Below are 118308 nucleotides of genomic sequence, written 5' to 3'. Positions count from 1 at the left end.
TATGTTTAGCAAAACTTTAAATTCAAATTTTAAGAAAGCAACTAGAAATTAAACAAATTATAAGGTTTGTGAAGGGACAACCAAAAATAAAAGTGATTCAAAAGAACCGCCAAGTCATAATCAACAATGCCTTACTTTCACAGTCATGTAAATTACATCCGAATGTAGAGAAGGGATTTTACTTAGCGAATACACCATCCTAACCAGTAACTTAAGTGAACCATCGGACAGATGGTGAAAAATCCACCACTTTTAACGCATTCGCATGGTATTTTCGAATGACTGAAAAACAGCCCTCCTAAACGAGCACCTCCGGTAACACCGAAAAATGGTCGTCATTCGTCGGAATCAATTCGAACTTTGAAAATGGATCGGTAGCTGGGAAGGAAACTTAAAGCGAAATACGCAAAGAAAACGGCTTTTGTCCGCTATTCAGCGATTTTTTTTGTGTTGTAATCAGCAGAGGAAATTTTAACGACCAACTCCACCACCACCAGCCTCTTCCAGCAGCCACATAAAATAGAATACCAATACCCCTGCACCACAACTACCACTACTACCACCACCACAACTACAGCAACAACAACACCACTGCACAGCCAAGCCCACAAAGAAAAGGTGAAACGCAAAAAAAACCGAAAAAAAGCGCTGAAAATAAAACCAAGTCAGATAACCGAAAAGCGGTGCGAATAGATAAACCCCATTTTTGCTTGCGCTTTTTTTCGCCTGTTTGCCTGTGATGAGAGAAATCAGCAGCAACCAGCAATTACAACAACAGCAACACCAACGACGACTCAACAGCACCAGAATCGAATCAGTTTGCCGCATTTCTTGGCAATTGGATTAAAAAGTAGAGGAAAACAAAAAACATCCCATATAGGCGACCACCATTTTGAATGAGCTGAAAGAAGAGAGCGCGAGAAAGAGAGCGAGAAACTGCTGCTCATTTGTTGCACTACGCATTGCAGCTGGCCGCGTCGTAACCGTAAACCCTTTCCAGCTTTGGAACTCACTCTATCCCTGTCTCCGTCTAATCGCGTCCAGAAAAACCGTGCAGCAGCTACAACAGCAACATGGTGGAGCTGGAGGAGCAAAAGTCGGGAACAGCTGCCTCTGTCCGCGTCGCAGCCAACAACAACCACCCCCGTGGATCTGGGGATAGCGGCATCCGGAGCGGCAGCGGTATTTCCTGCAGCAATACGGACAACAGCTGCAGCCAGAGTCAGTCAGGTGAGCACTTAACCCATTAAGGGAAACTGGTCGAAAGAGAACCCACTGAATGGATAGAATATCGAACTTACCTGTTTCGAAGTTTATAGGTCGAACCATATTTATTTGTAGTTCTAGTTATTAAAATTCTACAGAAATTTATTTGAAGTCGAATTTCCTCAAGTGAAACCTTCGCTAAGTCGTAAAAAATTGTTTGACAATTGGGTGCAGCGAACAATATTCACCTATTTTTTCCTCTTAGACTACTGCAATCTTGTACTTTTCAAACACAACGAATCAATCAATTGTTTCTTTTCCAAAACTCTATCAATATTTTGCACTTTGAATTAAATGCATACAATTGAAAAAAAAAACCAAAAAAAGATATGGTTAAATGGTTAAAAAAGCTTGTAAAAATAATTAAAAACTTTGCATTAGACGTGCATACAATATTTTACTTTCTCGCTCTGCCCAACTGTCAAATGTCTGTAATCAAATGGTTAAACCGGACCAATACTATCCCTCGCAGTTCCTCTATTTTCGCTATCGGTATAGCTGGGATAGACAGAACTTTCATTTACCCTCGCTAATCAATCGAGCGAACTAGGGAGCATTGACTGGGGCAAACTGAGCACCTAGTGCCAGTGTATTTCCTTGACGTCAGAAAAAGTTCGAGAACATGCATGTTGTCTGCCTGCCGGCGGCTAACCCACCACCTCCTTCCCCACACCACCCCACTTCACCCGTTTGTGGGGTGTTTACAGTTGTTTTGTTTCGCCAAGAGAACCACATTGCATCATGCGACTGGGACTATTAAGCGTAATGTATGTGCCCTAATTTAAAGGGTATTTCAGCATCTGGATTTTATTACCATTACTGAGTGTTATTAGAGTAAACGGAAAAACTACTTACGTTAGGTTCTATATGTGCACTAGTTAAAATAGTCCTACCTCAATTGCTAAGTTGTCTAATTTAAGCAAAGCAAAATGGCATTTTAGTGTTGCCCGAAATGTGTATCTTGTACATTTGGTATTCATACACTTTTGATGTGTAAAAACATAAAATATTAAAAGAAAAAATACTGCCATTGAAACTAGAAGTTCTAAATCGTTCTGAATAGTCTTTACTTTGTGTGTTTACAGATATTCATACGATTTAGTTGATCCACTATAACTGCTCTAAATGGGCATAATTGTGCTGTTTTGGAAGATAGAGAAATTTGTCAGATTGTTGTGGAATAAGAACGACTCTGTTATTAAAAGTTCTAACATTGAAAATAGGCCTTTACTGGGATGGCAATTGTTGGGACAATGGCTTTCATATATTTCGTTAGAATAGATTAGTCTACAAGGGTATACCAAGCTTCGGTGCCCTGTTTTTGTTTTATTTTTTTGTACAAACACTAGCAGAGAGCAGCAGCTGCCAGCGGTGAAACAGAGAGAGGGAGATGGCACGAGTATCTGTGCCAGCTAGCCGAGAAATTGAGCGTGTGCAGGCAATTAATGGAAATGGAAAATGAGTCATAAGCTGATCGATTGAGCGCAGTGCACTGGTATTCGTCGTGCTTAAAATGCATCGAACGGCGAAATGTGAACAAACTTCCAAAAGCTGCAGCCACATTTATAACCTTCATGACGTTTATTGCACTTGGTGACGTTTGATACAGCCCAAAATAGAACGACGAGCCAAAGCAATCGGACGAATGAACGAGCTGGCCAAAACGGAGGCAGCGATGAGAGCGAGGCCTCCCACACACATGCTCCCATTAAGAGTTTTCTGGAGAGGATTACAGTTGCAAATGCAGGGGACTGGAAGGAAAAGCAAGCCAATGTGTGCCCATTACAGCAATCAACTGAGTGGAAAAGGCTGTCAATTAGAGTCTGTGATATCTGGGCTTGTTTTTCGCCACTATTATCAAGAAGTTTCCTTCTATCTAGACTTTTTGGAGGACAGCCAGTAGTGCCTACGTGCAGCCTCCGATTCATAAAAGCAGCCCATCTTCACTCTCTCTCTCTTTCGCAAAAGCCCTGCGAGAAAAATTTTTTTTAGGTTTGGCAATGCCGCAGCAAAAAAACGTCAGCTGAAACCCCAAAGGCATATGTTGTTGTTTACTTGTGCAAAAACGAAAACAAAGCGTGTTAAATGTAGTTTTTGTTTTGCTGTTTGCCCTTTCCACTTGTTTGCTTTTTTAACAGAACTCGCACATCACACCACCTTTCATGCTGCACTGGTATTGGTGCTGGAGTTGGAGTCTCGCCCTCGCTGTCCCCTTCCCCCATATTTTCGGCCTACGTGCTATTCGGCATTACGCTCTCGCACTTATAAACATACAAAACAATAAGGTGGGTAAGCGGTCTCTTTCTACACAAAACAAAAAATTGATTGATATGTAAAATAAATAATAAAAGAAATGGTTAAATATTTATTATTATTGGCCATGAATATTATTAGTTTTCAGATAATTTTCTATTTGATTAGTAACGACGAATTGAAATAGATATTAAATCTGGCTTATTGGCCTCAAGTAACAAATATCAAATTGAAATTTGATGTCTAACTATTTTTCTTTCTGTAAACATTTTTTCCGCAAGAGCAATAAAATGGATTCAAGTTGTTACATAGAACGCTGCCTGCGGCATTGCATTATGTAAATGTAAGGCTCTCTCTCGCACCGGTCTTTTCCAGGACCGCACTCTTAAGTCGCCCTCTCTCACTGGCTCTCTTTTGGCCATCTTTTGCTTCTCGGCCTGTCGCTTTGTTATTGTTTTTCCTGTTGCTGTTTTTGTTTTGCTTGCGGCCACAACACAACCACAAAGCGACTTCTTGTCAAAACTGGTTCTGTGTCCAATCAATGATGTGGCTTTATGTCCGCTCTCTTCTCGCCTTTGCCGTATCAGTGTGCGTGGGCTTATTGGCCACCTTGTTATCACACAGGTATCGGTATCGGTTTCGTCCTCCATTTGTTGATCCGGCGTAAACTAGTGTATTTACTCTACTCAAAAGCCAAGAATTCGATCGGCAAACGCTAAATCTAATGCCGATCTGTTTTCTTTTTGCGATCAAGTTCTCAGCAAATATGTATGAATTTATACCCACTCGATGAATAAACATGGCCGGTAATTGGCGTGCATTAATTTGAAAACCTGATTTTTGCAACCCGAGGCGTTTCTCTTCCGGGCTGCTTTTAATTTGTTTGTAATCAAAATATCGAGTTATTATTTTGGTTTGTCCTATGGCAAATAATATTTCTGGTTGTTCACCACTTCCAATAATCTGGCACATGGAAAGGGTGCAGCATTAATTTACATACAGGTGGGGTCATAATAATACAAACGACGGTTATACTTTTATTTCAAGAAATAAAATAGAATCCCTAAATGCTATCCTTAAATTGTAAATTCAATTTAAGTGTCCTGGACAAATTTAAAATGCAACCAAATAAATGAGAATTAGTTATAGGCACCGTTTTGTCTCGTCCCATTATTTGGTCCATCTAAATGTGAAATAATACAAAACTTAAATGTAAAAACCACCTAGTATAACACTATTATTTTGCCATCCACTGTGAGTACATGTCTATTCGTTACAACTCTCGCTCTCGTTTCGCCCGCTCTCTTCTTTGCGCTCTTCACCGTTCGCCCACAACTCTCTTCGCACTCTCTTTCGCACGGCGGTAGTTTGTCGGTTTGGTCGCTCCCCCGAAAGCGGGCGCGTGTTTGAGTTGGATTCTTTTTCTTTCCTCGTTGGCGCCGCGCGACGTAGGTCCGCAAAGATTTGTCCGTGTTTTTCCATTTCTTTTAAATTCACTATTTTGGCTAATTGGTTTTCGCCGCACAACAGAATTTTCCGAAGTCGCCGGTACACACACAGTCCAATTCGAAATCCCTGACCATTCAATCTTCAAATTTTCCGTGTGCTATTAATCCAACCAATCATTCATCGTTCTGATTGTTGTTTTCGTTTTCGTCGGGCGGTTTCTGGAAAAGGGAGTGTGTTATTTTGAAGATGATACAATCGGAATAGGGTTAAAATTAGCCCAAAACTAAACTGGAACTAAAGCAATATATCGACGAAAAGCAATATTATATTATTGAAAGCAGGCGGTTTTATCTACGCATTGCAAAAACGTGCCGCCTAGAGGAAGAACAAGCAGCAGAACGGGCGTTGCTTAGACAAATTGCGTTGCGATTAAAAGGCGAACGCCAACAACAAAAACAACGGCAGCAAACATGTTGGGTAAATACAAAAACAAATGCAGCAATAAAAAAAAGTCTAGGAAAGAGATGAGAGAACTTTCACACACACTCCCACATGTGCATCTGTATGGGGCGAAACGTTTCGAAATGCCGGTTTTTGCATATTGTTATTGTTTTTGTTCGAACAAGTTTTCCGCTATGTATTACAGTCTGTGGCTTTTACATGGAATTAAATCTATTGTCTTTATTAAACTGCTTTGTAATTAATGTGCAACGGTAATAAATTAATTTAAATTCACAAAATTTAATTTTTTATGGTCATTTTAAATGTTGTGACTCGCCATTTTTATAAATTTTTCGCCTTTACAATTTCATTTGCTGCGCAATAATTTTCTGCTTCTTTACAGCACAAACACATGCGTTCTCGTTCAGATAGCGTACGCGTGCATATGTGTGAGTGTTTCTGCCCGTGAATTCATGCTGGCAAAAGTAGAAGGTTGCTTTAAAAAGAGAAGCCAACTCATCCACGTTCCAGACTTTTTAAATCGACATCAATTAAATCCTCTCTATAGTTTTCTTTCAAATGAAATTACAATAGATTTTTCAGATATCTACGAGAATTTGATTTTGTACAAAACATGCCATTGATAAAGAATTTCTATATAATTTAAATCTTGAGCACTGCTTATTGGGAACTAATTTATTTTGGCCCCTTGTTGCACTTTCACCCTGCATGAAGTAATACCGCAAAAGAGAGGAACCCATCAAATCTCTCCTACTCTCTCGTCTCCGCCGCTCTCTATTTACTAAAAGCTCTTCATGTGCGACCGCATGTTGTTTCTCCTTCCCTTTTTCTGCGCGCTTATATTATAATATTTAAATTGAAATCGGCAAAGTTAAGTGCCAAAAGCAAACCTTTTGCTTTGCTCGCTTTTTGCGTAGTTCGCTCGTCTTATCGGCCTTTTGTTTATTCGCTAATCGTGGCCACAGTATTTTGCGTTTCCTACCTACACATTTGATAACTTATTATGGCACTGCCTTCGATTGTTTGCGCTAAAGCCAAAACGTTGAAATTGCTCAAGGTTTTCTCTAGACGCTTTCGATTCTTGTTTTGTTTTAACTTTGCGTTATCATCTTGCCTGTTTTTTTTTTGTGGTTTTGCACCTGTGGAGATATTTAAATGTCCTTCATCTCGGATGTAGATTTCACCTTTTGGAAATATATTTGTTTTAAATTTTTGTTTGTATTAATTGAATAAAAATCGAAATCATAAGTTCTTTAAATACAAATAAACTTCACATTAAAATTTATTGCAAGAAAAATTCGTTTGGATTATTCAAAATTTCTCAGGCTAGTTTATTGTTCTTCCTTAAAAATTACTGATATACTGTTCTTTAACCCAAAGAATTGTCTTGATGAAATTCAAATTATGTTAATTTATTGTAAATTAAATATATTTTGCTCCACCCAGAGTAAAAATCTGTTAAACACAATAAAAATGTACATCAAAAACAGAAAACTACAAAACAATGAAAAAGCCGGCCGGCAAACAATAAAAATTGTTTTTACAGTTTATTTCCTCTGTATCAGGTAATTTTTAATAAGGTCTGTCTAGTCAGTCGCTGACGAAATAAGGTTATTTTTCATTTAATCCCTATTGTCGTCATCACCTTATCAACTTGCATCTGAAGGGATCGGATGATGTGTTATGGCGACACTCTTAATAGAATTTGGTGTGCCGGAACTGAGGAAATTGTTTATGCAATTTAAATAAAATTACATTATATACTTTAGCACACACGTTCCTCGTCCATCAAAATGAAAAGATTTGGCAAAAAAAATAATAATTAAATGCGCACAAAATTCGGCAGTGAGAAAGAGAGAGACCATTCAGATAAAACAAGAGAAACAAGAAAAGAGATTGATCCCAGACGAACGTGTCTCTTTTTGTTGTCTCTGCTTTTATTTACGCAATTGATAACAATTAAAGCTGACCAACAAATAGGCCAAATTTTATATTTAGATCAGAACGGAAAGCGTGCGAAGAGTCAGAAGAGTGGGTGAATAAAAGGGGGAGGACGTGTCGAGGTCGCATAGACGCCATTCTGATTGGACACTTATTTGATAGGCGGATGGTAAAATTTTCATTAATTCCAAAATTGCATTTTATAATGCAACGACTTATTTCTTTGTTAAGTGCTACAACTAATTCTGATAAGGAAAGAGGGTTGTGTTGAGTTTATCTCTGTATTTTTCGACTTTCTTATGTAACTATTAAAAAAGATTATGTTTAAAAAATTAAGTTTAAATTTACACATTAGGTAATTTTTTTTAAAATGGGTTGCATTTTAAATAATTTATTTTTTTTGTATATCACTGCACATATATCTCTGGAATTAAAATAATAATATTATAGACTTGTTTTATTATTTTTTTATTCAATTTTCCTATATATTTTTTGTTAAAAAAAGCGTTTTAGGCTTCCTCAATGCCCCAATAAATTCACCGGTATCCACTGTAGTTGACTCCATTCGATGCACTCCAATGAAGCGGTCATTATTCGCAGCGCGACGTGCCTCCAGGCTGATTAGGCCTTTAGTTAGTCGCCCAACTAGATCTTAGGACAGATATCGCCTTGGTGCAGTCATTTGTGGGCTTTATAAATAGTCGTCCGGCTATTGACAACAATTGAAGAACAGGCACACACCCAATCAAGCTGATCGCCGGTCCCCAGCCCCTTACTCCTCTGATCTTTCCACTTCAGCCCTAGCTCTGTACGTTTCCACACATAAGATCTCTATACAGAGACCTTTTTGCGGCTGTTTACACATTATTTAATTTTACATATTTATGCACACTTGCGACGACTTGTTTACGACACGCGATTTGCTTTCTACGCAGTTAGTGCAAAAGTACAAGTATTTCTTATTTTTAATTCTCTTATTATAATTTTTATATATTGATAAACTCAGAAAAAATAGCCATTCAAATATGGCGAACGATTTCGATAAAAGGGTGTACTGCAATTGTTGGTCGGTCTTATTGTGCTGGAATAAACTACCCGGAATGCAGAGAAAGAAAGGTTCTCAGCGGAGAAATCAAACTAGGTCTAACTCAAACCCTAATCTAAATTTCAAAAATTAAGAAATACTTTCTAAAAAATTTTTTTATTTACTCATCACAAATAGATAAATGGTGAAATCTTTTTCATGAATTATAAGCTAGCAAAACGTGTCGACAAATATTGTAGATTTTAATTTTTTCGTTGGTCTGTTTGTTTCTCTATCGTGTTGAAATGTTATATAATATGAATGTTACATTTAAATATATATAACTCTTCTGAGTTCGAGAGTTTCACGTCCATTTTAACGGTTTATCTAACGATATTTGTATTATTTAAATTTTTTTAGACGGGCAGAATGAGTTGACGCGCTACAGCAGCGAGGATGTGTCGGGCAATGAGTCGAGTGAGGCGCCCAACATGACCGAGATGGAGCGGCAGGCGGAGCTGAACCGGCATAAGGAGGAGATGCAGAAGAAACGTCGGAAGAAACGTATCAGTTCCTCCTTGCATTCCTCAACGTTCCAAGGTTAGTATACAGGTTAGAAAACAACTTCCGATGTCCATTGCTTAAGGTATACCATTCATTCTTTAGAGCTGTACAAGCTGACTGGCGAGATTCTGGGCGAGGGAGCCTACGCATCGGTCCAAACTTGCGTCAATATCTACACCGACCTGGAGTACGCCGTGAAAGTGATCGATAAGATACCGGGACATGCGCGTGCGCGTGTCTTTCGTGAAGTGGAGACATTCCATCACTGCCAGGGTCATCTGGGCATCTTGCAACTGATCGAGTTCTTCGAGGATGACGAGAAGTTTTATCTAGTATTCGAGAAGATCAACGGCGGTCCATTGCTGACGCGCATCCAGGAGCATATCTGCTTTTCCGAGCACGAGGCGTCGCAGATAATCAAGGAGATCGCCTCCGGACTAGATTTTCTGCACAAGAAGGGAATCGCCCATCGTGATCTCAAGCCCGAGAATATTCTGTGTGTCAAGACAGACTCGCTGTGCCCGATCAAGATTTGCGACTTTGATCTGGGCTCGGGGATTAAGTTTACTACGGACATTTCGTCGCCGGCAGCCACTCCCCAGCTGTTGACACCAGTATGTTTCAAATTAGCAAAGGTCCTATAAAGCGGTTATAATAATTGTAACCATTTCCTGTTTAGGTTGGCAGCGCCGAATTCATGGCACCCGAAGTGGTCGATTTGTTTGTGGGCGAAGCGCACTACTACGATAAGAGGTGCGATCTGTGGTCTCTAGGAGTCATTGCTTACATCCTGCTCTGCGGATATCCGCCGTTTTCGGGCAACTGTGGCGAGGATTGCGGTTGGAATCGCGGCGAAAACTGTCGCACGTGCCAGGAAATGCTATTCGAGTCTATTCAAGAAGGTGGGTTGATGTTAAATATTGAATTGAAAAATATTTATATTCAATATTTCATGAAATAGTTTTTATTTAAGAATTTACTTATAATCTCATTCAAATTAATATTTTATTTTTTGGTTTCTTTAGGACACTTTTCCTTTCCGGAGGCCGAGTGGCACGATGTGAGCGATGAGGCAAAGGACCTAATTTCCAACCTGCTTGTTAAGCAGGCTTCAGATCGCCTCAGTGCCGAGGCGGTATTGAATCACACCTGGATTCGTATGAGCGAGCACGAGCCGCCGGCCAGCAAGCAATCAGTACGCCACAAGGCTCTCCAGACGCCCAGTAATATTCGACGGTAATTAACTTAGAAATGGTCATAATAGTTCTCAACTTAATAAGGTTTTGAATTAAATTTTCAGTAATCACCACTCGGCGAGGGAAATCTCGCAGTTTGCGGAATCGGCCATGGCCGTAAAGCGTGTGGTCTTACAGCATTTCTCCATGCGCTACGACTACATGAAGGAGCGTCCGAACATCTACCAGCCGTCACAGGCCTACATGGATGCCTACAGCGATGAGAACTATAATCCCAAGCCGCCGGCTCACTACACTCGCAATCGCTCGCAACGCAATCCCGCTGCGTCCCTGTCTAGCTATGGCGGACGTATGTCATCGATGCACGGCCAGCGGGCCAGTAGTCGTCAGTCGTCTCGAAATGCCTCTCGCAATGCATCTGCAATTTACCCAAACAGCGGAGGCTTCAAGACTCTTAATGTCCACGAGGAAGATGACGACGATGAAGCCCTGGAGGCTTTTGGCCGAATCGATGACGATGATGACGAGTGGGCCAGGTCTACGAGGCAATATCAGCAGCAGCGTGAGCTACAGCAGCAGCAGGAGGCGCTGGTCGAGGATCACTACAGGCGAGAGAGCGGAAGCGAGGGTGATGACCTGGAAGAGGAGGATGGAGAGAGCGAGGACTATCAGCACTATAAGCATTATTGGCGCGAATTGGACGAGGACGAGGGCGATGACTATTTGTACGAACAGCAGCAGCAACGAGATATTATAGCCGAGGAAGAGGAGGAGTTCGAGGAGGAGCAGAAGGAGGAAACAAAACCAGCTGACAATCTAAAGCTATCGAAAGCTAATGTGAATCAAGTTGGCGATGCCAATGTAGAGAGCTCGAAGCCACAGCAGGATAATGGTGGGTATGAGAAGAAGGAATATATTATGGATAATATGGAAGAATCAACCAAGCAAAGCGAATTTGCTAAACTCACCACAATGCGCAAAGATGCGCAGGAGGAGGAGAAGGAGATTAAGCAGCAGGAGAAGGACAAGGATACGAAGGAAGAGAAGCAGCAGGATGATGTTGATGGGGCTAAGAGGCAAGGACCATCAAGTGATATTAGTGCTACTACCATCACCGATAATAACAAGCAGCAAACACCAGTTATAACTACAACACACATTAACAACTGGCAAACTGGCGATGCAATTGAAGATGATGATGTTAAACTATTGGATAGTATTAGTGATTTAAATGAAAAGCTACCTGAAATTTATGAGACTGCAAATATTGTTGTCAACTCAGCGGCAGTGCCAGCAGCATCGACACCAGCAGCAGCATCAGCAACACGCCCACCAACCGATAACCCAGAAGAAGATCATTCGAACGTGATCAAACCAACGACTGCGGTTGAGGGGACAACAATGCGAACGACTTTTGGCAAGGCGGAGGAGGAGGACAAGCCTCCGAACCAATCCCAGAACACGGGCCACCACGGCAAGGCCGGCCGCAATGTTTACTTTGCCCTCGATGCATATCAAAACGACGAGGATGCCGATATCGACGAGGATGATGACTACGACGAGGAGGAGGATGAGGATCTGCACGAGCAACGCAAACAGACGGTGCCTGCGATTGCCAATGCCTACACCCGAAAGCAGCGACAGCAGCACCAGCGGTACATTGTACCGCGCTATCAGTCGGCCGATCCCGTTCCTTCGAGGCAGCAGGCCGAGAACTGGCGTTACCGCACCCATCACTCGCAGGAGCAGCAGCCGACAGCTGGCTTTCGCAAGTACCGTCCGCCCTTCAGCACTGGAGGCGGAGGTGGCCACCATGGCAATCAGCAGCGCAACTATTTGGGCAGCTTTTCACACAGCGGCGGTGCCGCTGGTTACAAGATAGCTCCGATGCAGCCGCCGATGCAGCCGCCACAGCAAACCCTGCCGCGGCACAACAGCGCCGGAAGCAGTGGAAGTGGCAGTGGCGGATCCCCGCCATCCGACGAACAGTCGACGATCCGGAACTGGCGCCAGGATTGTGTCTACGCTCGCAGCTATGGAGTAAACCAGCCGTTGGAACAACAGCGGCACCTCCGTGCAACGGCCCAGAGAGCCCAGCAGCAGCCACGGATTGGAAGCGGTCGCTTCGCACACTTGCAGGCGACCCAGCTGATGGAGGAGCAGCAGGACATGAGGATCGGCCTTTCGCCGCCCAGCGATAGTATTCTGCTCCAACGGCGCCTGCGCCAACAGAAGCGGGCCAACGACCTGTCCGAGTACTGTGAGCCGGCCACCGCCAGTGGTTAGGTGGGTCCACTTTGGACAAATAACTCTGTTTTTCACGCACATTCTCTAGAAACCAACTTTCCAGTTGTACAATTATTTTTGGTGCAACATTTCAACCACCTTTATTTCAAGCAAAAGAAATCGAAGACTATTTAAATTCAATTAATTCCGCCATTGCAAACAGAGTTAACAAAAAACACAAAAAAAAAAAAAAGGATTATATTGTGGTAGGAGGAAGGGACCGCAGAGAGGAAAAAACAGAAATAAAAGGAAAGTGAGAGTGGCAAATGTCTACGCTGTTTTGAAGCAAGCCAAACAGTCGTTCGAGATGAAAGAACAGAAAACAAATACCTTTTTTTATAAAAAAGATTCGAAAAATTGTAATTTATATTGCAGTATAATTTTTTATTGTGAAAAATAAAAACGAATACGAAAAGTGTTTGATCAAGAGATGCATAAAACCCTTTAGACTTTTCTGTTTTGGTGAAATTGATGAAATCCTAAGTACTCTTATAAATTATTGCATGTCTCTTGAGTCGAAATAATGACCATTTTTAAATACCCCGATCCAAATACCAAAATGTACAACAAATGAAAATTGTTAAAATTTGTATACCTAGTATGTTTTTATTTCTCATGACAAAAATTGTTATAAGAAAGGAAGAAAGAGCGGGCAGCAAAAATACGTTGAGTTTATAAAATCAATTAAATTTAAATGTCCAAATTTCGAGTGACTCGCAAATAAGTTTGACCCCAAATTTACACTTATACACAACTAACGTTGGTAAAGTTATTTCGAAGGAATTGGGGTGTACACAAAATAAACTGTATTTGAAATCCTCAAAATTTGATTTCATTTATAGTTTATTTGCGTGTACATGCCAACTCCTTAGATAGATGGCTTGCTCATGGATAGTTATTTCTTTCTAAAACTGTTGAAAAAATATATTTTTTTAAGGCCCCGACAACTCCTAAACACTAACACGCACTTACACTATCGCCAAATACATTGGGAAAATCTAACAAACTCTTGACATTGCAAGTTGCTCAACATTTTTGCTGGGCGTAAATGAAAGGAAAACATGCAAACCAATTTTGTTAAATACATACACCTATAATATTTAAAAAATTGTGATATAAAATGTAAATGTAAATGCACCTGAAGAAATCTATCTATCAAATGACGCTGTGCCATCAACAATCCTTCTGGCCACTGTTAAGGCCGCCAGAGAAGGAACATTTTCCACAGTCTTTGTTTGTTTACGTCCCACGAAACCAATGTCAAGTGCATACACACCAATACTTCTATTTTTCCAATCAACAGCAACTTATACTACAAACTTCCAAAAAAAATAAAAACAAAATAAAGAGAAAACGAAACAAAAAATCAATATAAAATGATGAAATGCAAAAACATAATAGCATTGTTCATAATTTTATCTCGAGATGCGGCTAAGAAAATGTTGCCAACAGCTTCGTTTTGAGTTCGGTTAAAGTTTTGAACATTTAATAATAATAACGACAGCGTCCAAATAATTTTAAACTATTCATGCAATCGATTCCTACAGAAGCAATCAAAGTTGCATTGAAACTGAAATATTGAAGTGGAAACGATCGCTTTCGTTTTGTTTGTAAAACTGTGAGGAATGTTTCGCAACGAAACAAAAAAAAATAACTATGAGTTAATTTGACAAGCAGCGCTGCTGAAAATATGATAAAACTACTCTCAAACAAACACCACCTTGGTTTAGAAAATGTCCGTTAAACCAATGGGTAAACTTAAGTCGTTAACACTGGTCAGCGCTGCTTTCGAGAAGTGAACACCAACGAGAAAATATTGCAAATAATAAGCTGACCGATTACATCAATTAAAATTTGTATGAAAACAATTTGTTTTAAAATTATTGCTATACAAAATTAAAAAAAAAAAAGCCAAGAGAAAGGAATACGAAAACCGCAATAAAAAGGAGAGTAGATATTGTTTTATACATAAAAACTCAATAAAAACGCAAAATATAGAAATTGTGTGGAATTTATGGGTCTATTTAATAAACCGGCAGCAAAACAGGAGGAATAAGCCAAGAAAACAGATCAGCCAGTTGAAATATAGCAAGTTTTCTCCAACGGATACCGTATAGGTTGGAGCTTTTGTCTGGGGAAAATGCAAGACCATCAAATCGGGATATAGCTCTAAGGTCGTGTTGAGCCTGGGTGCTTTATCAACGCATTCTTTAAGCAGTTTGTGTAAAAAGTGGTTCTCTTTATAGACACAATCGTAGCTGGTGTGGTAATCGTAGATGGGGGTTCCGTTACGTACGAATTTCCCCATGCTATCCACTAGAAACCAGTCCAGATGATGCAGCCGGCTCCTGCCAATTGTGATGAAGAAGGAACGCAGGTCATTTTCCGTGTGAAAGAAGGCGTACGAGTGGTTTTGGTCCTGATTGTGGTAATGTAGTCTTGGTGTTCGCGGTTTAGTTGGCCTTCTTTCGTAAACGCCCCGACAGAAGAATACAAATATCTTCTCTTTGATGGGCCAGCATTGTGGATTTAGTCCCATGTGTACCGTTGATATGACAAGAAAATTAGTGGAAGCTCTGATTATATTAGGACTTTTGATCGTGTTTCCTTGTTGAAAACCAATATGATTATTTCGAATTATTTTAAATTTTAAGTGGTTAATTTTAAGATTAGACAAGAAATTTTAAATAAAAATTACCTTGTGTATAAAAGTTTCTGTCCTTAGTAAATATAAGAACAATTAATTTAATTAATTATTGTAATTAATAATTGTAACACAATTGAATTCAGATACTTTTGAATTAAAAGTGTGGCCGTTGTGCAAAACTTAAATGCAGAATAATCCTAATTTCTCGACGATAGTATCGTTCCCATCGCCGAAGTGCAAGTTTTTGCAACGTCGAAGAAAAAGTTGTCTGGCGATTTTCCAGTTTCGGTTTCTTCACTGTTAGAATATTGAAATTACCAAGAACAAAATGGTTACATAGTGAGAGTGTATTTTTCGCATATTTCAAGTGCAGACTGTGCATTTTTAAGAGCGGCAGCTGCGGCTAGAATACCACCCCACCCCCTCGAACAAAATTGCATTTAAGCTTACTTTTGTTCCACAATAGCAGCTGTTTATCTACCTCCCCCCACCCCCAGGATTCCTTATCTGAAGATTTTCCGCCCCCCGAATTAAGTAATACTCATGTATTAATGAATACAGAATACAATCCAGAACATATCAGAAACTAAAACTTGTTAAGATCAAAAAAAAAAAAAATTCAAAAAATCTAAAGGTAAGCATTTTTGGGGTCTTTTGTTTTCATTAAACAGCTGTTCAAAATCTACCCCTCGCCAAACAGCTGTTCTAGACTTTTGTGTTAATTGACAGCAAGACAGTTTCAAAAACTTAAAATGTTTTTAAACAATACCCCTTTATTAACAAATAACAAATTTTATAAAAATACAAATTGCCGCAACAATTTGTTTTATGCAAACTCCTATCGATAAGCTTACATATCGATACTGCACTCATCCCTATTGCGTTGTCTATAAAAAAGTGAACTTAATTAATAAGACAACTAATAATTGATTTGGAGCTTCCGTGGAAAAATCTCGTCACCTTTCTACTTAGAATCGGAGCACAATCTTCCACTTTTCACCGCTGCGATTGGGGTTTTCAAACGAAACGTTCGGATTTTCCGCTGACGGCGATGAAAAGTTCGTCGGAAAATTGGTGCTGACAAAAGAGTGTGTATTTGACAAGCAAGGGAAAATTGCAGTTTTCAAACTTTAATTTGAGCTTTAAAATGCTTTTTTGCATCCCCAAAAAAAAAAGCCCACAGCAAGTGAAAATTGTATTATTCGTAACCGATCTTTGGGGGCAATGTATCTGACAAGAGCACGGGAACCGAACTGTTTACCTCTCTGCTTGTTTTTGTATCTGTTCCCGAACAGAAAAGTAAACTGGTCTCCCTTTGGCAGTTATACCTCATACCCGAAAATCAAACATTTTTTTCGTATATATACATATTTTTAGCACATTTTGGCCTATGTGCGCTGAAACATTTCTTTGCCGTTCCGTTGACGTTACCCTTCTAGACGACTAAAGAGCCATGGATAGCTTGGAGAATGACCAGGACGAGCTGCGCCACCAGCCAAGGGTCTCGATGGCTTACGGCGGTGTGACCTCGAGTCCGGGCGGCCAGGATACCCGTAAGCTGGTCCCTGGCCACGTTTGAGATAGTACTAATCCTATTGGCCTCTTGCAGATTCCCAGTATGCCATGTACTATAATCAGCAGCGGGACACGCTTTCCGATAGCTACATGCTAATGACACCGTTCCTGACCGGACCGCAGACCCACACCCATACCCATTCGCCGCCCACGTTCACCGCCCTGGTGGCGCCACGGCGCGAGGTGGCATCCACCTCTGAATTCGAGGCCATGGCCAGGCGGTGCGACAAGTGCAGTTCGCTGGCCGGACTCTGCCGCTGTGAATCGGTGGCCAGCAGCAGTCGCTATGCGGACTCCACCCAGGGGCAGTCCCAGGAGGTGGTCCAGTTTCTGGAGCAGCCGTCCTCCTCCACAGCGGCGGCCGCCAATCTCCCCGTTGCCCATGCCATTCCACGCCCCAAGCGAAAGAAGACTGAACCCCTGACGTTAGAGCCGGACGGCGACAATGCCGGCGATGCAGTGGTGGCCTCCATCAGCGGTACTTGGCCTGCCGGCGCCATGGAAGAGCATGCCATGGACGCCACTGCTGTGGTGTACGAAATGCCCTCCAGTTCGCTGCAGTTGAGTAACAGCTCCTTTGACACAACGCCAAGTGCCGTCAATGCGTACGACGATGTGACTTCCAGTGCCTCGGACACGGAGCACGGACAGTTCGCCCATACGCGCACCACAAACACTACGACGACCACATCGGCAGTCCATGTGAACAAGAAGAAGGCCAACCGCTCCAGCGATGCGTCGAACTCGTCATCTGGAGCCATAGATGCGGATGCCACGCCAAGCACGAGTGCACAATCGAGAAGACGGCATATTAATCACTTCTCTTATCGCAACTTAAGAGGACTGACGCCAGAAAATGAGAGCAGCGATGATGGCTGGGATCTGCGTGTACATAATCCGGCTCCCCCACTTGAGCCCACAGTCACGATTATTCGAGGTAGTAGGGGATCCAATGATACGGATGCAGGGCACACGGATCACACATACTTCAATAGCCGACGCGCCGTGGCTGGAGCTCCGCCGGATAGCACATATATGCGACCAGCCTCTTGCTCCACAGCCACCCATACAACGCGTAGTGTGGATTATGGGTCTCATGTTAATCAGAGATCCGTGGAGCCGACCGCTGATGGAACGCCGTCTACAACCTCTGAACAGGAAAACGAGCGGCATGAGCCGCCTAACCTTGATGAGGAAAATAGGCAAGACCAGCACCAGGAGGAGCCGCTTGCCCAGGCTATGCGCGGAATCTTAGGCGCCGACTGTAATCCTGGCATTGTTTGGAGTCGGATGCGTCCTTCGGACGAGTCAGTGCCGCCCAGGAAGCAGCCAAGACTGGAACTCACTAGAAGGTCGCCGCCCAGTTCCTCCACCAAACTGTCGCCCACGAATTACAACTCGTTTCAGCCGGGAAGAAGCAGGCATCGCACCTATGCTGAGCATGGCAGCAGTTCTGAGCAGCATAATCCCGTATCTTTTCCACAGTCTTCGACGCCAAATGCGAACGGACCCTGCGTGATTACCTACGTGGGTCGCCCGAGGGAGAGACAGTCCTCCGTGGAGCTCATCAATCTTCCGTCCACTTCCACGGGCAGGCGAGGCAGCAACGTAAACCGCGGTGATGCCGTCGTTCTGACTGCTCCCGATTTGCAGCTGGACGACTGGTCCTCGGACTCGAACGACGATGATGATGACGTGGTCTTCGTGCACTCCACCCGTGAGCCCATTCTATCGATTGATCTGACCTCAGATGACGATGGCTTGGCCAATGAGACGTCACTTCAGCGGGATAGGGAGCGAGGCCGAGAGAGGGAGCGTGAGCGGGAGCGGGATCGTGAGCGGTATCGGAACGACCATCAACACAACCAGGAGAATCCAAGTGACGAGAGAAGACCCATATTTAACTATGCCTACAGTCTCCCATATGCTCGCAGGACAGATCGTCGGACGGAGGCGAACAGTGATGGCACCTCGGCATTCGCCTTTTATAGCGGTGCTCTGGCGGATCGCGCTGCCATATCGGACCACAACTACAGCTATGAGCTCGACCAGCTGATGGATCCCGGCGCCAGTCACTTTTACCCGCAGCGCTGCTCAAGCATGGATCCTCAGCGCTACTTCCTTCCAATCAACGAGTCATCCGTGTGGATGCAAAGTCATCCACCGGCTCCTCCACCACCACCGCCACTACCGCCGCATTCGCTGCCAGAGAATTCTTCCGCTGAGGCCTTCATACGCCATCAGCAGAGGGCACCCACCTCGACGCCGAGCAGTTCCGCTGGTGGCCAGACATCTTCGCAGCAGTCTCGCCGGCGGCGCAGCAGTCCGGCCAATGTCTATCACCGCTACCATCCCTACTATGTGCCCCACTACGCGATCACAACACTGCCCACTGTAATGGAGGCGGATTACTCACCAAGCCTCCAGCCGCATCCCCATTTTCAGGGCGGCCAAGGCGGAAGCAGTCGCAGTTCACTGAGTGGAGCGTTGAATGCTGCTGCAGTTGCGGCGACGGCAGCGGCGGCACAGGCGCAAACTTTTAGTGAATTGCTTTCCCAGGCGCACAACGAAGGACGAGCAGCCGCATTGGAAGCCAGTTTGGATGGGAGCAGGACGCCTCCGCATGCCGTGGTGCACCAGCAGCAGCAGCGGCAATCCATCAATCCACCAGCGCCGGGAGCAGCATCAAACGGTAACCTTGGGGCCGCGGTTTCTCCGCCACCGCCTCTGGAAATGTACTCCGGCCGCAGCACGATTCCGTACTGCGGATCTCCACCATTCAGTGTTCGACGCTCGGAGGCGGCTTATAGCAATCGGCAGCACTACCAGCCGCAGCCGCATCAAGGACACCAAGCGCCGCAGAACCAGATGCACGCCCACATCCATCCGCCGCATCGGGCTAGTGCCATAGTTGCCACTTCGCTGACGCCAGCGCCTCCGTATCCTGTGCACCAGAATCTATGGTACCGGCAGCAGAGCATGCAGGAGATGCACCGTCGTCACATGACGCCCACGCCCATAGATCTCTCTTCAAATGCTCCCCTGCTCACGAGCACCCTGCGAAACGGGTACCTGCATAGCATCTGCAGTTGTGTACATGCGAGGAATGGTCCTGTCTCCAGTTTGGATCCCGCCTACTATCCGCCGTATGATGCTGCGGCAGCTGCAGCTGCTCCTCCACCATCACCTCAACAGCAGGCACCAGCCACATCCGGATCTGCTAGTGGGGGCGGTGCACCTCAACCGAGTCTGAGGCACCTGCAGCTCCAACCTCAACCGCAGCCGCAAGCCCAGCAATCTCCACCAGTTATGCAGCACTTGCAGCGACAGCGGGCTATCCACCACCATATGTTTCACCACCACTACTCACCGCTGCATCTGGAGATCGGGCTGGCCACACCCCTCTCTTTGGGCTCCCGCATCCTTATCGGACCACCACGTCCAAACCGGGGAGCTACTTTGGTTAGAGCAAAAGCGGATTATTAGTTATTTTAGTCGTTTGTTACATATGTTATTTACATTTATTTTAGGAAACTATTGAGCGGAATACCTTGCCTCATAAATACAGACGAGTCCGGCGGCCCAGTGAGTCGGATGAGGATGCGGAAAAGTGTGCCATCTGCCTGACCCTCTTTGAGATCGAAAACGATGTCCGGTAGGATCCCAACGTTTCTTTAACAATACTATATTAGTCCTAAAAAATATGACCCTTTAATGTGTTTTTAATCCCCTTGCAGCCGCCTGCCCTGCATGCATCTATTCCACACGGACTGCGTGGATCAGTGGCTAGTCACGAACAAGCACTGCCCTATTTGCCGCGTCGACATCGAAACCCATATGGCCAATGACGCACTGGCGCCAAGCTCCAGTGGAGTCACCGATGCCGCCAATACCGCCGCCTTATGACATTGTGTGCATGGAATCTTTATGTAAATCTCTTAGACTGAGTTCGTCGCGGCAGGCATCCATATAAGAACAAAGAAAAAATAATCTTAATACCCTTATATACAAACCTTAAAATGTTTAACCCACCGCAACGCATGGAAAAGGCAATTGCCAGGGCTTGCTGCCGTGTTGCGCTGAAAACTTTCAAAAAGCTAAATCGGTTTGGCTCAATTTCTAAGTATACTAAGTGATTTGGCAAATTATTTCCTATACATATGTACAAATTGTCCACGTATTGTGAAACAAAATTCTTGTGATAAGAATTTCATAAATATGCCGTATATTGTTATAGTATAGAATTCCCATAATGGGTGGGAAAGATAGTTTTGACCCAAGCTTGTTGTTATATTTTTAATTGTCAAACGAATTACCACATAATATCTGACCCTTATTTTAAACGGCTTGGAAGTCTAATTGGCACTGCATTTTTCCATATAACATTAATAAGCATGAGTTTTAAATTTATATATTTTAAATTTTTTAGGTATGACCCCAATAATTTTCCAATACTTGTTAAGTTAAATTTTTTGTCACAAAAATTCAAAGTAGGATTTTATCTTATTCTACTACCTAATTATGTATATATTCGATTTAAAATTGCCGACTTCTGCTCAATATCTCATAACGTGCCATATAAGTGATTTGATTTGATGCAATTTTTAAAAGCTTAAGCTAACAAAATATATATTGTGTAATATAAGGTTGGATTTATTTTATCGTAAAAGTTTTATAAAACTTTTCAAAATTGTATGTTGTCCAAGACAACAGAAATCAATAAATAATCAAATTAAATACAGTTTTTTTCTGCTTTTATTATCCCCAATATGAACGAGAGATTCAACTTTTATATTTGATTGGTATTTTTATTTTAATCAGTTATATTTTATAAATCTTTTTATAACAGTTTATTGGGAAATTTTAATATACTTCTTTGTGGAAAATGTTATAGATCGATGTTTTATTAAATTAATCTATTATAATTGGATGGGTCAGTATTTTTTTTTATAAAAAAGTCTTGCGGCGAAGATATAGTTTTAAACATTCTAAAAGTTTTTTATTTATATTTTCCTATAAAAGAATTCATGTGAATGCACAATTTTCATAAATGTGTAATACTTTTAAAACAAAATAATTGTTTTAAATCTCTATATGTCTATTTTATCCCGGCGTATAGCTATGGTTCGGTTTAAAAGTTTTAAAGTGTTGCCTTTAAATGATGTTAACAGGTAAAAGTAGTCCTTAAATTTGTATCATTTTAAATCGACCCACCCATTGAATTAATCTTTGCTAGCAAACATTTTATTCTAGGCGGTGTTACTGGGTCCAGCACCTGGATCATCATCATCGGCATCCTCTTTGGTCAGGTCGGCGAAAAAGTCCGATGTGTTAGTGCATTTGGAGGAGGGCAGATTGTGACGCTTCTCCTTGTATGCATTGTGCTTTTCGTTATACTTAATGTCCCCAAAGTCCTCGAAATACTTCACGTTCCAGAATCGGACGTCGTTGTTGTGCGAGGAGGAGGCAAGGAGCTCGCCGTTGGTGTTCACGTCCAGCGACTCAATGGGCATGTTGTGCTGTCCCACCACGCCGAGATTACGATAGGGAGCTATGTGACAAGCCCGAATGTTTCCATCCTCCCCGGCGACGCAGGCAATCCTGTCCGTGATGGGAATCATTAGGCTAATGGGGCTCTTGATTCCCGGATACATGTCGCAGTGGTAGCCAAACTGGCCCCAGTTGTAGGTGTACAAGCGACCCTTGGAGGTGCCCACCACTAGCTTAGAGTCGCTACGATAGATTCCCATGCAGCTCAGCTCCTCCTCGTACGGCTCCGATTGCACATACATTTTCCGCGCACCAATATTAAATGTGGTCAGATAGCCATCGGCGCTGGTGGCCAGTAGCAGCTTGTTCTGGTCATTGGTTATCAGTTGGGTAATCTGATCCTCCAACTCCTTAAGCTCGAAAATGGAGTTCTTGGTGCGCAGATCCCACAACTTGACCGTCCCCGCATCATCACCAGTGGCGAATAGATTTTCATCAAGCACGTGCAGCGTGTTGATGGCATCATCGTGGGCTGTTTCGTACAGCTTTTTCAGCTTCTCCGTTTCCATGTCGGTGACCATTACGCACTTGTCCTTGGAGCAGGTGATCAGGTATCGTCCATCTTCGGTGAACTCCACGTCGCGACAGGCCTTGGAATGAACCTCAATGGTGCGCAGCAACTTGTTGGCCTCGTTGTCGTACTCGTACAGATGGACATCTCCGATGATGGTGGCCAGAGCGATGATGTCGCGATTCGGATGAAAGCAGATGTCCGTAATGAAGTCCTCAAGTTTGATCTCTGGTGGGGCACTGCGCGGTTTCTTTATGGCTGCTATAATGGCACGTACCGTCTCGTCTGTTTCGTCCTCATCGTCGAGGTCGAAGGTGGCCTCTGATTCCCTTTTGGTGCCCGACGGGGCATCGTCGTCCTTGCGACGCTTGGCGCTCGTGGCTCCTCCAGCGGTGCCACTAGCCGCGTCCTCCTGCATCGAATCATCTGAGTCCGAGTCCGCTGCATTGGGATCGAAACTGTCGTCGCTGCTGATACTCTCGTTGCCATCGTTACTGCTGTCGCCATCGTTTTCCGGCACCGGAGCACCCATGTACCCCAGATCGTATTCGTCATTGTCGCTGTCCGACTCGTTCAGCACCTCCTGCTCGATCTCCGCTATGACTCCCACCACCATGTCCTCGTCCAGATCATCGAGTTCGTCTTCATCAGAGGGGGTCTTAAACTGGTTATGTCTGCGAAACGCAAATGCGGATCGACGTCAGAGCTCTGGTTGGAGGTTATTGCAGAATATGATAAAAATACTCACGTATGCATAATAATCTTCGTGCTACTTCTGAAAATATGCGTTTTTATTTAACACGTTTGGGAATTGTTTGGATACCTCAGAAACAAGAGGAAGCAGAAAGCATGTCGCTTATCAGCTGTTTGCTTGTCTTCTCTATCTGGCTATTTTCTAGCTAGAATCCCATCTTCCAGGTAACCGAGAATAGTTACCTTTCGGTAAGCCAATAACAAGATTTCTCACAGTAAATATAACTCCTTTCAAAGTGACTTACAAAAATTCTCATATGCTTTTGGAAAATTTTTAGATTAACTTTTATAACTAAATGGTATATTTAAGAATTCCTGTGGTATATTTCAGCAGCTGTGCACGGTCATACTAAATGCTATTCGCATTGTTTATAATCATTATTGCGCGGGTTTTTAGTCTTTATCTTTATTAAATTGTTTTGTTTACAAAGTTATTAAATATTTGATTGCTCAAGAAAGCTCTGGCAGCTGAATGAATCGCAAGTCAACATGTCAAAGAAACCCTATGCGCCCAGAAAACAGCTCACACTTAGCAGCTTCATTGGCCTGGATAAGAATTCCCAGAGTCAACCCAAAGGTATTTGGAGTGTTATGATCATTAAAAATAACCGAAACTAATATTTTACTTTAGTAAGTAATGTCAGGGTTAAGCCCAGTGCAACATACAACCCCATATTTCTGGACTCCTCTTCATCCGATGAGGAAACAACGCAGAAAACGAGCCAATCCAGCAAGGATTATAATAAGTTTATAAAGCACACTTATTGTAACCTGTCCCAATCGCCATTAGCTCCACTTCCTGCCAAGAAATCCGTCAAAGATTCTCCCAAGAAACTGACACACAGCGAGGGAAGCCACACTAACCGGGGCTTGTCTGAATCTCCTGTAGGAAACAATTCATTTGATGATTTTCTAAAGAAACCCCCACAGAATCAGAGAAAGTACGTACCATTTTCTCTGTCTGATTCTCCTCAAGGTCCAAAGTTAAAAACAGGTTTACTTCGGGACTCTCCAAAGAAACTGTCACAAAATGAGAAAAAGCCGACCGATCAAAAATACTCATTCGAGGACTCCCCAAACAAACAAAACGGAGGAAGACATGTGTTACTTACCCTGCCCGATTCACCTCCGCCGCCACAGCCTGCCAATAAGTCGAAAAAAAGTTCCCCAAAGAAACCACCACAGAATGATAGAAAAAATTCTTACCTGACCCTGGATACAATTTCTATCGACGATTTCCCACAAATAACAGAGAAAAAGCCTACCTTGTCCACTCTGCCGAAATCACCTCGAGCTTTAAATGCATTCACAAAAACCGGCAGTAGTAATAATCTTTTCGAGGACTCTCCAGAGAAAAAAAGCATTGGGCAGACAGGATACAAGCTGGGGTCGACAAAAGAAAATACCATGCCAACGAAATCAGCGTCGGTTGCTCGCAGCACTTCTCCACCTCCAGCGGCACCACTAAAACCCAGACTCAGTGTGGCGTTTGACAACTCTCTGGCGGATTATCTAAAGGATTTAGCCCAGAATGACAACTTCAGCATCGATCCCAACAAGCAGGGCTCAGAGGCTCTAAAGACCACTCTGGACTTCTTTCGCAATACTTACGTCGAGCTTATGGAGAAATATTGCTCTCTGATTGACCAAATTCCCGCCATGCACTTCAATGAAATCACAGGGTTTCAGCCTAACACGTTTCTCAAGCTCAAGGTAATGCGACAGAAATTTAAGGCTAGGACGCAACTTCTCCAAAAAACTATGGATAGGAATGAAAGCAAGCAAAAAGCTGAGCAAGAGGCCCTGGAGCAGGAGGAACTGGAAATGCAGGCGGAACAGAGTCGAATGCCGTCTAGCTCAACAAGTAAAAATATATCCTCCCTGCCAGAGAAAAGTCTCCGTCTTGTGCCATCCAATCTAATAGAAAGCAAAGAAGAAAAAGTGCCCAACCGCGAACAGCTATTACATGACCTTTGTGGGGACCCGGATGATTACTCGCCACCCAGCAAGCCAAACAAATCGCCTCAGATGCCTAAACGCCAACAGTTCATCCAAGATCTTTGCGGGGAACCGGAGGATTTCTCGCCACCCAGCGATCCGCCTCCGATGCCTAAACGCCAGCAGTTTATCCAGGATCTTTGCGGGGAACCGGATGATTTCTCGCCACATAAAAATGAAAACGATCCGCATATGTTGCGAAAATGCGAGGAACTCATCCACGATCTTTGCGAGGAGCCGGATGACTATCTGGCCCAGAGTATAATGTTGGATAGCGATCTCGAAGAGGAGCAAATGAACCGTCCCACACAGCAGACCACCTCAAGTGAAATGGACGATGCCGATGATGACTTGGAAGGTCTGCTTGCGGAAATTGAGAACGAGCACCAGCAGATGCAGGGCCGCAGGTCCGAGTTCAATGGCTATGGCTACAAGGATTTCGAGACTGTGAAGGTGAAGGAAAAGCCAAAGGAGAAGCCAAAAGAAAAGCCGAAAAATGTTCCCTTGGATGACGATGGGTTTCCCGAATACGATGAGGCCATGTTTGAGGTAATGCATTCTCAGGCTGCAGCAAATATTACCGGTTTAGATGCCGGTCCGAGTACCAGCAGGAGCGTTGTACCTGCCAAAGTGCCTACGCCCACAGGCTCCCAGAAGCTGTCAGGCAATTTCCACTCCAATGTGCACAATGACGGCATCACCGGAGAGTTCGATGGCCAAAAGTTTGAGCACTCCACCCGTCTCATGCATGGCCTGAGCTACAGCTTCGGTCTAAAGAGTTTTCGTCCCAATCAGTTGCAGGTGATCAATGCCACCCTTGTGGGCAATGATTGCTTCGTACTGATGCCAACGGGAGGAGGAAAATCGCTCTGCTATCAGCTGCCTGCTATTCTAACCGAGGGTGTGACCATTGTGGTCAGTCCGCTGAAATCGCTGATCTTCGATCAAATCAATAAGCTGGCTTCTTTGGATGTAAGTAGAAAGGCATTGTAATTGTTATTTATCATATCAATTTTTTTTTTTTTAACTTTTCTTACATAGATCTGTGCGAAGAGTCTGAGCGGGGAGCAAAAAATGGCTGATGTTATGGCCATCTACAGGGACTTGGAGTCTCAGCCACCAATGGTCAAACTGCTTTACGTGACGCCCGAAAAGATTAGTAGTTCTACTCGCTTTCAGGACACATTAGATACCCTAAATTCTAACAATTACATTAGCCGATTCGTTATAGACGAGGCACATTGTGTTTCGCAGTGGGGTCATGACTTCCGACCGGACTACAAGAAACTTGGAATCCTAAAGAAGCGTTTCCCCAACGTTCCAACCATTGCCCTAACAGCTACAGCCACGCCCCGCGTTCGTTTGGATATTCTGGCGCAGTTAAATCTCAAGAATTGCAAGTGGTTCCTGTCCAGCTTCAACCGCAGCAATTTGCGGTACAGGGTGTTGCCCAAGAAGGGTGCCTCGACGTTGGACGACATTAGTGCCTACATCCGCACCAAGCCGGCACATTCCAGCGGCATAATTTACTGCCTGTCGCGCAAGGAGTGCGACGAGACGGCCAACAAAGTGAGCAAGAACGGCGTCCGAGCGGTGGCCTATCATGCGGGTCTCACCGACACCGAGCGAGAAAGTCGGCAGAAGGATTGGCTAACCGGAAAGATAAGGGTAATCTGTGCAACAATTGCCTTTGGCATGGGAATCGACAAACCGGATGTGCGGTTCGTTTTGCACTTCTCGCTGCCCAAGTCCATCGAGGGTTACTACCAGGAGGCAGGTCGCGCGGGACGAGACGGAGAGTTGGCGGATTGCATCTTGTACTACAACTATTCGGACATGCTCAGGATAAAGAAGATGTTGGACTGTAAGTAGTCAAGATAATAAATTGAATTTTCTTTCGTTGAAATTGTCTTTAATAATTTGTTTAAGTTTTTTTTTTAAAACAAAACTTATCCTTCGTACTCCTATTTCAGCCGACAAAGCTCTCCAATACAATGTGAAGAAGATACACGTAGACAATTTATATCGCATTGTTGGGTACTGTGAAAACCTTACGGATTGCCGTCGTGCGCAGCAGCTGGACTACTTTGGAGAACACTTCACCAGCGAGCAGTGCCTTGAAAACAGACAGACCGCCTGCGACAATTGCCTCAATAAGCGAGCTTATCGGGCGGTCGATGCCTTGGAGATTGCCCGTAAGGCTGCGCGAGCTGTTAAGGATCTTTGCAGCGGTAGATCCCGGTTCACGCTACTGCATATATCCGACGTTCTAAAGGGTTCTAAGATCAAGAAGATCATGGACTTTAACCACCACAAAACACCCCACCATGGAGCCTTAAAGGACTGGGAGAAAAACGATGTACAAAGGCTGTTGCGCAAAATGGTCATCGACGGATATCTAAGAGAGGACTTGATATTCGCCAACGACTTCCCACAGGCCTATCTGTACCTGGGTAATAACATCAGTAAACTCATGGAGGGAACGCCAAGCTTCGAGTTTACCGTGACCAAAAACGCCAAAGAAGCCAAGGCGACGGTGGCCACCGTTTCCGATGCCGTGGCGACCAGTAGTGGCGATGGAATGCGGGAGATTCACGAGCGCTGCTACACGGATCTACTGGATCTGTGCCGTACCATTGCCAGTCAGCGGAATGTGACCATGGCTAGTATTATGAACATTCAGGCGTTGAAGAGCATGGCTGAAACCCTACCCCTCACCGAGAAGGACATGTGCAGTATTCCGCACGTTACAAAGGCGAACTACGATAAATACGGCGCCAAGATGCTTGAGATTACGTCAAACTATGCGTCGGAGAAGCTGCTTATGCAGGCTGTCCTGGACGAAGAGGCGGAACAGGCGGCCGTCAAGCAGAAGCCCAGCACCTCAGGTTGGAACAACGAAAGTGTGGACTGGGACAGGGCGGTGGCATCACAGGGCAGTGCCAACACGAGCGGTGCCGGCGGTTTCAGCAACTACAGAGCGGGCAAAAGGAAGAAGGTATACAAAGCTGGAGCTAGCAAGAGGTACAAAACCAATACAGCATCGCCAGCGGCCAAGAAGAGTACATCAACAAGAGGTCGGGGAGGCAAGGCGGGCGCCATGCGAGCGGATAGCTCAGCTGCCTCATCATCATCAGGCTGGAAATCCAAGAAAACAGGAAACAGCTTCGGCTTTGATCTTATGCCATTGCCAGGATCAAAATAACATAAGCTAAACGTTTTAAAAAACGAATGGAGAAATGCTCAGGTTAATCCTAAACTGGAGACCCGCCATTTTGCATTAGAAATTATAGCCTCTAGTTACGCTTCTATATTCAGTTTTGTAGCAACAACAATTTATTTTTCATCAAGAGAAAAAGTGTGTACTTCATCCCTATTTGTTTTTGGTAAAACCTTTTAAAGTTGTTCAAGCATTTGTCCAACCCAATTTCATTCTAAAATGTTAGTAATTAGAATTAAGCTTATCACCTTGAATTTTTACATAAACGTTCATTTTGTTAAACAATAACAACACTATAGTAATCGCTCCACACAAAAAAACAATCGGTTTCCGCTTTGGTCATTAACATTGTACATTGGGGTTACCTTATCCTTACTTAAGTACATAATTTCTTTGATTAGCCTCTCATGACTTGGCGGTCTGCCGCACCTTCTCCTCGAAGTCGTAGGCGCCCATGGACCAGATCAGGTTGGCGTCCGTCTCGACCTGGACGAACTCCGTTGCGTAGGTGTTCGATGTGCTGACCATACCACCGAACTCCATTTGTGCATGATCTGTGGATGAAAATAGGAGCGTTGGTTAAAGATTTGAGTGATCAAGGTGATTTTGTCTACAAACATAGGTTCCACTTGAGGCCAGTGGTGGTCACGTTGTGCGCCGACGAGCCCACGGGCATCAGGGAGCACCACCGCTGACTAGTGACAAGGTCAACTGGCACCTGTATCGTGTGCTTGCCCGGTCGCAGAAGCCACGTGACCGAATCTCCGCTCAGCAGAAATACATTGCAGTTGTCCTTCTGGGATTTGTACAGCGTATTGATGTTAGCCATCACTTGGTCCAACCGGCCGGAAGTGTCATGGAACACCACCACATCCCGGATCTTGCGCTGCGCCATAACAGGCTGCAGCACTGCGATGGCCTTGGTGAAATCCGTGGCATCCTGATCGGGAGTGTGAACTTTCGGAGTGGTCTTGAAGAAATCCACCGTATCTTCGGTGATCGAGTCAAAGTCACCCGTTATCACGTCGAGTGGCTCAAGTGGTGTGGTGGCTGCGGCCTTTTTTGACATTGCCTGAGCCACGACAAAGTCACGCCAGTGGTTGGAGCCTCCATCGACGGCACAGCGCACGGCAGCTAAAAGGATTGCAAACTATAGCTGGCTAGGATTGGTTTTATAACAGCTCCGCGCTTACCGTTTTTCCACAGTAGCTTGACCACGTGCGACGGAACCTGGATCTGGCGGTTAAGGACTACGCAAACGTGACCATTGTCGCCCAACTTAAAGTTCTCGTTGATCAGATTGCCCGGCGTCCACTTGAACTCTTTGGGCGGTATTGTGTGGTCCATTTGCTGTCGGAATCCGATTGTTGTTTTCGTGCAGAGCAGGCGGTGGGCGGTTGGATGGGTGGTGTGCGGGTGCGGGTGCGCAGGCCTGCCAACTCGCGTGATTCGGATCAAACCGAATCCGCGGCCGGAGAGGCGCATCCAATTCAAAGCTGCCCCTGGCCCGCTCGGCGGTGTCATCGTGCGGCAGCGCGTGCCGTAAAGTTGAACCCAATTCATAAAAACTTGAAAGAATACGCCCGGACAGTCCACCTGTAGCAAAATTGCTTTTTTGAATATTTTGAAATTTGTTCGTTAGAAATGTGGACTCTGGTTACACCACCAGCATGTTGGCAGTCCGTTAGGGATGGACTAAAGATTTGCGATGTGCGCCAATTTTAAATATTCCTTCCTTTGATAAGGTTTTACCAAAATCTAGACCACCAAGTAAAGTTTATGCTATTTAGACTTGATTTAAGCTGCTTATATACTTTTACTGTAAACAATATTAGTTCGCTTTAAAGTGACTTTGAGTTGGGGAAGTACGACTGTATTTGTAAACTAACACGCTTTTGATAACTCTTAGTTTGCTTCTAAATAATAAAAATGTCTTAACAAAAATGCAAACCTTTTAAAAATACTATTGAAAATACATAAAACACAAAGCTACATGTATAAATACATTGCTACCTTTTATTAAATAAATTCCAAAAGTAAGCGTGTTTAAATATTTCTGATAACGAGATTCCATTTGGTATGTAGCAAACTATTAAAGACACATATTTTGACCGCAGTTAGCATACATATAATTTTAATGCGCACATTCTAGAGCATTCAACCCCGACCAAATAGTTATTTTACATTCAATAGAGAAGTTAATCCTTCGTTAAACTTTTGTGGCTTAGGTTAATGAAGCCGCTCGCTGGTTTGATAAACTGCGGAAACAAAAAGCTGGCCAGGAATGCCTGGCAACCAGACTTATCGGGTGTGGGAAAGTCGCAGTCGTGCCACAATACTTTTGTGCTCGAACCTCCGATGCCAGCTGTATCAATATTGTTACAGTTCATTTTGTTTGACCTACACAAATAAAGGCATTTATACGGATCCTGTGGCCAGACCATGAGCACATCCTCACCAAGACCCCTGGCCATGGCCTTTGGCCAGCCCCGTTTCTGGATTCGGATTGACAATGGGCGATGTTCCGTGAACGCCCTCCGCTGGCCACCCAGCTCCCAAAGGGGTGAAGTTGGACTTGAATAGCTTTACATGCCACGTCTGCAATGCATTGTCCAAATCCCATTGTAGAGCCCAGCCATTTTATTCCGGTTCTCTTGCAAACTCTTAAAGCTTAACTGTATTAAGCGGTAAAACATCCTGATATGGTCCACAAAAAATAATAATCCCTTGAAGGCAGATTTAAATGGATCCTGATTTATTTTTAAATCTGTTCAATGGTATTTACTATAAAGTGGCAGGTATCTTTAGATAATTGTAATAAAATGCTTGTCACTTACACATGCAACTGATTTTTTTTAATGTTTGCCTCGAGCACAATTTAATTAATTTTTACGAAGTATGTATTATTAGAATATGACAGTTTAAATTATGGTTAAGTCGAACCATAAAACTTTTATTGAAATAGCAGCTACCTTACAAGTTCTATTTTTTTCATTAAAAGTTTACCTCCAGAACCCATAAAAGTTTTTTTCACCTTTATTTAAGCTGAGTCGAGGGATTCTGGAAGAAGATCCTCCTCCCTAAACAGCCATAAATAAATAATATTGCACTTGTACACGCATGACTTTGGCGTATTTGTTCGCCTTTCTACGACTTTGAAATGAATTACACGCGTAGCCGCGTGACTTTAATACCCTAACGAAGATTTTCGGGGTAGTTGCCATTCCGACCACATTCCCGTCTCAGAAGTGGTCCGAAGTACCACATATTCGGCTTAACACTTTCGCATTGCCGGCAAGGAAAAAGCGAAGGTCCAAAAGATTTACGTTTACATTTTCTGGGACACTGCGCTGCACACATCAAGTGCAACATGTTGCGCGAAAATGTTCAGAGGCAGAGATTTATGTCTGCGTGCGTCAAGGTATAAATTTACGAATTTAAGACCTGGCTGGATTTAAAGATAAAAGCTATTAAATTTTTAACGACAGAGCTGGTAAGGTTCGTGCTCTATTTACCTGGCTATCTCGCTTTCCCAACCAACTGCAACTAATTGCTTGCAGCTCTCGAATATGTGTCACATATATGGTATTTATAGTTGCAAAATTAAAAGCCAGATGCCAACGAGTGTGTATCTTCGCGCAGTTAATTCAGAAACCACTGCACTCGCATTCAACGAAGTTTCAACTCATTTTTTGCCGGGGTTATCCGTTTGCCCATCTTCTGCATTTCTCCCACTTCACGGTTCAATGCACCTTGATGACGTGAGTAGAAGTTATTAAGTCACAATGGGCGACGGCTTGCTGTTTGGCGGAGTCGTACTCATAGTCGTGGTCGGAGGTTTATTTGACGTTGCCAGGCGGTGGTCGGGTCCTCGAGCATAAGACCCACCTGCCGGGCGCCGAGCCCCAAGGATGCGACAGGAAATTCATCAATGTCTCCACCGCCTGACGCCTGCATTCGACTTGCCAAGCGCGGCAACATTTTTACCCAATGCCTGAAATTGCCAATGACGTGGATAAGAAAGGAGAATACGAAACATACAGTCGAATGTCCCGACCATGAGATACCTAATTTACCTGGTGCCGAAAAAAAGTATAGCCTAACTTTCTGCACCTGGTTGAGCAGTTATACAAATCATTATTTCTTCTTCTCGTAAAACAACTCTGACTATTATCTTGTGGGTGAGTAAATAGTAGAGAAATATTTACAGTGTTTGCTGAAAATTATTTCAAGAGTCAAAACAACGCTTACAAATGATCGATGTATAACAAAAGGTTGAAACAATTTGCATGCTTTTAAAATAAATTTTAATAACAAAAAAAGATTTTTGCAACACAAAATATGGCTCATATAGAAAATACTCTTTATAAAACCAATCTTAGTATAAATATAGTAAATAGCATAAAAGTTCGGTTTGAATTTTGTATTTTCGTAGATAAGAAACACTTGCACATTAACTTAATGGTGTTATGCAATCTAACCTAAAAGTACCCTGTAAAATTAATAGAGGAAGAAGCTAGGAGAAAAGTGAAGAGCAGGTTATTTACGATCCAGAGACACAAGCAACCCGCATAAACGGATGCCGGCCGTCGAGCTTTTCTCCGCCAAGAGGAAATTATGAATTTAGGTGCGGCTGCTTTTTTGCCTGGTTTCGGTGAGATTTATTCAAGTGTCGCTGCAGCTTTAAGCGTCTATATGGGCAAAGTGCCACGGGATCTGTTCAGGGATTATCCTGCAGCCTTGGCCAGAAACACTTGACGGGTCCCATCATAATGTACAAGTTGAGCCTTTGTCAAATTAGTGAAGCTTACTTGAAAGCACAATAAACAGAAGCTGACAGTCAGTACTGCCTGACACCCATTCAGTTGGCCAAGTTTCAGGGACCTCGCTGACCAAACAATATACCACCTCATTTACATATTCAAATTTTGCTTACTCAAGCTCAAAAACCCATGTGAATGGGCATTAAAAAATATGGTGAGTTACTTATGTTGAACCCACCCATATAAAAGAAAACACAAGTTTTACCATATACATAGTTGCATTATATTTGTATTATCTTTTTGTTCTGTTCGTTTGTTTTTGTTTACATTTGCCTTCCGTTAGGCATTTTAAATTAATTTTTGCGTTTACAATTATTGTATTCCGTCAAATTAGCTTAATTATTACAAATACCAAGCACATTCTCCATGGTAAAGATGATAGCCACAATGTGTCCATAATCGAATTTTACTGACTGCTTATGTATGGGCTGTGTGGTGTGGAGTGCGCTCTTTGCTAGCGCATAAATCACATGGCGTATGCGTAATAATTTTCGTATGTATAGTTGCACATACTTTTTTACCCTTATGTATATGCAAATGAAATGAATAATCATAAATCTATGCAGTTTTGATTTGGCGAATTTGTAATCGGATTTTGTGTGGATTTGCCACAATTTAATATACGCATATTTGCATGCATATACAGTGGCTTTCGGTCAATTGGCAATTGCCTCAGTTGCCGTTGTAGTCCTCGATGAATGTGTCGATGATGTAGCGCTTCACCTCGTTGATGGAGGTGCGCTTGTTGCTGCACTGCAGCCGCTCCTGGTTCTCCGGCAGGACGAGTAGTTGCTGCAGTTCCCCCTGCGACGAGCAGAAGCGAAAGTTAATGCGCATAAAGTACATAATTGTCCGCCAATGATTGTATAATTCGCATTGTGAATGCCCAACGGGGCGTATGCGCTATCAATGCCATGCAGGCATCACAAATAAACGTGTACGAGTGTCGATTTGTTTACATTTAAGGCTATAACTTGACTGCATGACGTAATAACCAGGGAATTCAGTACATGCTCTCATTTAAACAACAATCAATTTTAACATTACATTTTTAAATGGTTTTATGTATTTCTTTTGAAAATGAAATCAAATAACTTAAATGAAATAAACGCCAGCGTTTGTAGCCTCCTCAAGATTTAAGCAATCAAAAGCATGCTGTTTACTGATAGATGCATGTTGTTCTTATAATAGAGGTGATAAATTAAAGATGCGAATTCATGATTAATTTATTGTTAATTTATTTTATAAAGTTATCAAATTTAGCGAGTGCCAGCAAAACTTCAAACTGGACTAACAAATGATTAAGGGCATTTTATATAATTTTCAAAACATTAAAATAAAAGATATAAGTAACTTGAAGTCTAATAAAATTCGGATTAATAATTAGTAATACTGTATTGGAGGCTAAAGCCAGTAACCGGCAGTCAAAGGCATAATATTCCATAAATAGCAGATAAAGGATATACTCACGTTAAAGCCGCGTCCTATTTCCACATCCGCGTCCACGGGCAACGTGAACAGTCGCTTGGAGACAACGAAGCTATTGGTCCACGCGCAATCGACGTAAATCGATATGAAATCGCCATTCTGTATGCTGGACGGTGGATGGAAATAACAGCAAAACAATAATGGTAAAGTGAGCTATTCGCAAATAATTAAACTATATATGGATACATATTGGTGCATTGTTGTTGAGCGTCGGGCCCCGCACAGTGACAGTGAGAAATGTGCCGACGGTCGATGACAAATGTTGCCCACTTGAACCGAGTGTCAATTTGGCTGTGTGTCGTTGTAGCCAGCAAAAAGCAAAAAGCAAAAAAAAGGAAAACCCAAAAACAAAAACCAAAAAAAAAGGCCTCGATATTCATGTGCAGGACGTCTGTTTACAGCTGCGGACAAAGTAATAGCATTCACTAATAAGTTAATATTAATATAACATTCTTTGGAGCTACTTTATATCGGATCAGATTTTCAATATAAATTTAAAACCAAATTTAATTAACCTAAAAAAATGGAAAGGAAATCATGCGTTCAAAATGATAAAAAATATTAATTAAAGTGCCACAATATATTTTACTTCAACTATTAAAGTATAAACAAATAAAACAAATTATCCCAGTAGTTATTTTTTCTACCGCAACTGTGTGCTTGCCTACCATTTGCATGTGTGTCAAGTGTTTGCCAGTGTGCGTTTCATGGCACAAACATTTATGCTAATAAATTGAAAATGCAAATAAACGAAAGTGTCAACGTCGATGGCCATCAGATCGAAGTGAGTGCCACCAGCCCACAAAAAGGGAGGCCTCTGGCTGCAGTGATTGGCAATCATCACCACATGGAGGGAACTACCCAACTACAATACCTCTTATACCACTTATCAAGACTCACCACCACCCACCAACATCCCACCCAAGCACACACACACGCTCACCTGATGGCCACTTGATGCCAGCGATAATCGTATAAATTGAATTTCACCGGCAACATTTCCGTCGTATTGTCCCGCTCGAGATACAAACGCAGTCCGTCCTTGCAGGCCTCCAGATAAAGATTGTGGGTGGCGTTGCGGATGGAGAAGATGTTCGCCGTGCTCTTGGTATCGTTCTGAAATAACCAGAACTTATGATTCCCATTTGGCGAGGAACCCCTTAGGCATACCCACCTTGGCCCTCAGCGTGACCATCAGCGTGAAGTTGAGCAAGTTCCTCCAGCTCCGGATATAGCCCATGTTGTAGGGCGTTGAGGGCGTTGGGCTGAAGCTTGTTCCCATCAGTCCCGCCGTGGTGAGATCCGCATTCGAATACGGATCCGGGTAGGAGGAGGCTAATGAAGCATCCGACGCCTGGGTGGGCAGCTCCTCACCCATCGGCAGCTTCTTGTAGAATTTCAACAGATCACTTATATCATCTGTAATGTTGATTTATAACAAAACTGTCTTTAATAGTAAAAATATTGATCCCAAAGAACACTTTATTACCATAGACCAACAGTACGTATACGTAATAAACATAATAAATAATACAAGCAAAAAAATTAGATTGTATTTAAAAAGTTTTTTAATCAATAGTTCAGCATAATGCGTTTTATACATGTACAAATTTGTAATTTTACGATTCCAGAATGGGTTAGAACCTCAATCTTTAATTTTTGCCAAATTTAATGTGGATTTTTTATAAAATGATGACCTAAAGGTCATAAATTCTTCTTATTTCAAACAACTTGAAGTACTAAAATCAAATTCAACGATTTCAAACTTAACATTTTGAAATCACTAATTAGATTATTGATTGGTTAACTCACCGCTGCACTCGAAACTGTTGCAGTTGCGTTGCTCGATGTTGTATCCCTCGCATAGCAACGTGGACATGGCCACGCTCTTGGTTGGCTTGCGTTTCTTGTGCTGATTGCTGGCACGTGCCTTCCTGGTCCCAACTCCAGTTCCCGCATCCGAACCCGCTCCTCCATCAACTCCATTGGCAGCACGGTCCTTGTGTGCACTCATCACAAACCTGACACTTTCGTCTGATGCTCCAACTGCATCTGCTGGTGGTTCATTACCGCCTCTTGTTTCTCCCACGGGGACAGGTGCCGGGGAACTGGGATTCGGATGGGCACGGACTCTGGTCTGCGGCATTATCGTCGTCGTTTGGTCAAATTTATGCAATGACTCGTCGCCACTTGCTCGCATTATGAGCAGGTCGTTCTCATCCCCTTCATCGGTCAGCAGATCATCATTGCCATCGCCGAAAGTGTCCGCCTCCTTGGACACGGTCAGCTCATTTGCGGCATCATCGTCCGCAATCTCGGCATCAGCCTCATCCTCGTCATCGTCCTGCAGGTTCAGGTTCATGTTCATGTCCACCAGCGGATTGTCAAGCAAACACCGCCGGAAGCGCTGCTGCACACCCTGACCACAGGTGACGCTGCACAAGGTGAAGTCGCTCCAGTCGTCCCAGCCTGTAATTGATTGCCGATTGTTTGCAGTGAGTTTCGGAAAACAAGGAAGGTGAGATTGCAAAAAAAAATATACATATTTGTCATGCTAAAAGTTATTGACTTCGTTAATTAAATAAAACCTACAAAACCTAAATAAATTCTTATTTTGAATTAAAAACTGATTAAAACTTCTTAACATTTTAGTTCACTGTAATTAATCTAATAAACACAATTACTTAGTTCCTTAAAAATTTATTATAAAATGTAGATTTTATGTTTATGAAATATCCATTTTGTTGTTTATATTATTTTGTATCCTTTTATCAGGGCTAGTAAATTTGCCAATTATATTTTGCCGTGCATTTATATTCCTGACTACTATGACTCATAAAAATCATCGTGCCAAATTTTGGCCCTGCCTGTTTCTCGAACCAAAGGCCTCCCATTCAGCTGCCACAATTCAAGGCAGATCCTCGGTGGCGCCTCCCCGCTTGACACAAAAGTCAAGTGTTGCTTCCCTCGAGTGGCTGTGGTGCGGATTGCCGGCTTGAGAGGATTGCTGGCTCTGGCCCACATCTGCAACATCTGCTGTGTCATCGAGAAGTTCCCTTTTTATTATATTTTTTACTTTATTTTATTTTGTTCTATTTCATGTTTCCACCCATTCCATGCAGAGGCATCTCGACGACTGTGCGGCGATTGCTATCAATCTTCATCAAAGATTAATCTCCTAGCGGAGCTTATGAAGTCACAATAGACTGGCGAATAAGCTAAATAAGTGTAGGGAATTTTAAGTGTTCTCCGCATTTCACTGTTGAATTACTTAAAAGCCCAAATGGAAAGGGATATAAGCGGCTTTAAATAACACAGTCGCTTGCAATTATGTTGCGATATTCGAGCGGGTTGAGAGTGTGGCCCTCTAGTGCCAATTACCACTGATTGCTCCATCCGAGCCCATCCTGACCAGTGGCCTCTAGTTTGGAAACTCTATCCCGCCGGGTGCATCCAGTACTCGACAAACATCCGACCGGGGCGATTTGCTCAACAATGCAACAACTAACAAGCGCAATGCGATTAACTAACGGAAGCAGCGGAAGCCCGGCCTGGATTGCCCCGGGAGGAAGGAGGAAGCAATCGAGTGGGGACAGGATGGATGCACTCCAAAAAAACATTTCGATAACTCTAAAAAAACACACCATCCGTAGTGTATGATGTAGGTGAAAAAACTGCACGAATTTGAACGGAAGTACTGGTTTAAATTTTCAATTGAATAAGGTTTCATTTAATTTCTTGACTTTTGATGTATATATATGTTAAAAAGTCTATACAAATGAAATCCATTAATTAAAATGTAAATGTAAAATAATATATAGACGAAAATAGGTTTCTTAAGTACAGATGTTTAAATGCTCCCAAACAAAAAAAAAAGAAAACCAAAATGATACAAATGTCCTTAAATTTTATAGTAATGACCTAATAGATAAACCTAGCTAAAATGACCAAATTCTATAATAATACTAAAATTTTCCTCCTCCCTCCTTCAAAATCTGATAAATGCAAATGTAAACTAAATATTGGTTTAGTGTATGAACACAGGACACAGGAAGAAGCAGCTTACCCAAATGCTTCCAGATATGATTCTCGAACTGCGGCGTCCACCGATGCAGACCGTTGACGCTGATTTCCAGCACATCACTGGCGCCGCCGACGGGCGGTCGTTGCAACTGCCGGGCTGCAGGAGTGGCTCCGGAGGAGGCCGAGGCGGGCAGCAGTTTGCCAAAGGCAATTAATTCCGCCGGCAGCATTTTCAGCATGTTATTATCGAAGCAACGCAGTGGCTGCAGGGTGGCATTCAGCTGCCTGCGGATGTGGCAAGTGTGAGTGGACAAAATGCTGATGGCGATTCCCGGATTACTTACCCCTCGTACTGAAAGGCTGACTCAGCGCCGCTCCAGGAACCTCCACTGCCGCTGCCGCTGGAGGCTGTGTTGTAGCCCCTGCTACGGTGTCCCGAGCTCCAGGACACGAGTCCTTCGGCACGCGGGGACATGGGGTCCTCGGCATCGGCCCCACCATTGGCCACCTTCAGCAGGGAGGCGCCCTTGTATATCGTTTCCGGCGTTAATGTTATTAAAATCGTGTCCTGGGCAGACTGCCCCGCCAGCTCATCAGAGAAGACCCGTGCGGCGAGGGCCTTGACAATCACCGGACTGGAGCGAATCAGCTCGGACATGCCCTTGTGGGCACAGGGATTCACGGGATTCGCTGCAGCGGAGGTCAGCAGTTGCAGGATCAGGAGCAGGGGTAAAAAAGTGGCGGATGGTGGCATCCGCGAGTAGATAACATCGTGGCTCATCACGGGTGGACCACCTGCACTCGGCCCGGCCATGGATCCTTTATCTCTACGAGTGTCCTAGCGACACTCGCCGGTTGGCATGGCAGCTTTTATCGCTGCGGTGGCTCAATTTACTTTCGGCAGAAGTCACGTTCCGGCTTTGATTCCACTAGGATGCGCCCCTCTCCAGTCCAGAGGCACTTACACAGCACCTGCATTCATCGCTGGCCTGCGGAGAGGTAAAAAATATAGCGTGATTGAGGTGGGAATGCCGAAGGACAAAAGGACAAAGGCACCTCGCACCCGAGTCTCCAATTCTATTCAAATAATGGAGCCGGGTTTTGCATGATAATAGCTGCAGGTTGCAGTGGCTACTTTCTGGGATGATTTATATAAAATGTTATATCGGTATCTGTACGACCATTTATGTTGGTTGCCCCGAGGATACTTATGGAAAATATCGAATATATATACATAGGACTCTTTTACTTCGCAAAAAGTGCAATAAAGTTACTATTGTATAATATTAAATATGAAGGTATTCATTGTTTTTCCATGTTATGCTTTATTTTTTTACGCTTGTATTTATTTTATTGCAAAGCAAATTGTATCAAATTCCAGGTAGTGTATTTTAAAATCAGAATTCAATCAAAAAGTAAAGGAATTTCAACTTTTACTTCTTATTACATTTAACGTTTAACTAAAATGATAAAACTAAAATAATACGCTTGGTATTTGTATGGGATAAACAAATCTATTTCAATCCTGATTTATTTGAAGTTTAATAACTACTCTTTGCCACCTGAAATTCACAGAAAAGAAACAGTATTTACGAGAATTTATGTCGGCTTTAAAAGGTTCTCTTGGTAACAAGCAGCTCAAGGGCTAAGATTACTCCCGGCCAGGGTTTGGGACCATCAAAGTCGCCGCATTCGCTTTCGCATCCTGGTGCAGGAAATAAATATCTGGATTAAGAATTTCTGCAGCGAGCTGGACGGTGAACAATGGAATATGCAGTGCCCGAACGGAGGAGGAAAAGTTAAATCCACAACATAAACGTGCAATCAAATAGAATTTTTACGCACATAAGCACTGCGATACTGCAACACTGCAATCTCTGTTGGCCGAAACAATAAGGCAGTAGCAAAACATTTTCGGGAGATAAATGTGCGCTTCCAGTGGCGGCGTGGCTAACAAAGTTGCGCTCCGAGTTTTCGAATCCGGGGCGCATCCTTTGGCGTCGTCCTTTGGTCCCAGTGCGAAATGCAAAATGTACAACACGAGCAAATATGCCAACGAATGCAAATGCGGCGGGGTGCGCAGCATTGAGTCCTCAATTGTTTTATGGCCAGTTCCATCTATCGGTTGGCCCAGTTCTGTACCGCTCCCCCTTCCCCTTCCCCCCCGCTCCCCCTCCCCCTTTCATTTCCGTTTCCGTTCGACTGACCGTCTACTGACCGGCAGGTCGTCACTCAACAGTCAACGTATTCTCCGGGGGCGGCAATCAGTGTAATTGTTATTGTTTTCTCTCCGCCTTTATTGCCCTTAATCCATTTTGTTTTGCTCTCGTTGCTGCTCAGTTGAACTTTTGCAAATTGGCAAAGTTACTGCCTGCGACAATCTGTTAAAAGCTTTTGAATTCCAAATAGACTTGGCCAAGGTGAGCAGAAAGGCACGTAAATCAGGCGGAAAGTCGCCCCTCTAAGCCAAATGCATATTTTATGTGCCCCTCACAGCGAACTTCGCCACGATTCTGCGGTTTGTCCACTGGGGAATACACGGCCATCCATCCCATCAAGGAAAATTAGTATTGTTTTGCTGCTTTTATGGTTTGATTACTTGAATTTTGTGGAGTCACGAAGAGAGAAAATCGAATCCACACACATCGATTTCGATTTTCCTTTGAAGGCAGCAAAAAGGAAACATCAAAATACATGTTTCCGCCCACGCTGTGACACTTCAAAATAGGCGGACATTATTATGAACAAATTGAAGGCCGGCTGAAAGTCAACCCAGACATGTGTGCGAATAAGCACTGCGATAAATTTTACTTAAGAAATTAAATTTACTAACATTGGTTTTGTATTGCATAGATGATTTGGTAAAAGACTAAGTTTCTTCAAGTTTAAGTTCAAATTTGTTTTAAAAAACGACGATTTGGCATTTTGAAATAAATAAATTGATATAAATAAAAATATATATAAGCATATATATGAAAAATTATGTTATGTATATGTTGGTAAGGTGTCAGCTCTGCGTAAAAATAATTATATTAAAATATCCATCCCACAATCAACTTATTTTTCTTCTGCGTGTGTGTGTGGGTGCCATTATGGGAACGATGCTCGAGATGATTGAATATCAAAAGGCAGATGGCTCAGGCAAATAGCCGACATGTTTCGAGTGGTCCCCGCCTGACAACAATGTGAGCAGTGGGATGCGAGTTTAACAAGAGTGAATCCCCGAGGACTCGTAAAACTGATAGCACCCCCCTTGGTCCACTGGGCAAGTTTAAAAGCTCAGCACGTTTGGCCAAACTTCGACAAGTGGCGGGAGTCCCTCCGCTTCTGTCCTTTTTTTTTTGGGTCAGGGATTGTCCAGGAGATGGGGGACAGAAATATTTTGTACCCAAATTATGCCTTAAATTCCGGGCACCATATCAAAGCACCTCGACCCTGGGAAGAACCAAACCGACTGAAATCCCGGGCCGTTCCACACGCATACGCAATTATCCTCGGGGACAACTGTCGCCTTTTATCTGTGCGAATGATTAAGCTCGAAGTGTCTTAAAATTAATTTGATAGTGCTTTTGGGCCAGGGGACGAATCCACATTCGCGTAGGCAACCGGGCGTATGCGTAATCTTCCCAGCCATTAGTCGTATCCGCAGAAATCGTACGGCTGTTGTGCTTAAATAGTTTTATCTGCCACGCGCTATCTCGAAGATACTTAATTCCAGCAGGTCCTAATATGTAAATCACTTGCAGCCGGAGTTCGTGTTTCACTGGCTGAAATTTTCCTTTTCCGACGAACACGCCATTCCTGCCAAAGAATTTCACTTTGCCCTAAGCTCCTCTGTGGCTATATTAAATTCCGATCTTATTGATTTCCTCTCTGCGTAGCATTGCATCGCAAATAAGGTATCTCAATGCCACCTATTATTCATGTTAATCCCGTCTCAATTAACTAACAGACTTAATTCCTGTGCACATTTAAATCATAACAAATTGGGGTAAATCCACTTTATAACTAAACAAATATTTGCAGGGGATATATTTCAATTTTCGTTATTTGAATTATGCAAACTCATTTGAGACGAAAGTAAATTTATTGCCACCACTGGCCCCAAAAACAAAGCCGAAAGGTTGCCGGCTCCGGATGCGGAAGGATATGGCCATGGAGCTCCGGCTCCCCGGGAAATTTATGCGCACAATTAATTTGAAAATCCGAATCAGGAACGGGCGCTGTATCATATAGTATACGGGGTCTGCTGCGTCGACCAAAAAAAAAAAACAAGATAAAATATACCTGCAGTCCCGATTATCAACGTAAGTCGACGTTGGAAATGTCGGGCCAATTAATTAAAATCCGAGCGGATTATTTGCTAAGCGTATTTGCTAATTGGGCCAGCTCTGATTAGACTCCTCGGCAAATACGAGTCCTGGCATTCCAGGACTAGCGTCAGCAGTTAAACGTTAACCCGCCCGACTTAAGTGGCCTCCTCACTTCCAGCTTAATGAGCCCTTCGAATGCTAACTTTATGGTCGAGGTCGGCCTTCATTTCCACTCCCAGTCTACCAGCCTCCCATCTCAAAACTCCCAGTCTCCCCACTCCCTATCTCCCAACTCCCAAACCTCCTGGCTTCTGGCCCTTGGTGCAAATTGTAATTATAATGCCACTTAATGGCATAAGAGCGTCTCTGTTCTTGTTGTTTGCTGTTATTGTTATTGTTGCCAAAGCGGATGTGGGAGTAAAGGGTTTACGGGCTTTTACAATACAATCTACTCCCAGAGGTCGCGAATGAGGATGTTAAATGGATTTAACAGGGCAAGTTAGGTGCTCCCACCCAGAAATCGTTCGACAATATAGGGTCCTAATCATTGCATTATGCTGGTGGGTCTGGTCCCCATTATCCATTATCTATGCTAGGATTATTTTTATTGCATCTGAAAGAGAAATTCGCTGGCCCAGAGATAACCGCAGATATTTTGCGCTGACAGAGCAAAAAGTTGCCCCATTACAAAGGACTGCACATTAACCAGTGGTATGTAAATGGCCCGAACTTCTGCCCTGCCCACCACCGATTTGCCGCCCCCCTTTTGGTCTGGGCCACATTAACCCATTTGGCAAAGCTGGCAGACAGAAGCGGCATCGGGCAGCGACTGTCAGTTGCCAGTCGAGGGTTGCCAACGGCCATTAACAATGCAATTTAGTAACAATATGAAATTGTGGCTGTGGAAGGGCTCAAAGCGAGCTTGATGCGATGAGGTTGCTCTGCAATTAGGCACCAAGTCGCCTCAACTCATCCTTGTACTCGTCCTCGCATGTTGCAAGTCAGATCCACCACAGAAATGCGAGCACATGAATCAATCTTCGAAGGCAACCACAAGCCAGCTGCAAATATTTGGAGTTGGTCGGTCTGCAGCCCAGGGAAATTTAAATTTAATATAATTAAGTGGGGTGTTTTACCCCAAAAGACAAGTAAGCCTTTGTCTCTATTTGTAATTTATAAGGTACTCAGGTTTTTGTTCATATATTTTTTGAATAAAAACTTGTAACTGGAGATCTGCAAATTAGCTTTGCTAGAATATAGTTTGTAATATAATACAATTGATCTTGAGGCGCTTCTATTTATTTGTTTCCTGGTAATTACTTTTTCTGCTTCTTGGAAAGTATCAAATTTAATACTCAGAACTTCAAATCAAATTTTAAGTCAAAGTACATTATACTATTTTTTCACTAATCACCCCATATAAATCCACAAAATTGCATTATTTATTGAATTTGCAGCTATTACTGTGTAGTTGTTTTCACCAACAATATGTTTATTACTTTTAGCTTTTATTTTAAAAATATAATCTATAACTAAGAACAAATGTTAACCCATCAATTTGATTTAAATGCGAATTATATTTGCCAAACGCAAATTAGATTACTTTGCGGTCGCTTTGTTACACTAACCATTCGGAAACTGCATTTCATTGATATTGTACTTTGTTAACATAGTTTTTTCGCACTTTCCACCGAAAGGTTTGTTTATTTATTTTCCACTTTTCACCACATTGCTTGCTAATTAAATTTTACGAGTCCACAATTGCACACTAATTACTGTTTTTATTGCTTTGCCACAACATGATCAAAAGGAGTACGGTGCTTGGATTTCCGTGTGCGAAGTGTAATCCTTTAAATGGTTTTTCTATTTTTCCCGCTTTTAGAAGTTTTCCGGAGAAGCGCCACGAACCAACTGCTTTGGAAATGGCCAGAGCAAAGGCTTTTATAGCTAGCAAGGATCTGGGGTGAAAGGCGCCTGCGCGGATAACATTTAGGACTCGCTCCCATTTCCGTTTCCCTTTCGTCCAACACAATGCCGGCTGTTTTGCTGGCCGTCCGTGGTCCGTGGTCCGCAGCCACTGCTCTTTTACCGCCCGCCCTCATTTCAGGGCGTTTGTTTACACGAGGACAGCTGAGGTCGGGACAACAAAGTTTGAAGCCATCCAGGGCACTTGCCACTTGGCACTTGGCACGCTGCTGTCATCCCAGCGTTAAGGAGCCGCACTCGCACTCGCACTCATCTATATGCGTTCATGGGGCTCTGTGTACTTCGTGGCATTACATTGAAGTTTTAATTGAATTGCGGCTGCAAGTTTTAACTGCATTCTGCTGGGATGAATCCTCTGGGTTCGGTTGGGCTTGGCCCGCAAAAGGTGCGAGAAAAAAACCTTGCCACAAACTTTTCAGCTCTCAAGTTTTTCACTTTTCATTTCTTGCCAGTGCGTAGCTTGTGCTCCTGTTTAGCTCTCTAAATGCAGTTAACAAATGCTGAACTCAGCCGGTATAAGTCCGCATTCAAAATAGCTATAGCTGCGCCTGCAAGTAGGCAACACCGTTTTCATTTCCGCCTGCCCTCGAGTGAGTGTGTGTGTGTGTGTGTGTGTGCGTGTGCGACTGTGTGAGTGTGGGAATCTGTGTCGAACACCTGTTGTTGCCATTGTTGTTGTAGCCTTATCGCCTTCTTGGCCGTTTCGTTTATTTTGTGGGGCCGTAAAAGTTTTGATTCCGCTCGTTGTTAGCCTTTCTTCATTGTTTTTCCCCAGTTGATGGTGCTGTGAATTTTGCGAGAGGGTAGGTAAGCAGAAAACTTGGATAACTATGTGTTTCCATAAAAACTAAAAGACATTAATTGAAATAAGAATATACAGAGATATACGTCGAAATAGCACTTTTGAATGCTTTATTCAAAAACAATCTATCAATTAAATAACTTGGGTATTTAAATTTAATAATGTTCAACCAATTCAAATTCAATGGATTTAAATGTTATTGGTCTTATTGTTCTTAGAAATATAAGCCAAAAGTTTTCGCAAAACTCAAAAATAAGCTCTTTTTGATTAATTTAACTCCATTGTCTAAACAAAAGCAAGGGTATTTAAAACTGCAACCTTTTTCATAAATATTTCCCTCGCTGTTATCTGCTTTGTGGCTCATGTCGCACCATTGTTGTGCTGTTGTCCTGGGTGGCATGGCTCTTAAGCACCACCACCAGGTGTTTTGATTTATTGCGGTTTGGTTAAGTGCGGGCACAAACTTCATTTAGGTCCCCAGACCTTGGTAAAAGTTTTCGCTGAACGGACCAGGGATTATAGCCAACGGCACGAAGTAGAGCAGAGGTAAATTCGCTTAAAAGAAGCAAGCTGTGGAAAAGCTAAAAATGATTGCTTAAAATTATGGCAAATTCATTTAGAATCTTAAACAGAACATTTGCAATTTGAGCGATTAATCATCTTTATCAGATCATCATCGTTTTGAGAGCGGTTTATTTCTTAAACTTTTATTAACAACGTTTTTAAATGTTATCATGTTGTTGAGTAAAATGAAGAGCTTTCTGTACAGAAATAAATATATATTTTTGAAATCATTAACGGAAAAGTTGAAGTGATTGAGTCGAAATCTGGCAATACAGATTCAATGGATTTCACTATGTTATACTATGTTGAACATTTTATTTCAATACAAAGCAAGAGGGAATAACCAAACGCTGTTTGAATACGATTCACACCCAATATGTACTGATTATTTATGCCCTTTATCAGCGAAAGGGCGCCAGTGCTAACCCATTTAGCCAATTTAGCATCCACTGGCCTCACTCCCGCCCACAATCCCTAAATCAGCCACGCCCCACAAATCCTTTGTTCATCGGATTCGGTTTTGAGCCCTCTCTGCAGAAGCTAATTACAATTACGGCCGATGGCCGACGGGGGAATCGGATCACCACTTGGCAGTCGAGCTCCAAAACATAGCCATGCATATTTAATTCCCGTGCCCCACTCTTCTGGCCACGATTCTTTTGCCACTGTGCAAGTGTAACTTAATTTGGTGGGAGGACTGTGGCGGGGGCAGTGGCAGAAACGGCGGCATTTCAGACGGCCAAAAACCATTTGGAACATGCACAATTTTGACACCATCCCAATCGGCCCCAGTAACAAGTGCCATTCACATGGACCAGGCGATTTCATGGGAACTCAATTAATGGAGCATGATCCTAATGGGTTTCTACAACGGACCGGACCACCCATCTTCATCTCGATGTGGACGGCATCCAACGAGGCGTACAAACACATGCCTCTCGCTAAGTGCGCCAAATCAGCAGAACTCTAATTGGAGGCGGATGCCGTTTCGTCTTTCATAAAAAGGGAAGCTGCCGGCACAAAAAAAAAAAATCTATTTTAGACGAGGGCAAAGCCAAAGCATTTTCCTTCCCCTTTCCTGATTTCCTGATCTGGTGTGCGATGAATTGGCGAACGTTTGCCGAGCAATTAAGTGGGCAGGCGTCAATATTCCGATGAGTTGGCCCTTGCTTTATTGGCTTTGAAGTTGGCTTGAGGGCTAAAGCAAGTGTGTACGCTCAAAGAGAAACTATGAAAAAATAGCTATCGATATTTTGACTATTTTTAAATTTTCTTGTAATTTTAAAAAAATAAAGGTTGATGGTGGTTTCTTTGAAAAATAAATAACCAAAGAAGGACAACTAACAAGTTCTATAGTTCCTTTATTAAAGAATACAAAAATGCTTATATAGTTCATAAAATAATAGAAATAAATAAAAATGTTCTTGGAAAAATGACAGTACTGGTTTAAGCCCCATTTAAAAACAGCAAAGATACATGACCTCCATTGAGAAAACACGAAAATCTGGTGGCTCATATCATTTACACTTCCAAAACGTGGCATGATTTGAGAAACGAGTGCAATCTTGGGAATATTTAAATATTTATTCGCACGATTCGAGGGGAGAATGTTCAATAGCAATACCCCATGCGATTTTTACCTTGGCAGCCAAATGCAATCAGAGGCCATAAAGTGGGGCCCAAGGAGCAGGGCACTCGACTCCGGGCAAACGAGGCTAATATTTCAGGGGCTTGCACGGCCCGAAGCAATTGCTTTCCGGCTGGCAGGCTGCGCTGGAGTGTTTACTGGCAAATTTGTAGCCCATAGCCGTGGCATACGGCAGTCTACAGTCGACAAAATACAATTTAAACGTGCAACTGGCGGCAACTCCAGCGGCATGTCATAGATTTCCGCCCTTTCCCGCTTTTTGTCCCCTATGCAAATGTGTTGCGTTCTGCGGAATACGTATCTTCATACAATAATCTTATCAACGCATCGGCTGGCATGTGGCATGTGGCATGTGGCATGCGATATGGGCATACGGCATATGGTGCAACAGGGTTACGGGGGAGTTGGGCTGCTGAACCGCAGCCAATTCGCATATTGCGGCTGACAGGTTTATGATGGATTGCCATCGAGGAGGTGGTTAACTCTCACTGCCTCGGAATGTTGCGATTGGATTCAAATAAGCACTTGTTCTTATGCTAGGAATTTTGTTCTTATTTTGGTGATTATTGGGATTGGGTTTCAGACAAATTCCTCAATCTATGTTGTGGCATGTGCGTAAAATACATTAATGATATACATAGATAGCTTTGTCACACAATTCAAGCATATCAGTTCGCCGGGGGAGTGATTTCTCCCCAGCTAACTAACTTATCCAGTGGAACCTTCATGTTCACATTTTCTTTGTTAATCACCGAGTGCTTAGCAACAGCCAGTCAAAAATGGAGACATCTCCCAGAAGGACCTCCTGATCCCTCAATTTTTGTGCTGCCGCCTGCTGTTTATGTTTTGTGCTCGTTAATGAGATTTATTGCTGGGCAATGTTACAATATTCCCCATATCAGGGCGGGAGCAGCGAGACAAGCAATTTAATTTTTAATTTTCCAAATGAATGCCTTCAAATTAGGCCCGTTGTTGGGGAGATTATCGGAGGCACTGCACGTGAGCGGGCCCGAACGCGGATTGCCTCCGACAATCAGATCCCATCTATTAAAGTGCTTCTTTTCAGTGGGACTTTAAGCCATTGCGAAATGTTAAAGTCGCCTTAAAGGGATTTCGGTCGGGTTTTATCGCTTTCCGAGTGGATGAGCAGACCCCACTTTGCGGACTGGCCCGTTCCCTTCACACTTGACCGATATTCAATTACCCTGCTTTACGGCCAGGGTATCGCATTCGTTTCGAGCTTGTTTGCTTGCCGTTGCCATTGTTTGCCGGTTGGCCATTTGAGGCACTTGCTCCTGTGACTGATGAAGCTGAAAAGCCTCTGGCCGAACACAAAAAATCGCGTGTGAAAACGGAATTTCCCATTCCCCCTGCCCGTAACCTTCGGCGGCTGTGGTAAACGCTGCTCATTTGGCCAGATAATTTATTTTCGCATATTAATTTTACCAGAGTCGGACAAGTCGTTGGTAAATGGGAAATTTGTGATAAATGAGCGGCGCTTAAATGCCCGGGATTCCCCGCACCGCCACCAGCTCAAGGAAATTATTATCCCGCAACGCCCATTAGAGTGTGTGCTTAAAGATATGCCACGTGTATGCATAAGCGAGCATATATGTGCACACTTGGACAAATATTTTGTCAAAGCAATCAGAATTAAATGCCAAGATTAATTACATATTAAATGGAAAGGGCGTAATCCCTAAAGCTCAAAATATATTGCATTGAAAGATTGTTCTTTTACTTCTAACTGTGGTACCAAAACTTTAAAGTTAAAACAATATTGTTATTACAACTTGTAATTGAGCAATATGAAATTATTAAAAGCTTGGTGTATCATATAAAAACACATGCCAAAAAAGACCTGGAATTCAAGAAAAAGGTTTAACAGTTCTCATAATAAGTTAACCAAGTTTTAAGAATTTTGTTTAAGTGTAAGAAAGTCGCTTATTTAATTGCTTTCTGGGTTTTTTGGAGCGGATCTCTCATGTTGAAAACAATGTGTCATATGCATCGCAGATACAAGCCGTTGACGGCTCGCAAAATCGTTGAATTTATCAGGCTTACACGGTGGACAAGGGCACACATGTGATGGATGAAGCTTGGTTTGCTAATGGAGAAAATAAAATAAATTAGTTGTGGTTGATTCGGCAACGCTTGTACTCTACCGCGTCGTACTTATCTCATTAATTGTCCTGCTCCTTCATGAAAATTCTTAGACGCACCCCAGGAAGTATGCCACGCACAAGATGCTTCGACATTTTCCAGCATGATGGCGTTATTAATTTCCTCAATGGGAGGACAGCGGGTATGGCAATGGTCTCATGCATATTTTCGCATGGCTCGATTATTGAAAAATTCTTTAGCCATCACACCGAGAATGGCAAACTGACAACACGGCCGGGAAAAACATCAGCAGCAGCGGCAAAAAAGGATCCCCGGGCACTTGAAGGACCTGCAGGCTGCACTTGCTGTCGCCGCATGCCATTCAAGGAGCAGAGCAGTCGGAAAAACATGAAAGCATGCCATCAAGGAGCGGCCCATGGAGATAATGGAAATAAAGGGGGAAATTATCGCAGAGGTAGCACGATTAAAAATCAAGAAAAACAGGCCAGCTTCTGAAAGTAGGATAAGGTTTCATTCAACACCTTTAAAGCCAGAAAATTAAACATTACAGTTAATTGATAATGATTGACATTTTAATTAGAACAGATTTCAATAAAAAAGTATTATTTTATTGTTAACTGTTAATTAACTCTATTGTTCTCCATTCAGAATCTATTTTTAATTAAATTTATATGCAAATAAAAACTGTTATTCATTTGTATTTTGTTTATAAAAACATTAAAAACCACGCTAAAGAGTACATTTCAAAATATATTAGATGACTTTGTGTATTCTTTGCCCATAAAAAAGCGAACTTTTAAACCACAAACTTTGAAGCCAAGTTTGTAAAAAAAACCACTGCTTTTTGCTTGCTTATTCAAAACATTTCAAATAAAATGTAATCCAATGTCCTCCGCGTTTAACAAGGCAAAGTTTGGGTTGAAAGCAACATTTGTGATTTGTTTTATTTTGTGACACATTAGCGAAATTGCGTTAAATAATTTTCGGGGCTATAAATTTAATGATGCATTAAGCGAGAAGTTCCCAAGGCGTCGCATCCTGCCAATGTCGCATCCTCGCACCCTCGTGGGCGTCGTTTCCCGCACCTCTCCTCCATTCATTTGCAATCATTTGGCGGGTCGTGACTCCAGTTTTTGCCAAACCGGAAGTTCCCGGCCGCTTGCCAACTTCCGCCGAGGCTGCGACGGGTCGTTGGGAATTTTAACATTTCTACTTGGCACATTTGGCGAATTATTCAAATTCTTGTCATTGCAGCCAAAGGAAAAAAGTCTAAAGAAGACCCCCAAAGAGAATGAAATGAACGAAATAAACTAAAAGGCAAGGAAAAGCAAAAAGAAAGAGTCGCGGGTCTGGTTCGTTTGTGGAATTGGCAAAGATTTATGTCAGCCTGTGTGTATATACATATAGAAATGTTACGTAAGCAGGCCTTGCGTTGACTGGCAACCAAGTTAAGAGCGCAAATAAAATGTTTGCTCACATTTTTGTAATTTTGAAAAAATTGCTCGTTTATTGCCGGGGCATGTTTTTCCCAGGATTCCCGTTTAAATTCAAAGCTTGAAACGGGTGGGTAAAGAGAGGGGAGGGGGGGGGGAAGGTAACGACGACAAGTGTCGCATTGTTTGTGCTCCTTTATTCTAGGCGCCTTTGCCTCGCTCTGAATAATTAATATTGCGCATACGACGTGTTGCTGTGACTGCCAGTCAGCACATCCTTCTTGGCCAACGGTTGCCGCTCACTTTATTATGGTAATCAGCGCTGACTCTGTGCATATGCAAATTGCAATATCTAGCAACGAGCTCCTAACTCCTAAGTCATTAGCCTGCCGAGAAATACCAGAGCATTGTTACTGCGAGTGTTTTGCCGTCTGAAGTTAAGCATAAATTATGATTACTTAACGCCACATAAATCAAACTGATGCAAGGCAAAACTCCTACGACTCACGATAACAATAATAACAACTGCCACAAAGTCAGCTAATTTGTCAAACGACGAGCAGTCGAATTTTGCCACTAAATCGTTGAACCGAATCACTACCAACCTGTGAATTACCAAACAAGTTATTTGTCAAACAGCCAAATTGGCGTGTGCTTTGGAAATTCAACAGAAATTGAACATCATGGTTACCAGAGTTCTATGGAAAAGTGTTGAATGTTGCAGGTTCCCTTTGATTTTTGATTGTCGGAATTTACAAAGTTTAAATTGGGCTGAGCAAAGTAATATTTTGGATTTTCTACATTGAATTATCTTACTTCAAATTGAAGTTGATTTAAAAAAATTATAATTTAATCTGATTTTCAGCTCACATCAACAAGGGAAAACATTTTAATTAAGGCTTGAAAAGTACCGAAACATTGAATATTTAATATTTTGAACATGATTTTCGTAATGATTGCTAAAATGCTTGTGGCATCAGAAGAGGCTTAGAGTCGGGAAAGCAAATTTAATAATTGAAAGGAATTATTCATTCACACGAGCTTATGTCCATAAGTCAATAAATCAAACCAAAACCAATCTTGTAATTCAATTAACTTATATGCCATAAACCCATTATCACCATATATAAATTAATCCTTTAGAACAATAATATAAGATGCTGCAGGCAGTATTGTCTTGAATATTTGATAGGATAACGATGAATGCTATTTTGCAATAATTAAACAAGAACATCTGCTCATTGAACTGTGGGAAAATGTGTTCAGTGGCCATCAGCAGGAAACGCTTTTAAAGCCAAAGTCACAGGACTCCTGTTGCTCGACAGGATGTGGAGCTGGCTGCTGCCGCTCCTGCCGGACACTGTTCTCCGGACTTGGCTGCGGTTCAAGAAACTCACAAGTGACACTTGCTCGAAAGATAAATGCGAACGTAACTTTTGCCATCAAATGTTGCCAATCTACGGCGGAGATGTGAAGGACTCGTTCCACTGCAATTGGGTAGAGTTACCTTCGTCCATTCACCACTCGAGCGAACTGAGGACCCGGACAACCCATCCGTCCGGCACCCTCGACCCCGGCTCATCATTGGCATCGTGTGCACGGTGGATGGAGTCCAACTCACAGGCCGGAGAAGTCACATTTACTTACTGATTTATGTTCGTTTCCGTGCTCCGGGTTTTATCTGTTGAGTTTTTGGCGTAATCATTTCAAGTCAAAATGTTTTCAAAAGGCGACGGCAACCGGCACTCGGCCCAGTTGGCCCACTCACTCAGCAGGAGCCGGACTCCAATCCGGCAATGGCTCCTTGATAAATGACAGCAAGTTTATCTCCACATTTGCCCATAAATTCCGCACTACAAAACGGCAGTCCTTCGACAGGAGGTGGTCCCTCCGGTTCCGGCCTTTAAATTATGTTTAGTGCGAAAGGATTGCAGTTAGCATATTCAAGCGCCAAGGAAACGCCTCATATGTCAGCTTTGTTCGGAAATTGCTGAAGTATTTATGAACAGGGAAAGTTTCAAACGAATACTATACAATGTGAGAACTCAGCCCGGGGAGCTTTTAAAGTGAAATATTAATAAATAGTTGGAAGAGGGGAGGGGGGTTTTTTTCTTTATTGGTCACTCTTGTGTGGACCAAACTTGTTTGCTTTGGCACTCAGTTATTATTCCGAGATACAAGGAAAAACAACCATTGATCGCTTTGAATGGACACCCCGTCCCCGAGGCAAACCATGTCCACAGCCAGCTGAAAAACTGCATTTGCATTTGCATTTGCTAAATAATTTACCACATATTCTGGCCTCGGGGCAGCTGTAAATTGAAGACAAATGGACCCAACTGACCGACCCCACCCGATGCCTCCCAAGACTTTTATTTTCGTATTGTTGTTTTTATGGCTTGGCCCCGCCTGTGGCAGTGGCAAGTTGCCAGATGAAAGCCCAGTGGGCAAATGTTTTAAAACAAACACAAGAGCGTTCAACTAATGACCCAAGCCCAAAAACCGATGTGGTGCGATAGTTGCTGTGTGGGTTGAGTTTTCCGCTCGCTTCATGCGTTGACGTGCTGTTAATTAATATTAAACTCATTTCCACATACTGGCATTGAAATGCCAGAAGCATTCCCCTATTCCGGTTGCGTTTCATTGAATGTGTGTAATTATTTCACGGCTGTCCTGATCCCAGTCCCTATTTCGAGCTGTCCAAACTCACTAAGCCCATTAACAGGCGGTGGGTGGTGACCGTGCTCGTGTCCAACACATACGTGTTCTGGATTACTTAATGAGAATGTCGTAAATTTTGACCGAGTCGCATTTAGGCGTCACATAATTCAGGCAAATTGTGTTTGCCATTTAAATTTAAGCGAGTTAAGTACGTTAGTGATCCTGTTTGCATGTTGATTTCACACATTACGCATACGCCTTGTCAGCCAGCGTGCGCTTAATTACAATTGATGCTGATTGCCAGGCTGATCACGCAGCCGGAGAGCAAAACTAATTAAAATGTTTATCAACTTTGTAATTGTCACACCCTAATTGTGGCAGAACGTGATTGTGGGCTTGCCAAAAACAAAATCGACATTGATTTCGAAAGGTAAGTATTTTATTCATTGACTTCTAGCAGCAGACTGATGAGTTCCATGGGCGACTTCTTGCACCTGCTGGCATAGGCCGCCTGGCAGTCGCCTCCTCTTTTCCCATAGTGCTCCGATGTGTGGTACTCCCGATCCGAACTGTGGCCCAGCTGGTCCACCGAACTGGACGGCGTCAGCACAATATCCATGATCTCACCCAGCAATCCGCTTTCGTGGTTCAGCGGCAGAGCGGCATGCTCGCAGATCAACCTCAGGAGACAGCTCCTTCCGGGCAGGCCCATGTTCTCGATGACCATCTCGATGCCGCGGTAAATAATCCAGCGATATAGGGTGCCATATGTGGACTCCTTGTCCCTGCCAGTGATGGCCATCGGCTTGAGGTACACCCTTGTGATCTCCGTGGAGTTGGTGGGCAGAAAGTACTCCGCCTTGAGCACATAGCCCGAGGTCACCGACTCGAAGTGCAGGTTCTCCACGGGAATGCCAATGCCGCCGATGAACTGAACACGAGTGGGACTCGTGGGCGGAAAGATCAGCGATCTGCTCAAGCGTTTCAGGTGCCCCTCGCCGGAGCACAAATGCAACCAGCTGAGGTACAGAAAGCCCACCAAGATTTCCAGCCTCATTTCGCTTCCGTTCGCTTCGAGAATTACCTGAGAACTGAGCCACCAGCCATGGCTTTTCACACCTCAACTCACTCACTTTCTTTTGGCGGCGGCTTGCGCTTTCCACTCGTTTGTCTTGGCCAAAGAGGCATTTCAGGCCCGAATCCAGTGCAATTAGCACTTTGGTGGCAACTCTCTGATCTAGTTAAACCAATTTCACTAACGACCGTGAATCAGCCGGCGCCAAAGTGCAACCTGTAGAATATTTCACAGATACGAGTAGAATTTGATAATTAAAACAAGGCCAAATTTTGTATAAATTTAAATTTAAGCTTTTGCCAATTCTTTTCAAGAATACAAATTAAAAGGTACACCGCAAAATCAAACAAAGAATGCACTTAAAAAAACTTATTCAAACACTCTTTATTTAATGATATCAACAAAGTTTTTTGAATTCTCAAAGAGAGTTGTTCTTTTTAAGCCCTTTCGATAATACTTAGTAACATAAGTAAGCACTAAAGACTGAAAGCAGGTCAAACAAAATGTGAATCGTATTCTCGGCGGTACTGTAAATATTTACTCCATTCATACGACTTCGACTTACAATCGTCTTATAATCCAACTAGTTTAAGCAGCCTCACATGCAGTAATGTAATGTAACGCAAGTAAAGCCCACAAAAGCATGAACTAAAGGAAAAGGGATTGCAGAATGCGTATGAGGATTGCCATGGAATGTGTGAGCATTGGCATTAAGACAGTAAGCGGAGTGGCGGGATGATTGGGTCTTCTGCTGGAATGTGGAGCGGAAGTTATGCCCCCAACGACTTGAGTAAGTTATGTGAATTGCCGTTGCATCGGGCTCTGCAAAGCAAAAGCAGCGGAAAATACAGGATGAGCTCTAGGAAGGCAAAGCTCGGGACTGTAAAAAGGGAAGACTGCTCCCCAGGATGCGAATCCTCTTGGGTGGCGACACTGACCTGGACAGGAAAAGAAGCAAAGCTATGATGGAGAGTGAAGGGATTAGAGAAATGCGAGAATGAGCACGAATTGTCCCACTCCAAAGGGAAAAGGAAACGCATAAAAACGGCAAAAGTCGGAGGAAAAACTAGTTGATTCTCCGAGTATTCTTTTTCCGTCTAGACAATGTATCGTGTGCAGAGCTATTTATTAAATGGAAGATTAAATGTACGGCTGACATTGCTGCACAGATACAAAAGCAGATTAAGGAGTTTGGCCTTTTCATACAATTTCAAGCTGCGGTGATTTTATTTTTAACAAAAACATAGTCTTTTTAAAATCGAATACCTATTTATTATCATTTGGGAGAAAATTAAAATGATTTATAATTCTAATTACAATTTAATTAAGATAATTCAATAATTATGTAGTGAATATATGCTTTGAAAACTTTTCAGTTTTGTGTGGTGTTAATATTAGGAAATAAATAATAAATAAGCTAAATTAATATCAAATCCACTTTCGGAGGGCCACAGCTATTTCGATTTTATTTAATTGGTTGTATATCCTAATGCCTCTTGTACAGCCGCATATTTATTGTCACAAAAATAATTGCGTTTGTCACAAATTTTAATGCTTTAAAAAGTTATTTTCATCGATGGCATGGCTTCATTAGTATAGCAAGTTATTTATTTTGATTTATTATATTTCACTTGGTCTGCTTTAATGCCTGAGTAAATTGGGAAAACTTAAACAAACTTGGTAATACCCAAAAAAATACCACTTTCAGTAGATTAAAAAACTACTTTGAAAGAAGTAATTTATCCATAGTTATTCTTTTCCCATTCCCAAAACTGGAACACCGCGAAGGCAATAAAAAGTTGGACAATGCAATGCGGCAAGGTGGAACTTGCAGGCAGAACAAGAACCGCAATTGAGGCCTCGAAACTTTCACCTGCAGCACTTTAACTGCATCGTTACCCGCTGTAGTATCCTGAACTTTGTGCCAGCGAATATGCAAATTTAAAGTGAGACTTGCCATTCGAATAGTTCCCAAGGCGATATGTTATCGATTCGCATAGCAAGCCAAATCAATTATGTTGACATGCCGAGAATCTATTTGCAGAGGTAAGCGCTTCTGGGCAGCGAAACAGTTTAAATGCCAGAACGTTTAGTAGCTTAGGAGACGGGCGCACGTGTCGTATGCGTAATGAGCGCTCCAAACAGAAATGCATTCATCACAGCCTGGGTGTTGGGTGTGTGTGGTGTTTGCAAGTGTCGTCGTCACATCTTGACCTCGCCGAGCCTCGAAATTACCTCGTTACTGCTCCAGGGTGCCGCAAATCCTTTGGCAACCGAGGAGAACTCGTCTGGCAAATGAATGTGTCTTACTTATGCTTATTTAGTTTCTGTCCCAAAAAGGAGCCAGAGGAGCCAAGGGAGTGGGCGTGGGTGTGGGTAATGAGTTAAATTATTATGCAAACGACGGCTCCATGTCTCGAGCTGGAAATGTGTGCTCCACATAAGCAAAACACTCGAAATGTGTGCCGGGGACAAACAGAGCTCCAGAAGTCGGGCAAAGAAGCTGCTTTCCGGGCGGCGAGGCGACATAAATGTAGATTAGATTCGGTGCCGGCAGGAAGCCGCTCCACTCAATGCAAGTGGCATCATTTGGAGCTCTTCGTAAATCTCCTACAGCATACTACACCACACCTCACCACACCACACCGTACTGTGCATCAATGCCAGCCATATTATTTATGGACTTTGCACACAATAATTGGCAAGCTTTCCGCTCCACAGCGCAATGGTCAGCAATAGGACAATTTCGGATTGGGATCGGAAATCAGAATGGTATGGGAATTGGGTCCCGGACGGCAATGGATGCTGGTTCGTTGACTTCAACGTTGTTTCAGTCTTTCGAGGCCATAAAAAGCATCACTGAACAGGTAAGTTCGGCCATCAGCTCGAATTGATGATTGTCAAGCAACAAAAGGAAATACAATAACTCTAAAAAGTCGACTATTAGGACATCTGATAATTGAATTTATTATTCAATATTTTCTTTATGATTTGATAAATTTAAATAATGATAGCAGCAACGCTTTATTACCTTTCAATAAAAATACAAAGAAAACTCTTTATTTTACAGATTCAAAGAGAAAACAATATATTTGTACAAATTCCGAAGCCAAAAAAGCGTTCAATTCAAATATGACAATACAAAATGGTGCTCAAAGGCTTGACACAAAAAATCAGAATTCATTGAAGGCGTATGACACCGACACTGATGAATTTGAAAATTCTTTGTTTCTATATATCCTTGATCTGGACGCAGGACTTCACACATGCCCAACAACTTCCGAGGCAAAATCAATTTACAAGCCAAATATTTGGTCCATAACAAGGCCCCAAACTGGGTCTAATTATGCATGGTCACCATGCGGGTCACTTGGCGAATTTAAATGCGAAGCTTGATGGGTCAAAAAGGTGTCCACGTGTCCGAATTCATGTACGCTTGTTTGGTCCTGCCCGAATATGGGGAATGTATGCAAATGACCGGAACACAGCAAACATTCTAATCGGCAATTGTGTTCGTGTGTGCTTTTTGTTGATGTTGAGTTGTCTTTGCTTGTGTTGCTGATTTTGCCATGGGAACTTTAACTCTGTGCCAACAGATGGGCAATCGATAGTAACCTTTGCTTAAAGACTGACTAATAGGATTTATCACAGAATGGGATTGTAAGGGTATTGTTACTTTCGTGCTTAATGGAATTAAATATATCCTAACACCAAAATAATTAAATTATAGAAAGCATTTTATGACATTTCTACAAGTAAAAAAAGCCTTTAGGTAAAACTCAAAACAGGACAGAATAAAGTGAATTTTATATTTATATTTCTTAGCCTAATTGATTGGCCTTTAAGCTGTATGTAAATTTAAGACTCCCTCTGTGTTCGACACTGCTGACTAACAACGTTAAAGTCTGCCAAACTCTTATTAAAAGTTTCGGCACTGACCGAAGCTCTTTATTTAGTCACAGACCCAAGAACGTGGTCGACTTGAAGTCCTTTAAATGAGATCCGAACGAAACACCCGGCCAGGCAGCACACGCTGGCAACTGTATTCAAATATTTAATCCACACAGGCAGGCTGCATTCACAATAAACCCATTCACCCACCATCGGTGGCACCCACATAAAGAACAGCTGTGTCCACCGTGCAGAATTTCATGACACACCGAATGAAAAACCAGGAAGGGGAGTTGTTGGGATGGGAATGGCACTCCCTGGCCTTTTCGTGTTTAATTGAGTTTGAAATAGGTGCCAGCTTCTCTGGCCTTACAGTCGGTGGGCTCTGAAATTGGCTTAGTTGTGAGTACCCATCGCAACAGAAACTCGGAATATACGTATGTATATAGTATCCATGCAACTCTTTAAACTGCCGCCATAAGTCAGCAGATGTTTTTGTTTCATATTTCGTTCAAATTTTAATTTAATACTTCTGAGGAATTTGTGGCGACATAAACAATGAAGAGTGGGATTGTAAAGTGGCCGGTTAGCTGCCTCAGCAATCGCATTGAAATATCAAAAATGTAATCCGTAATCGGCCCAAATCCTTTCCCATATGCCTCCCCTGTAATTCCGTTTTATGTTTGCCCTGCAATCCTTTTGGCCAATTCATTTATTTCAATTGTTGCCGGAGCTTCCGCTGTTGCCGACAAAGGCCGTAGTCAACTATACGGCGTAATAAGCACTTTTTATTCTGGGCGCATTGTGAGCGCGGCATTTTTATTGTTTCCGGGGGCTCTCAGATCGACTCTGGGTTCACAGTGGGCTAAGCCCCTAGATTTTACGGAATAAAATATGACAAGTTGCGTTCAAAGATTGCCATAAAAATATACCCATGAAATCTCCAGTAATTCGAACACATTGTTGACATATCAACAATTTTACACAACTTGATCAAGAAATTGTTAGTAAAGTCTGAAATGGTGGTTTATTAAATAAATGTTATTCCAAATTAAAATACAATTTAGTAGGAATTTAATCAATGCATTCTTCTTATTAAAACTCCCGTTGATTGCGTACTACAACTAATTAAATTGGCTTAAAATATTAAATATTGTTTTATATAGCAAACGTTCAACTGGATAGTTAAAGGTTTAGCCAGCATGTTAAAATTATTTTCTGTCAGTCCCACTGTATGGACCTTCTGTTCCGCTTCGCCCACGTCCTTTTCCAAATGGGCGTGGCTGATGGTGCGCGCGTATTTGCCGACTTTCAAAGCCGTACTGAAGTTTGCCTTCATTCGTTTCATTTTATAACCCGAAACGAATAAAACAAAGCAAAGTTTCAAACTTTTTGCCGCCGACTTTTTGTTTAGTCCTCGAATGACATCGTTGTCTCCGGACTTATTTTTATGTGCCAACGCCAGCCGATTGACGCTCCGCCTCCAAGGTAAGCAGGTGGTGCCCGAAATTTACTTATCAAGTACTTATTTGCCTATTCCAAAAGCCATTTGTATGAACGGCAACGGTGCGGGCCCAAGTCCCCCAAGAAATGTAATAAAATAAGCCTCGACTTGGCAGCTGCATAAACAAATACCTGATAAAGATAGCCGGAGGAGCGGAAAAGGGGAAGTCGAACGCTCGAGGGCCTGGTCCAAAAGCGGTCCACTCTGGACCGGGGCCATTTGAATGTATTTGCATAAAAATGTTGCTGCATTAGCGGGACCCGTTACACATTGGGACAATCAGCGGAATACCCAACCCACTTGCGCCTGCTCCGGTATTCTTTATTAAATTTTATTATTATGTTTTGCATAATTTTCCTTTTTTAAGCTGGCCAGAAATTAGGCGAGGTATGCACTCCAGGACATTACTGGCGAAAAAAACCCTTGGCATTCAGGCGGGCTCTCAAGATCCGGCCAAATACTTTTGGCAAGCTTCCGAAGTTCGTCAAGTGGAAGGCTTTGATTTAAATGTATACAAACTCGTTTAAGCTGCGCGCATAGCCAGCTCTTTAACAATTTCCGCTTCCTGTGCTGCGAAAGAACTTAAACAGAAGTCAGCCGAACGATATTTACAGCACCCCGGGGACTTTAGAAATCGTAGCCAGAATAGAGCAGCAAGATAGCCGCCAAAGTTCACAGCGCGACCGCACAAAACTCGAATGCGACAATTAATTTCAGTGAATTATGACCGCAGAGTGGAAAATGGCGCTAATGTGACGGCCTTTGCCAATTTGCTGTTTGTGTCCTCTGCAGTTCTGGCCATGGCCAAAAACACGAACAGCTGTCAGGGCGGGCACACGGATTCGCATCCGTTTTTGGTGGCTCTCTCGGTGACTTTGTGTGTCCGGCCCCAAACTTTTTGGGGGCACGGCGACCGCAGACCGAAAAAGACAGTCGGGCAGTCGAGGACGATTCCCTGGCGGGTCGTTCGCAATATGACAGCTGGGAACCGAAACTGAAACCGAACACGGATTCGAACACGCTGCGTATACGCGATACGCGATTGCAGCCAGCGTTCAAAACTGTCAAAGCCACGCCAATCTGGGCTTAGTGACGGTGTCGATCTGTGACGCCATAATTCATAGCCAAACATTTCAGCACTGTGGCTCCCGCTCCAGCTCCTAACACCATTGTTCGATGCACGTGCCCGGTCAAACAAAAGGATGGAAGCTGGATAGCAGAAATGCCACGCAAAAACGCAACAAAATGGCAGCCGGAATAGGGGAAAAACACGCGGAAGTCGCGAGCTTAGCACGCTGAAAATGCTCGTAAAGTACAATGAACCGCAGAATCTGGCAGGCGAAGTGGGCGAGGAGTTGCTAGATGCTAGGATGTGGGTGAAGTTGAGTGGATTCCTGTCAACAAAACGTCTGCTTGTGTCCCGGCAAAAACGAAGAGGCGTTTGCTTTGGCTTATACGATATCCATGGAGACCAAGGTACATAGTATTCATGATACTGTTCTTAACAGTGCTGCCAACTATCGACTTCAACAACAAAACATTGCTGTCAAAAGTAAGGGTGGACCTTTATTTAGTATAAATAAAATTATTAGCTTGTAATTAAATACAAAATAGTTCTCCTCTTTATCAGCTAAAAATGTTGTTTCATGTGATTATTCTGCAATTGCACTTATTTTTTCCTTTCATATTTTTAAACACTTTGATAACAAATCTTGGAATAGCAAAAAAAAATGTCCGTTTCAAAGGCTCTCTATTAAGCTAACTATAAAAACACTTGCTTAAGAAGGATGCTGAAAGTTTTAAAGTTACTAATTTAAATTAAGCCGGGTCTGCTCTATGTTAAGGAAGTTGGTTTCTATTTCAAACACCCTGGAAGCAGAAAAAGTATTTAGCAAACAGTGAAGTGAGTACCGGGTAAATCCCAGTCAGGCCACTCCACAGCAGCACTCTCAGTTGCATTCTGGTTTTTCCGCTGCACTTGGCACCATTTATCCCCCGCGAGTGACACCTCAAAGAGTGACAGATTGTGGAGCGGAGGAGCTGGGAATCCCGATTCCTGCATTTTATTCCCGCTCTAAATTCGGTGACAACAATGGAGAACCCGCAACCACGCAGTTGCTAACGATCGAATCCCTCAGAAAGTTTAATGTTGTTGTCCCGGCAGAAGGCCTTCAGTTCTGTGAAGTAGGTATAGGGGGTTTTCATGCCATCTTCCTTCGGTTGAGAAATATCGTTTCGATCTGTGACTTGTGTTGGATGGAAGACATCGCTCATCTTGCGCCCCTTACAGATGGTGAACTCCGCCTCGTCGAACATCTTTCGTCGCATCTCGAAGGTAAGATAAGGCGGATGCGGGGCTTTCGCAGGCTCTGCGAAGTGCTCTTTGATGGAGGGCTTCAAGGATGTGCTGCTGCTCCCCGATAATTCAACTTTAGTCGCCTCCAACTTGGCCGACAAGGCCACCTCATCTATGGCCTTTAACTTTCGCGGGAACGGTGTACTCGCGGTGTTGGCCCTTAGTAAGCCATAATCGCGATTACATGATGTCCGCTCATTGTCATCGGCCCGGTTCCTGTGAAAGCCGATGTGATATCGAAACCGATTGATGGGCCTAACCTTCTTCTTGTTGCTCAGAATTCCGAGTTTGTTGGACTTTCCATCTTCTGCACTGACATTTCTGGTCGGGAGACCCAACCCTCTTCCAGTGGAACTAAGGATATTCGTATTCATTATTTTTGTCGTATGTTTGTATTTTTATTTTTTATGGGAGGTTGTTTGTTGCTTGTATATTTTTTGTCTGACTTAATAGTATTATGTATTTTCTAAGCCTACTTACAAACCCAAAACAACCATTTTATGGCTCTTATAAAAAATATAAAGATAGCATGAACTCTTATTACTCTTATTTATTGATTATAAGGTAAATTAAACCAAAAAAAAAATCAATCTAATCGATTAAACGCATTCCCTAATGTGTTCAATATTTTAGTGTTTTTATTTTGTTGTCCCATTTTTCTTGAACACAAGAAAAAACAAAAATTATGCTGACAAAATGACTGTTGGCTAGCCCAATGGCCAAGTCAAGCCAAGTTGGTATAATTATGTTGAAGTAAAGGCTAAAATGGGTCACAAAAAGTCGACAGTCTTGGAAACTATAAACAAATCAGGCTTCGAAACTTTCTGCCACCCGCTTGCACCCAAAGTTGATGGCGCCCGCAGTTTGAAAGTTTTCCATTCAATTCACTTAAGACTCTTTTCGCCTTTCGCGTTTGCATTTTGATGCGGCAACAATTCCCCCAACCATTTTCCACTTACTCGTACCTTGATGGCCCCGTTTGCAGTGAACTTTTCCTGGCCAGAGGAAAACCCGGCAGACCGTCGACCAACGACCAACGACCAACGGAGTCGTTGCAGCTAATGGTGTTTATTGCATTTACTCCCCGACTGCCACTTAAATCGGCGACACTGTGGGCAGGTTGGGCTCTGAGGTTAGTGGTCTACCAGGTGGCAGGGGGCATGGCCATGGGCATGGTCTTGTGGGCAGGTGCAACACCTGCAGCTACGCAAATATCCCGCAGGCGGCAGACCAAGCACGACGGACGACGGACGACGGACGATGGACGATAGACTCCTCCAACCTGCTGCCTTCTCCGCTCGTGTGGAAGAAAGTGCAAAGTAAATGCACAACACAAGTCTGCCTGGCTCCGCCTCTGGTGAACTGGTGAAGAGGGAGGGGGGCGTGGCAGGAGGACGAAGGACGAAGGCAGCCACAACTGCGGGTGCAGCCAAAAGAGCAACTCACCTGTCGCCTCAACCAGCCGAGTTGTTGTGGCACAGATTTGGCTGACGCAAAGTTTGATTAAATCACATGACAGGGTGGAGGGAGGGGCGAGGTAAGGAGGGGGCTGGACGGCGGCTTGTGGAACATGAATTCAAGTGGCTTAACATCAGTACACAGGGGAAAAATCGAACTGTAATCGTATACCCTGGATTCCGGTAGCCAAAAAATCGTAACAACAGGATTTTAAATTTCAAAATGTACATATTTTCCCGAAAAATCAAATAAGGTTTTAAAGTGGGTTGCTATAAGGCAAAACTTCCTTTTCTGAAATTAAAAAAAAATATTCTCAAGACTTAGCACAAGCATTAATTTTATCGTTGTGCTTGAAATCTAAAAAAAATCCTCGACCATAGTTGAAAAATCCCCCTAATAAATAAGTACATTTAATTAATAGATAATTGAAAACATTTTAGGGAAAACATGGTTTCAAAAAGAATGTTTTGTGCTTTTTACAAGTTTGAAACCTTCCTAATTCCATTTTTGATTTGTTCCCAAAAGAATTAATAAGCATTTGAAAAGAAGACAAATTTTATTAAACAATTTAGCGTATATATAAACTTATTTTGATTTTCAGTGCAGTTCCACAGAGCCAATGAGCCACTGGCTGCGGGCGTCGAGCAAGTAAATAAATTCATTAAACGTTTAGAGCTCGCCAGGTGGGTCCGGTTGCCTTTTGTGCCGGGTAAAATATTCAGTTACCCGGATTAAGTGGATTACCATTCAGCGAGTTGCATTGTCCCACAATCTCAGGGGCTCTCGGGCTATCGGGATACATAGAGTAGTCTTGCTTTAAAACTCTATTCTAAGACGGACATTAACAGAAATTTTGGGTGGGGTGGGCGAGGTTCTTTAAGCTGGTTTCTGCTCTGCATGGATGGGGCTCGAAGCCACGACGACGGGCGAGTTCCAATCACTTGAAATTTGTACGGGACCAGGAGAAGCAGGAAAGGAATAGGATAGAAGAACTGTCGTTTGCAAACAGACACGTACAAACACGAAACAGGTACGGATACAGACACAAACGGGATGGAATGGAATGGGATGATCCTACTCGGCGGGAGGCGGGCTGAGGACCAGTTCCCACGGTTCCTTGTCCGACTCGGAGGCGGGCTGCTCATCGGAACGCGGGGCGTGGCACCGGTTGCACTTCTCCCGATACCAAAAGTTCAGATTGAAGCAGAAGCCGCAGGGCCAATCGTCCTTGTGAGGCCGCCAGCGATGGGCGTTACTTGCTCCTCCAGATCCCGACGATGTCCCCGCCGCCGGAAATGGTTCGGCGGCGGAAATCTTGGTGGCCTGACACCGATTGCAGCTGGAACGCCAAACGAAGTTGCTGTTGCGGCAGAGCATGCACACCCAATTGTCGCTGGCCGGCTTCCATTTCTGTGCCCGCTGGCGGCGCTGTCGCTCCGGGCAGTTGAGCTCCCGCGGATAGCTGAAGCGGACGCTGCCCTTGCGGGTGGACAGATAGGCCGGCAGGACGGTGAGCGTCTGGTTCATGAACTTCGCCCCGCTCAGACAACTGATGGCCGCCTGTGCCGAGAAGGGACTCACGTAGGTTATAGTGGCCTCGCCCTTGGAGCGACCCGTCAGCTTGTTCTTGTAGACAAAGATCTTCGGCCTGTTGGAGGCCTCGTCCATCTTGATGAGGCCCAGTTTGCCAAAGAACATGATGATGTCGTTCTTGGTGACATTCAGGCGCATTCCCAGCACGAATATGGTGTCCGGCTGGATGACGAACTGCTCCTGGCCAACGGTCAAATACGGACAATGCCGGGGCAACGGCAGGCGCGGCATGAAGTCGGCGGGTGTGCGCGGGAACACCATGTAGGATGTGCTCCCACCGCCCATGCCGGATATGTAGGCCCCCTCCTCCGGTTCCTCCTCCTTCTCGCCCAGAACTCCCAGCTCCCTGTTTTCGGGCATGTCACCCCGCTCGGCCATCTCGCCCAGGTTCAGCTGTAGATCCTCTCCGCTTCGGTCCAATGGTGAGTCACCAGCCGTCGCCCGGCACGAGGATGAGGTGCTGGCCCCCACCGAAGAAGCCTCCTCGCCGGCGCAGAGGTCGTCGTCATCCTGGCCCAGCAGCAGGGATCCACTGGCGTCGCCGCCGCCGTCCTCGAAGCGATAGAGATCACTGTATGCGGAACGGGGACTGAGCCCGGAACCCACACTCGGCTGCGGGTTGAGTCCGGATGGTCCAAGACCGAGTCCGAGTCCAGAACCGGTTGTCGTACTGACCACATAGCTGGCGTGGAAGACTTGGTGCAGATGCTGCGTCTGCTGCGGCTGTGGCGGCTGGGTGCCGGAGTAACTTGGAACGTAAAAGGGATTGGCGTACACCACGCTGGCTGCCGTGATATCCATCGCAGGCTAAACTATTTGTAAAACTCCTGGTTGTGGGGCCTTTACTGCTCATCAAACACGAACCGTTTCCTTTGGAATAATAAAAACTACTGAAATCTTTGATAACATACAAGAGACTAGGGATAAAAAAATGAACTGAGCTCCGCCCCGTAGTTTCCTTGATCGCTTACCCAGTCGCCTACTACGCTGGCACTTTTCAAATATCTAAAAAATAAAAATGGCTTTCCAGAAAATTGTTCAAAGACAGCAACTATGAGCTCAAACCTTTTCCTAAAGTCATCCGATTTCAAAAAGGCATACTTTTATACGATTGTGGCTAAATTCTCTAAAAATCTGTGTTCAAATCTTGGTTTATATTTTTGGGTCGATTTTTCGTCATTTTTAATGATGTTACCCCTTTCCAAATTTTCAAAAAATGGCCTTGCAGAAAAGTGTCCAAAAACTGCACTTCTAAGCCCATAACTTAACTTAAAGTCATCCGATTTCAAAAAGGCATACTTCTAAATGATTGTGGTTGAATTCTCTAAAAAACTGTATACTCAGTTTGATTTGTAATTTTGGGTCGATTTTTCATAATTTTTATAGAGTTACCCCTTTTCGAATTTTGGAAAAATGGCTTTGCAGAAAAGTGTCCAAAAACTGCAGTTCTAAGCCCATAACTTTTGTTACCAACATCCGATTTCAAAGTGGCATACTTCAAAATGATTGTAATTGAAGTCTCTAAAAAACTGTATACTCAGTTTGATTTGTAATTTTGGGTGGATTTTTCATCATTTTTATAGTGTAACACTTTCCAAATTTTCAAAAAAATGGCCTTGCAGAAAAGTGTCCAAAAACTGCAGTTCTAAGCCCATATCTTTTGTTACCGACATCCGATTTCAAAGTGGCATACTTCAAAATGATTGTGGTTGAATTCTCTAAAAAACTGTATACTCAGTTCAATTTGTAATTTTGGGTCGATTTTTCATCATTTTTATAGTGTTACCCCTTTTCGAATTTTGGAAAAATGGCTTTGCAGAAAAGTGTCCAAAAACTGCAGTTCTAAGCCCATAACTTTTCTTAAAGTCATCCGATTTCAAAGTGGCATACTTCAAAATGATTGTGGTTGAATTCTCTAAAAAACTGTATACTCAGTTTGATTTGTAATTTTGGGTCGATTTTTCATCATTTTTATGGTGTTACCCCTTTTCGAATTTTGAAAAATTGGCTTTGCAGAAAAGTGTCCAAAAACTGCAGTTCTAAGCCCATATCTTTTGTTACCGACATCCGATTTCAAAGTGGCATACTTCAAAATGATTGTGGTTGAATTCTCTAAAAAACTGAATACTCAATTCAATTTGTAATTTTGGGTCGATTTTTCATCATTTTTATAGTGTTACCCCTTTTCGAATTTTGAAAAAATGGCTTTGTAGAAAAGAGTCCAGAAACTTCTCTTCTAAGCTCATAATTTTTCCTAAAGACATCCGATTTCAAATTATAGCATAATAGCTAAACTTTTTACCAAATTATAAGACCCCTGCGAAGGTAAAAAGAAAAACAAAACAGGTGAATTAATTGGATTTAATTATCTGCATTTAATGAACGAAATGGTTTGATAACAAAAGTAAAAAGGCAATATTACTATCCACTGGCGTGAACGTTTTCATCCTCACCTTTTTGATGAATCTGAATCTGAACTACTACTACCACGGGAGTCTGCTGCCACACAGAGAAAACTATGCAAATTTTCGTGATTGGCGGCTAATACTGAACGTTGCACCGCTCCACACCCAACCACTTGTGTAGTTCATTGATGACTTTGCACTTCGCTTTCCATCTGCGCAATATTGATTCATAATTTTTGCCCATTTTCACTTTAATCAGCAAAGTTTGATTACATTTCACAGTGAAGTCCCTCCTTTCGTTCGTAAAGCTGCTTAAATTAATTTAAGAGATTCCTGCCGATGTCCTGAATAGATGTGAAACTTAGGCTCGTATTATTTGGAAGCAAGAGTTAAACGAAGCCAATCAAGATGGCTGGCACTCATCAAGCCAATTAGCTGGCAATTACCCCACTAATGACCGACCTCATTAACCCCACAAAGGCCCCGCCGAAACTGGCGGAGCCAAGAATAATGCCCTGCCACCGGAGCGTGGACACTGAAGACATGTTTATTAATATCTCGGACCCGGACTTTCACTCATTCCCGGACTTTCACCGAGTCCCGGACCCTGACAAACGGAACTGCCCCGTTTGTCGCCAGCTCGCCACCCATTCGCTTTTATGGCCGCCACTTTACGAGCAAGAACGCTGACCTTATCGCCCGATTCCAGGATCTGGGATCCGGTGTCCTGGACGGAAGCCCGGCTTCATTAGCAGCCCTCGCCGGGGTGTCAATTTCATCGCGATGGGAGAGGGCGCGTACAACGCTCATTAGGTCAGCGTCTAAGGCAGCTTTATTTTCTGCCAACTAACTTTTACTTTAACCCGTCAAAGTCTTCCCTAGAACGAAAAGTACCGAACCCTGCAACCACCGACAAGAAATTAAAAATCAACCGTCTTGAAGGGAGAACAACAAGAGCCAGTGCGAAATGGAAACTGTTGCTGTAAAAGTTATTATTCCGTTGGAAACTTTGTGCGCTCATAAAAATTGAGACAGGGTAAATTGTCTTGCAGGATGGATAATTGCACAAAAGTTTGACTCTGAAGCTGGTCCGTAATTGAAAAGACAAAAGCGCAGCAGAGAAATTGGCCTGGAATATAAGCAGCAATGGGATATGGCCATTGTATGACTGGATGACGGGGAATCTTCTTCATCAGCATCCTCCGTGCACACACTGCAGCATTCATGTTGTCTTTGGCTCCGTTTGGAGCGAAGGAACAGCTAATGAATTGGCTGCCAGTCGAGGCAAAGCAAACACGCAGCACAGCTCAGCAATCTCCCTGAATAAACTGACACGAATCGGAAGGTGCATTGGATATCGAGTTCAACCCCTCGAGTGAAGTACCCAGTCCAAAGTCCAATTAATGGAGACGCACGAGCGGAGGTGAAAATCAATATTCATAAAATGTAATTCACATTTAATTGAGACAGATTGCGTGCATTCATTATAGGCTGCGATTGGCTGGATGCAATTAAGGGGTTAACTGTCATGCTGCCTTCACACTTTACTGTATTTCCACAGAACAAATCTTGGTTACCGACTGCAATTTTTAAAGGAATTAACTCACGAGTCAACTTACTGAGTCAACTTAATAGCTGAAAACAGCAATTTTATTATAAAAATTCTATTGTTTATTCCTTCAATAAAACCAAATCATATGAAAGCGGGATTTATTATAAAATTAAAAATGGCTTTTTGTGCCTAAAAGCAATAATTTTTCCATTGTTATCTTTTACTGTACTAATTATAATTTAAGTCAACAATTTTTTATATATTGGGCAATTTACTCCAGTTCTTCGCGGTCAAGTTAAAGAAATCCAGCATTAGTGTCCCAGAATATTTAAGGTCAAGGCCCTGAGTAGTCCCATATAGTTTTACGCGACTCATTTGAGCATAAGCCCAGAAATCCAGACTAGTTGAGTTCCCCAGCTTTTGGGGTTCATGCAGCTGGCGCACAGACACAAAATAACAAGCAATAAAACGTGTACGTGTCTAAATTTTAATATGGTTTCCGACCGTACATCCATTTGAAATGTTCGTGTACATTCCCCTGCATTTGCGGAATGTGTGGGAGCGTGTTTGCTAGTCCCTGTTTATTTGACTTGCTACTTATTTATTACGCAGCATAATGAAATTTCACGTAATCCTCATTATAGCCAGAACAAAGGCACCAGGACAAGGGTTTCGGATAAACAACTTCAAGGCTTTCCTGTGTACACTTGCACATTCAAATCTCAGTCATGACTCAATTTCAGCGAAAATACAAAGTAGAAAGGTGGTCGAAGGAGGAGTGGCCCACTAGCCCACACTCCACTCACAGATTATCGACATTTGAAGCACAGGCAGACACAAAAGCCAGTCAGACGTCTCCATCGCCCACACGTCCAACACAAATAAATCAGACAAAGCATATAAATCTAAATTGTATCGCATTGTGGCGCATTTCGCCTCACCCCCAAGCTGCCTTATTGGCAAATTGGCGGGGTGAGGGATTGTTCTTTGTGTCCCAATCCTTCTGGCTCCTTGGAGCACCTGAGTCGAGTATCGGGTATCGGTTCGATTGGCTGCCACGTTGATTTCCCATCGATTTTGGCTGCAGCTCTACAAATCGCCCTGCCATTCACCCCTTTTCTGCGGTTTCCATTGTGCTGACAGCGCAATTATCTGTGGAGTGTATTGAAAGCTGAAATTTCAGCACTCACTCAACAGGATTCAATGGTCCAATTCCAATAAAAAAATGGGTAAAAAGGAGCTGCTTAAGCTCCTTCAATAGAAACGATTCTTTAGCATACTAAGCATGTTTGCGTAAACTCCACGACCAGTTCCACAAACTGTTCCGGCTGATCCTCGTACACACAATGTCCCGCGTCGAGAATCTGCACCACCGTGTTCGGGAAGTACCTCTGCATCACGGCGATACTGGACGAGGTCACGAACTCCGACTGGGAACCGGCGATGAGGAGCACCTCGCCCATGTAGGGACTCAGTCCGCCCAGGGTGGCCTCGTAGTCGATCATCAGATCCGACCAGGAACTGAGCACCGCCTGTGGATTCACGGCCCAGCCAAAGGTTTCGTCCTGCATTTTGCGCAGATTGTAGACCACTCGCTGGAGTTCGGACACATCTTGGACCACATCCTGGAAAAGTGGGAGGATGAACGAGCGACCCTCGGAGAGGGACATGGTCGAGGGAATAGTGGGTGCCACCTGGAGCATCATCTCGAAGACCTGCCGGGTGAGATAGAAGTTGCTGGGCACCGGCGCCGGGGTAATGTCCACCAGGATCACCCGCTCCACGAGCTGCGGCTGGGTGAGGTCCAGTGTCATCATCGCCCGGCCGCCCATTCCGTGTCCCAGTGCCACGATCTTGGTCAGGCTCTGGTGGGACATCAAGGCCTCCACATCGGCGGCCAGGTGCATCGGCGAGTGTCCGGATATGTGCGGACTAATGCCATGGTTCCGGGCATCGACTGTGATCACCTGGCGCAGACCCTCCTGACTCAGATTGCTGGCCACCTGGCGCCAGGACTCCAGCGAAAGGTTGAGGTCGTGCATCACCACAATTGGAGGCGCCTCCATTTGATTGCGCGGAGTGCTGTAGGAAACGTACTCCAGTCGGGTGCTCTGCACGAATGACGACCCGTACTTGCGCAGTGCCTGAGCTCTGGAAAGGATTGAGCCGAGAATTCGATGTCTTGCCATGATTACCGAAAATTTCGAATACCTGTCATCTGTTCGTCTAGTATTTATAATTTGTTTCTTAAATCAAATTTCGAAATCATGCTAATCATGCTCGAAATCGAGCTAAAATAAATATAAAGATTTTGTTTACTAAAACTCAACTTTTCTTTGATTTCTTAAAAGCTATTTATGGAAAAAACTACTTAAATTATTTATTAAACTTAATAGTTTAATAAAGAGTTTTAAATTTCAATAATTCTGACTATAATTTGTGTTGTAACTTATTTCAGTAAATAGCTGGAGTTTTGCCTTGGGATATCCCGTATACGCCTCGGTGTACAAAGCTGTCGTCTCAGGAACATTGTGTGGTATTAACCTTAATCCACTGGGGCTAATGCCTCGTTTAACGCACCGGAGTCTAAGCGCTTTCATGTCCTCACAATTGTGGCTGCGAGTACAAATCCCCAAATTGCGTAATAAATAAAATGCATTTGCGTGGAAAATTAGGAAATGTGCAGAAAGCGCTGTGAGATGGGCAAAAAATTCAAATTTCCACATTTTCATATTTTTGCATTTTTACATTTTCATAATGTTAGCTGGCAGAGTTTGCCATCACAGAGGGCATAAATCATGGCGAGTGCTCAGACGCAGACACAAACAAATCGACCAAGACATTTCTTGTTACTTAAATTCCCTTTTGCTTGCACAAATCGAAAGATTACTAAGGAGTTTGTTTGTTCTTTAAGACCGCACCAACGGGCTCCGTTTAATGGCTAGAAACGAAATAAATGCAAATTTCAAAACTATTTTTGCCCAGAATCTTTTGCATTTGCAATTAGAGGACCCCCGTGACTAGATTTAGCCATCAAAGAGGGGGACACTCAATCTCTCTGACAGTAACCAAGACACTTGATATCCAATTTCAGGCTATTGACACAATGAAGCACCCTCGAGAAGTACTCCTCTGGCGCAGAAGAACATAAAACGAACTAAATAAATAAACTGGAATCCTCATTTGGAGTCTTAAAAACGAACTTTCGAATGCAAACCGAAAGTTGAAGACGTGTTCACCCCTTTTCCAATCAGCCCCATTGAAAAGTTTAGCGACAATGAAATCCCCCAAATGCTGGGTACGACCTCCCGAGGAATCAGACCTCCAAATGCCCATCAAAGGCTTACCTCGGTCTGTCAGCGCATTCCATTCTAAGCCTCGGACGCTGTCCTGTTGCCACGCCGCCAAATACTTTGCCCGTTTGGGGGAATGCCTTTCATCTCCATGGGACATCACAATCTCTTGAAGATTGGGAGCGGAAAGCCGGTAAACTTATCCGCGCAAGTGCACTGGAACACGATTCAGCAGGAGAGCTTAATGCAGAGAGCGATTCTCCGAAAGTCAGTTATAAACAAAAACAAATGCATGCAACAGATAGGAACTTTGAAGACAAGATGACTTCTTCAATAACTACATTTATGCAATATACTTTACCTAAGGAAAGCTTTTAGTATTTACTCAATGGAAATTGAGATAGAAACACCAAAACGTACATTTTGTATTTATAAATTGAATATAAGAATATAGAACCTGTTTGAACTACACATTTATTACCCGGTTCATTGTATTTAAAAGGTTTGTGTCGCGGATGCAATGGGAACACTTTGAGCAACCAATACAATAACCGCAAGCGTTTCCTTGGTTTGAGGGGTGACTAAGAATTTTGAGAAAGGACTTTTAAAATATAAACTTGCTTTGATAATAAAAAAATAATAAAAAAAGGAAGTGTGAGGGATATACCATCCTTGCAGCCGTGAAAAACATAATTGTTCAACAAACCATTGTAGCGAGATTTTTTCAAGGACCTTTATAGAGTTTTTATTTAAACCAGAACTTTTATTTCCTAACTTGAAAAACAACAAACAAAACTAACTTGAAATAGATAGAATAGATTTGGTTAAAGATTTTTTAATTCGCAGTATTTACTTTCTTTTGGTTTAGTACATAAAAGATACCCCTTAAGCCAAATATTAGAAAAAAAAAAAAATTTTTAATTTATTGACCTTTTTTAGGTTTAGTATACAAATCATAAAAATATAAGCCATACAAAGATTAAAATTCTCTTTAAGAGTTTGCTCTGCTGTTTTAGATATTACCTTTTGGAAATTGAAATCCACTTTAATTGGAAGATCCGGAGCTATACAAATTTAAAAGTCGGAACATCAGAAATCGGCTCAGCAACCCTCAGCCAAGGACAACCAATCGCAACGCGCCAAACTGTTGCCAATCCAAAATGGCCTCCAAGCAGATGCTGCTGTCCTGCGGGGAGGAAAATCCAATAAGCAAAATACGGAGCAGAACCGAGCCGACTTCGCAGCCCGTGAGGACAATCAGAATTTATTGCAACACAGTCTTCCAAGCAGAACAGACCCAAGGTCTTCCAATTGCAGTAGCCACCCATTTCGACAGTCAGTCATGCAGCATCCGCATCCTAGTGACCAGCCCACCTACATGCCGGAGGTCCCGTTCCAGCCTCTCTGGGGTCAGGAGGCACCGCCGCCGCCCATTGTGCCGTATCAGGAGCTCATCGCCGGTTTTCCCTGCTCCGATTTGTGTAAGTATATCGAAGAGAAATGTTTTGGAAGACATATTAAACATATAATTTCAATGTCACAGCTCTGTGGCAGCGCTCGCAGGTAACTCCACTGGTTCCCCAGCGTCCGTCGACAAATGGAAGGGCCAACGGGTCGTCCAGCTCCTCGAAGAAGACCCGTCGCCGAGTGGCCTCGATGGCCCAAAGAAGAGCTGCAAATATCCGCGAACGCCGACGGATGTTCAACCTGAACGAGGCTTTCGATAAGCTGCGCCGCAAGGTGCCCACCTTCGCCTACGAGAAGCGGCTCTCCCGCATCGAAACCCTTCGTCTGGCCATCACCTACATTGGATTCATGGCGGAGCTGCTCAGCGGCACGCCCTCGAACTCCCACAAGTCCCGGTCGGAGGTCTACGGCAGCATGAATGGACACCATCAGGCTCCTCCGCCGGCCATCCATCCTCATCATTTGCATCCTGCAGCGGCCTATCAACGCGACTTTGCCTCGCCCTACAACCATAGTTTGACATAGAGATATTCTTTAAGGCAATAATGAAAAAAAAATCGGTTATAAAAATATTTAAACTGACTTCGGAATTTAGCTACATAAGTTCTGGAACGTTTTTTAAAAAAATACTTTTTCTTGTCAGATCTATTTAGGTTTAATGTAATGCAATGTAAATATAAATGGATAGAAAATGTTAATCTTTAAGATTGTTTAAAAAACAATAATAAATAATGCTTACAAATGCTAAAAGTGTGGACTGTTATTGGGAATTATTATATATTTAATGTTTATGTACATGAAAGACATATAATTTGTAAAAAAAGGGAGAAGGGAGACATATAATAAAACATTTGACATATGAAATGAAAATCTCTGTCCCAAAATAATAAAGATTGCGATATTTTGCATTTATTTTTCATTTCGTATGATTTTATTCAGTTTTGTATCTAGGCTTAAGTAGAAAACACTCATAAAGTTTTAATAAATAGTTGCTAATTTTGACATACAAAAACTAAATGAATTTAATTCGATATTGGGTACCCCAAAAGATGGTTGTCGCATTTTCTAATTCTTTTTTTAATTTTTGAAATATGAAAAAACAGTTGGTTGGAAAATGGAAAACAAAGCATAGAAACCAATTTGGGAGATAATCTAATACAGTTTACCATTTAATAGGTAAACAAATTAGTTGTCTTAATTTGGTGGTGGCTTTAAAGTCAAAAGTACCACCAAAATACACCTGATAATCCCCTTAAATGCAACCCGCACTTGTTCCGAAAAGAATAACGTATCCCAAACCAAAGCGAACCATGTCGTGATTTGCGTGCGAATCTTTGCAGCTGCTGGAGGGGAACACATGTCCACGACCATTCGGTGGCCTCGATGAAGTCACATTTTATACAGAGCGGGAAGGTTTGCTAAGCGGAAACCGAAAAAAGAATGAAAACTATTATACAAAATTTGACAAGGCAAACAAAGCGTGAAATTATTATTAATAAATTGATGCGCACAGGGGGAAGATGAGGCAACAAAAAGGAGGGCAGCAATTCAAAGTCAATTGTAGCAACCCCTAACCAGGAACAAGTGTAACACTTGAGGGATTCCCTGTTCCCGTCTAAATACCAAGGAATTTTTGCGTTCAACGCCCATTGCCAACAGATTAGCGCCCCTCGTCCGGAGACCAAATTAATTCGGAACGGATATTGCACGGACATCGGGCTCGGAAGTCGGAAAGTGGGCTGCTACCTGGGGGTTGACTGCGCCCCTTGTTGCCGATGTTTTGGTAGTTTGGTGTACAATATGTTTTGATGAATTTGTGACACTTCATGCCGAATTAGATCGCTTTCCATATGCACATCTAACCCTCGGGGTTGTTCACCACAGTCTACAGTCTATAAAGTGCCCTCACGTGTCGGCGATTAGCGCTTTTGTAAACTCTTTGCTATCACTGCTATATATCCCTCGATCTTAACTCCTTGAGTTGATCTTTCAGTCACCTGTGGTGTGAGAAATTGGCTTAGTATATTAAAATATTTTATTCAGACCCTGCCACGTGCTGTATATTAACTTCTTCCCATAGAAAATGCTCATTCATCGACTGAGATTGGTTATCCGATCCCTCCCCTCAACCATTGTATGTCAAATCGCTATGACAAATTAATTGAATTTCGGTAGAAATTCTGTCATTTTTTCGCAATTTTTCGACACTTTTTGCAGGGCTAACTAGGGCAGATCCCAATATATATTAGGTCATGATAGATGGGATTTATCAGCAAATGTAGCAGATGTTTTCAGAGCTACTTAACTGTCGAATGAACAGTTTGCAAGTGTGACGAGTAGTCTGAACTAAACAAACTATTCTAAATTTTTGCGAATTAGTATTGTGTTCTAATTGACTTATCTAAGAACTTGAAAACCGGCAATCATGTTGGCCTGACTTCATAAATTTCAATCATATAACCAACATGCTCTATCTACGCACTTATCGATTCTTGTGTACACTGATAGGAAAAGTTGCCACAAAGTTACCGGGCCAAGTTTAGTTTGCCATCGGGAACTGAGCGGAATGTCGAGCCGAATTCTGGTAACGCAGCTCTCCCAAGATCTTTCCTTGCCCGCTTGGCTAGATCAACAGGATCTGGAACGGTTGGTGAGGCAGGAGATTCCAGAGTTTAGAAAAATCGATACCCTTCGTTGTAAATGGGAGGTTCAACTGTCCCAGCCCGCTCTTTGTGTTCAGCTTCAAGTGCTCGTGGCGGGTAAGAAGTTATAAACATTTTCAATGCGTTTTAAATTACCAATATGTTAACCCTAGAAAACAAGAAACGACAAGTAAATTACCTAATCAAGTCGCCTGAATCGCTCTCAATTGGATTAAAGGTACCAATTAAAGGGGATTTCCAAGTGGAGCGTCACATGTACGAAATCGTGCTGCCCGCCCTGGAAGAGCTTTATAAAAATGCGGATAAGAGCATTCACTTTAGTCCTTCAGTCTTCAAGACAAATCAAAAATTCAACCAAATCTATTTAGAATACATCCTTAACAAGGGCTATGCAGTGGCCAATAGCCTCAAAGGTTTGTCCGTAACCGCCATGGAAGGAGTACTCTCGAAACTGGCTGCTTATCACGCCGGGACAGCTTGCTATATAGAGAGGAATTCCGGAAAGTTTAGGGAGCTTCCAAAGCTCGGGAACCTCTTGAAATCGGATGGAGAGGTTGACGAACTGAAGGGCTTATACCAAATGAGGTTTCACGAGGGTCTCCGATCAAACGACGCCAGGGAGTACGAAGATAAGGTGGTAGGTACTCTTGATTGTCTACTTTTATATACTCTTTGGTAATTTAAAAAATTCGTAGAAATCGTTTCAAAAGTATGTGAAAGTGGAGGCGAAACTGGATGCGAGAGCTTCCTTCAATGTCATTCTAAATGGATCCTGCTGGCCAAATAATGTACTCATCCAAGTCGATGCCTTTGGAAATGTGAAGGATTCACTGTTTAGTGATTTTCACGCTGCAAAATATGGTCCAGCTATCTACGATCTTTTCAGCTTACTTCTGACGGCTCCAGCTGAAAAATCTAGCAGATTCGACGGATATGTGAAGTTCTACCACGACCATTTAATCGAAAATCTAACACTTTTGAAATTCCAAGGAAAGAAGACCAGTCTCACGGATCTTCAATTGGATTTGCTAAAATATGGACATTGGGGTAGGTCAACTAAAATACTATAGTTTAATGGTAAACTTATTGTACTTTAAATAGGATTCGAGTCTGCTACGGAAATCCTGCCGATATTGCTCTCGGATTTTGGCAGCAATGACACTGATGAGCTCTTTAAGAACCCAGTGTTCGGCGAGCAAATTAGAGAATTATTGCCTTGGCTGGAGAATCGCGGATACATTGAAGAAGATTAAGCTGCATTTACTTAGCATAAATCAAAATAAGATGCACATTTATCAGCTTAACAGATTTGTATAAATATTATCTTAGATAAGATAAACGATGTATGCACATTTTATAGGGTACATCACCATTCTAGTATATGTGCGAATAAACATTATCAAAATACTAATAAATGCAAGCACACGTCTAAATGCAAAAGCTTTTTTTGATTGTCTAGGGAAACATTTGATAAGAGCTACGCGGAGAGAATACCATAGGAAATAATCAAACCCGCATTTTGCAAGTTATTGCTACAAAAAATGCGGCGTAATAATGAACGGGCAAAGTTCTAACTTACCTGATCATCAGTGTGCAAGCAACAAGATCAACTTCTGGCTAGAAATACTGATTAGGCACTTTTTTCTTGACGATCAACTATTTACATTTCAGCTTATCATCATACTGAACTAACAGGTCCACCCTGATCGAAAAGCATTCCCACGCTACGGACTTTAATCAACAAACGAAATTGAGCAAAAGCTTTTGAATGAAAAGCTATAACTGATTTCACCAATATAAGGCATCCGCACTGAAAGTGGCGCAAATTACGGATCCAACAGGTGAACGAAATGGTTCGGAGCAAAGAAAACAGCACCAAAGACAAGCTGCCGGCGTGGCTGGATCAGCAGTTGTTCGTGGAGTTTATAGATCGCGATTTTCCGAACCTTAAGAAAATCAAATCGTACAGATTGGAACCCTCATCAGGAAATGGGGAGAATTATACATCGTTACTTCTCAGGGCAAATTTCGAACTGGAACTAATTGGTAAGTGAAATGTTGCAATAAAATTACTTGACAGAATTCCCTATTAAAAAATTGCAAAAAAATATTGAAATGTTTAATTTTAAATGTTAACTCTTCTTTTGGGTACACTTATTCTTTACAAATATTTTAACTTTTAGATGGCTCCCAGCAGATCATCTCCTATATGGTTAAGGTTTTGCCCAACTCCGGCAACCGGGATAATGTAGCATCCTGGAAAGTATTTGATAAGGAGCACAAAACATATGGAGAATATATTCCCGAGTTCGAGAAGATGTACAGAGAGGCTGGAAAGGAAATTACCTTTGGACCCCGTTACTATGAGTCAAAAAATAAACTTGAAGAGGAGCTTCTCGTGCTGGAGGATCTGGGAAAGCGGGGATTCATTAATGTAAAGCGCCAGGATGGCCTAGATATGCTACACACTAAGGCCACTTTGGAGAAACTGGCACAATTCCATGCTGCCTCCGCCGTGCGATTTGAGCTCAAGGGAGCCTATCCTGCAATGTACAACCGCAACCTGTGTAGCGAAGAGGATAACTTCAAGGACTTTCGTGAAAACCAAACGAAGGCCTACGTCGAAGCGTGTCCGCTCTACGATGCCTCCCATTTGGCGAAGTCTGTGGTAAGGATCTCAAATAACAATCAATGCTAAATGGTGCAATTATTGAGCCATTACTATTTTGTAGGAGACATATGGCAGTCAAGCGGATGACATGTTCCAGGCCATTGCTCCCGAGATCGAAGGAGAGTTCCGTGTGCTGAATCACGGTGATGCCTGGTGCAATAACTTCATGTACAAGTATGATGATGCTGGAAAGCTGACCGAAACTTACTTTGTGGATCTGCAGATGAGTCGGTTCTCATCACCCGCCCAGGATTTGCTCTACTTTATCCTCTCTTCCACTCATGTGGACATAAAGATAGCACAATTTGATTACCTAATCAAGTACTATCATGAAAAGCTCACAGAGAGTCTAAAGCTACTGAAGTATCCAAAACCACTGCCTTCACTTAGGAGCCTACATCAGTCGATCTTTACCCACGGAGACTGGAGTGAGTTATTCAAACTGTTTCCATGAATTATTAAATAATCCCATGATATTATTAAATAGTTCTGCCCATCGTAAGCATTCTCCTGCCCGTTGTGCTGGTCGATCCCAGTGATGATGCCAATATGGATAGCTTGATGGACAGCGAATCTGCTGGAGAAAAGTTCCGGAACAATATGTTCAAGAACCCCCGCATAATTAGACACCAAAAGGAGATTCTTCCCTGGGCTCATCGTCGTGGCGCCTTTGAAGTCCGCAATTAAATGTAAAAACTGTTGATATTAGAAAGCAAATAAACAAAAGCGTTAGACAATGCCATTATCAGTTCATAAACCTTTATCTCTAAATTGAATTTGAGGCTTGAGCGTTAGTTTATCAGTTGAATGGCTGTTATCACTGAGTTGCTGCTGGATTCGACTGGGTCACACCCACTCACTGAACAGTTTAAATTAACTCAAACAATGTTCTACTCTAGAGCGCAAAATTGTCGACAATGATAATTATATGTTATCAACAGCGATTTGAGCGACATAACTAGGGGAACTTTGGAAGCCAAACATCAGTTCACAGCCGTTGCCGCAATTGAACGGACATACAAAATTCGCGAGTTTTAGTTAACGATGGGTCTGCGTAATTCCAAGTCGAAAAAGAGCTATGAAGTAGCCGCTGCCGGCACACAAAAACAAAGGAAGGCCTCGAGTAAAAGTTCTCGGTCAACTAATGGGAAAATTGAGAGTTCACCCACTCAATCAGAGGCTTCAAGACCCATCCCGGCAATAGAAGATATCAACTTGGGACCAGAATGGCTAAATAAAACGCAATTTGAGGAATTACTCACCGCAAATGTCGCCCAGTTCTCAAAGATAGTGGGTTTCCGGGTGAAACCCGCCATGGCTCCCGGAGAAAACTACGCCACTCAAATGCTGAGGATCAGCATAGATGTGGAACTCACTGGTGAGTATTTTGTTAAGGTTCAACTAGCTGACGAAATCCATGCAGGGCTTTTTATTTAAGACACTTGGCGATAAGTAGTATCTCGAACTTATTTATAGCCAGTACACAATAAATACTTGCTGTTTGGTTCATTTTCCAATTATAGCAAGTGCATGTCCCACAATAATTAACTTCTAACCAGCTTTTAGCCAATGCTAAACGTAAAATGGTATAGTAATTATATCAAATAACTAGTTTTTTTATTTCGATCTCTCCGCTAGACAAGAGCAACAAACTGGTCTCCTTCATGATGAAGGTACCACATAAAACTCCCCAAATGGAACAAATGCTGGCCATGGTCAACTTCTTTAACAGCGAGAATGCAGTCTACTCGGATATATTGCCTAAATTGGAGGAGCTTTACAAGTCCAAAGGTCTGGACATAACTTTCGCACCCAAAGCATTTAAATTGGACTCCGAAAAAGAACCCAACTTAGCCAACACAGTGCTCATGAATGATATGAGCCAGGATGGTTTCAAGAACTTAAATCGCCTGGAGTGCCTCAACTTGGAGCAAACAAAGTTTGCCCTGAAAAAACTTGCCCAGTTCCATGCGGCATCTGCCATGAATGTTCAGGTGAATGGACCCTATGCAGATGTGTTCGTCAATGGAGCTTTTGGTGGCAACAAGGAGGTTTTGATGGCATTTTACGAAGGAATGATAGCCTCTTTCCGGACGGCTTTTATGGCCAACCTAAAAAACTTTGAGAACGGCGAAGACTTTCGGGAGAAGCTTGTATGTCTCTACACGACATGTATCAAAAACATTGCACTTAATAAATCAATATATGTTTTTAGGACGCAGCATTTTCGAAGATCACTTTGGACTTTGAAAATCTAATGAAGAGCGATCCCACCGAGTTCAATGTACTGAACCATGGCGATTGCTGGATGAACAACCTGCTGTTTAAGGTCGACTCTAGGGGGGAAGTGGAAGACATGGTGTTTGTCGACTTCCAGAACCCCAAGTACGGCTCTCCCACCCAGGACCTGTTCTACCTTCTACTCACCTCGGTGCACATAGACTTCAAGCTGGATTACTTCGACTTCTTCATCAGGCACTATCACGAACAGTTGATCAAGCACTTGAACCTCTTGGGTTTCACCGGTAAGCAGCCTTCGCTTAGGGAGCTACACATGCTGATGTACAAGTACGGAAGTTGGGCCTTCTTCCCCTCGATATCCGTGCTGCCAGTGGTGCTCCTGGATCCCAGCGAGTCAGCCACCTTTGACAATTTCCTTAGCGACAACGAAGATGCCACCAAGTTCAAGAACCTCCTGTACGCCAATAAGCGCTACAAGGGCTACATCGAAAAGATTCTGCCCTGGCTGGACAACAGGGGTCTCTTGGAGGCCTAGTAAGTAGATCCTAAAATTAGTCATCTGGTTTTTAATTATTTTCATCCCTTAGCACTCAGTCCACCTTAACAGAATCGCAGTCTTTGGAACAGTCAGTGAATTCCAACCAGATATTAGACTGGCTCAGTGTTAGCGACTTTGAAGATATAATCTCCTCCTCTGAACCCGAGTTTGAAAAGATTTTGGGAGGTGATTGGAGTTCGGCAACGAAGCCAGGGGACAACTACGCTTCTAAACTTCTTAAAGTTGATATACAGGCACAACTAAAAGGTATGTAAAATTATTGATAATCTATAAATATGACAGGAATATAGACAATCTTGATTATATCAACAGATAAAAGTGTGAAGACGTTCTCGTACATACTGAAAGTGCAACCACCGAAAACCGTTGATAACTTCACCGACATTAATATGTTCCCCAAGGAAATGGAGATGTATCGCAAATATGTTCCTGCGTTCGAGAAACTCTATAAGGATGCCGGCTTGGCAATCACATTTAGTGCGAAATCATTCGTGCTAAATAAACCTGTCAAGGAAGAATATCTGCTAATGGAGAATCTCCAGACAAGTGGCTTTAAGATGGCCGATCGCATGAAGGGATTGGACCTGGAGCATTCCAAGAGCTCACTTAAGAAGCTGGCCCAATGGCATGCGGCTTCCATTAAATATAAGGAGATCAATGGACCCTACACCCCGCTGTACAGCGATGGAATTTATATTGAACAGACGAGAGACCTATTCCATAATATGTTTGCGCAGGCGAAGAATTCGTACATTGAGATTGTTGGAAAGTTTGAGGGCGCCGAGGAGTATCTGCCCAAGCTGGTAATATATATTTCTAAAGATAAGTCTAAGGTATTAACTCTAAAATTATTTTTTAATTAGTCATGGATTTTGGACAACCATGTAGACCAGATTATTGAAGATGCCAAAATCAATGAGGCAGAGTTCAATGTACTCAATCATGGAGATGCCTGGGTAAACAACATTATGTTTCAATACGACTCTGAAGGGAATCTCAGGGAAACCTTATTGCTGGATCATCAGAATACTAAATACGGCAATCCAGCTCAAGATCTTTACTACTTCCTTATGAGCTCTGCAGAGTTGGATATCAAAGTCGACCAGTTTGATTATCTGATCAGGTGGTATCATGAAAATTTAGTGAAGCACACAAATTTGTTGAAATACAATGGATTTGTACCCTCTCTAAGTGAACTGCACACTATTTTGATAGAACATCCCGCTTTCGGTATGTTATTATTCAAATATGAAAACAATTGGTATTATAAAATTATTATAAATTTGCAGCTGTTGGCACAGTAATCAGTACCTTAACCATTTGCCTCAACCAGACCGACGAGGCCTTTAATCCTGAAGCCTTTTTCGTCGAAACGCCGGAATCCGAAGCATTTAGATTGCAGCTTCTTGGCAACGAGCGTTACAAAGCCCATATTGAGCGGGTTATGCCTTGGCTTAATAGGAGGGGCCTCCTTGATCCTTAAAAGAGCTACCCTAAATGTGATATTTTTTATATAAAATAGAAAGAAACCATGAAACAATTGTTGATATTTGTAAATATCTGAACAATTTAATAGGAAATAAACGAAGTTGAATTAAAATTAATGTGTTTAATATCTCAAAGGAAAAATCTAAGGATGCTTAAAATTCCCTGCCCTTCCCCAATTTGTACAGTGTTGACTTAATCTTCCAGTAATCACACCTGAGGAATTTAAACTGATTGTAAAAAAGAAAGAAGGCAAACTTCCGCAAGCTGAAGTTTTTATACCCTAGCAGCTATTGCAAAAATAAATTATTGAATAAAACGATTATAAAACTAATGAAGCTATATTTTCTATCCCGTTCCTATATATATTCCACCTGAAATTGTAAGAAGACCTTTTGAAAAGTTTTATCTAGATATCTTTAAAACTGAGAAACTATTTTGGCGTTGCAAAATTTTTACTAAAATTATAATATCCTCTGCAAGGGTATACAAATATTAAATAAAAACCATGCAGTGATAAAAAGGAAATCTAAAATGTGTTAGTTTAAATTATCAACCTAATCACTCCTATCAATGAGCAGTGTTTAAGTTCACGCTTATCGCTCATTCTGATTACCTGTAAAATCGCGTAAAACTCTGAAAACTGATGAAATAACAAGCAGTTGATAGCAAGAGCTATTAGCGTCATAAACCAGTGACTAGAAATGCATAACTAGAGAGCCCAGTCGTGTGCCAAACATCAGTTCACCGTCGATCGCCTAGTCGAACACACGCGAATCCGAAATAGCGACTTGTATTTATAAAAACTCAAACACCAATAACTATACGATGGGTTTACGGTTATCAAAAAGAAAACAGACCTTTGAAGTGAAAACTTCGGAGTCTGTCAATTTGGGGCCCAAGTGGCTAAATGAAACGCAATTTGAAGAATTACTAGCCGCGAACATAGCTGACTTCTCAAAGATAGTCGGTTTCCGGGTGAAACCCGCCATGGCACCCGGAGAAAACTATGCCACTCAGATGCTGAGGATCAGCATAGATGTGGAACTCACTGGTGAGTAATTGGAAGGGGTTACTCCGATACTATTTATAACATTAATTTGGCCCAATCTTGCCCAAGGGGGTGTTCTTTGTGAAGGTCTGCGATAAGTTAGCACTTTACGATTCATTTATAGTCGATTTGGCTGTTCACAATGACAATGCTGTTTTCAAGCTAATTGGCATTGACTGGCCGACTCAACTGCATTTCAATGATGTAAAGCAATAAATATAAGTGTAAAGCATTAATAATTTAAAAGGCTAATTTCTATTTTTTGGCAGATAAGAGTGCCAAACAAGTCTCCTTCATGATGAAGGTTGCCCACGACACTCCCCAAATGAATGAAATGTTGGCTATGGCCAATTTCTTCACTAGTGAGAACGCGGCCTATATTGATATACTGCCAAAAATGAACGAGCTCTATAAGGCCAAGGGCCTGGATATCACCTTCGCTCCACAAGCTTTCAAATTGGACTCCACAAAGGAACCCAAGTTGGCCAACACGGTGCTAATGAACGATCTCGGCCAGAATGGATTTAAAAACTTCAATCGCCTGGAATGCCTTAATTTCGAACAAGCCAAGTTTGCCCTAATGAAACTGGCCCAGTTTCATGCAGCCGGTGCCATGATGGTCCAAGTGCACGGACCCTATCCCGATGTATTCTTGTACGGCATGATGGGAAATAACATGGATGCCATAAGAGCGTTTCTGGAAGGAATGTTGGGATCATTTAGAACGTCATTTCTGGCCAATCTAAAGAATTTTAAGAACGGAGAAGAATATCGTGAGACTCTTGTAAGTACTTTCCTTTGATGACTAGTAAAATGTTGAATGTTAATTTAATTTCAGGAAAAAGTTCTTGCGGGTCTTACTGCGGAATTTATAAAGATTGGCGATATAGATCCCTCCGAGTTCAATGTGCTCAACCATGGCGATTGCTGGATGAATAATCTGCTCTTCAAGGTGGACTCCAAGGGCGATGTGGTAGACATGACCTTTGTCGATTTCCAGAATCCCAAATACGGCACTCCCGCCATGGACCTGCTCTACTTCATCATGACCTCGGTGCACATAGACTATAAGCTCGATTGCTTTGACTTCTTCATCAGGCACTACCACGAGCAGTTGACCAAGCACTTGGATATTTTAGGATTTACTGGACGACAGCCCTCGCTGAAGGAGTTGCACATTAAGTTGATTAATTGCGGCGCATGGGCCCTATTCCCAACCATTGCCGTGCTGCCAGTGGTTCTTCTGGACCCCACCCAGTCAGCGACTTTTGAAAATTTTCTGGGGGACACCGAAGCAGGCGTAAATTTTAAGAATACTTTATACGCCAACAAGCGGTATCAAGGATACGTTGAACGAATTTTGCCTTGGCTTAAAAATCGAGGTTTTCTGGAAGCCAGGTAAATTATTGAAAATGATATTTTTAACACTAAAATAAATAATACATTTTTTAGCCCTGAGCCAATCTCAGCTCAGCCCGCACAGAAGCCACTAAATCAATCGGAGCCTGAGAATCCTGATCAGATTCTGGACTGGCTTACATTTAGCGACTTCAAGGAAATCATTACCTCCACCGAACCTGAATTTGAGAAAATTATAAGCGGGTCTTGGAAGCTGGCCACGAAACCTGGGGACAACTATGCTTCTAAGCTTATAAAGGTTGATATAGAGGCGCAGTTAAAAGGTAACAACATTCAAATTGTTAAGATTGATTTCATTCATCTTAGGAAATTAAATATATCTTAACCTTAAAACTTACCTTTATAGACAACAGGTCCAAGTCCTTATCGTACATACTGAAAGTGCAAACATCCAATGACATGATCAACTTCTCCGACTTCAATCTGTTTCCCAAGGAGATTGAGATGTATAGCACATATGTGCCCGCCTTTGAGCAGCTCTACAAGGATGCTGGCTTGCCGGTTACTTTTAGTGCCAAGTCCTTCCGCATTAGCAAAGATGTCAGCGCTGAATATATTATTTTGGAGAACCTGCAAACTGGCGCCTTTAAGATGTGCGATCGCATGAAGGGGATGGACTTGGAACACACCAAGTGCACATTAAAGAAATTGGCTCAATGGCATGCAGCATCTCTAAAATATAAGGAACTCAAAGGACCCTACCCGCCTAAATACAACAATGGTATGTTCACAGAGCAAACTGCCTGTGTTTTCAAACCTATGTTTGCTCAATCGCAAAAAGCCTTTTTGGAAATAGTGTCCAAGTTTGGAGGCGTCGAGGAGTATCTTCACAAATTGGTAACATTTCATAATATATTATTTTGTACTTTAGTAACTAACACGTTTTTTGCAGCCAGCTATTTTTGAGTCCCATATTGACAAAATAATCGAAGACGCCAAAATCAATGAGAAAGAGTTCAATGTTCTTAATCATGGCGATGCTTGGATAAACAACATCATGTTCCAATACGACTCAGAGGGTCATGTCAAGGAAACCCTCCTTATAGATCACCAAGTCACTAAATACGGAAATCCAGCGCAGGATCTGTACTACTTCTTAATGAGTTCCACTCAGCTGGACATAAAAGTCGACCAGTTTGACTATCTTATTCGATGGTACCATCAAAACTTAGAAGAGCATGCCAAATTGTTAAAGTACAATGGATTTGTTCCCTCTCTAAAGGAACTGCACATAATTTTGCTAGAGCACCCTATTTATGGTAAGTTACACAACAATTTGTAAATCTCTTTATGAAACCTTATTGATTCATCGTTTGATTCTAATTTAGCTGCTGGAACTGTATTTAGCACCTTAACGATTTGCCTAAACAAGGCAGATGATAATTTCTCCACAGACGGCCTTTTTAAGGATGGTAAGGAAGGAGATACTATGAGATCGGAGCTTTTTGGCAACGAACGTTACAGAGCCAACATAGAGCGCGTTATGCCTTGGATAAATAGACGCGGATTACTTGACGCCTTTGCCGCTGAAAAAGCCTTATAAATACTTTTAAACCGGACTGAAGCAATAAAATAACATTTATAAATCAGCAGTACATAGGAAATTGTTACTGTTTTAACAAACGACTAAATAAATGTGTGATCACAATTTTAACCTATCAGAGGGAGGTAAAGCTAACATTAATCTTTTCGCAACTTGTCTTACTTAAGGGCGAACTTAACGGCCAAAACAATACTAGAAACGAAAATCACAGCTAAAGCCAGCTTCCTAAGATTGGCACGATTTACGCCCTTGATTGTCCGCACTACTTCTATATTGAAGCGGAATACGTTGCGACTCTCTTCGATGAAAGCAGCACGCAGATCATCGTCAAAAGCTCCATAATGATTGTTAAAAACACGCCTGAGCTTGGCCTTCAGTACAGAGATCTAAAAAGAATGTTGTCAATTGTTATTAGGTTTTAAAAAATTTTAAACGGCAATTCACCTCACTTGATTGAAAAATACATACCTTTTCGGGAAAATATGTTGCCTCGCAGCCAGGGGGACAAATGGTGACTTGGGCGGGCATTGGCCTTGCCTCCAAGTCGTCTTTGTTCAAAGAAGCATCGGCAGCCCTGGCGGTCGCCACGTCGGCCTCCTTGTCAGCCTGTTTCTGTTGCTCCTCATCATCGCTCTTGGAAAATATCCAGAGCTTGCGTGCGATCATTCGCTTCTTCTGCAACATTTGTCCGCCGGACATTAGGGCCATGTACATCTGGTAGGAGTAGGCAAAGAGCAGCAGCTCATTCTGGGCGGCAATCTTCTCGAGGTGCTCCAGATACTTCTTGACCGCCGGTCGTGGTTCGTAGGAATCCCTCCAATTCGACCCGTAAAAGTAGTCGAAATCCCTCTCGAACGCTGCTGTTCTATAGAATTCCTTGGGCAGCAGACGTTCCGGCAAATGGGTCTCGAAGAATTTATACAGCTCATAGAAAGCCAAAAGCCCGTCGTACCACACCTCGTCATCCGAAAGGGCTATGAAAATAAGGAAACATTCAGTAAGAAATATTTGTAGGACATAGGTCAACCTACCAAGAGCGAACTTTGCGTTAACCAGTACATCTGTTAGATTATGCACATCTTTTGTGGCTTTACGCAACTCCTTTGTGAACGCCATGTCCACGAATTCCACATCCTCCACATTCTCGGAAGCCGGAGCCGGAGCCGGAGCCTGGGTTTCCACTGTTGTTTCCATTTTGGTTTTGCGCAGTAGTTCTACAATTAATAAGTAAAATCTATACCTTATCTACGTGATATTTGCAAAATAATACGCCGTCTTTGTTTTGAACTCCAGTTTGGTGTGACCGATTTACGAAAATATACTAAATATGCAAAACACAAAACCATAAATATACCAAACCGGAGTAGTTGCGGTTGGTGATTTCACTGATTTCCACAGCTGGTATTACTGTTTGATTTGGGCTGTAGCTGCTTATTTTTATTTTGTTTAGTAAATTAAGAAAAACTTAAGTATAAGAGAACAGTGTTTAAACCGCAATAATTGTAAGTGTCGTTTGGTTTAAGAGCAACGGTTTTAGCAACCTGGAATGGCGGCAATCCTGCATTTTAGTTTACACGAAAAACGCCTAACACTTGAGCCTACACATGAAATTAACAACTATTCTTTTACTTTCATTTCGCTTGCAATTAAACACACACCCACACACAGGGAAAACAGGGCGGCACACCACAAAAACAACAAGTACAATAACGCTTTCGGCCTTGGTTCTGCACTCTTAATCCTTCCAACCCACCCACCATTCTCTTCAACCCACACCTACCCTGCCCTGCACCCATTACCCACTTGATTTGACTCTGAAGAAAAACCCAAAAGAAATGTCGGATCTCTTTACCACTTTCGATAGCAACGGCGACGCCGAGCACCACCCGCACCACCACAACTCCACATCGTCCGGCAGCGGACACCACCACGACCCACCCATGGCCTCGCCCTCCCAGCACAGTCCGATGACCAACAACAGCAACTCCTCCTCGCAAAACGGCGGTCCGGCTTCCGGTTTGGCCACGGGCATGGGCACCCCATCTGGTGGTAGCAAGACTTCCAATCACACAGCATCCGGCGCCGGCTCCGAGAACACACCCGTAAGCTGCGTGGTCTTTGGGATTACTTCCGGAATACCCCTAATCCCAAATATCTGTGTACCCCTTTCAGATGCTCACCAAGCCGCGTCTTACGGAGCTCGTGCGGGAGGTGGACACCACCACGCAGCTGGATGAAGATGTCGAGGAGCTCCTTCTCCAGATAATCGACGACTTTGTCGAGGACACAGTGAAGTCGACTAGCGCCTTTGCCAAGCACCGGAAGTCCAACAAGATTGAAGTGCGCGACGTCCAGCTGCACTTCGAGCGCAAATACAACATGTGGATACCCGGCTTCGGGACGGACGAACTGCGTCCCTACAAACGGGCAGCCGTTACGGAAGCGCACAAACAGCGCCTGGCCCTTATCCGAAAGACGATCAAAAAGTACTAGGATCGCAGGAAGGAGGATCGGATCGAGGCTTAGTGTCGGTTTGCCGGATTGGAATTCGTGTACGGTACCCCGCACATGCCACAAACTAATTTAAGCTTCAAAGTAGACTAAAGAACAAATTTACCCCGTTCTATCGTAGATGTAAAGGAATAAAAGTACACAGATTATTTAACATTAAAAGTTTTGGTGCCGTTAGCAGCAATTGTAAAACTGTGATTTCTAACAAATCACCATTTTAACAGATAATACACGGACTTATAATAGTAGTGTATTAAATTTGTTTATTTTCCGAATATTACGAAATAAAAGCAAAAGTTTAAATCGGCTTTTCAGTTAAAAGGCCCAATCATATATCAGAGAATGTTTCGCGGTTTCAAATTTAACTAGAAATCTAATAGATAACTCTTAAATACTACTTTTAAGTTCGTTGCAACTTATCGTGTAATTGTATTAGTAATCAATAAGTATTAAAAACTAATACAGTAATTATTTTTAATTAACTTGTTATTTGATCTAATTTTTGTTGTGATATATAATTCCGTGACTGTTGCAAAATGCACCCATATTCCAGTATTTTTAAGCCACTCGGTATTTTTCTGCAATTGTGAAATCTGCATTTTTTTATTCAGCACCTTAAGGTCATACTATCAATAATGTTGATTTTCTGATTGTTGATTTGAAGATACTTAAAAAGGCTTTTAGTTGGCCAACATTTAAGCCCTCGCCATGAAGCTGCCGGTGATTTGTCGCACCTGCGACTCTACGGACACCGACAACCTTCTGAAGCTGGCCACGCCCTCGAAAAAGTATCCGGACAAGCTGCTCTCGGAAATCCTGTGCGAGCTGACCGAAATCAATGTAAACAAAGCTGGGATAATTAGTTAAATAGCTGGCCCGAAAATGTTTCATTACTTTCAGATGGATGCCACCGGAAGCCAAAAACTTCCACAGTGTTTGTGCAGTGGCTGCACCAAGAAATTGATGGGTGCATATTGCTATGTGAAGCAGGCGCTGGCCGCCAATGAGTTGCTAATGAAGCATCTAAAAAATGGGGCTGCTCCAACGGCCACCGATTGCCTGCAGGAGACGCCAATGGAGTTATGTGCCGAGCAGCATGTGGAGGTCAAGATAGAGACCGAGGATGAGGACCGTGGTGACAACGATGTCAGCATTACTTGCTCCGAACTCCCGGAACCGGACGATATGGATGTAGAGAGCAAGAAGTCCGTGGATCCTCTGACAATGATTGAGACGGTGAAGCTGGAAACGGGACTGCCAAGCATTGAAAAACCAACGGATGACGCTTCGGACTTCGAAGACGAAGAGTGGGTAACGAATAGATAACTCCCAGTTGCATTAACTTAATCACCAACCTTTGCAGCTCCCTGGATAACCTGCCTCTGTATAAGCGCATTCAAAAGTGGAAGATAAGTAGAAAGCCTATATTCAAATGCCAGGACTGCCCGAGAAGTTTCAAGCGAGTCGAGTTCCTTAAAAGGCATGAAAAGCGCGTCCATAACGAGGAAACACGCTCTTTTGCATGCTCCCTGTGCATTCGCAAGTTTAGCCGCAGCGAAGCCCTTGAGGCGCATCTGAAAGTCCACCGAAACTCCAAGCGATCGGCAAACATAAGCGAACATAAGAAGGCGAAGGCGGTGGATTTGAATCTCTGCAAGCCGCACGGATACAAACTAATCGAGTGCATGATCTGCCAGAGCCAGTACAACAAGATTGCCGATCTGCGGCGACATTTAGAGGAGCATCCCGAGATAGTCAGCCTGTGCGGTCGGCCAAATGTGGAGCCACAAGAGCTTTTTTATCCAGACTCTAAGGACCTTGGAGAGGAGCAGTTAATCAGCTTGATTCGAAAGGATCTGGCGGCGGGCATTTATCAGCGTTTCTATTCCATAACCAACCAGAGTGGCTACGAAATGGACCTGGATAGTTCCGAGACGGACAGTGATCTGGACGGAGATCCCGAGGATCAACAAAAAAGGCGAAAGAAAAGCCGTAAAAGCAGCTACAGCTGCGAACTATGCCAGCAGAAATTCCCGCGAAAATATCAGTTATATGACCACCAGCGACAGACCCATAGTTGGTCAGAGGCTCCTCATGTCTGCGGGCGGTGTGATGGACGCTTCGTGAGTCTGCAGCTACTGCGGCATCACAATGAGTCACAGTGCAGGAATGCGCAGAAGCGGTTTCTTTGCCACAAATGTCCGCTTCGCTTTCGATGGAAACACAACCTTAAAACACATTTCCGCGAACATAGGATTACAGTAAGTTCTTGTACGAAAAATAACAAACTGCAAACACATTATTAAAATGCATTTTACAGAATCAAACCTTTGAGTGTCCCGATTGCAAACGGGTCTTTGACAAAAAGAAATCGCTTACTGTTCACCTGCTCAGCGTACATGCAGAGGAATCGAAACTAATCCCTTGCCAGTGGTGCAGTCGCAAGTTCTACCGACACGACTACCTGGTAAAGCACCTGAAGCGGCACGGCCTTAGGGAGCAAGACATTCCGCTGGCCGAGACTTTGATAGCGGCCACCTCGCGGCCAAACGGAGCGAAGCGCATCACCTGCCGCATGTGCAACCTGCACTTTGAACGCATCGTGGATCTGAGGGCCCACATCCAGCTTGAGTTAAAGCTATCTTTGTCTCTGCACCAGAGCTACGACTCCCTACACAATTACTCGATTACAAACGAGTCTGGGTTCGAGCTGCAGCTGGAGGATTCGGAGACGGAGGACGAGATGCAGCCGGGCGGTGGAAGTCGTCCCGTTTATATTTGCGAGCTGTGTAGCGTGCAGTGCAAGCGGAAATTTGAAATGATCCAGCATCAGCGGACAATGCACCGCTTCGACAAAATGCCACATGAATGCGATGACTGCATTTTCAAGTGTGTGTCCAAGGTGTGTAGAAGTGAAGAATAATGTATCTTCAATATAACTATGTGTTGGTAACTTTTCAGAGTATCATGGATCATCACCGGCAGGGTCAATGCAGCAGTACAGAAAAAAAGCATCCTTGCAACAAGTGCTCCTACAAATTCATGTGGCCAGAGAATCTGGAACAGCACATTCTCCTGCAGCACAACGACTCGTCCGCCAGCAATCTGACTGGAATCAGGAGGTCGACTGGTACGGGTGACCTGGAAAAAGATGCCGCCGAGGATGGGGTCCCATTGCTGCAGTGTCCACACTGCGATCGCACCTACCAGATGAAGTCGCGTCTGAACAACCACATCCGTGATGTTCATGTTAACGGTGACCGCAAGCGCAAGGAGGCAGTCAAGCGTTTTCTCTGCTCCCTTTGCGGCATGGAGACCCAATCCGCTGCGGCACTGGTAACCCATATGCGGCGCCACACAGGCGAGAAGCCGTACAAGTGCGATCTGTGCGAGATGGCTTTTCCCCGGCACTCGGAGCTGGCCTCGCACCGAAGAATGCACACTGGCGAAAAGCCATTCCACTGCACCGTCTGCGGCAAGGACTTTGCCCGCTCCGACAAGCTCAAACGACATATGCTCACCCACAGCGGCCTAAAACCGCACAAATGCACCTACTGCGAGAAGAGCTACCGCCAGGCCAAGGATCTGAAACTCCACCTGCAGCAGCACACCGGCGAATGTCCATTCGTGTGCGGCACCTGTGGCGAGCGTTTCATCCAAAGCAGTACGCTGGAGAAGCACAGGCTGATGCGACGCCACTTCGACGAGGTGGAGGCGTGGTTGAGGCGCCAAAAATAGGGGGCTTTTGCAATAAATCAAGTTTTGCCGAGTACAAAAGAATGGCGTTCTTTATTATATAGGTCTAAGAGTGGCATTTAGAAAAACTAGAATATAAATAAATTGAAGTACAAATTGAGATTTTAATATTGTTTCACCACAAAGAAAAAAACATGTTTCGAAGAATATTTGTTTTAAATTATAATGAGGGTATGTTTAATTTAACGTTGAAAAAAATATTTTAATTCTCCGAGAATGCACTCTATGAATTTGATTGTAAGTAAACTTTCGATTTAGCATAATTGAGTTATTCTAGAGTTCTTCAGATCCTGAACGTTCGATTTTTACCAACTCTACATCGAAGATAAGCACCGCATTGGGGGGAATCTTTCCGCCGCCCGCTCCACTTGCTCCGTAGCCCAGTTCCGGGGGAATCGTAAGCTTCCGCTGTTCTCCCTCGCACATTCCCAGGAGTCCCTGATCCCAGCCCTTTATGACCTGACGGGCGCCCAGTGTGAAGGAAAAGGGAGTGCCGCGAGAATAGCTGCTGTCGAATTCTGTCCCATCCTGCAGCGAACCCTACAAGGTTTCCAAATTCGGGGTTAAGTTTGCCGGCCGGCAAAAAACAAAAGTTCCCTTACTTTATAATGGACATGGACCAGGTCACCGCTTTTGGCCTTCCGGGTGCAGTTCTCCACGCGCTTCTTGATGCCGATCTTCACCTTAGGCTCGCTGGCCACAGAGGCGGCCACAAAAGCGCAGATTAGAAAAAAGTAAGTCAATTTCATCTTATCGCAAGAAAACACCAACAAAATCTGAAGTGGCGCAGTGAGACCACATTAAGAACTTTGAAGAAAGACGCTTTCATTGGGGCTATCATTATAAACCAACAAGGAAGGCCACACTAAAATTCGCATTAAAAGTCCGCCAAAATTTAAAAGTTCGAACACCACTGCTAAACAAATTGTTTCTTGTAATTCACAATAATATGAGTACAGAACAGCTTGGTGTATACTTACAAATAACTTACGTACATTAAAGCTTGTTTAAAATAGATACATACATAGTTTGATTACATATTTGACTTTCTTAAAATACGGAGAGCTCCAAATATTTCGCATTCGTTCCGGATAGTATGGCACCCGGAATTCGAACGACAGTGCAAAAACAAAAATTGACATTATAAATATGCAACAGATTATCAGGAGATATAAGAATGTACGATTATATCACAATAATAAAGGAATACATACATTTTAAATGATATTTAAAGCCCGACAAATAATGACGCTCAATAAATCAGGTGCCAACATTCAAGCATAATACTAAGTTACACTAATATTTTGTATAAAACATAGCTATTATTTTTACTTAGGGTCCCACGAATCAGTGCTGGAAAGGTGAACTCGAACGCAAATTCGGTTTCTACTCGATGGGCGCCTCCCACGGAGAGGAGACTTTTAGTTGTCGTTGGACAGATTTGTGATCTTGGCCGCATACATGCTGGCCACCTTGTAGATAAATTCATACTGCTCCTTCGTCTGCACGGCACTGGCCCTTCCCCGCCGCACGTAGTAGACCAGCTGTGGGATGTCCACGGACCGTTTCGGGGTCTCCAGACTGCGGATGGCCATGTCCGACGCGATAATGGTACCGGTTCGTCCCGTGCCTGGAGAACAGTGAACGGTTAGCGGTCTAGAGGGGGAAACAAAGAAGGGAAGACACAAAACATTAAAAAGCCATGCAAGACACATCTGCATTGTTAACAATAAAGTAGGTACGAATATATTTGATACAAGGTTTTTTTCAAGATTGAATCACAAAATCGAACATAAAATAAATATTTAATAATACTAACGCTGAACTCTTCAAAAATATTATTAAACGGTATAGGGAAAATGTCAGAAATAATTTGATTTCAATGGTTGATTTCAATGATTCTAATCGGATATAAATATATATTTGCCAATTACAAATTAAACCCGGATTACATTTTTTTATCAAAGAAGTGTTTGTTTGCTTACCCCTGCTGGTTTCGAGCACCGCTCCGGCTGGAAATGTTTCCGTTAATCTCGTTGCTGGACGTGCTGCCCGCCTCGGCCTTGCTCCCGTCCGCATCCATCGAGGTCTCCAGCGTCGCGGACTTCTCGCGCAACTCGTTGGCCTGCTCCAGGCAGTAGGTCTTGAGCGAGGAGCGCGCCTCCAGGAGCATGGCGATGATGGGGGCCTCCTCAGCCGGAACACCCGCCTCCGGCCACTTGTACCAGTAGTGGGTGAGCTCGCGGCTCTCCTCGCCGTCCACTCGCTTAAGGACCAGTGTGGAGATGGCGTACCGGTCCTTCACCTCGCGGTGCTTCAGGGTCACCTGGTAATCGCCGTAGCTGCTGTGATTATCCAGTGTCGCCGAGGGTGGCAGGTACTCGGCGCACTTCTCGATTCCATTCTCGCTGAGATCCGTCGCCTGTATAATAACCCGCGACTGCTGCTCCCAGATCATGCGCCAGAAATCGCTGGTCGTGCTCTCCAGCGGCGCCTGGCAGGCTATGTAGTAATTGGGTGCATCTCGGGGGCCCTGAATAAAGTAATAAAGAAATATGTATGTAAATCTATTTGTAAACTTTTATTTTTATTTTTTAAGAATGATATTTGGTGGCAAATACTTGTTATTTGAATTTGATATCAAAGGCCGTGCTCTTTTTAGCTACATAGAGGGCAGTACAAATAAACGGAATAGAATCGCTTGAGTTATGACATAACCATTAATTAAACTTGTTGCGGCTTAATTCTCCCTCTGCCCACACAATGACTGGCGATGAGCTTCGCGCGCCTCTCAGATAAACGACCATAAAATCGCACAACAGACTTCTGCTGCTTAAATCTCGACATGCTCAGGTTATCGCCAGGTGCAATGCCGATGAACGCTCGAAATGTTTCGCTTCAATACACCGCATTGCATCGTCCACGTCACGCTTCAATGCAATTGTTTTAAGTGCGTTTTAGTAAACAAGTAGAAAACATACAACTTGACGGACAAATGTCCTGTACACAAAAAACAATCAGACTATCCACTTATTATGCTTTAATTTACTTTACATTTTATAAAAACCGAACAAGAATTACTTTAGCTAGTGCAAGGAATCAGAAACTGAATGTTATCTCATTTTAAAAATTCTTTAAGCAGAAAGATAAACATTCACAAGTTCTGACAATATTTAGATTATATACAATCTTTGCTATCATTAAGACACTGTATTGTATCGGACTTAGATAATTAAAGTACATCGTACTTGAATGATTTTATAATGCGAAAAACAAGCACTTGGCTATATAAAACATTAAGACGTGGCGGTTTGTATTATCTTTCAAAAAAATTGAGAAGTTTGATCAAACATGTATTTAAGCCAATAGGCATATTACGATTTTGCCTGGATCTGCCAAATTTAAAAGTAGCCTTTATTTTTCACATCTTTCTTCATATAGTACATAATGAATGCAATATACTTAATTGTTTTCTGAGTGATTTCGGGTGGATAGAGCGTGGCGGCGGATCGTGATGTAAGGGCATTCACACTTCGATGATCTTGGCAGACACTTTCCCTTGGCGCAATTATTATTTGCTGTTTTTCGCAGAGGCCCATTTGCTTGCATGGATTTGGGCAACAAAGACGGCGAGCCTATTTCACAGTCATGGCCAACTGAGGTGCAGGTGAGTCTCATCGGGCGTATAATTATTCGGGCGCCATATTTAATGGCCCTCGAGGAGGCCCCGAAGATTCCAGTTAGGGCAGGGCGTCATGCAAGGCTCGCCACATATGTACATATGTTAACCGCTCCAAGAAGCCTCAGCCCAACATCACCACTACTTCACACAACAAACACCCACTAAATTTGTGTGAGAAAGCGCCTCCAATTGTTTGTCTAGCTTTGGATGAGCTGATCTGCCACCCACTTGGGAGACTCTGCCTCGATTACTTACCCGCACATAATTGGCATTAATGTATTCCGTTTTGTCATCGTCGCCTTGCCGCTGGAGCACCACCCGCGTCTCAGGAAGCGGAATCACGTTGGCGTAGCTGCGGTTCGCGGTTCGCAGTTCCAGTTCGAGGTCGAGACGTTGAGTCACCATCGTCAGCGGTGTTGTTATTGGTTCGGGAAAAAAGCAGGAAGAGATGTGCCAGAGATCAGTATTGTAATTGATTCGACAATTAAATGTGAACTCGTGCCGAGAAAGTGAACCCTTAATTACAGTAGATACTGACTAACTAACAATTTGTGTTGCCAAAAATGTCTTTATTATAAGATAAAAAAACTTTATATATGGTTTAATTTTACGTTAAATATATTGTAAAAAAAAAAAATGTTTTTTGCAATACAGCTTCTAAATAAAGACTTTAGTAATTTTATTTTGGTATATGTTGCAAGAAAACATTACAAATGTACCATTGAACTAGACCTAATCTAATCAAATCACGTTCATGTTATCAAATCACATAGATTTCATAATTGTGACCCAGCCCTTTAATGAATGAAGCACACCTGAACAAAACCAATGGTTTTTTACAAATACCACTGATATTTACAGTATTCACTCTTTGAAAAATGAGTTAAGGATTGCACTTACCGGTTCTTGTCCTCACAGCCAGGCGGAACCTCGTCCGCTCTGGCGATGATTTGTGGCACGTCCCGGAACTCCTCGAACACTTCGGAGCGCTTTTCCACGAAGCGGGCCAGTTCGCCGGCGGTCAGCAGGTTGTGCCGGAGCGAGGGATCATCGAAGGCGGCATTGCCGTAGGTCCGCTTGGAGGCCCTCACATCGCGACCCTTTCGCCTAACGCTGCCCAGCACTGAGACATTGTCCAAGGAGTAGGCATCCAAGCTCACCGGACGACACCTTTGGCCATAGGACATCTGCTTCTGACGCTTGCGCATCAAATAGAGGAACGCCACCAGCAGGATGAGGGCCACCACCCCGATCACACTGACGGTGATGGCTATGATCACGTTGACATCCGTGCCATTACCATGGGCATTGGTCTGCATGTGATCCAGTTCGTTGGGATAGGGGACCATGAAGTTGGGTGGCATTTGGGGTGATTGGGTGGTGGTTGTGGTGGTCTCTGGTAGCATGATGCTGCTGGTGGTGCTGCCCACCGTGGAGGATTCAACATATTCCTCCGTGGGTGGTGCAGCTGTTGTTGTTGTCGTAGTTGTGGTGCTTGATGTGCTGCTGTCGTCCAGCAGACTTATCACCACCGGTTGCATTGTTGTGATAGTAGAGGGTGTCTCTGTTGTGCTTGTTGTTGTTGTTGTTGTTGTAGTACTGGTTGTTGTCGATGTCACCGCCATCGTTGTTTCGGCTAACTGCTGCTCTGTGTCCTGCTCTTCGACCACCTGTTGCCCCTCATGATGGAGCGACTCCTTTTCGATTTCCTGGCCACCTGTTGCCGCTGTGCTCCTATCCGTTGCAACAGCAACAGCAACAGCAGCTGCCGCTGAAGTCGTCGTCGATTCGGGTGGCGCCTCGCCTATGTTGTTGGTCTCCAGCGAGGACTCGTGTTCTTTGCTCAGTTTACTCAGGTCACTGAGCAGACTGCTGGTTGTCGTCGTTGAAGGGGTGGTTTCCACTGCTGTTGACAAAGCCCCCAGCTCGCTTTCTGTTATGGCCACACTGTTATTGACCGCGCTATCGGTTTTCTCAGCTGTTCTTAGCTCATTGGCATTGCTTAAACTGTCGCGCGTCTTCACTGTCACTGCCTCCAAATTCACTTCATTGCTAATTTGCGCAATTTCCGTTTGCGTGGGTGTTGCTACAGTCGTCGTCGATGTACTTGTACTCGCGATTATACTGTCCCGCGTACTTGTAACGATGATTTCTGGCCGAATCGAAGTGCTCACCTCGCCAGCCACTCGCACACTAACCGATGTTGCTGTTGGCTCGTCGGTTGCTGTTGCTGTTGCTGGCGGGCCGCTCTCTGGATTTTTGGTTGTGGCAACGATGACGTCGTTACTGTTATTATCCATGTCGTCGTCGTTGCTGTTGCCGTTGATGTTGCTGATTTCAGCCGCTTTCATTGCCAGTTCAGTTGTACTAGGGGTGGTTACTACATTCGGAGCTCTTACAGTTGGTGTTGCTGATGGTGCTGCAGCTACGATTGGTGTTGCTGTCGTTCCTTCAGTTGTTGATGATGTTTCTGCAAAAATAGTTGCTTGTGTAGTTTGATCTGTATGATCGACAGATACTGATGTTGTCGTTGATGATACTGCTGCTTCTGTGGTTGTATTTGATATTGCTGCTGTTGTTGCTTCTTCCAAGTCTATTTCAGAAGAAACATGTTGAACAGATAATGGTTCTTCTGTTGCAGTGCTTGTAATTGTTGTTGTTGATAAAGTTAAATTCGTCTTAGGTATTTCTCTTGACTCCTCTGCAACTGCTGTTACATTTACCCTAGCTGTAACTGCCGATGTCGCATGTTGCTCTGGTAATGTGACTGATGTTGCATCCTCTGTTGCTGCTTCTGCCTCCATTTGAGCCTCTGTTATCGCCTCGGTCAACTTGGCATTAGCTGCCCCCGCCATTTTTTTGACTATTGGAACATCCAAAAGCTCCGTACGAACAGTTGTAGTTGTTACATTCTGATCGCCAGAACTAAAATCTGATGTTGCAGGTATTATCCTTGCAGTTGTGACTTCATTTCGCTCTAATCCTGCGATAAATTCACTTTTTAAAGGACTTTCCTCTGCCAAAGGTTCAGTGGTGGCCTGTGTTGCCCCCTTGTGGCATCCAATGTGGTTCTGACCACAAATTCGGTGCGGTTTTCCGGTGTCGATTGCATCATAGCTATCTGCTGCCAATCCAGGAGATTCTTCTCCTTGTGTTGCTCTGTTTTATTAAGAGGAATATCTATATCGTTTGCAAGATCAGTGTGGTTGAAGAGTGGCAAGACAGTGGTGGTTGTAAGCGGTGCCTTGGGTACCGCCTTCATACCCGCCAAACTCCAAACTTCAGCTGTGTTGGGCAAAGTTAGTTGCTGGGCATTTGTCGAGTTTTCGCTAATAAACTTGGCTCGCTTCTCCGGCAATTGACGAACCTCTGATTGCGACGTAGACTCCTCGATGTCATTCTCATTGGATGCAAAGGGAGTTGGCGTGGTTGTTGACGGAGTTGTGGTTGAAGTGGTGCTGACCGTTGTTGAGGTCATAGGTAAAGCCCTTAGTTTCATGGGTGTCACTGCTGCTGGGAATCGTATCGAATCTTCAGTGGTTGATGAATATTGCATGGATCGGCCATGATCGGAGGAACGAGTGGTGGTGGTATTAACCGATCTTTCGGTGGAACTCAAAACTTCTAGAACTAAAGGGAGTTTCTGGGTGCTGCTTTTCGAACTTTCGGTTGCCACATTCTCTGCGGTATTCTCCTTAAATTCCGACTGAGCTTGTGGTTCAACTCTTGGAAGTTCTTCCTTTATTTCCACTTCCCTTATCTCGTGTTTTTCACTTGGCAAATCATGTTCAGTGGCTTTGCTTGAAATGTCTTCCCTTGCAGGTGCTGCCGTAGTTACATTATCCGTCAGATTGGTTGAGTTTTTTCCCAGCTCAATCGATGTTGTGATGCTAGAATCTTTTTTAACATTAGCAGCAGAAATTTCCTCATTCTTAACGTCATTTACGAAATCCGATTGAGCTTCTGCCCTTAACTGAGATTCTGTGGCGTCAACCTCTTTCAATTTGAGTGGCTCTTTTCCCATAATACTCTCGGTACTGCTTGATTCATTTTGAATTAAAGCCGCAGTGGTTTCCTCTACTTTTAGCTTACTTTTTAGGTTTTCCGTTGTGGCTTCAGTTTGATCCTCAGCCTTTATTCCTTCCTCCAGATCTTTAAGCACGTTTTGTGTACTAACCATTTCTGACTCTCCCTTTATTTCAGTCGGTTCCGTGTCGCTCCCACTTTCCCTGGCCGTCGCAACAATGTCAGGGTTAGGGGAACTGGAAGCCACCGCCTGCTCCAAGCCGGTGGTTTCTCTTTTCGCAATGAAACGTGCCTGCGTTAACATTGCGGCCAGGGCGAGCATAAAGCCACCACTAAGCCACCCAGCCACACGCATCGTATGTCTCTCCCTCTCGTTCTTCTGCTGTATATCTCTCTTTCTTTCTGTTGGGGCGCCTCTGTGGGTCAAGTCGATTCCACGTTCGACAGGGCCTTAAAATCGCAGTTACACTTTGTGTATGTTTCCACTTTTGAGCTTGAGTTATTGCTGTTCTTTTTTCGCTTGTTTTTATACCCGTTACTCGTAGAGTAAAAGGGTATATTGTATTCGTGCAAAAGTATGTAACAGCTAGAAGGAAGCGTTTCCGACCCTATAAAGTATATATATTCTTGATCAGGATCACTAGCCGAGTCGATCTAGCCATGTCCGTCTGTCCGTCTGTCCGTCTGTCTGTCCGTCTGTCTGTCTGTCTGTCTGTCTGTCTGTCTGTCTGTCTGTCCGTATGAACGCTGAGATCTCGGAAACTATAAAAGCTAGAAGATTGGCATTTTGCATGTAGATTTTAGAAGTTCCTACGCAGCGCAAGTTTGTTTCAAAATGGTGCCACGCCCCCTTTTACGCCCACAATCGCTTATATACGATTTTAAAAATTTTAATATTTCGGAAAAGTAAAAATGCAGTTTTATTGTGTTTATCAATACCTATCGAAACGTAGAAGAAATTTTTCAAATCGGACCATTCGTTAAAAAGTTATGCGTGATCAAAGTTTCTATCTCCATCTCCCTCGCACTCCCTTTACCTGAGTAACGGGTATCTGATAGTCGGGGCACCCGACTATAGCGTTCTCTCTTGTTTCATTTTCATTTTCAGCAATCTGCAACGATTTATTCCATTTTTTATATTTCACAGAGTTTCGCTGACATTTTTAATAGGAAAAACACCTGGAAGAGAAGGGAATACAAATTAGTTAGCTAGTTAAATTTATTGTTAAATGAAATTCTATGGATACGAGTTCCCCTTAAATGGTCTGACATTTTTGGAAGGCAGTACGCTAAAATATTCCGTGGAAAGTGAGTAGCAATTTCCCTTTCTATAAGTGGGACTCTCCATAAAGGTAATTAATGTCATTAAGACACGTTCCGCATTCGCCTTAATACAATGTGTTGGACTCACAAGTTCAAGGCCAAGTGGCTTGTTTGGGTGAATCAAATATAGCTCAGTTATTAGTTACAAATTGTCGAATCTCTCATAGTCGAATACCCAGTAATTAAATATTAACAAAAAAATATATACCAAGCTCCCAAACCTTTATATATTTTTAAAAACTTTATTGGTATATGTACTAAACTTTGTTTCTCAAGTTCAGTTTGTCATTTTCCCATAATAAATAATGTCAAGGAAGTCTGATGGGTTCATTGTACCAAGTGGCCAAAAATAGTTCACATCAAAGTGTTTACCATCTCCATCTCCACCCACAGCTAAAGAGCCAACTCTGTGTTGCGAACCATTCATATAAGCCCAATCGATGTCATGGAACGAAGTGCATAAAGTTCATTCAACCACGGCCTCCACGAACGAACCCATCAAAAGTTGCTCTGGGAGTTGAAGTATTCAAGCCGAACTGCAAACAGAGCCACCCAATAATAACTATGGAGCGGATATACAAAAACATTCAGAGAGGGTGCGAGTTTACCGACTTCATTCACCATGGTTATCGTCCGCTTGTTATCTGGCGATCCGAGCGATGTCATGTCAATAGTGCATGCAACCACCTCAAGGTGGAAAGAAAAACCCCTGTTCCCCTTTTTCAGCCCCCCGGGACGTAAGCCTACCCCCATGTCAGCAATTAGCACTAAAAGCCCCAGTTCGGTGGTTGCCTGTCATTAATGACGTTACCCTTATGGTGGTGCGATATTCAGGTGTGGCGCCACCCTCTCATATCCCCATTTAGAAAGGGGCTTCAACCCAGAGGGTTACCCTCTTGAATAGTGCTACTTTCTCGTTAAAATACTTGAAATTCCACACTTTGTTTTAGAACTACAGCTTCGCACTTCTATTCAGCTGCTTTTTTTTGCCATGCGCCTGCTGACTAATACCGCTAAAAAAATATATATATTTATTTATATGCCCATGTGTGCCTACAGATAAGATTTGCTTGAGACCGACGGGTAGAAAATCACAGCGAGGTATTTTGTAATTTTTTTATATTTTTGAATGTCAACGTTGCTGCTGATAAAAAGGCAGCAGCAAAGGTAAACAGCCATCGGTGATGTTACTGGCCCTGGAGGCCAATTGCAAAAGGGCATAATTATAGCCACTGATAGGGGCAATGCAATATTGACTTTTAAAAACAAAGACAAAATATGAACATATCTGTTTTACAGATATATATATCTGTAAAAGTACAATATTTGTACTTTAGAACGCTATTTCTAGAAACATGATTGCTTTATTTTTAATATTTTGACTGCCCTTTAGTTCGGTTTAAATATTTAAATGATCTACGTATTCCCAAATACATACAAAATCAATTTGTAAATTATCTACATCAGCTCTACAATGTACAAAAGCCCACAAGTATGCAATGTTATTCTTTCGTATTTAGTACCAAAACCGTCCACGCATTGCACAATAGCGCATCGGCTTACGATCAATCTTAAGAAAGTTAAACTGTTGCAATAATCGACGAGAACCGACCAAAGATAAAACATTCTATTGATATAGTGAACCACAGCCGAGGGCAAGGGAGTGACAGGAAGGCAGAGCCCGCAATTTGAACCCTCCACTTAACCCAAATGAAACCAAACATGGATCGGGTCTGGGCTGGAAACGTGACGCGATCGGGGATCAAGTGCACCATGGCATTGGCCGTGAACACAGGGGGATACGGGGAACTGGGGAGCTGAGGAGCAAGTGCATGTACGAGATGTAAACAGAAATCAGCATTAGAGAAACGAGATCGCTGGGGAGTCGACTCATTTCCGCTTCAGCAGCACGCACTGAGGATGAACGAATGGCTCAGAATTCTCCGACTTGGGATCTCAATTCAACTCCAATTTTAACTCCAAACTGAAAATCCAGCGATAACGATCGGTTTGAGGATGATCGCGAGAGAATGCTAAACCCGTTTTTGCGGACCAATAAAGCCGCTTCGATTTCGATTTGCAATTATGATTTCACTTGCATTGCGATCACGATGGATGTGGAGAATGGCTGGGGATCGCTTGGTATCTTAATGATCTCGGTAGTTTTAGTTGTTATTGTGGCTTGTGATAATGACAGCTATCTGGGTAGTCATGACTTGATCTGCGCTGGTGATTGATGGGCAGAATCTTTGAGCGATTAAACTACTTGGGATCGGATCGGTGGCATAAAGAAGAGAGGTTGCTAGGAATTTTCCCAAGTTCAGTTCTTATCCCCACCATTAGCCAAAATTTGATTAATCCAAATGTTTAAGATTTGGGGATCGTTAGATTTTTTTTAATTTGCTAATAATTGTGAAATACATTTAAAGCACTTTCAAAAAATATTAAAATAAATTTATATTTGTTTTATTTATTTTTTAAAATAAAACACAACACATAAAATCACACTTTAAGCCAGTTACCAATATTTCTAAAACCACTAAGATCATCAGCTTAGGAAAGTTTTTAAATCTACCTAAGTGTATAATAGATTATAAGCTTAAAAATGAGTCACTTAAAGTTAATATGATTCTTGGAAGTAGCCCAAGTTGACTTGAGTTGCTATCCCAATCCAAAACATCTAGCTTAACCCAAATGACGGACTACACACGCAGACTCCCGTCTCAAAATAGAATTCAAAAGAATGCCTAACAGTTAGCTTAGATTATTCTAAAAGCATATAAATGTTTGTATAAGCTGCGTTCTTAGCATTTCTGCGGAACAGAGGATGGCGATGAAGATGGAGATGTTATCAATAATGAATTGCGAGCGAAGCATTTGCCGCTCTAAAATCATCCGAGTGTGGTGGAGAATGCGGGACGTCGCACGCTCAAACGATAGCCATATGTCTATATATAGTTTGCTTTTGGGACTACTTTTGTTTTGGTTTTTCTGATATACCGCTATTGGATAGACGTAACTGTTGAGAGAAGTATCCACGGAAGTATTTCATTCGAGCTAATCTTCATTATTCTCTATTTACGAACTTCCCATGCGTATCATAGCTTCATTATGCGAAGCAGACCTCATTCAACTCTCTCAAACAAGCTCCGAAATTTGTATCCATTGATGCGGTTTGCCAATGACTCATTGGCCTGACATTTGCTTATATAATGCTTTGGACAAATTTCTTTATTTTTGGTGGAGAATCAAAGCCAAAACGAGCGATACTCTGCCCCGAGCTGAACTTTCAACGCAATTAAGTTTATAAAAGAAATCGAAACCCATAATGAAATCGAACTCAATCTCAAAGATACAAAGCGGTCACCTGCTTTATTTTCTGCCACGGATGTGCGAAAGTTTGTGATACACTGAAAGAAAATATTTACCAATTAAGAAAGCTTTATTATATGTGAAGTAATAGACAAACAATTGTTTATAAACATGCCTTAAAAAACACCAATTGTAGAATAAAAGTTTTGAAAAAGTATTTATAATATGAAAGAGTTTTTCTTATTAATATCTGCCTCATGTTAAAATGGTATTTTACTTAAACCAGATAAGAGATTTATGTTATCGAAACGTACGCTTTTAAGTTAAAACAAAAAATACATGTCTTCTTCTGATTTACTTAGCAATTTTAATTACTTAATATCAGAAGAACGATCAACTTTTTTATGCTCAGATAATGTTTAACTAATACGTTTATTTTTAATCAAATTTTTTTTGTGTGCTCTAAACGATCATCAAGCATTCATTTCGACCTTGCTGGCCCTGCCATTGGCGTTTATTGAACCAGCCAGCTGGGGGCAACAACAACATGGCCCGTCCAAATGGTAAATGAGTTCAGGCATTAATGTTGTGTATGTGTGTTCCCCGGGTAAATTAATGTGTATTAATTCCATTTTTAAAACAGTTTCCCACATCAATGTCCGATATATTAAAATGGCCAAATGTTGTATAGAACATATGCTTTTCATTTGGAATACATATAATTCTTATAACTTTTAATAGACAAAAGCTAGACAAGTTCTGACCAACGTCTATCAACCAGATCTATGTATATCAATCCATCACAGACAACCCCAAAGTCTGGAGAAGTGGTTGGAGCTCTGTCGATGGGCCGATAAGGGTATTGGCCACGCAATATGCAAGTTAAGCCACCGTCGAATATGGCCAAGCAAATGGACGGTCGGTCGCTGTTGTCTTTGCTTATCTGTATCTGTGCAATTACTCTAATGACAGGCACATGTGTACGTACTTGGGCTCGGATACACACATGTATGGCAGCCGCATAATTGCCCCTAATGCAATTGAACAATTAGGCAAGCGCTGCAGCTCAAGCTCAAGCCACACAACAAATGCAAATTCGACACACAAATGTTTACATTAAAAAAAAAACATGTTCGAAGTCTAACAATATTTAATATTATAGGAACATTTCGATTTATAGCTAATGCTTTCTTATTTTTTTATATATACGTGTTTTTACATATTCATTGCATATAATATATTTTCTTTATATTAATTTGTTAAATATTTAAAAGGTTTTACCACATGCTTTTAAATAACTATTAATATCATTCACTCTTTCGGCAAAAATAGAAAGCGTTTTCAATTCTTCTTTCATAATTCACAAGATTTATGTGTATTCGGTAAATAAAAAATATATAGAAACTATAAATATGTTTAGTTAATTCAGACAAACTCTGTCTGAAAGTGGATATAAAAAACTTTAAAAACCATATACAATATATTAAAAATTACGGTTAAATTTTCTGTGAGTGTTTTATGCATGGATAGATAGCCATCTAAAGCGTCCATATTTCACGTTCCCATTCTGATGCCCCCCTGCCATACATTTTGGGTCACCGAGTTCGGAATAAAAAACATTCTCCTACTCCCCGTGATTTCCCCCGCCATTGTCAGTCGACATTTGTCAACTTAGTGTGCGACATTAAATCGCCCCAAGTCGCATTTACCTCGAAACTGACAAATTTGCTTGGTTCGCTTTTAATTTGCTCTCCTTTGTTAAGGCAATTGCGATTGGGCGATAGTGGGTAAGCGGTTTATGAATGTCTCCATTGCCTTAACAAAAAATACAGGGGAGGGGGCAATCTGGAGCAGGATTTCGTCATTTCGGTAGTGCTGCAATAATTCACTCGTGGAAAATCCATTTCTAAAATGCCCCTTGATCAGTGGCTGCCCTTTTGCACGGCCTGGAACAAACCGATTTGAATGTCACGAAACCAATCCAGTCCGAACCGAAAAACGCTCGACAAATTGGAACTGGCACGAGGGCTACTGTCCAAGCTGGTGACTGGCCAAAAACAAGGTAACTACTCTGCAGCATTGTTGCTTTTCATGCTGGCCGATCGACGAACGTGGCTGTAACGTGTACTAGATTCGGGGCTCGCTTTTCGTTGTTTGTTAACCCTGTTAATCCCAAATTGAACGTATGAAAAATTTTAAAATTTGAATTAGATAAAAACGAAATTAATTATTTCTTACATTTTTATAACTAAGCCATTAACTATTTATAATTAAATCATTATAAAACGATGATCGTTGATAAGGGAAACATACAATTTTGTTTCTTAGAAGTATGTTTAAATCAACTCCACATATTTGATCTTTGTTAAATACAAAAATATGATTCTAAATTAATGCTTACTTCTCTATGTACATTTTAAATTACAAATGGTATATTTTTTGAGCAGAAGCGGAATACTTGGGGGCCTGCATGGGTTAATCGCGGCTAGGGAGTAGGGCAGTTGGAGGGGCACACGGTTGAAGTTACAGCGCAGCCGCAAAGTGAACCGAATTGAGGTTACCCCACCGACAGATGAGCTAACGTTTCACGCATGCCCCGGGTTTTTGGCTTGGGTTTTGGGTTGTAGGTTGTGGGTTGTGGATTGTGGGCCTGGGAATGCACTAGACGTGACTCATGTGGGTTCATTCATTGTTACGTAGAAGCTGTCATTGGGTGAGGGCCAACCAAGGGGGAGGAAGAGGGCCAAACAATGCAGTTGTTGTTGCAGCACAGTTTGCAGATTTTGCGCAAGGTAAGCAGCTATTTTTACCCCGCCGTCACTTCACGGCTCAATGGTAGCTAAACGGCAAAAGAAGCGACGGAAGAAAGCAAAAGTGGGCGCTGTGGAAGCCGCCAAAGCACTTTTACTTTTCGCTCCATCGCGTATCTCATAGATACATTTCCAATTTTCCACAGCAGCCAGAGACAAGTTTTCCCCGGGTGCTAAACGAGTTTCATTTGGTCGCTAAAGAGTGTTAATAACTGAGAGAGCCAGCTGATGTCGCCGGAGAATGATCGGGTGGGCGTTACCTGGTAGATCCAGATGGGTTATATAACCACCAATTCGGCTACTTTCGTTTGGAAGCTACTGAACCTCTGAGAGAAATTTCTCCCACGCTCTCCGATACAATTACACGTTTTTTTGGCACTTTTTCTTTTCATTTAATGTTATTACTTTTCACAAATTAGCCAGACACTTTCCCCAACTCTTTGTCACTGCACAGAAAGAAAATGTCTTCAGCGAAGTTCGAATGGCAATTTGGGTTTAAAAGGGTCTTTCATGTCAAATTCCAAATAACATTTACAATATGATTTTTAAATATCATTAATCGATGTGTGATATTTTTATATCAATAGGTTTCTTTACATCACATCAAACGACTTCTGACATAATTTACCAAATATGGGGAATTTTACCTTCCTTCTTTTTGGGTCAACGCTTTTTCGGGGTTTCCTCGAATGAACACGCGAATCTCCCATTGCCAAGCTGCGTGTTAATTGAAGACAGTGCAATATTTATCTCAAACACCCAGGGTTCAAGGTCTATGGGGATAATTTATTAACATGACTCTGCTAACCAGGAATACAGACAGGGATTAAAAGGGGTAGACGATAATGGAACCGCTCTATTTTAAAGGGATTTTTTAGTAACTTTACCATCATAAGTGCGCAATATAATCCAAGAAAATATTAAATAGCTAAATTAGTTGCGTCGTTTGTTAAGTGTTAATTAATGGTGAAGTCGTGTATAATCGAATCCATATAAATTCATTAACGTTCCATAAAACAAAGTACGTCAAAAAGATTGCGCTGCTAACCGGACCCAACCCCAAGGAATCAGAGAAACCGGTTTTCTTTAGCGAGAATTTCTGTGGACGACAATCCCAAAGGCCAAGTGCTATAAAAACAAGTAATGCTCAGAGAAACCCCAGAAATCATTCGCTAAATTGCAGCAAAAAAGGTTAAACATTTTAAGTATTTGGTATGCAAAGCAGTTGAATGATTGGGACCCTCTTTGCATGCAAATGCATATGAAAAGATGCCCGGGGCATCCAAATGATGAAATATGGCACCAGCGTTGTGTATCTTTCGGATACGTAACTAGCGTAAACAAATGGAAAATGCATTCCACTGGCAAGCACATTTTCAGGCCCGAAAGGTAAACAAAAACAAAAGCGGTATTAAGAATGCAGAAGGTGGTAGCACACACTCAAATAAGCGCATAAATAACACACATATGCTCCCATTTGAGGCAACATCTGTGGTTATGCAGAGGAAATGCCCAAAGAAACCCGAAGTCAACTTAAATGGCTTTCAAGTTGTTTGAAAAGCAAGCAAAACTAGTTCACAGGCTGCCTTGAGCTACTCTATAAATTGCCAACTTATACGGGAACACCCTCGATCTCAGAAAGTGACAAGCGCAAATCATAAAAATTTCGTATACACATTTTCCGGGTTTCCTACTTGGTGTTTTTTAATGACAACAAATATTCACATGTTTGTTTTTAATTTTGAACAAGCTCCTTTTCATTCCAAAAAATGTTTTACGGTTATTTAAATTCATCATCGCACATTTAATTTTTATAAAAAAAAAAACAACATTTGCGAATTTTATAACTTTTCATCTTTAACTAAAAGTTCGATTTGACTTTTTTGTTAATAATAGAACATTTATTTTATTTAATCATTTCAGATCGATGGAAATTTTAGAGTCTCCATTTATTTGGTGAATACTGTAATACCTAACACAAGGTTGACTTCCTGCATGCCTGACCAAAGGGAAGATGTAACTGACAAACTGCTCTTAATTCAATTAAGTTCAATCAGTGCCCAAGTGTTTGGCGATTGTTCACCCGGCAAGTGTCTAGAATTGAATTAATATTACAATGGCAATAGCGAAAGAGAGAGAAGAACAAGATGCCTGGTTCAGGAAAAAGGCCATTCTGGTGGTTCCACAAATGTTAAGACTTAGTTCATTGACATGAAATCTACCTGTCAACAAAACAATTAAAGTCTTTATTTAATTAAGCCGGCTCAAGTCGGAAGAGTGGGTGAAAAGTGAAGAATAATATGCCAAGAGTCAAAGACTTTTCAATTGAGTAATTCAATTCGACGCCCACTGTAGGGAATCGGGGCTATAACAGTTTATTGGTCCTAAGTAATGTAATTTATTTTGTTTGTTGTGGAAACTCTGATCGTTTTCCATTCTCCGATTGCCAGAACAAGTTTCCAAGGTAGGTCCAAAAATAAAACCGCACAAATCGAAGCAAAACTGTTGCCCCCAAAAGCGAGATAAACGTCGAAACAATGGAAGACGTGGGGCAGAAACCAACAAAGAAACAAAGCCAAATGGAGAACGACAGAGTACTAAATGCGAGTGCTAAAGACAAAGCTCATAGGTCAGGTCTCTGAGTTTGCAGGGCAAGTTGTTTGTCGGATTCTCTCCGTTTTTCTTGAAGAAAATGCGGAAGACGGAAGAGGAGGCAGTTCACGGGCGGATGAGGGGTTGGGATCCATATGTATGTTACCTACTGAACTGCAGTTTTGCCTTAATGACAGATTTTGAGTCATCAAGGTGTGTAATTACCACTCGACAAGAAGTGAGATGCATTGGGGACAAGAGCGAGAAAGTGGAGCGAGAACTGAAGCGGATGGTCAGATCTGAGGTGTCTATATGGATTCGGATCTTTAGTAATATCGGCTAATCTGCAGCGCTTTACTCAATATTTTTCGAATGCACCTCAAAAAAATCGTTTTTGACTCAGTTTAAGAAATTCAAATACCGGCACGTTCTTTAAAGAAATTAGTTCTATAAATAGCATGATTTAATAAGGCTTCAGATTCAATAAGTTTATTTATGTAACACTAGAAAACTCATCATTTTCAAAATATTAATGGCATTTAAAAAGTTACCAAATTAAATCAGTTTTAACAATAATTTTTGAGTGCATAGTTTACAACGATACATTCTTTATGACACCATAAAAATATCTTATATTTATGTAAATTCCAATTGTAAACTCAACATTTGTACAATAATTTTTTCATTTCTTTTCCTATCAATAAGTTTTCGAGCATCGATTAATAAAGCATCTCAGTATTTATAAGTAATAGAAAAATTATTGCAAGTGATAAGTGCATAAATGCGACCAGATCCCAGAGGTACGTGCCAGAATTGCACGACAAGAGGATTTCCTCCGGCAATCGGAATTCGCTTCGTTTTCTAAGATTTTCATTATCGTACAGTCGGCATAACTATGAACTGGGTGCAGAGTTTTACTTCTATGCTCTATTGCCAACCCGTCAAAGACAAGCAGGCACGTCTCGAGACGATCGTAGCTGGCTCCGAACGTGACTCACAGTCACCGATCTCCACTGGCTCTCTTTCGTTCCGTCTCTGTTTAAGACCTCGGAGACCTTCGCTATCAGCTCAAGCCAGGCCAATCCAATAGGGCACCGGCAGGAGACCGGTTTCCCCGATTCTTGGCAGCCACATTCCATGGAAGTTGCACAGAAAAATAAATGATGTATTTTATGGCATATTTTACCAGTCATTTATACAGTGAAAACTTAATTATTGAAGCAGTTAAATTGAGGCTATTTTTTCTTATAAATCGATATTAAAATAAAAAAAATATTTTAGATAGAATCATTAATATGTAAATACAAGTGACTATTAATTTATCTTTATAAATAATTTATTAAAATAAAACAAAAAGAAAATCGAACAAAATTATGCACATGTTTAATTAACGTTTATTAAAACTTTATCGATTGCCCACTTTTTTTAATTATCAATTTGCCTCTATAATCTAATGGTATAATGATTAATTTTATACAAAAATTGTTTTAGTGCCTTAAAATAAAGGAAAAGTTGTTTGACTTACAAGGTAAAAATAAAATCAACCGCATGTGTTAAAAATTAAAATTTAAAAGCAGGATCAATGCAAATCGAAGTAAACATGGGAAAGGATGCCCAGAAGCCATTTCCATTCGGAGTCCTTCCGATTTAAAGGACCCACGCAGTTGAAAATCAGGGCACACTGGCAATAGAAAGCGAAGGATCGTATAAAAGGACAATTCAACCCAGATCTCCTCAACACGTATCGAAGTTGAGATAAGAAGGACTTTGTAAGGATATACCAACAGCCTTTTAGGCCCTCATGATGGTTTCACAAACGAATTGAACCTAGAAAAATCAATAGATTTTAAAAGTCAAAAACAACCTTTAGTGCAGCAAAATTTATATCGAGTATGCCAATCGACTTTTGGTCCTTCAACCTTCTCGTATGATTAATTATCCTTTCCCCAAGCAAAGAGCTTATGTTAGAACCCTTTCAAGCCGATGGATTTTTCTAGGAGCAATTCATTTGAGAAACCATCAGCAAAAAATGTTGGGTGAATATCCTTACCAAAGTCCACACAACTGATACGTTTTAAGAAAATTGGGGGTTGACATTGTCCTTATACGATCCTTACGCTTCCTGGCCTCTCAAAGCCATGGATTAGCCAGTGGCTTCAACTGCGGGGTCCTTAAATGCGGCAAAGGACTCGAATGGAAAATGGCTTCGGTCATCCTTCCCAATGTTTACTCGATTGCATTGATCCTGCATTAAATTTAATTTTGGACACATGCGGTTGATTTTATTTTACCTTGTAAAGTCAAACAACTTTCCTTTATTTAAGGCACTAAAACAATTTTCTATAAAATTAATCATTATACCATTAAGATTATAGAGCAAATGTGATAATTAAAAAAGTGGGCAAATATAAAGTTTAATAAAATAGTTAATTAAAACAAGTGTCCAATAATTTTGTTCAGGAAATTTGGTCCATTATTTGGTTTTTATTTTAATAAATTATTTATAAAGATTAATTAATGAAGTCACTTATTTAACATAAAATTAATGATTCTATCTAAAAATATTTTGTTTTATTTTAATATCAGCATATTATAAGAAGAAAAATAGCCTCAAAGTTTAACATGCTTGCTGTGCCAATAATTAAGTTTGTCACTGTACATATGAACAAAGTAATAATCAATATTGTTTTTTAACTATACAATACTTTTTCATTAACATTGGTATTAAATGAAACTAAATTTACATAGTACATAACCAAAAAAAAGGTTTACTTGTTTTTATGATAAGTAAACTAATTATAATAATATTTTTCTCTGTGCACCTGAGAGTGCGCCCCTCCTTCTGTTAAAAATCACTTATGTTTCGTCATCCTCGTCGACTCCACTCATTTAACATTCAAAACGCTTCTTTATTAGCTCGGGCCCATTACCCTGCGATTTATGCTGCCCGTTTGCACATGCATAATGCATTCAAAACGACTTTGCCATCGCATTTGTTCTGTGGTTGCAACTTGCAAGCTTGTCATCTGCAATCTGTAGTTGCAACAATTGTTGGTTCTCTGGCGTCGGCTCTGGCTAAGTAACCTCTAATTAAATTGCTGTCTGCGGCCTTCGCCGGCAGCTTTCGATGCTGAATGGGGTGGGATTGGGACTATTCTGAAGCGGCTTGAATGGATCGCTTAGTTTTGAGGTCTCTCGTTAACGCATCGCCGGTGTTTGCTGCAAGTTTGCAAGTGCCGAGAAGATTGAAACCCGAGTTTCTTGGTAGTTATGCCATTGGCATTGAAACGGGCCGTTGAAAAACGTTGTTTTTTACAGCCAAACTGCAGGGGCGAACGTGCTAAATTAATTTTTTTAAACTCACAAAATGTTAACCATCGAAAAACATTTTGATTATTATTGCATTTACCTAAGGTTTGTTGTAAGCTTTAATACCTCACTTCCAATTCAAAAAAAACTAACTTAAGTACTCATAAGACTAACATTTTAATGGTTTATTGGACACAATGTCCTATAATAATTAATTAGAGCACTTCAAGTTAAATGAATGAAAATAGTTTTGGCATTTATTGCATATTTGAGTAAAAAAAGGACAACCATTTCAGTAAAAGAATTTTTGGTTGCTTAGGTCAACTAATAAATACTATATTATTTAAATTAAATTTTTTTTAGTGATATTAAAAATATTAATAGTATATTTTTGCCCTTAATAAGTTTCTATAGTATCCAATACCACTGGAAAGATCGTAAATTTATATTTCGAATTCCCAGTTTAACGGCTCTGGAGCAGTTGTTCGCGATATGTTTCACGTTTCGCAATGCACAAATATTATGGCATATTTAAAAAAATAATTGCCAACGTTTCCACATGTGCGAAAATTAAGTTAGTGTGATATTCTCTGGCGCGCACAACACCAAATATGATTATAACAATAGCGTAATTAAATAAAAAACGGCAGCAACTCAGAAGTGGAAAAACAAAATACAACAAAGCTATCACAGCAACAATAAAACAACAACAGCAACAACCGAAATAAGCAACAACAACGAGGAGGCGAATGATGTTGAAAGTCGTTTTGCGGGTTTGACCACTGTATTGTGATCCCAACTCTCAGAGAGCAAAATGTACACAGAAAAAAACAACACGATCAATTCTAAATGCGCGACTGAAAACTGTATTTACATTTTTAATAAAATTTTCAAAATTTATTTATTTTAACACCTTGTTAAAAAAAATCGGGTTCAAGTCCGACCGGTATCTACTTAATTTTAATACTTTATAGCTTAGTAAATATCGTTTTGAGATTGTAAACATACAGATTATAGTTCTGGTATTTGGCCCAAAATGCTGAATTATCAAATCGATCATCTGTCAATCATCTATTTTTCTATCTGTGTGGAGAGCAGAGAGGCGATCTGAGCCGCAAAAAGAGACAGAGAAGCTAAAGCTAGACTTACCAAAATGTTTATGTTTTATATATAGACTTCTCGGCAGCTCCAATTGTAAATTGACTATTTCAGCACTCTGCTTAATGGCTTATTGTTGTTGCGAAAGCGAATATAAATACACGTATATTTTTCACGCCAGACTTTTGGCTTCCGCGTTGACAACAATAACAAAAACCACACTTTTCTCTTGCACTTTAAACCATTGAACGATTTCTATGGCTTGCCATTAATTCGCAATTAATTGCATTTTCAATTTCCATATTTCAATAACACACACACACTCGCAATTTCCCCTCTCGTTCACCTTTTTCCACACGCTTGTTGCTTTTGCTTGCGGTTTCTATTTATTTCCCCTCTCACTAACTTGATTTCCGCACAATAGAACAGACAAAATTGTGTTAACAATATTTTAGTGTGTTTGTTTACTCGAAAAAACGGAACGCGAAAAAACCGCCAGCATCCAGCAGCGCGCACGTCCGACTCGTTCGATGGTATTTTGTTCAATAATTTGGCGTTTTCCACTGTAGCGGAGCTCGCGGCGACTGCGACGCAGGTAGCGGCTGTGCAGAGAGAGAGAGAAAGAGAGCGCTGGAGCGGTACAGTGGATAATTTCACCAATCTGGCTTTAACTTTTATAAATCTTTAGTATCTGTGTGCATTGTATGGACATTATTCAACTTAATTTATTCCGTTTAAATAGTTTTAATAATATTTGGTCTATGATTTTAAAAAAGTTTTCAAAAAATGAGTGCAAATCTTTATCTATATTCATTTTAATGTCATTACTTTTCTCGACCTGAAATGGCGTTATGTGCCACGGTAAGCTGAGTAGGCGACGCTGACGCTAACGTCAAAGTCGGCAGAATGGTGAGCATCTGGAAGCGAAATTTTAACAGTGCGTTAACAGAAAATGCAAGTGCACAGTTTAGCAATGTTAATGGGTGAATTTGTGGTTACAAGTGGATAATTAAAAAAAATTAAAACGTTTATAAATAATAAAACATTATATGTTAAAATCTGATATTAAATGTATACAAATTTAGGTTGTACATTTATTTTTT

General features: G+C 42.4%; 21 protein-coding genes across 27 annotated transcripts; 10 read left to right on the top strand and 11 right to left on the bottom strand.

The window, feature by feature from the left end:
• The first annotated feature begins 322 nt into the window (after positions 1–322).
• LOC108045488 (serine/threonine-protein kinase hippo) lies at positions 323–12881 on the top strand. 2 transcript variants are annotated; one of them, XM_017124834.2, is made up of 6 exons: positions 323–1230; positions 8816–8995; positions 9062–9573; positions 9639–9861; positions 9985–10195; positions 10260–12881. In XM_017124834.2, the coding sequence occupies exons 1-6, from the start codon at positions 1074–1076 to the stop codon at positions 12439–12441; spliced, it is 3465 nt and encodes a 1154-aa protein (XP_016980323.2). In that variant the 5' UTR covers positions 323–1073; the 3' UTR covers positions 12442–12881. The 2 variants fall into 2 exon arrangements, with proteins under 2 accessions (XP_016980323.2, XP_016980324.2); XM_017124835.2 differs by lacking the exon at positions 323–1230 and adding an exon at positions 4960–5445.
• A 1561-nt stretch (positions 12882–14442) lies between these two features.
• LOC108045489 lies at positions 14443–15069 on the bottom strand. The gene has a single exon (XM_017124836.2). It carries the CDS (start codon positions 14978–14980, stop codon positions 14462–14464), a length of 519 nt encoding a protein of 172 aa, XP_016980325.1. The 5' UTR covers positions 14981–15069; the 3' UTR covers positions 14443–14461.
• A 242-nt stretch (positions 15070–15311) lies between these two features.
• On the top strand, positions 15312–21404 carry LOC108045482. 3 transcript variants are annotated; one of them, XM_017124827.2, is made up of 5 exons: positions 15312–15722; positions 16466–16641; positions 16698–20125; positions 20194–20318; positions 20401–21404. In XM_017124827.2, exons 2-5 carry the CDS (start codon positions 16542–16544, stop codon positions 20567–20569), a joined length of 3822 nt encoding a protein of 1273 aa, XP_016980316.1. In that variant the 5' UTR covers positions 15312–15722; positions 16466–16541; the 3' UTR covers positions 20570–21404. The 3 variants fall into 3 exon arrangements, with proteins under 3 accessions (XP_016980316.1, XP_016980317.1, XP_016980315.1); XM_017124828.2 differs by lacking the exon at positions 15312–15722 and adding an exon at positions 15963–16162; XM_017124826.2 differs by lacking the exon at positions 15312–15722 and adding an exon at positions 15963–16176.
• An 85-nt stretch (positions 21405–21489) lies between these two features.
• On the bottom strand, positions 21490–23596 carry LOC108045483 (WD repeat-containing protein 55 homolog). Its single transcript, XM_017124829.2, has 2 exons — positions 23473–23596; positions 21490–23398 (listed from the first exon to the last, which is right to left on the bottom strand). The coding sequence occupies exons 1-2, from the start codon at positions 23478–23480 to the stop codon at positions 21913–21915; spliced, it is 1494 nt and encodes a 497-aa protein (XP_016980318.2). The 5' UTR covers positions 23481–23596; the 3' UTR covers positions 21490–21912.
• Positions 23597–23696: 100 nt separating this feature from the next.
• On the top strand, positions 23697–28983 carry LOC108045480 (Bloom syndrome protein homolog). Its single transcript, XM_017124825.2, has 4 exons — positions 23697–24054; positions 24109–26447; positions 26517–27339; positions 27449–28983. The coding sequence occupies exons 1-4, from the start codon at positions 23967–23969 to the stop codon at positions 28678–28680; spliced, it is 4482 nt and encodes a 1493-aa protein (XP_016980314.2). The 5' UTR covers positions 23697–23966; the 3' UTR covers positions 28681–28983.
• LOC108045484 (thiamin pyrophosphokinase 1) lies at positions 28776–30273 on the bottom strand. Its single transcript, XM_017124830.2, has 3 exons — positions 29889–30273; positions 29314–29829; positions 28776–29249 (listed from the first exon to the last, which is right to left on the bottom strand). Exons 1-3 carry the CDS (start codon positions 30256–30258, stop codon positions 29101–29103), a joined length of 1035 nt encoding a protein of 344 aa, XP_016980319.1. The 5' UTR covers positions 30259–30273; the 3' UTR covers positions 28776–29100.
• A 3457-nt stretch (positions 30274–33730) lies between these two features.
• LOC108045511 lies at positions 33731–45239 on the bottom strand. The gene is made up of 8 exons (XM_017124872.2): positions 44971–45239; positions 39374–40018; positions 39073–39314; positions 36819–37475; positions 36181–36425; positions 35950–36122; positions 34989–35112; positions 33731–34322 (listed from the first exon to the last, which is right to left on the bottom strand). Exons 2-8 carry the CDS (start codon positions 39841–39843, stop codon positions 34191–34193), a joined length of 2043 nt encoding a protein of 680 aa, XP_016980361.2. The 5' UTR covers positions 39844–40018; positions 44971–45239; the 3' UTR covers positions 33731–34190.
• Positions 45240–54999: 9760 nt separating this feature from the next.
• On the bottom strand, positions 55000–55625 carry LOC108045473. Its single transcript, XM_017124804.1, has one exon. The coding sequence runs from the start codon at positions 55615–55617 to the stop codon at positions 55000–55002; it is 618 nt and encodes a 205-aa protein (XP_016980293.1). The 5' UTR covers positions 55618–55625.
• Positions 55626–63054: 7429 nt separating this feature from the next.
• On the bottom strand, positions 63055–63817 carry LOC108044190. Its single transcript, XM_017123088.2, has one exon. It carries the CDS (start codon positions 63758–63760, stop codon positions 63149–63151), a length of 612 nt encoding a protein of 203 aa, XP_016978577.1. The 5' UTR covers positions 63761–63817; the 3' UTR covers positions 63055–63148.
• A 1564-nt stretch (positions 63818–65381) lies between these two features.
• On the bottom strand, positions 65382–67377 carry LOC108045470 (RNA-binding protein EWS). Its single transcript, XM_017124800.2, has one exon. It carries the CDS (start codon positions 67236–67238, stop codon positions 65919–65921), a length of 1320 nt encoding a protein of 439 aa, XP_016980289.2. The 5' UTR covers positions 67239–67377; the 3' UTR covers positions 65382–65918.
• Positions 67378–70898: 3521 nt separating this feature from the next.
• LOC108045471 (protein ABHD11) lies at positions 70899–72593 on the bottom strand. The gene has a single exon (XM_017124801.2). It carries the CDS (start codon positions 72581–72583, stop codon positions 71666–71668), a length of 918 nt encoding a protein of 305 aa, XP_016980290.1. The 5' UTR covers positions 72584–72593; the 3' UTR covers positions 70899–71665.
• A 2351-nt stretch (positions 72594–74944) lies between these two features.
• On the top strand, positions 74945–75682 carry LOC108045472 (protein Fer3). Its single transcript, XM_017124802.2, has 2 exons — positions 74945–75168; positions 75231–75682. The coding sequence occupies exons 1-2, from the start codon at positions 75030–75032 to the stop codon at positions 75677–75679; spliced, it is 588 nt and encodes a 195-aa protein (XP_016980291.1). The 5' UTR covers positions 74945–75029; the 3' UTR covers positions 75680–75682.
• Positions 75683–77666: 1984 nt separating this feature from the next.
• LOC108045512 lies at positions 77667–79232 on the top strand. 2 transcript variants are annotated; one of them, XM_017124874.2, is made up of 4 exons: positions 77667–77913; positions 77970–78454; positions 78528–78864; positions 78919–79232. In XM_017124874.2, exons 1-4 carry the CDS (start codon positions 77721–77723, stop codon positions 79068–79070), a joined length of 1167 nt encoding a protein of 388 aa, XP_016980363.2. In that variant the 5' UTR covers positions 77667–77720; the 3' UTR covers positions 79071–79232. The 2 variants fall into 2 exon arrangements, with proteins under 2 accessions (XP_016980363.2, XP_016980362.2); XM_017124873.2 differs by having other exon boundaries at positions 77670–77913; positions 78513–78864.
• Positions 79233–79648: 416 nt separating this feature from the next.
• Positions 79649–81245, top strand: LOC108045513. Its single transcript, XM_017124875.1, has 4 exons — positions 79649–79863; positions 80001–80485; positions 80550–80916; positions 80976–81245. The coding sequence occupies exons 1-4, from the start codon at positions 79668–79670 to the stop codon at positions 81173–81175; spliced, it is 1248 nt and encodes a 415-aa protein (XP_016980364.1). The 5' UTR covers positions 79649–79667; the 3' UTR covers positions 81176–81245.
• Positions 81246–81469: 224 nt separating this feature from the next.
• LOC108045504 lies at positions 81470–84856 on the top strand. Its single transcript, XM_017124851.2, has 7 exons — positions 81470–81866; positions 82127–82641; positions 82704–83263; positions 83317–83534; positions 83601–84091; positions 84152–84518; positions 84578–84856. The coding sequence occupies exons 1-7, from the start codon at positions 81533–81535 to the stop codon at positions 84769–84771; spliced, it is 2679 nt and encodes an 892-aa protein (XP_016980340.2). The 5' UTR covers positions 81470–81532; the 3' UTR covers positions 84772–84856.
• Positions 84857–85510: 654 nt separating this feature from the next.
• On the top strand, positions 85511–88838 carry LOC108045506. The gene is made up of 7 exons (XM_017124852.2): positions 85511–85827; positions 86094–86608; positions 86663–87222; positions 87277–87506; positions 87590–88080; positions 88136–88502; positions 88572–88838. Exons 1-7 carry the CDS (start codon positions 85602–85604, stop codon positions 88784–88786), a joined length of 2604 nt encoding a protein of 867 aa, XP_016980341.2. The 5' UTR covers positions 85511–85601; the 3' UTR covers positions 88787–88838.
• Positions 88804–90090, bottom strand: LOC108045507 (heme oxygenase). 2 transcript variants are annotated; one of them, XM_017124854.2, is made up of 4 exons: positions 90057–90090; positions 89818–90000; positions 89255–89760; positions 88804–89172 (listed from the first exon to the last, which is right to left on the bottom strand). In XM_017124854.2, the coding sequence occupies exons 2-4, from the start codon at positions 89978–89980 to the stop codon at positions 88945–88947; spliced, it is 897 nt and encodes a 298-aa protein (XP_016980343.1). In that variant the 5' UTR covers positions 89981–90000; positions 90057–90090; the 3' UTR covers positions 88804–88944. The 2 variants fall into 2 exon arrangements, with proteins under 2 accessions (XP_016980343.1, XP_016980342.1); XM_017124853.2 differs by having other exon boundaries at positions 89818–90084.
• Positions 90091–90177: 87 nt separating this feature from the next.
• LOC108045468 (transcription initiation factor TFIID subunit 12) lies at positions 90178–91459 on the top strand. Of its 2 annotated transcripts, none has more exons than XM_017124799.2 (3): positions 90178–90288; positions 90651–90888; positions 90959–91459. In XM_017124799.2, exons 2-3 carry the CDS (start codon positions 90727–90729, stop codon positions 91277–91279), a joined length of 483 nt encoding a protein of 160 aa, XP_016980288.2. In that variant the 5' UTR covers positions 90178–90288; positions 90651–90726; the 3' UTR covers positions 91280–91459. The 2 variants fall into 2 exon arrangements, with proteins under 2 accessions (XP_016980288.2, XP_016980287.2); XM_017124798.2 differs by having other exon boundaries at positions 90455–90888.
• Positions 91460–91923: 464 nt separating this feature from the next.
• On the top strand, positions 91924–95155 carry LOC108045492 (zinc finger protein 420). Its single transcript, XM_017124839.2, has 5 exons — positions 91924–92137; positions 92198–92604; positions 92661–93558; positions 93618–94199; positions 94259–95155. The coding sequence occupies exons 1-5, from the start codon at positions 92006–92008 to the stop codon at positions 95033–95035; spliced, it is 2796 nt and encodes a 931-aa protein (XP_016980328.2). The 5' UTR covers positions 91924–92005; the 3' UTR covers positions 95036–95155.
• On the bottom strand, positions 95068–95849 carry LOC108045493 (peptidyl-prolyl cis-trans isomerase FKBP2). Its single transcript, XM_017124840.2, has 2 exons — positions 95656–95849; positions 95068–95593 (listed from the first exon to the last, which is right to left on the bottom strand). Exons 1-2 carry the CDS (start codon positions 95800–95802, stop codon positions 95327–95329), a joined length of 414 nt encoding a protein of 137 aa, XP_016980329.1. The 5' UTR covers positions 95803–95849; the 3' UTR covers positions 95068–95326.
• Positions 95850–95967: 118 nt separating this feature from the next.
• Positions 95968–103363, bottom strand: LOC108045490 (flocculation protein FLO11). Its single transcript, XM_017124838.2, is given in 5 exon segments — positions 95968–96709; positions 97039–97586; positions 98991–99087; positions 99636–101787; positions 101790–103363. Coding segments are annotated over 5 exon segments (4359 nt in total). The 5' UTR covers positions 103117–103363; the 3' UTR covers positions 95968–96474.
• Positions 103364–118308: the final 14945 nt, after the last annotated feature.

This window comes from Drosophila rhopaloa, unplaced genomic scaffold (genome assembly GCF_018152115.1).
Source record: "Drosophila rhopaloa isolate 14029-0021.01 unplaced genomic scaffold, ASM1815211v1 contig_178, whole genome shotgun sequence".
NCBI lineage: Eukaryota > Metazoa > Arthropoda > Insecta > Diptera > Drosophilidae > Drosophila > Drosophila rhopaloa.
Note: the sequence above shows the minus strand (reverse complement) of the source record. Positions and strands in the feature narration are given on the sequence as shown.

What these genes read in the sequence shown, in the direction of transcription:
- LOC108045513 (XM_017124875.1), top strand. Translation starts at nt 79,668, where the DNA reads ATGGTTCGGAGCAAAGAAAACAGCACCAAAGACAAGCTGCCGGCGTGG. An exon ending in TTTCGAACTGGAACTAATTG is followed by an intron (nt 79,864 to 80,000) that starts GTAAGTGAAATG and finishes TTTAACTTTTAG; the next exon opens with ATGGCTCCCAGCAGATCATC. An exon ending in CCCATTTGGCGAAGTCTGTG is followed by an intron (nt 80,486 to 80,549) that starts GTAAGGATCTCA and finishes ACTATTTTGTAG; the next exon opens with GAGACATATGGCAGTCAAGC.
- LOC108045512 (XM_017124873.2), top strand. Translation starts at nt 77,721, where the DNA reads ATGTCGAGCCGAATTCTGGTAACGCAGCTCTCCCAAGATCTTTCCTTG. An exon ending in GCTTCAAGTGCTCGTGGCGG is followed by an intron (nt 77,914 to 77,969) that starts GTAAGAAGTTAT and finishes TGTTAACCCTAG; the next exon opens with AAAACAAGAAACGACAAGTA. An exon ending in GGGAGTACGAAGATAAGGTG is followed by an intron (nt 78,455 to 78,512) that starts GTAGGTACTCTT and finishes AAAAATTCGTAG; the next exon opens with AAATCGTTTCAAAAGTATGT.
- LOC108045492 (XM_017124839.2), top strand. Translation starts at nt 92,006, where the DNA reads ATGAAGCTGCCGGTGATTTGTCGCACCTGCGACTCTACGGACACCGAC. An exon ending in GCGAGCTGACCGAAATCAAT is followed by an intron (nt 92,138 to 92,197) that starts GTAAACAAAGCT and finishes CATTACTTTCAG; the next exon opens with ATGGATGCCACCGGAAGCCA. An exon ending in TCGGACTTCGAAGACGAAGA is followed by an intron (nt 92,605 to 92,660) that starts GTGGGTAACGAA and finishes CAACCTTTGCAG; the next exon opens with CTCCCTGGATAACCTGCCTC.
- LOC108045507 (XM_017124854.2), bottom strand. Translation starts at nt 89,980, where the DNA reads ATGGAAACAACAGTGGAAACCCAGGCTCCGGCTCCGGCTCCGGCTTCC. An exon ending in TAACGCAAAGTTCGCTCTTG is followed by an intron (nt 89,761 to 89,817) that starts GTAGGTTGACCT and finishes TTATTTTCATAG; the next exon opens with CCCTTTCGGATGACGAGGTG. An exon ending in CAACATATTTTCCCGAAAAG is followed by an intron (nt 89,173 to 89,254) that starts GTATGTATTTTT and finishes CATTCTTTTTAG; the next exon opens with ATCTCTGTACTGAAGGCCAA.
- LOC108045484 (XM_017124830.2), bottom strand. Translation starts at nt 30,258, where the DNA reads ATGAATTGGGTTCAACTTTACGGCACGCGCTGCCGCACGATGACACCG. An exon ending in CAAGCTACTGTGGAAAAACG is followed by an intron (nt 29,830 to 29,888) that starts GTAAGCGCGGAG and finishes CAATCCTTTTAG; the next exon opens with CTGCCGTGCGCTGTGCCGTC. An exon ending in TGGCCTCAAGTGGAACCTAT is followed by an intron (nt 29,250 to 29,313) that starts GTTTGTAGACAA and finishes TTTCATCCACAG; the next exon opens with ATCATGCACAAATGGAGTTC.
- LOC108045489 (XM_017124836.2), bottom strand. Translation starts at nt 14,980, where the DNA reads ATGGGACTAAATCCACAATGCTGGCCCATCAAAGAGAAGATATTTGTA.
- LOC108045511 (XM_017124872.2), bottom strand. Translation starts at nt 39,843, where the DNA reads ATGGCCGGGCCGAGTGCAGGTGGTCCACCCGTGATGAGCCACGATGTT. An exon ending in TCAGCCTTTCAGTACGAGGG is followed by an intron (nt 39,315 to 39,373) that starts GTAAGTAATCCG and finishes CCACATCCGCAG; the next exon opens with GCAGCTGAATGCCACCCTGC. An exon ending in TGGCATCAAGTGGCCATCAG is followed by an intron (nt 35,113 to 35,949) that starts GTGAGCGTGTGT and finishes TCCACCGTCCAG; the next exon opens with CATACAGAATGGCGATTTCA.
- LOC108045473 (XM_017124804.1), bottom strand. Translation starts at nt 55,617, where the DNA reads ATGAGGCTGGAAATCTTGGTGGGCTTTCTGTACCTCAGCTGGTTGCAT.
- LOC108045488 (XM_017124834.2), top strand. Translation starts at nt 1,074, where the DNA reads ATGGTGGAGCTGGAGGAGCAAAAGTCGGGAACAGCTGCCTCTGTCCGC. An exon ending in CTGCAGCCAGAGTCAGTCAG is followed by an intron (nt 1,231 to 8,815) that starts GTGAGCACTTAA and finishes AAATTTTTTTAG; the next exon opens with ACGGGCAGAATGAGTTGACG. An exon ending in GCATTCCTCAACGTTCCAAG is followed by an intron (nt 8,996 to 9,061) that starts GTTAGTATACAG and finishes TTCATTCTTTAG; the next exon opens with AGCTGTACAAGCTGACTGGC.
- LOC108045471 (XM_017124801.2), bottom strand. Translation starts at nt 72,583, where the DNA reads ATGGCAAGACATCGAATTCTCGGCTCAATCCTTTCCAGAGCTCAGGCA.
- LOC108045482 (XM_017124827.2), top strand. Translation starts at nt 16,542, where the DNA reads ATGGATAGCTTGGAGAATGACCAGGACGAGCTGCGCCACCAGCCAAGG. An exon ending in TCCGGGCGGCCAGGATACCC is followed by an intron (nt 16,642 to 16,697) that starts GTAAGCTGGTCC and finishes GGCCTCTTGCAG; the next exon opens with ATTCCCAGTATGCCATGTAC. An exon ending in CAAACCGGGGAGCTACTTTG is followed by an intron (nt 20,126 to 20,193) that starts GTTAGAGCAAAA and finishes CATTTATTTTAG; the next exon opens with GAAACTATTGAGCGGAATAC.
- LOC108045504 (XM_017124851.2), top strand. Translation starts at nt 81,533, where the DNA reads ATGGGTCTGCGTAATTCCAAGTCGAAAAAGAGCTATGAAGTAGCCGCT. An exon ending in AGGGGTCTCTTGGAGGCCTA is followed by an intron (nt 83,264 to 83,316) that starts GTAAGTAGATCC and finishes TTCATCCCTTAG; the next exon opens with CACTCAGTCCACCTTAACAG. An exon ending in TATACAGGCACAACTAAAAG is followed by an intron (nt 83,535 to 83,600) that starts GTATGTAAAATT and finishes TTATATCAACAG; the next exon opens with ATAAAAGTGTGAAGACGTTC.
- LOC108045468 (XM_017124798.2), top strand. Translation starts at nt 90,622, where the DNA reads ATGTCGGATCTCTTTACCACTTTCGATAGCAACGGCGACGCCGAGCAC. An exon ending in CCGGCTCCGAGAACACACCC is followed by an intron (nt 90,889 to 90,958) that starts GTAAGCTGCGTG and finishes TACCCCTTTCAG; the next exon opens with ATGCTCACCAAGCCGCGTCT.
- LOC108045506 (XM_017124852.2), top strand. Translation starts at nt 85,602, where the DNA reads ATGGGTTTACGGTTATCAAAAAGAAAACAGACCTTTGAAGTGAAAACT. An exon ending in AAGAATATCGTGAGACTCTT is followed by an intron (nt 86,609 to 86,662) that starts GTAAGTACTTTC and finishes ATTTAATTTCAG; the next exon opens with GAAAAAGTTCTTGCGGGTCT. An exon ending in TATAGAGGCGCAGTTAAAAG is followed by an intron (nt 87,507 to 87,589) that starts GTAACAACATTC and finishes TTACCTTTATAG; the next exon opens with ACAACAGGTCCAAGTCCTTA.
- LOC108045472 (XM_017124802.2), top strand. Translation starts at nt 75,030, where the DNA reads ATGCAGCATCCGCATCCTAGTGACCAGCCCACCTACATGCCGGAGGTC. An exon ending in TTTTCCCTGCTCCGATTTGT is followed by an intron (nt 75,169 to 75,230) that starts GTAAGTATATCG and finishes TCAATGTCACAG; the next exon opens with CTCTGTGGCAGCGCTCGCAG.
- LOC108045493 (XM_017124840.2), bottom strand. Translation starts at nt 95,802, where the DNA reads ATGAAATTGACTTACTTTTTTCTAATCTGCGCTTTTGTGGCCGCCTCT. An exon ending in TGGTCCATGTCCATTATAAA is followed by an intron (nt 95,594 to 95,655) that starts GTAAGGGAACTT and finishes GAAACCTTGTAG; the next exon opens with GGTTCGCTGCAGGATGGGAC.
- LOC108045470 (XM_017124800.2), bottom strand. Translation starts at nt 67,238, where the DNA reads ATGGATATCACGGCAGCCAGCGTGGTGTACGCCAATCCCTTTTACGTT.
- LOC108044190 (XM_017123088.2), bottom strand. Translation starts at nt 63,760, where the DNA reads ATGAATACGAATATCCTTAGTTCCACTGGAAGAGGGTTGGGTCTCCCG.
- LOC108045480 (XM_017124825.2), top strand. Translation starts at nt 23,967, where the DNA reads ATGTCAAAGAAACCCTATGCGCCCAGAAAACAGCTCACACTTAGCAGC. An exon ending in TTCCCAGAGTCAACCCAAAG is followed by an intron (nt 24,055 to 24,108) that starts GTATTTGGAGTG and finishes ATTTTACTTTAG; the next exon opens with TAAGTAATGTCAGGGTTAAG. An exon ending in GATAAAGAAGATGTTGGACT is followed by an intron (nt 27,340 to 27,448) that starts GTAAGTAGTCAA and finishes CTCCTATTTCAG; the next exon opens with CCGACAAAGCTCTCCAATAC.